Raw genomic sequence first — 144179 nt, 5'->3', positions numbered from 1 at the left:
GGCAGTGGTAGCAGAATAATGTGGGAGGAACTTTAGATAGTAACCCGTCATGCCCAAGAAGGAGGCAACCTGTGCAGCCGAGCTGGGTTCAGGAATTGCCAGTATAGCGTCTACGTTTGACTGAAGCGATGTGACGCCATCCACCGACAGTCGGAAACCCACATACTCAATGGACGGTGAGGAGAAAACAAATTTTTCGGCATTGAGGGTTAGCTTGTGTTCTGCTAGGGCTGCAAAAACTCTGCTGAGGCGTTCATCACGACTCACTGGAGAAGGCCCATGGATAACCACATCATCCAGGTAAATGGCCACCCCCGGTATACCAGCCAATACCGACACCATGATTTTTTGAAAGCAGCTGGGGGCGGAGCTAAGTCCAAACGGCATGCGTGTGTAACGAAACACACCTTCATGGGTCACAAAGGCTGTGAGGTTCCTGCTGCTGCGGTGGAGAGCCACTTGTAGGTAACCCTGTATGAGATCCAGTTTAGAGAACACGGTTGAGCCATGGAACTGAGCAGTGGTCTCTTCGGAGGTAGGCAGTGGAAACCTGTCCGGGATCACTGCCTTTTTCACAGCTCGCAGGTCGACACACACCCGTAGGGCCCCTGATTTCTTCTGAGCCAACACCAGGTTTGAGACCCAGGGCGATGCATCCACTGGTTCGATAATGCCAATGTCCAGCAGCAGCTTAAGTTCAACTGAGACACCATCACGGAAAGCCAGCAGAATGCGGCGAAGTGGTTGGATGACTGGTATAACAGCAGGGTTCAGGAGAGGTTGGTGGGCAAAAGCAGTGAGGCACCCCAAGCCTTCAAACAGGAACGACCACTTTTGCTGCCAAGGCGTGGAGACTGTCAGGATCGCAGCTCCCTTTGTGTCCACCAGGGAGAATCCCAGAGCCGAGAACAAATCCAGACCCATCAGATTGGCCCCACGACGGGCAACATGGAAGGTAAAGCTGGGTACCAATTTGGTGCCATACCCAACAGTCGCTTGCAGGGAACCCACTAGGTCAAACTTTGAGTCGCCATAGTCACAGAGTGAAGCCGAGGGTGGCGACAGTGGCAGTGCTCCGAAAAAACAACTGTATGTGTGCATGTTCAAGAGAGACACACTGGCACCAGTGTCCAAAAGCAGTGGGATACACACATCATTTAGGCGCACTAAGCATGCTTTAAATAAGACTGGCCCAGAGTAGACATTGTGAATGATAGTGGATGACTCAGCTGGAGCAGAACGGCAAACTGAAGCAAAATGGTTGCGTTTGCCACAGTTGCGACACGTTTGACCACGGGCTGGGCAGTTCTGCGCTCTAGACGGATGAGATGAAGATCCACAGTTATCACAGGGCCGCGACGCTGGGGTTTGTGGGCGTGGCCAAGACCGCTGCGGGCGTCTCAGTAGCATAACTGCAAAGGAGTCTGCTGCCGCCAATGTGTCGTTCTGACTAGGCTGTAATATTGATGTGGGCATGGGGGAGGGGGCTGGGAAGTCCGTGATTGTTTGCTGTTTAGTCAACGCCCACGCACATGCAGCTGCACTCTCTATTTGTAATGCAATCGTGATCGCTCCGGACAGTGATAAATCATCCGGTTCTAATAGCAGAGTTTCACGTACTTTTGCGTTGTTGGTATGTTCAATTAACTGGTCGCAAATCATTTCGTCCTGCAATGCACCGAACTTGCATTTGCTGGCCAATCCACGCAAGTTGGCTACATACTGTTGCACTGACTCACCGGGCAGCTGTTGTCTTTGGCGGAACAGAAAACGGCGCAAGAGCGCGCTCTGTACGGGCGCAAAGTGTGCGGTCAGCAGTTCCACGGCTGTGTCATAATCGCTTGTGGCGCCTGACTCAAGCGTTCCCAGCACACGATGACCCTCGGCTCCCAAGCAATGTAGTAACAGCGCCTTTTTGCGGGCTGTGCTCACATCAGTCAGCCCCACTGCCAAGATGAAAGTCTCGAAGGACTTCAACCAGCGAGTCCAGGGAATCGGAGGCTCACCAGGTAGCGCGAGGAAAGGAGCAGGCGGTGGTAGTGCAATATCAGCCATCCTCTTCGCCAAATGTTGTGTTTTATAATGATCACACTGACACAGGGAGTAGCATCAACTTATAAACAGTTTTACTTCCATCTCACTGCCTGTTCAGACCCAAGTAAGTGAACACATCGATTCGTCAACATAACCGAATGATTCAGCACAGTCAAACTCTATGCATCACTGAACACTAACTCAATGTATTTATAAAACCCCACTTGAGAGAACACAACAGATTAGCTAGATAGAGTAACCTTGACCAACTTCAAATCACGTGGTGCAAAACTGTCCTCTTTTGGTGAAAATAGTTATTGTAAGACTTTTGTAAAACTTTTTTGTTACTTTTTTTACTCTTCACCTGTAGTCTTACAGAAGCCTCATTTGGTTTGCACCCCTGTAAGTTACTATGAAACACAGTTAACTAACTATCCATGATGGAAATAAGTGCTTGCCCTTCCTCATGTTATCCTTGGACATGTGTATGTCTTTTTGTAATCCAAAAATCAATCAGTCATTCAACATAAGGCTTAATATAGCCACGAGCGCACTCCCATATACGGATAAAAAGAGCAAATAAAATATAAGATCAGATGAGAAATAGGTAAATAAGATCTGTATTTCACTGTCTGTGTGCTCTCCTGTATCATTAGGAGTGTCTGATAGGTGTAAACAGTGAGAGATTGTGTGGCTGGTGGCTGGCCCCGCTTAATAGAGCTACGAGCGCACTCCCGTATACGGATAAAAAGAGCGAATAAAATATAAGATCATATGAGAAATAGGTAAATAAGATCAGCATTGCACTGTCTGTGGGTTCGTCAGTCTTGTATATTAAAACAGTGAGAGCTTTTGAGGCAGGCGCAAGCCTCACGAGACTGGTGCTCAGGATTTTAAAAAAGCAGGTAGGGTAGTTGTAGCCTAAGTCAGGCGAAAAACGTTTGGTTAATGGTGAATATTGACCTATTGTGCGTACCGTTCTGGCTCCCGCTGGCTTCAGGGGATATGCGCTGCATTTGGTTTAAAAACATATACGTATTACATATTGTGTTAGTTCGAGTGGCAGGCGCATATATCTGTGACTGGTCGAGTGGCAGGCGCATATAATGCAGTGGCAGGCGCATATCTGTGACTGGTCGAGTGGCAGCTCCCCCTGCCACGAAAAAGATTTTACCCCTACAGAAATGGTATTAAGTTACTATGAAACACAGTTAAATAACTATCCATGATGGAAATAAGTGCTTGCCCTTCCTCATGTTATCCTTGGACATGTGTATGTGTTTTTGTAATCCAAAAATCAATCAGTCATTCAACATAACATAACTGACATTGCATTACACCGTTATCTAGTTCCCCTCCCCCTTCCACATTATTTGGTTTTGCAAAATATCTCTTAAGGTCTGTCAAGGTAAAGGATGATGAGAAGGCAAGTGTGGCAAGTGGAGGACTACTGTGAAGACACCCCACTGTGTGTAACCAAGCGAGTGATCCGGGATTGCGAGCATGGGAAAGCATCCCGGAACACACCTACAGCAGAGGTAAATTGACTAATCAGTGATTAATGTAGGCCAAAAGTCCATTTATATAAGAGTCAAAATAATTTAACAGTCCATCTACCATTTAAATTAATTAGCTGATTATGCGGCTTTGCCAATCATTGCAGGAGCCTTCGGTTGAACATGTGTACACAAAAAAAAGTGTCATGTACAAAAAGGGAAGAAGGTGGATTGTCCGGCCAAGCTCTTCTTAAGATATGTGAAGAGGTGAGTTTTAAGGTGTGCCAGGTAGAGAGGATTGTGTGTGTGGTGTGGCATGTGTGTGTGTGTGTACTGCAAACACCTGGCTGCTCTACTGTAGCCATGTGTATACCAGTTAAGTATGGCATGTGTATGTGTATTCCAGCTCATTCGTAGACTGGTGCTGACTCTCAACACACTATTGTTTTTATTGTACTTTATTCAGATAGGTTATGTAAGAACAGTCTTTTTCATGTGTAGCCTGTTGGTGTAACAAACCTGTTGGTGATGGGTGGTGATGGTGGGGGGGGGGGGGGGGGGGTTGGTTGGGGGCATGAAGTTGTGAGGGTAGTGAGTCAGAGGATGATTTGAAGTGTGTTTTCACAACAATGGTCAAAGGGATGAGAGTCATTAATATAGTTTTTTTATATTTTAGATACGACACATACAGTGTAAATGGCGATGCCTCCAGAACTACAAAAGAAGAGGCTATGAAAAGGCTAAAAGAGGATTTGGCTCAGGGGAGTCCACCAAAATCTTCCTTCATACATGTCCGGATTCCACTGGTAGAAGCTCATTTGAATCACATTATCGACAAAGGGTGTTGCTTTGGGAAGCAAATTCATCCCAAAGTGCGGGATAAAATACATGAGATGGTGGGATTGGGTTTTACATCTGTCGCATTTGTTAAAAGAGCCCTAAAACAGTATGTATTGAAGGACCTGTGTCCCAATGAACAGCAGAGACCTTTTGAGGAAGACCAGGCCTACTTTCCTTCAAACACTACCATACAGAGCCGCATACACATAGCCTTAGTGGCAGGCCGGTACTCTGCACTTGACCAGGAAAACCTAGAAAGAAAGATTGCTCAATGGGTGGAGGAAGGGCAGGGTAATCACTTTTTCTTCAGAAAGTGCACCGCTGGAGAAGATGGACCAATCAGTTCCTCTTTGTCCCCCAAAACCAAAAGCAAACCAGGCTCCTTCAGTTATATGGGGAACATGGTTTTACTTGATGCAAACTATAAAACTTCAAAATACCTTTTTTTTTTTTTGGTTGTGAGAACAAATGTGGGTTATAAACCTGTTGCGGAATTCATATGGGAGACTGAAACAACCAGATCAATCACAGAAGCCCTTGAAATCCTGAAGAGATGGAACCCTGAGTGGAGACCAAGATATTTCATGACTGACTACAGGTTAGGGAACCACAGACTAATGCTTAAACATGGCCCAAAACCCCCCTATTTTCCCTAGAGCCTTCTGCTAGATTATGATTTCTGTTTTGTTCTACTTTGTTTTTCAGCATGTTTTTGATGTTTGTCATTTCTTAGCTAATACTTACTGCAGCACTTTGAGATCTGTTTCAGATGTAAAGAGCTACACAATACAATGCATTATTATTATTATTATTATTATTACAGTGAACAGGAAATGCAGGCCATTGCCTAGGTATTCCCTGCAGCGGAGACACACCTGTGCACCTTCCACCGGGAACAGGCCTGGCTCAGGAGCACAGAAGATGGAACAGAGAGCCTGGTGCAAGACGAAGGGGCAGAGAGCCTGGCAGATGGAGTAGGCTGTCGGGTGCACGATGAAGGAGCAGTGAGCCTAAAAGACATTATGCCACAGCAGATCAAATCTACACAACTTAAATTGAGAGAAGAACTAAAGTTGTTTAGTAATGACACATATTTATGCAACGACCTGGAAACTCTCACAAGGTCAACAGAAGTACTGATCAATCTAAGAAAATCATTTGTAACCCAGTGCAGAAGAGAAAATGGCCTCATGTTAAATAACCAAGGAAATAGTTATGGTTAGAAAGGACTCTGAAGTTCTTTGGGCTCTTCCAGCTAATAAACGAAGGGTAGCAAAAACGAAGAAAAGGAAATGGAACCAGGGTATGTTATTTCTCTGCTGATTATATTTTGTTAAAATGTTAACATTAAGCCATTGGTCCAGTTGTCCATTGCTCCCATTGCTATCTGTAACAGGTAGGACTTAATTATATTTGCACACTTTAAGTCCTAACCCTAACCTCTTCTTCTTTGTAGGACTCGATCCTCTTCCGGCTTCGAGCAACACAGAAGGCGCACCAGGTCTCCTGACAGACAGACAAGTCTCTCATGCTTCCTTCATGGGCAACACAAGCAACACTCAAGGTAAAATAACTAAAAAACAAGCTTATAGACAGGGGCGTGGTAGTGGGGGTAAAAGTGGACCTGACTACCCAGGGCCCCGTCTAGGGAGAGGGCCCTTTGAAATCCCATCAATTTATTTATTTATTTTTGTAAAAAAAAATGTTGTTACCTAATTCGAATTAATTTAATTAATTAATTAATTAAAGTTAATCTGGTCAACTCCAGACAGCTGCTGCTAATGTATGTATGCTAATGTTGAATCTTTAGCTTAGTTTGTCAACCAGGCTGCTTGAGTAAATTATGGGCCAGGCCAGCTAACATCAGGTTGCCAACATTAACCAGTTTCAGAAACAACCAGTGGTTCTTCTGACCCAGCAGCAGTAGCAGCACTGGCCAGTCCTGGCTGCTGTTCTGGAGATGAGGCTGAGACTGAGAGCAGAAATGAGGAAAGACAAGGTGAGATCATTGCTCAAAGGGCGAGCTCCCTAATTGTGAGTTGTTTACCTTAAATAAGTAAGCCTTTTGATTCAATGTGTGTGCTATTGCCTAGTGCTATTGGGGTGGTGGAAATAGTGGGAGCACAGTGTAAAGTTACTAGCCCTACTATTGCTTATAGTGTGTGATATATTCTCAAACTCCTTGATAAATTATCTGCCTGTATTTCTGAACATGTAGATGTGCCTACCAATATCACTGTGTTCTCAAGTGCACAGGTAATATTGATTTGAGCAATAAAGCAAATTATCATTTTTGTTTGGTGAAAAGCCCTAGCATTGCAGCACAGTGCTGTGCTTAAAAGCTATAGTCAATGCTCAATAAATTCATGATGTTTTCAAAGCCAATGAACAGGGTTCCAAAATTCTGGGAATTTTCAAAGTTGGAAAATTTCCATGGGAGTTTACAGGAATATAAGGGAATTAATGGGAATTTACAAAACTGAAAGGTTATTCCTTTAACTGGGAAATTAAATATAGTTGAGGAAAATCGATTGTAGCATAATCCTGGCTAAAACAAAGCAGATTTAATGCAGCACACTGCAGGGCTACTGAGGCCACGCCCCCTACATGCACTGTGAATTCCTCCATCACATGCACTGATGATTTATTTAACCCTGGAGTACTGAGAGTGAGGACACACTTGAGCTTGCACACTACATAAAGTGTAATGATGAGTAATATGTTACTCAACATTCATGTTTTTGTTATTCTGTGGAAGAATTAATGGTTCAGTACAAGAGTTAAAGTTTTAAAGTTCTACTCTAAAATAAATCTGATAAAAGATCATGTTGTTTACATTGTTTTACTGTTTAATTTTTTTTATATATATATATTTATGTTTATTCAAACTGGTAAAAAAAAAAACCTACCTGAGATCAATAATGGGCCAGGATAGACTAAACAGCCTCGCCATTGTGTCAATTGAAAGCCAATTGGCCAAACAGTTGGACTTTACAGATTTCATCACTGATTTTGCAAACAAAAAGACTCGTCAGTGGGGATTTACTGGGATGTAGATTACATCTCATTTGACTTTCATTTTTTATAATTGACTTTTTTTTTTCATTATGGCAGGCTTAGCTTATTTGATTGGTTTCTGAGGGTACAGTTGTCTCTCGTGTTCTCCTGTTCAAAAATAAATGTTTTTAATTCAAAACTTGCATCAGTATCATGGATCAAAATGTTAGTACACAAACCCGATGTAGCCTAAAGTTTAAAGGTATTTGAGCACAAGTAGGCCAAATGCATCAATTCAGGTGGTGAATGAAAGAACCAGTCATTACTATAATCTGATTTGATTATAGATTTAAACACTATTTATACTTGTTTATATTCAAATAATAAAAAATAAAAAAATTCATTGAAAATTGAATTTTCATTTTGCTAACCTGCATCGTACAATGGCATGTGTAGGGGGCCCACTGACATTGAGAGTACACAGGGCCCAGAATTTGGTGCTACGCCCCTGCTTATAGAATGCAAGAAGACGTGTTTGTGTGTGGGTGTGTGTATGCGCCTGGGTTATTATAGTTTTGCATTTTTCATTAGTTTTATTTTTTTCAAATTCAGTTTAGTTTTAATTAGTTTTAAAGTGGGTTTGCTAGTTTAGTTTATTTTTTATTTTTTGAAAATGCTTAGTTTCAGTTTAGTTTTTATTAGTTTTAGTGTTAGTTTTAGGTTTTTTTTTAGGGTTACTTCTGGACCTTGCACTGTGAGCGTTGATCTACTGCGAGCCACACAACAGTGTTTCATTAAAGAATGCCTGATTTGAACGAGAAGTTTGAATGAATGACTCCCTCATAAAGACAGTAACTTGCCACCACCTACTGGCCGCTTTACTTTCATATTTAATCAATGACATGGGAGGGCTATGTCGGTCCTCCTGGGTGCAGAGTTCAGTTCCTTCAACCCTAATCAAACACACCGAAACCAGCTAATCATCATCTTTAGGATTATTATACTGCTAGGTTTTTATCAGAGTTGACGCTAAACTCTGCAGGACAGCGGCACTCCAGAAACGACGTTACCTATCAATGATCTTTTCAATAATTTTCATGTTGCTGTATTAAAAATTTAAGCTATATTTAAAACATTAATCCTAAAGTAATATGCAATTAAGTAGCTATGTAAATGAACACAATAACTATAATAAATCACTGCATATCAAATCCACCTGGTTTCTGTAATCTCCTCTGTACACTATCATTTTCATTAATCTTTTGTCAAATGGTACATCTAGTCTAGAATTAATTTACCAGGCTACCTAGGCTATATAATCGCTTAACAACAACAATTAAGAAAATATTTGAGGATAGCGTATTTAACTGTCACGGATCACCATGTAGGCCATGTAGTTTTTTTCCTTTTACAAAGGCTACATGTTTATTTTAAATTTTAGTTGTTGTTGTTCTTTGTTTTACATACTCTGAACTGTACCACAAATGCCTTTGTATTTGTCTTGTCCTTTTTGCACTGTATGCCTAGTCTGTAATGGATCTAAATAATATATATATATATTTTTTTAAGAGCTGCCTTAGCATATTAACATCATGAGCCAAGTATTGTTTAACACCAATTACCAGTGTGCGCATTAAAATGTAGGCTACCTCAAAAAAGAGGAATTTAATTATTTGTCTTGTCCAGAGTTCAGATATCTTTACTGCTTAAAAGTCCTTATAAAGTTTAAAATAAACTTGTCTTCCCCTGTACGAGTCAGCATCAGTAGCGCGAGTCGCAGTGGAGTGACGTCAACTCCCTCTTCGATTGATTGGCTAGAGCTGGAGCTGTCAATCTAGAACTAGTGGACCAATGGTGACGCTTAAGCCCGTCCTAATTTACATGAAACTCAAATTGCAACATTTGGAAGAGCAAGCGCAGAACATGGAAAGAAGAGCAAAGAGAAAAACAGCACGAGGGTGGGCTATAATTTTTTTTATTTTTATTATGAGCAGAAAATGAAAGAGAGCGCAAAGTAGGCTACAGTAAAACAAAGGAAAACATAATTTTTAAGAAAGCATGAACACAAGTTAAAGTTTTGTGAAAAAATATTTTTTATGTGTTTATATATTTTGATCCGTGGCCGCAATACATTTGGCGGGAATTTGATCCCATAGAGAAAGAAGAAAAAACAAACACTGTAAAAAAGGCTCACATCCAGGGAATCCCACTGCTACAATGACTGTTTGGTAGATGTGAGGGATGTATCAGGAGGATCGTAAAGACACATTTTGGAGTCTAATTTCCTCTGGACAATGATACAAAAACACAAAAAATTATTACAGATGTTGAGTACAGTAATGTCCAAAAAGTTTAGGCCAGTAAGATTTTTAAATATTTTTGAAAAAAGTATCTTTTGCTCACCATGGCTGCATTTATTTTATCAAAAAATAACACTAAAACAGTAATATTGTGAAATATTATTACAATTTAAAGTAATTTAGTTTTCCATTTGACTATATTTTTTCAAATGTAATTCATTCCTGTGATGCAAAGCTGAATTTTAAGCATCATTACTACTCGTCAGTGTCACATGATCCTTCAGAAATCATTCTAATATGCTGATTTGCTGCTCAAGAAACATTTCTTATTATTAATAACGAAAACAGTTGTGCTGCTTAATATTTTTGTGGAAACCATGAGACATTATTTTAGGATTCTTTGATGAATGAAAAGAACAGCATTTATTTGAAATATATATATTTTTGTAACACTATAAATGCATTTAGTGCCAATTTTGATCAAATTAATCCATCTTTACTGAATTAAAGTACCCAAAACTTTTGAATGTCAGTGTGAAGTACCCAACTACGGTAAAAAAACAAACAAAACAAAAACATAACTATACATGTAAATAACACAACTCATAAATAACACAATAGACTGTGGAAAATGTGTAAATGAAACAAAAACATCCAAAAAGACCAATTGTTTACAGGGTCAAACTCTGGCCAGTTGAACTGAGCGGGTTTCCAGCCCAAGAAGTATTCCTCTGGGGTGTGAAACTGAAACTGAAACATTGTAAAGTTTCTCTTTTTTGTTACAGTAAAATGGAGCAAGAAAAACACTACCATGCCCTCTTGTGGCCAAACAAGAGTAAAGCTATTACACAGGATTTACATTTATATTAATATAATTTATGATGAAATGTAGTAACTCTTAGTAACAGTAACAAATTAAATCTGCTTATGAGTAATGCAGACACCAGTTAACGTCATTACCAGTCTGTCACTGCTGGAGAAGTCTTTCTTCTCTTTCCCTGGGGCCCAGTTAGCAGGACGCCCTGCTGCATCTGTAAATGAAGGAAAACAATAACTGAGCATGTAAATCTGAAATGTTATTGAGTCATTTGCACTATGTAAATCTGCAGTCAGAGTAATTGGCGTGCCGAAAGGTAGCGGGACGTTTGAAAACGGAAAACATACGGAGAGCAGCAGCTTATGCTTCTGCTCTCCGGAAGATCACGGCGGAAGGCCGGTGAGGCCTGTAACCTGACGACCACAGTATGTGGGAGCTCATAATCAGGAAGGCCGGGTGAGGCCTGTAACCTGGTGACCACAGCATGTGGGAGCTCATAACCAGGAAGGCCGGGTGAGGCCTGTAACCTGGTGACCACAGTATGTGAGAGCTCATATCAGGAAGACCGATGAGACCTGTAACCTGATACCCAGTATATGGGAGCTCATATCAGGAAGGCCGGTGAGGCCTGACACCTGACGACCACAGTATGTGGGAGCTCACATCAGGAAGGCCGGTGAGGCCTGTAACCTGACGACCACAGTATGCAGGAGCTCATATCAGGAAGGCCAGATAAGCCTGTAACCTGATACCCAGAATATGGGAGCCCATAACCAGGAACGCCTGATAAGGCCTGTAACTTGACAACCACACCACCTGGGGGCTACATTAGAAAGTACATGAAACCAAAGTGCATGTACTTAGCCATTCCGAGTCCAGAAAAGGCCTGGATCAGAATGAGGATGTTAGCCAGAAAGGCGTCTGTCGTAGCATACCTTGATGACAGGACACATCTAAAGTGGGACCCGAGGTGAAAGACTTGGGTCTGGGCCACATAGAAAGGGACCGCAGCGTACAGCGCATGACCCTTACCATAAAAATGGATTTTAGAAAGTACACAAGATGTTCCATCATGTGACTTACCATAAGTATGGTTTTGACATGACCAGGAAAGCCAGATGAGGCCTATAACGTGATAGTCAAAATGTGTGGGAGCTCACATTCAGGAAGGCCTGATGAGGCCTGCAACCTGACATGTGAAAGCTCACAGCCACACCCTAGCGACCACAGTGAGTGGGAGTTCACATTCAGGAAGGCCTGGTGAGGCCTGAAACCTTACATGTGACAACTCATAACCAGGAAGGCCGAGGGGCCTGAAGCCTGGTGACCACTGAATGTGGGAGCTCAAAACCAGGAAGGCCGGCGAGGCCTGTAACCTGACAACCACAGTAGGAAGGAGCTCATACCAGGAAGGCCTGACAAGGCCTGTAACCTGACAACCACACCATGTGGGGGCTACTTTCAGAAAGGCCATAAATATGGATTTTAGAAAGTACATGAAACAAAAGTGCGTGTACTTAGTAATTCCGAATCAAGGAAGGCCTGGATCAGAAAAAGGCGTCTGTCGTAGCAAACTTTGACAACAGGACGCATCTAGAGTGGGACCCGTGGTGAAAGACCTGGGTCTGGGCCACATAGGAAGGGACCGAAGCATACAGCGCATGACCCTTACAATGAAATGGATTTTAGAAAGTACACGAGACGTTCCGTTGTGTGACTTACCATAAGTATGGTTTAAACATAATCAGGAAAGCCAGATGAAACCTGACATGTGACAACTCGTAACCAGGAAGGCCGAGGAGGCCTAAAACCTGGTGACCATTGAATGTGGGAGCTCATAACCAGGAAGGCCGGTGAGGCCTGTAACCTGACGACCACAGTAGGTGGGAGCTCATATCAGGAAGGCTGGTAAGGCCTGTAACCTGATACCCAGTATATGGGAGCTCATAACCAGGAAGGCCTGGCGAGGCCTGTAAATTGGCAACCACCGTGTGTGGGAGCTCATATTAAGGAAGGCCTAGTAAAGCCAGTAACCTGATACCCAGTGTTTGGGAGCTCATAACCCGGAAGGCCGGTAAGGCCTGTAACCTGGCGACCACAGCATGTGGGAGCTCATAACCAGGAAGGCCTGGCAAGGCCTGTAACCTGGCGACCATAGCATGTGGGAGCTCATAACCAGGAAGGCCTGGCGAGGCCTGTAAATTGGCAACCACCGTGTGTGGGAGCTCATATCAGGAAGGCTGGTAAGGCCTGCAACCTGATACCCAGTATATGGGGGCTCATATCAGGAAGGCCGGTAAGGCCTGTAACCTGGCGACCACAGCATGTGGGAGCTCATAACCAGGAAGGCCTGGCAAGGCCTGTAACCTGGCGACCATAGCATGTGGGAGCTCATAACCAGGAAGGCCTGGCGAGGCCTGTAAATTGGCAACCACCGTGTGTGGGAGCTCATATTAAGGAAGGCCTAGTAAAGCCAGTAACCTGATACCCAGTGTTTGGGAGCTCATAACCCGGAAGGCCGGTGAGGTCTGTAACCTGGCTACCACAGTATGTGGGAGCTCATATCAGGAAGGCTGGTAAGGCCTGCAACCTGATACCCAGTATATGGGGGCTCATATCAGGAAGGCCGGTAAGGCCTGTAACCTGGCGACCACAGCATGTGGGAGCTCATAACCAGGAAGGCCTGGCAAGGCCTGTAACCTGGTGACCACAGCATGTGGGAGCTCATAACCAGGAAGGCCGGATGAGGCCTGTAACCTGGCGAGCACAGAAGGTGAGAGCTCATATCAGGAAGGCCGGTGAGGCCTGTAACCTGGCGAGCACAGTAGGTGGGAGCTCATATTAGGAATGCCGGTGAGGCCTGAAACCTGACAACCACAGCATATGGAAGCTCATATCAGGAAGGCCGGGTGAGGCCTGTAACCTGGCGACCACAGTATGTGGGAGCTCATATCAGGAAGGCCGGTGAGGCCTGTAACCTGGCAACCACAGCATGTGGGAGCTCATAACCAGGAAGGCCTGGCGAGGCCTGCAACCTGGCGACCACCGCGTGTGGGAGCTCATATTCAGGAAGGCCTAGTAGGGCCTGTAACCTGAAACCCAGTATGTGGGAGCTCATAACCAGGAAGGCCGGTGAGGCCTGTGACCTGGTGACCACAGTATGTGGGAGCTAATATCAGGAAGGCCGGATGGGGCCTGTAACCTGATAACCACAGAATGTGGGAGCTCACATTCAGGAAGGCTGGATAAGGCGTGTGACCTGACGTATGGAAGCTCATAGCCTGGATGGCCTGGTGAGGCCTGTAACCTGGCGACCACAACGTGGGAGCTCAGCTCACCTTACAATACTTTACCTTTGCTTACCATTTAACATGTCCCGGGCTCTGTACAGGAGACGAGTTCTGAAAAAGAAGAGAAAAATGTTATTTGCGCAAAAAAAAAACATTTTCACTCAACATAAACCTGCAACGTGCGGAATGAAGCACACAAGGACTCAGGAACTCAGAAACCTGAGTTCTACTGTTTCACAAGCCAAGGGAAGGCACTCCTATCAACCAAGCTGAAGCGGGCCATCAGAGAATTCTTGAACTCATCATGGGCCCCGCCCCAGGCCTGATGTAGGAGGAGCCTGGGAGCGATGGTGGTTAGGAGACAAGATCCAGGGAGGTGATGTCTAACGTTCAGTCCGAGAACGTTTACTCTGGATCACCTCCCTGAGATCCTGCCTCCCGTGGGAGTTACGCCTCCTGCACGCCCTGCTTCCCCTGCTAGGAAGAGGGGGTGCACGGGAAGCGACACTGGCCTTCTGGGTCGCTCTGTGATCCTCAGACCACGACGGACCAGGCCCTCCCGCCTGCCTGGGCTGGGCCGAGGACCTCCGTGGTATGCAGCTCTTAAACGCCGCGGAGCGCGCCCTCGCCTCCCTGAACTTATCGACCACCGTTTCGACAGAAGGTCCGAAAAGCTCGGAAGGCGAAACCGGCGAATCGAGGAGAAACGTTTTTTCTTTCTCCCCGATGTCAGCCTGGTTGAGCCACAGATTCCTCTCCGTGGCCACCATAGCAGCCATCGCACGACCGATGGAAACCGCAGACTGCTTGGTGGCCCGGAGAGTCAAATCCGTGGTGCGGCGCAGCTCCGCGACCGCGTCAGGGGACAGGCCGGCCCCCTGATCGAGGTCCCGCAGCAGGTCGGCTTGGTAGGCCTGAAGGACCGCGAGGGTGTGAAGAACCGCACACGCCTGACCTGCTGCCGTGTACGCTCTGCCATTCAAGCGCGAAGTTGTCTTGAGCGGCTTGGATGGCAGGGTCGGAGCTTCTAGTGAAGACGACCGACCAGAGGCGAGATAGTTAGCCAACGTCTCGTCCACTGGCGGCATCGACACATACCCGTGCTCCGCGGCCCCCCCCCACAGCAGCGAAACTAGCCGGCTTATGTAGATAGAGACGCGCGGAGAACGGGTTCTTCCATGCCTTCTCGATCTCAGAGTGGAGATCGGGAAGAAATGGAAGGCTCAACCGAGCTGGTGGCTTACGGGTGGGGAGGAACCGGTCATCCAACATACCATGAGCGGGTTCCTCCCGGACGCGCCTCCACTGCAGCTGCAATCTATCCGTGGCGTGCTCCATAACATCCACCAGCTCAGCGTACACTGGGCAGGAGGGCTGAGATGGTTCGGTCTCAACCAAACTGACATCATCAACACCCACCTCCGGCCTGGCCCGAAGAGAACCAGTTACAGATCCATCAGAGAGAGAAAGAACCTCCTCAACATCGACCTGTAACTCACCCTCATCAGCTGGTAGATCATCCGAGATGTTAACACCCCTCTCCAGATGATCTGCCAGCTCCATCTGAGAACCCCACGAGCTCAACCGCCGCTGAGCCTCAGCCCGAGCGGGACCGGAACCGCGGGGTTCAGATGCCGTGCCCACTTCCGAAAGGATGTTGTCACGGTTTCAAGGCGCCCTTTTTATGCATCCAGATTGACGCGCTCATCATTCGAGCTGATGATGCGCGGGCTGTAGCCGGTCAACATGATTGCTGTGAGTTGATATTTGGTTTCAGACACCTGTCACGCCTGAGGCGTTCCCGATAACGTCGATGACGTATTGTTGAGTTCCCTTCGAAAGGGAACTACAAATAACCATAATTGTGATTCACCTTCTCACACAGATGTTCCCATATTCCGATAACAGGCTTTTTCTCCGATAAAGACAATGTTTTCCCATTCATAAATAAGTTAAGGCAAATACATCTACTACACCAAATTTTTTAAACTTGCTTATGCTGCCTTTCAGGGGTTCTGGGTCAGTAAGGTAATAATAAATTAATAATAATTGTATTCAGCAAGGATGCAATAATTGATCAAATTGTAAAGACATTTATAATGTTACAAAATATTTATATTCCAAATAAATGGTGTTTTTTGTTGTTGTTGTTTTACTTTTTTTATTCCTGAAAAAACTGTATCACGGTTTCCTCAAGACTTCCGCACCTTTTTCAACATTGATAATAATAAGTAAAAAAAGTTTCTTGAGCAGCATCTCAGCATATTAGAATGATTTCTGAAGGATCATGTGACACTGACACCTGGAGTAATGATGCGGAAAATTCAACTTTGAAAATGGTTCTTTTAAATGGTAATAATCCTTCACAATATTATTGTTTTGACTGTATTTTTGATCAAATAAATGCAGCCTTGGTGAGCATGAGATTTTTTTCATATACATTAAAATAATTTGTAACATTTATAACATTTATATAGCGCTTTTCTGGGAACTCAAAGCGCTTTACATAGAATAGGGGAATCTCCTCAACCACCACCAATGTGCTGCATCACCTGGATGATGCGATGGCAGCCATATTGCACCAGAACGCCCGCCACACACCAGCTTATTAGTGGAGATGTAGGGTCTGGACCAATCAGACACACACTAATTATTCATATTCACTATATTTAATGAATATAAAGGTCTATGAAACTCTCCCCCAAAACTAACCTCACAAATGAAGTTACTTTGTCAGCCGGGTGTCCGGTTACAGAACACTTTAAGACTGATAACAGACTTTACGACCTCAAAGGAATGTGGCCACATGCGCCACATGCTTAAGAGAGAGAGACCATCTTTAATTAAATAAACTTTGCGGTGTTACTCTGATCTATGAAGGAACATGCCTCACAGAAACTGTGATGATTTACTGTCTCGTGTACTATTAGGTATAACAACATGGTATGTTTGATTGGGGTGTATGTGGTTGAACAACCACCCAACGGTCAATATAACCTCACCTGTATCATGCTTCCTAGCAAATTAATCCTCATTTAATGACACACACTTTGATGTACATCACCTTCACTTAGAATGCAATGTGAATTTGTTATGTCTATTTGAGCTTGAATGAACAGTCTAAGCATGCTGGGGACAAAGACCATAAATCAACTAAGAGCCGCTTCCCCTCTCGGACATGTCACCTTACTCATAGGTCCATTCAAACCTTAGGGGTTGGTTCTTTTCTCAGGGTATATCAGAGGCAGGCAACAGTGACCGCGCTCTCTTAGTTTTTTCATCCAGCCGCAACACTGTTCTGGTGAGACTGGGGAGCCCCCCTCCCCCTCCACGGGGGCCCCAAGGGCCCAGCAGGCCTCTATTCCAACCAGAGGTGGGCTCAGGCAGGAGAGAGAAGACTCTCTCACAAAGAACCAAGGACAATCTCAGGAGTTTTGGAACAAAGACTCCAACCAACAACGACTCCAATCACCCATCCTTTTGACTTCCTCACTTCCAATCATGCGTTCCTGGAGAAAGAGAACACTCAACCAACTTCCACTTGACGCTGCCGGAACCATCAACGACTTCAATTTTCAACAACTTCAAGAATTGTTCCCATTACAAATGCAAGTATTCAATTCAATGAAATGTGAAAATGAAATTCTGATGGTTCTTCTCATAGACCCTCTTCCGGTTTCCAATTTCATCCTATCACTAACCTATTTATGTATTCATGTGTGTATGTTGTTTAGTTTATTTATATTCATATAAATATCTATATTTAGTTAATAAAACTTGTACATAATATGTATTTGGTTCTGTTTTGTTTGCAATACAAGTCACTTTACGATCACGGTTTTTGCTACTGGCTCAAAGTACTGTACAGGCGAAGAAATAATTATTCTTCGGTGGCTATGGAAGATACCCTTTATTAGAATAAATTAATAATCAAAATAGTTCGTTGGAAGAACTGATTAATTGATTGTAATATTAATTCAGCCACATCAAGTTAATCCAATTAACTGACCCAAATATTTATAATTAATAATAACAAGATATTATTGATTATTAATATTTCCAAAAAGCTGAGTTCCTTACAGAGAGGAGACAGAGTTATGAAGCCAATAAGTATATATGAGGATGCCATGATGATGGACAGAGGACACTGGGCAAATTTGGCCAGGATGCCGGGGTTAAACCCCTACTCTTTTTCGAAGGACAATCTGGGATTTTTAATGATCAGAGAGTCAGGACCTCCGTTTAACGTCTCATCCGAAGGATGGTGCTCTTTGATAGTATAGTGTCCCCATCACTATACCGGGGCGTTAGGACCCACACAGACCACAGGGTGAGCGTGCTGGCCTCACTAACACCTTTTCCAACCTGGTTTTCACAGGAGTTTTCCCATCCAGGTACTGACCAGACTCAATCCTGCTTAGCTTCAGTGGGCAACCAGTCTTGGGCTACAGGGTGATTTGGCTGCTGGTAATAATCTTACAGACCCCAGACTTCTGAACAGTAGTGTATGTAGTGAGCGTGTCATTAACCTGGATGGGCAACTGAAGTGTCTTTAGAATATCCTCAATTTTGGACTTGAACACCTCCGGTCTGAGTTTTCCTCGAGATATTCCCATCTGATTGGTGAAAAATACCACCTAAACAGAGCAAAGCAAAGTAAAAACAATTGGACATTTATTGATGTTCTAACTTCTGTTATGAAACATTATCTTATACTGACAACATCAACAAGTGATTGTGGATTAAGAAGCACCTTGTATCCTTTCTTCAACAGACTGGCCAGTCTGGGCTGAATCTCTAGGAAGAGAATCCTAAACAAGAGTAAAACATCATCAATTGAGAGACAAAAAACAGCTGCAGGGTATAAGCAAGTTCTTCAACCAGACTCACCTCCAGTCATCTGGACTTGTGGGAAAATGTTTTCCAGACTTTGTAGTGATAATGCAGCCGTCAATGTCAAACCCTGCGACCTGAATGTAACCCAGACTCAAATTAGCATATTTGCAGTCTTTGCTCAAGTTAATTTGTCCAAAATATTTAACCATTAAATCATTATAATTACATATTTAACTAAATATGTATGTGACTGAACAGTAAATAGAATAAAACTTTGTGAAAGTGTAATAGTTTATTATAATATGTAAATTATACATTTTATTATTCATATAGTGATATTTAAATTATTGCAGCAAATCTCAACTAATGAGAATTGGGAATAGCACTGCAGATGGTAGGCCTCCAATCAGGGAAATAGGCCGCAGCTTTAACTCCGCCTCCTGTGAGCAACGCAGATGGGAATACAGAAACGCAGATCTAGAGAAAAGAGACAGAAATAGAACACCGAGAGGAGAAAGTGTTTTAGAAGATTAATTGTGAAATATTTACAAGAAGTCTTAGAGTTTTCATTTGAGAATAAGTTTAAGTTATAATTACATCGATTGAGAAACTTTGTTTGGATACTTACCGTGCGTGAAGTCCGGTTGAAGCTGATGTTGGAGATTAAGTTAACGCTAATGAAGCAGCTCATCGTGGTTTATTCGATGAAACCTGGAAGATAAGCACATTCAAGAACAGTTAATTAATAGAGGAATCGGTGAGTTAAATGTTTATTCTGATTAAGGTGGTTAACTGTGTTTATGTACAATACTAATGTGAGTCTAAACAGAAAAGAAACCGTATTTTTCACTATGTGTGGAGTGTGATTACAATGTATATTGTCGTTTAGAAATGTGCTAAATGATGCTAATGTAAAGTGAAATCACTAAGGATATTGCCCTGTTGTGTGCAGGCCAGTTTTTTTGCATGTATTTGTTCTATACTGTGGACTTCGTTCTTTGGTGCGGATGCATCGAGTCGCATGACCAGTTAAGGAAGAAGATGGCGAGCCACCCGTAAACAAACCGAACTTGGATCTGCTTCTCACTTTCCTTTTGGATTCGCGTCGTTTCCACAGTTCCTTCATCTGGAGGATTTTGTTCTCTGTTGAACTAAAGGATTGAGGTATTTGGTTCTCTTTGGACTGGGACAGTTCTAAGAGCAAGAAGGAAAGCGAGACGTTATTTTTTGTTATTGTTTGAACTAAAATCTGTGAACTGAAAGTAATTATTTGATCTGATAAGATATTTACCTGTTCTGAATATTTTTCTTTTCTTTTCTTTCATTATTAATGTGGTGAAGAAAGGTTTTGTACATTCATTGGGTTAATTTACATTTCGTTGGTGAATTGTAATTGATATTTTGGTTGAAGAAAGGAAAATTTCTAACAAAACTAAAGGTGTATATTCAAAACCTAAGAATATAATTAAAGATACTAGTCAATTAGGTGAACTAAATTGGGTCAAAAGCCAGTGAGTAAAATTTTAATTAATAAGCAAACTCAGAACTAAACCCAAATTAACTAAAAGAGAAGGGAAATTGAAGGGTTACATTTTGATAGCCTACTCATCTTTAGTTGATACGGTTGGATTTACTTTGGGGAATTGTTTTAATTGGTAATTGAATTTAATACGAAATTGAATTGTGTATAATTGCTTTCTCTAAGGAGAATTCATCTTCAAACCCTTATTCAGTTGTTTTATTGTTTATTTACCAGATTCCATTCATCATTTACTTTTCCAAATTACATAAAGGTGTGCTTGGAAAAGTTTATGTGTGTGTACCTTTGTCTCCCTCGACCCCTGTGTCTTCTGATCGGCCCAGTGATCTGGTTTATTACAAATTTTGCAAAGCAGGTGTTACATATATTTATGGCGAGCCAGCCAGGAGACAAAGAGAAACACACACATTAACCAATACTTTCAATTCTAGAGTTCCCCTCGGAAAAAATAACTAAAGACATAGACATAAGTGTAGAGATCAACCAAACTGAAAAAAAGCTCAAAGAGATGGAGGTTATAGAGGAAAAGGGTGTAAAAGTCCCAAATGCAGTCCTAATTAGTGGCCTAACTGAGACTGAAGTAGATGAGGAAATATTGGACTTTGTGAAACAGTACGGGTCAATTAACCGAATCCTCCCAATAAGTGATCCCAGCTTAGAGTCAAAGAGGTCTGTGATAGTTGAGTTCAACTCTGGGCTAGCAGTGCAAAACCTCCAGCCAATGCTACCATATACTCAGCAAGCAAAGAATAATCCTGATGTCTCTTTCCATGTGACAGCTTTATCAAATTTCTATGTTGAGAGGCTGGGACGAAACACAACCCAAACTTACATCAATGAGCTGAAAGAGCTGGCAAGTCGCAGTGGAGAGAATTTTGAGGATGTCTTGAAGGGCATGTTGGCTCATATCCAAGAGAGCGTGGTGCCAAACCCATGTCCTGTGCTTGTTCCTTCTGATGGTGATACCTTACCTGCTCATTCAGCAGAACCATCCTTGACTGAGTTCTCTTTTAAGCCGTCTCAGACACCAATAAATGTTGCACGACATCACTCTGTTCCACAAGTGTCAGCCACAAGCCCAGAATCCCCATCGATCACCGTCAGTGATTTAAACCCACCTAGTGTGCAGAAAGTTGTAGTGGAGCATCTTGTACGCACCAGTGACTTAGCCATACCTGGAAACTCACCGTTACGACTCCGTGTTTTCTCTGGGCGAACTCCCCATCCATCCAACGAGGTTGATTATGAAACTTGGCGCACTAGCGCTGAACTACTTTTCCAAGATCCAACAGTCTCCGATTTCCACAGAGTGCGCAGAATCTGTGAGAGCCTTCTTTCCCCGGCAGCAGACATAGTAAAATCTGTTGGCCCGTCAGCATCACCTTCAACTTACATTCAGCTTCTTGATTCTGCTTTTGCGCCCATTGAGGATGGTGATGAGTTATTCGCCAAGTTCCTGAATATATTCCAGAACCCAGGAGAAAACCCATCCGCTTACTTGCAACGATTGCATGTTGCGTTACAGACCACTATGCGCCGTGGTGGAGTCCTTGGCTCAGAGGTTGACAAGCATCTACTTAAGCAGTTTTGCAGAGGATGTTGGGAAAATTCCTTAATTCTAGAGTTGCAACTAGAGCAGAAAAAACATTCACCCCCATCCTTTGCAGAGCTAATGACTTTATTACGAACTGAGGAGAGCAAGCATGCTTCCAAAAGTGTGCGAATGAAACAACACCTGGGAAGTGTTAAGCAGCGTGCCGTGATGCAGTCTCAAACAACCACTAGAGATGATGTGACTCAATTTAATTCTGTTACTGCTCAGTTGGCAAGTCAGATAGCAGAACTCCAAAATCAGCTTGCATCATTAACTTCGAAGCAGTCTAAAGACAAACCAAACCCCAAGTCGAACATGGTTAGGTCCTCAAGTAAGCAGAGTGCCATCAGTCCTAAAGGAAGAACTAAAGTTCCAGACACGTCCCAGACAGCTAGACCAAAGCCAGGCTATTGCTTTAGGTGTGGAGAGGATGGGCACATTGTCAGTTCTTGTTCCAATGACCCGAATCCAGCCTTGGTGTCAGAGAAGCGGAATGAACTTGCAAAGAGACAGCGTGAATGGGACTTACGGAATGGCAGTGCTAAACCTCAGTTAAACTGACTGCAGTTTCCGTTGCGGGACGAATGGGAACTGGGATTGAGTCAAGTTGTCCCAAGTCTTTTAGGGCGCTGTCAGCCCAAGCACAAGTAAAACCACGACAACCTGTTTTACCCAAGGGGTTAATTGGAGCAAAATGCACTGCACAAGTAAATGTTGCAGGTGTGATGTGTAATTGCTTACTTGACACGGGTTCACAGGTCACTACCATCACAAAATCCTTCTACAATGAGAATTTGTACAATCAGTCAATTCATTCCTTAAATGATCTTTTGGAAGTTGAGGGAGCGAATGGCCAAAATGTTCCTTACCTCGGTTACGTTGAGCTGACCATCATTTTCCCAAAGGACTTTGTGGGAGTTGACACAGAGGTATTTACTTTAGCCCTGATTGTCCCTGATCTTCCCTCCACTTCTCAGCCTTTAGTGTTGATTGGCACGAACACTCTGGACAACCTGTATCAGAACTTTTCACAGCAAGAGACTCGATACTTTTCTCCCACTTATGGATATAAGCAAGTGCTTAAGATTTTGGAGTTGCGCAGGACGCAGAATGTCGAAGGAAATGTTGGATTAGTGCGGCTATCTGAGAACCAATCACAGGTGATTCCAGCCAGCCAAAGTGCAGTTCTCTGTGGAGCAGCCTCTGTTGCTAGTTCACATTTAGACAAGTGGGCAATTGTTGAACATCCGTCTTGTTCTCCCTTACCTTGTGGTCTGATCGTCAAGACATGTATGGTCACACTTGGAGACAACAGACATTGTCACGTGCCCGTTGTAGTTGCAAATCCTACCACACACGACATCACAATTCCTCCTAGATGTGTGGTGGCTGAATTGAAGGCGGTCCAGTCTGTGTGCTCTGAACAGCCAGACCATGGGAATGTACAAGAGGCCACTCCAGAATCTGTTCTCGAGTTCAATTTTGGTGATTCACCCATTCCGCCCGAATGGAAAACCAGATTTACAAAGCGGTTACAGGAGATGCCTGAAGTATTTTCTTTGCATCCCCAAGATTTTGGGTGCACCAATAAGGTCAAGCATCGGATCAATCTTGTTGATGAAACGCCTTTCAAACATCGGGCGAGGCCCATACATCCGGAGGATCTCGAAGCCGTGAAGAAACACCTTCAGGAATTACTCAATGTGGGAATCATACGAGAATCTCAATCTCCTTACTCGTCTCCCATTGTTGTAGTCAGAAAGAAAAGTGGCGACATTCGACTATGCATAGACTACCGGAAATTAAATCAAAAAACCATCAAGGACGCGTATGCGCTCCCCAAACTGGAAGACACGTTCATGGCCTTAACGGGGTCTAAGTGGTTCTCAGTACTTGACCTAAAATCTGGTTATTATCAGATTGAAGTTGAAGAATCTGATAAGGCAAAAACAGCTTTCGTGTGTCCACTAGGGTTTTATGAGTTTAATCGTATGCCACAAGGAGTCACTAATGCCCCAAGCACCTTCCAGCGTATCATGGAGAAGTGTATGGCAGACATAAACCTTCGTGAGGTTCTGGTGTTCATAGATGACTTAATCATCTTCTCCAAGGATTTGGAAGAACATGAGGAACGGCTGACTAGAGTTCTAAATAGACTTAAAGAGTATGGTCTCAAGCTTGCTCCAGAGAAATGTGTTTTTGCACAAACTTCGGTTAAATACCTCGGCCATATAGTGTCAGACCAAGGAGTGAAAACTGATCCCGACAAAGTAGCAGCTGTTAAAACCTGGCCGGTTCCTAAGAATTTGAAAGAGCTTCGTTCTTTTCTTGGATTTGTGGGGTATTACAGACGTTTTATCAAAAACTTCTCCAGGAAAATGAAGCCTCTAAATGAGTTAACTTCAGGGTACCCTCCTACTCGACGGAATTTCAAGTCAGTGAGTAATGCCCAATACCGGAACCCTAAAGATCTCTTTAATGGCAGGTGGACAACCGCTTGTCAGGATGCATTTGAATTAATCATCGAAGAGCTCACATCTGCACCGGTACTGGCTTTTGCAAACCCCAGGTTACCATACATCCTGCATACTGATGCAAGCACGTCAGGCCTGGGAGCTGCTTTGTATCAGGAGCAGGATGGGCAGGTTAGAGTAGTTGCCTATGCGAGCCGGGGGCTTTCGAGTAGTGAGTCCAAGTACCCTGCCCATAAATTAGAATTCCTGGCACTTAAGTGGGCAGTGGTAGAAAAGTTCCACGATTACCTTTATGGAGGCACTTTCACAGTGGTGACAGACAGCAACCCTCTCACCTATGTTCTCTCTACTGCTAAACTTGATGCAACTGGGTATAGGTGGTTGGCTGCACTTTCAACTTACGATTTCACACTGCAGTATAGATCCGGAAAGCAGAATATGGATGCCGATGGGTTGTCTCGTCGACCCAACGAGAAACTTCCGACTGATGAGGTTTCTCTGAAGGAACAAAACCGCATTCGTAATTTCACTGAACAGCTTACCAGTAACTCTAGTGAGCATGAACTTAGTGATGATGTGGTAAAAGCCATCTGTGAAAGTCGTCTTATCCAATGGCCAGAGTGTCCGAATGAGTTCCCTGCTGCATTTGTCAGTTCTTTGGCAATGCAGGAAACCGCTGTACCTGATGCTTATGCGCAAGAGGATAACTGTGGAGGACTACCACTCATTCCTCATCTTACCCTGTCTGAATTTCAAAGTGCTCAGTTAGCCGATCCTTGCATCCGAGAGGTTATTGCACAACTTCAAACTGGAGAATCCCCTTCGAGTACCGTAAGGAATGCTCTTCCCAGATTGCCTTACCTCCTCAGGGAGAAAGACCGTCTCGAATTACAGGATGGAATCTTATACAGAAGAAGAAACGTCGCTGGGAAAATAATGCACCAGCTTGTCTTGCCTGAAAAGTTCCATCTAGATGTTCTTAAATCTCTGCATGATGATCTTGGGCATATGGGTGTAGATCGTACCCTAGACCTAGTTCGAAATAGGTTCTATTGGCCCAAGATGGCTTCAGACGTTGAGCACAAAGTTAGGACATGTGGTCGGTGCATACGAAGGAAAGCCTTACCTGGAAAAACTGCACCTCTTGTAAATATCTCCACCACTCGTCCTTTGCAACTAGTGTGCATGGATTTTCTAAGTCTAGAGCCTGATCATAGCAACACCAAGGATGTGTTGGTAATTACTGACCATTTTACCAAATATGCCCTAGCTATTCCCACTCCTAACCAAAAGGCCAAAACTGTTGCAAAGTGTTTATGGGAGCAGTTCATTTGCCATTATGGATATCCCGAGCGCCTTCACAGTGACCAAGGCCCTGACTTTGAATCACATCTAATCAAAGAGTTGTGTGAAATAGCTGGAGTGCGAAAGGTCAGGACAACACCATACCACCCGAGAGGAAACCCAGTTGAGAGGTTCAATAGGACATTGCTAAGTATGCTTGGAACTCTGGAGAACAAGAAGAAAAGCTACTGGAAAGAGTATGTAAAACCCCTTGTTCATGCTTACAATTGTACTCGCAATGAGACCACAGGGTTCAGTCCTTACGAGTTGATGTTCGGGCGGCAACCTAGACTTCCTGTAGATCTGGCTTTCGGGTTACCCTTGAAGAGTAAAGGAGAAGTAACGCATTCACAGTATGTAAAGAATCTCAAGTCACATCTTGAAGAGAGTTTCCGTATTGCGAGTGAAAATTCCCAGAAAATGGCTGAAAGGAACAAGACTCGCTATGACAAATCTGTGAGAGCATCAACATTGCACAAGGGAGACCGAGTTTTGGTCAGGAGTGTCCGACTCAGGGGAAAGAGCAAACTCGCTGACAAATGGGAAGGAGTAGTCTATGTAGTCATAGACCAACATGGGGATTTGCCAGTGTATAAAGTATGCCCTGAGACACAAACAGGACCCATCCGGACATTACATCGTGATTTGCTACTTCCTTGTGGAACTCTGTCATCTGAAATGCGGGAATGTGAGTCCCAGAGTTCAGTTCCCAAGCGCAAAACTCGCAGTAAGACAGCTTGCAGAAATTCTGAGGAAACAGAGGAAAACTTCAATTCTGAGGAAGAGGAAGAATATTGTTCAATGCCTCAACTTGATATTGTGAATGAGTCTTTTGTGGTTCACACTTCTGGAGTGACTCACCCAAACAAGGAATGTGCTGAAATTCCATCACTTGAAGCAAGCTTAGAGATCAATCAAGGAGTTCAAAGTGAACTACCTGAAAGGGAATTTCAGGTCATTGATGAATTACCTGTGAGTGAACCTGTGAATCCTAAAGCTGACTTACCTGGAAATCCTAAGGTCCAACCTGAAAGAAAAAAGGATGCTGATATGAGTCATTCACCTAGCTTGGAGCTACAGGATCCGAATCATAATGGAGAATCATCCATCCTGGAATCCAGTTCGACTGGAAAAAAGCTAACTGATGAAGAAGCAGCAAATGATGCGGAGAAGGATGAGATTGAACTGAGAAGGTCTGCCCGACATAGAGATAGACCCAAAATTCTGACTTACCCTGAACTGGGAAATCCCCTTGTGACCATAGTTCAATCCCTCCTTCAAGGTCTGAATGTTGCTCTCTCAGAGTCCCTGCAAGATTCCTCTCAAATAGGACATCTCCTAACTCGGGGAAATGCACCCATTGGTGATATGCAAAGGGACTTGCATAGTTCTAAGAGGGGAGGGTGTAACCCAGACTCAAATTAGCATATTTGCAGTCTTTGCTCAAGTTAATTTGTCCAAAATATTTAACCATTAAATCATTATAATTACATATTTAACTAAATATGTATCTGACTGAACAGTAAATAGAATAAAACTTTGTGAAAGTGTAATAGTTTATTATAATATGTAAATTATACATTTTATTATTCATATAGTGATATTTAAATTATTGCAGCAAATCTCAACTAATGAGAATTGGGAATAGCACTGCAGATGGTAGGCCTCCAATCAGGGAAATAGGCCGCAGCTTTAACTCCGCCTCCTGTGAGCAACGCAGATGGGAATACAGAAACGCAGATCTAGAGAAAAGAGACAGAAATAGAACACCGAGAGGAGAAAGTGTTTTAGAAGATTAATTGTGAAATATTTACAAGAAGTCTTAGAGTTTTCATTTGAGAATAAGTTTAAGTTATAATTACATCGATTGAGAAACTTTGTTTGGATACTTACCGTGCGTGAAGTCCGGTTGAAGCTGATGTTGGAGATTAAGCTAACGCTAATGAAGCAGCTCATCGTGGTTTATTCGATGAAACCTGGAAGATAAGCACATTCAAGAACAGTTAATTAATAGAGGAATCGGTGAGTTAAATGTTTATTCTGATTAAGGTGGTTAACTGTGTTTATGTACAATACTAATGTGAGTCTAAACAGAAAAGAAACCGTATTTTTCACTATGTGTGGAGTGTGATTACAATGTATATTGTCGTTTAGAAATGTGCTAAATGATGCTAATGTAAAGTGAAATCACTAAGGATATTGCCCTGTTGTGTGCAGGCCAGTTTTTTTGCATGTATTTGTTCTATACTGTGGACTTCGTTCTTTGGTGCGGATGCATCGAGTCGCATGACCAGTTAAGGAAGAAGATGGCGAGCCACCCGTAAACAAACCGAACTTGGATCTGCTTCTCACTTTCCTTTTGGATTCGCGTCGTTTCCACAGTTCCTTCATCTGGAGGATTTTGTTCTCTGTTGAACTAAAGGATTGAGGTATTTGGTTCTCTTTGGACTGGGACAGTTCTAAGAGCAAGAAGGAAAGCGAGACGTTATTTTTTGTTATTGTTTGAACTAAAATCTGTGAACTGAAAGTAATTATTTGATCTGATAAGATATTTACCTGTTCTGAATATTTTTCTTTTCTTTTCTTTCATTATTAATGTGGTGAAGAAAGGTTTTGTACATTCATTGGGTTAATTTACATTTCGTTGGTGAATTGTAATTGATATTTTGGTTGAAGAAAGGAAAATTTCTAACAAAACTAAAGGTGTATATTCAAAACCTAAGAATATAATTAAAGATACTAGTCAATTAGGTGAACTAAATTGGGTCAAAAGCCAGTGAGTAAAATTTTAATTAATAAGCAAACTCAGAACTAAACCCAAATTAACTAAAAGAGAAGGGAAATTGAAGGGTTACATTTTGATAGCCTACTCATCTTTAGTTGATACGGTTGGATTTACTTTGGGGAATTGTTTTAATTGGTAATTGAATTTAATACGAAATTGAATTGTGTATAATTGCTTTCTCTAAGGAGAATTCATCTTCAAACCCTTATTCAGTTGTTTTATTGTTTATTTACCAGATTCCATTCATCATTTACTTTTCCAAATTACATAAAGGTGTGCTTGGAAAAGTTTATGTGTGTGTACCTTTGTCTCCCTCGACCCCTGTGTCTTCTGATCGGCCCAGTGATCTGGTTTATTACAAATTTTGCAAAGCAGGTGTTACATGAATCACTCAAAACAGCATGAATCATTATAGAAGCATAATTAACACTATATGGTGAAAAAAACACGATGTGCTGAATAAACACTATATGCTGAATAAACACTGTGTGCTGAATAAACACTATGTGCTGAATAAACACTTTGTGCTGATACGTGCTGAATAAACACTATGTGCTGAATAAACGCTATGTGCTGAATAAACACTTTGTGCTGATACATGCTGAATAAACACTATGTGCTGAATAAACACTATATGCTGAATAAATACTAGGTGCTGAATAAACACTATATGCTGGACACTATTTGAAAGTTCATTTCTTACTTTGGAGCTTTCTGGAACCCTGCTGCAGTGAACAGCATAAGGTTGCTGATTTGTTCAGAATCAGAATCAGAAAGAGCTTTATTGCCAAGTGTGCTTGCACACACAAGGAATTTGTTTTGGTACTGAGGCTTCCAGTGGACATATACAAATACAACATGAAACATAATACTACAAATTATAAGAATAAAAAATAAAAATATAAATATATGAGAATAAAACTATCACAGTTGGGTTTAGTCAGAATAGACATTTTCAGATTTACAGATTATGAACCTATTTACAGTGTTTTGAATATTATAAATAAATAAATCTACATATTAGTATCACCTGAGTTGTGGGATATTGCACTAAACAGTGGGAGTATTGCACTTACAGGCATATGCCTTGGGAGGAGTGTTAACTGTTCAGGAGGGAAATGGCCTGTGGGAAGAAACTGTTCCTGTGCCGAGATGTTCTTGTGGCTAGTGATCTGAGTCTCCGTCTTGACGGTAACAGTTCAAACAGGTGGTGTCCAGGGTGAGTGGAGTCTGTGATGATTTTACCTGCTCTCTTCCTCACTCTGGAAGAGTACAGGTCCTGGAGGTTTGGCAGGGGGGCACCTATAATCCTCTCCGCAGTCCGGACTGTCCGTTGTAGTCTCCTGATGTCTGATTTGGTAGCTGAACCAAACCAGACAGTGATGGAAGCGCACAAGACAGACTCAATGACGGCTGAGTAGAACTGAATCAGCAGATCCTGTGGCAGGTTGAACTTCCTCAGCTGGCGAAGGAAGTACAGTCTCTGCTGGGCCTTTTTCACAGTGGAGTCAATGTGATTGTCCCACTTCAGGTCCTGAGAGAGAGTTGCCAGTGACTCTGAGAGCAAGTGGAGGACGGAGCGCTGGGTTCGATAGTTGGTGGGTCCAGGTTTTCATCACTCTCTCTATCAGCAAATGCTTGTAATTGCTGAAGCTTTTTCTCAGATGAGGTCTGTTCATTTTCATCATTTTCATCACACACTCGTTTCATGCGAGTGTCATCCTTCTCTGAGATCTGAGGTCGTTTTGTTGCCTGAGAAACAAAAGCCAAGGTTTTATGGGATATTTCATTTGATTTTATGACATAAAATAACTTTAATAATAATAATTTAAAAGAAAAAAATGGGATGAAAGTTTTTGAAAATGAATGTACCACAGAAATGGAACATGTAAATGTCCCACTAATATAAAATAAATGTTTCTTTTATGAATTTATGCATTTATACACTCCTGCAGACTTTAACATTTTATTAATGTATTCTTCAATATTGTTTTTGTCCAAGCTCACTGTTTCTTGCCTGTTTCTTCAAAAACGCACAGAAAAATATAACAGTGTTTATAAAGTATGAATACAATATCATTATAAATACTTCCAAAAAAATAAATAACTGCAGTAATACAATTGATGACATAGCCTATAAATGTTGGATAAAGTTTATCTATTATTATCAAAATATATTTAACATTAAAATGTAGCAAAAATACTGTTGTCGAGGAAATGTGCAGAAATGTGTTTACAAGAGCAATTTGGGAGGGTGACCATAGAAAAAAATCCCAAAACATAAATAAATAATAATAATAATTTATTGGCTTAATAAAAAAATAATTTACTGTCCTTGGAATTCCAACAATTCGATTTGTTGTAGTTTTACTTTTTTTTTAAAATCATACTGAGAGAGGGAAAATAATATATGTTGAGATTTTTATATATAACATTTAAAAATTCAAAAGAACATTCATTTGAAATAGAAATGTTTTGTAACATATTATATGTATTTACTGTCCCTTTTAAACAATCTGATGCATCCTTGTTGAACAAAAGTGTTAATTTCTTTCCATTTTTTATTTTATCTTTAAACCTTTTTTGAAGATTTAGAAAAGAAATCCTGGATGCTCTCTCTGCTTATCTGCTACATTTCTATTCTTCAAAGGAGAAGACTTTTCGTTTGAATTTCCAACAAATTCCACGGGACTGATCAACCAAGTATAGTGTGCAACCAGATGTCAGACATCAAGACTTGCCACTACCCAAAGACTATCCGTCCAGGAAAGATGGGTTGGGCCCGAGCTGTAGAAACACAGATTGGATTGTACTCACTTAAGCTTTCCTAGATTTATATTATATATTATTAAGAAAATAACTGGTTTCATAAAATTTACTCTGGTAGACAATTGTAACATGCTGGGGTTTTTTTGTTTTCTTTTGGGTTCTTTACCTGCGTAACCAGAACCTCCATTTTGGCATAGTTGGCCACAAGTTTGACAGTCAAAAAGAAGCACTACGTTATTCTATATGAGCAGACTGAAACGTGACGCGTACAACTTTTTGTATAACTAGGCTGGGTGTGATGAGAAAACCCACCCTGATGCCTCGAGCACTTCTTGTCTGAAATTCTGGATTCAGGGCTTCGACTTTACATAAGAGCTCGACCATCAGCCAGCTCCACCCGAGCTCCATTCACACTCACTAGTGCGCACTGCATCGCCATTCACAGACGAGAACAGCTGGACTTCAGGAGAGAAGTTACAGTAAGAAATACAATGATTTAAGATTCAAATAGTCAAAATGTATGCTAAATGACACATATTCTGTACATTTGGTATTCATTTAGCGAGCCAATTATGAATATTTAACCAGATAACTGAAAAGTAACTCATTAGCTACATGCCGTAACTTCATTTTAATGTCTTTTAATGTTTCATGTGTAAAAACAATTGTCTTAGTCGGACTTTGACACCAGAGGGATTCAAATAGGCTCAAGTTAACTTTAAAACCAGTGCTGTCTGTGTGAACCTACAAAGTTTCTCTTTGAAACTTATATTTCAATCAGGCCACCAAAATTAAACTAAATACACAAAACAAAATACAAATAGCACTTACCCGTTGTCTAACACTTTAACGTTTCTTGCGATTCATTTGTTGTTGACGGATACGTTTTTTAAAAGTGTAAAAAAGTTTTGAAACCATTTTTTAGTTTTACTAAGTGTTAACAATGAGATTATGTGGTTTGTACAATCAATTAACACTGCTTATGTCATTTTTACATTTTTACCAAAAAAGTCTAAAATTTCTAAAACTATTAATTTGCAGATAATTATTCATGAAAAAACCTGATTTGACATTGATGTTGAGATAGAATATAGTGTGTACCATATACCAAATATACCAAATATGTACCAAATATAAAATAACATTACCACAGATCTCATAAATGTAATAATTTTATTGGACTACTCTAAACGCTCCTACATATCCAAGTAAAACATTGCACAGGGAAATGAGAAAAGGGGAAATGTAATATATATAAATATATTATATTTTTTTAATATAATATGAATGTAAAAAAGTACATCAAACATGAAAACCTTTCTGTCAGGACCACTTTCATCAAATACAATTGACAATTAGCATAGTTTCGATTGGCGGTATGGTTCTGTTCTGGGCAAGTCTAGCATGGATAAGAGCAGGGAGAGCAGCAATAACCCCCTTAGGGTAAATAGAACAGAACCAACATGAATGTATGCAGATATCATTAATTCAATATTTGAATGTACAACATAATTCGAGAATTTATTCTGATTCAAGGAGAATCAGAATGCCAAATCCTGACTGGGTGAAAGGAGGAGCTGGGGATGGAGGAGGGTCATTAGCTCCTGAGAAACGCGATAGATGCTGATAATACTGAAGGAGCTTATATATATATACAATAATAGGCGCCATAGACGTGGATCAGCTGAGAGTCACTGAGGTAAGATTGATTAACGTGACCTGCCAGAACTGACACTACAACACTAGAAGATTTTGTATGGCTCTGATGCCAAATGTGGTTCCTGTGGCACTTCATCCACTGGGATGTCAGGTGTCACATTTAAAGACTCTGGTCCTCAACTTCTCTCTCTGCCTCCGTTATGCCCTCATCCATATAAGACTCCTTTTTTCTTGATCCTTTTGGCCAAGTTCATCAATTGACACTTGTTCTTTTTTGCCACTGAGTTTTCTGCTTAGGTAACTAAAAACAAAAAGAAAACATCTCGGGTTACAACTGGAACCCTTGTTCCCTGAGAAGGGAATGAGACGCTGCGTCGTCGTTGTGACGACACTTTGGGGAATGCCCCCAGCGTAGCGTATCTGAAGCATGAATGAAATCTGTCCAATCCTGATTGGTGCTGCTTCATGACGTAGTAGATGACTGCACAACCAGAAGATACAAAGGGACGCCGGCACACACACACATTAGCTCTTTTGCGATAAAGCAAGTGCTCTGTCCGTGATAGGTGTGGCGACGAGACACAGTGTCTCGTTCCCTTCTCGGGGAACAAGGTTTACAGTCGTAACCCGAATCGTTCCTCTTCGAGGGAACTCGCACTGCGTCGTCGTTGTGACGACACTTTGGGGAACGTAATGCCCACTATGCCACCCCGTAATCACGCCCGCCCTAGTTTGAAGCTGGGATCCAGGCACACTTAGGACGCGAGCACTCTGGCGCCAGGCGTCACGGGGAGTTGCAGACTGTAAAAGCGTATGAAGGTGTGCGGGGTGGCCCACCCGGCCGGCTCGCAGATATCCTGAAGCGAGACGCCAGAAAGGAGGGCCACCGAGGAAGCCATGCCCCTGGTGGAATGAGCCCTCACGGCCATGGGTGAAGATGGCCTTAACACCGCCAGGGGCTAACTCCAGGCAAGTTGGCGTTATAGCCAAGGCCTGGAGATCCCCCACTCTCGTCAGAGAGGTGATGGCAAGGAGAAAGGCCACCTTGAAGGTCAGGTTCTTTGCCTCAGCCGACTCCATTGGTTCAAATGGGGCCTCAGCCAACCCTTCAAGAACCACCACCAGGTCCCAAGTTGAGACTCTGGAGTGAGCCGCAGGCCTCATCCTCCGAGCCCCACGGAACAAACGTACAACCATATGGTGCTTTCCTAAAGGCCCAGCACCTATAGACGAGTGGAAAGACGCAATGGCAGCCACATACACCTTAAGTGTGGACGGGGTAAGACCGGCGGAGAAACGATCTTGGAGGAACTCCAAGACTGAAGCCACTGGGCAGTTAACTGGGTCCACCTCACGCTCTCTACACCAAGTGGAAAACACATTCCACTTTAGGCTGTACAGTCTCCTGGTGGAAGGAGCCTTGAAGCTGAGTAGGGTCTCGACAACATCAGCTGACAGACCAGCCTCTAGGTACCGAGCCCCCTCAGGGGCCAGACCCAGAGGTTCCACAGCTCTGGCCGGGGGTGAAATATTGTGCCCCCTCCCTGAGACAGCAGATCCCTCCTTAGAGGGACCTGCCACGGGAGACTGTCTAGCAGTGCTACAATGTCCGAGAACCATATCAGGGTCGGCCAACGGGGTGCTACTAAAAGTAGGCTGATCCCTTCCCGGCGGACCCGCTCCAAGACTCCCGGGAGCAGAGGGGGAAATGCGTACAGACGCAGCCTCGGCCACGTCTGCGTCATAGCATCCAGCCCCAGCGGAGCTGGATACCTGAGAGAGAACCACAGTGGATAGTGGGATGTCTTTTGAGACGCGAACAGATCCACTTCCACTGGGCCGAATCTCACGCACATGGCCTCCACCACCTGGGGGTGGAGTTGCCACTCCCCAGGCCTCAGCCCCTGCCTCAACAGAACGCCTGCTCCCTGATTTTGGTCCCCGGAGACATACATCTCACTGAGAGACGACAGTTTCCCCTGGGACCACAGAAGGATCTGGTGTGCCAGTCTGCATAGAGGGCGCGACCTCAGACCCCCCTGATGATTCAGATACGCGACTACAGAAGTGTTGTCCGAGCGTATCAGGACATGGTGGCCGTGGAGATCCGGGAAAAAACTCCTCAGAGCTTTGTAGACCGCCAGCATTTCCAGGCAGTTGATGTTCCAAGAAGAATGCCGGGTCTCCCACAGACCTCTCGCAAAGCGGCCATCCATGACCGCGCCCCAACCAGTGAGGGAGGCATCTGTTGAAACGATTTTCCGGCAACATGATGCTCCCAGCACTGGTCCATGGGACAGGAACCAAGGTTTTCTCCATATGACAAGGGAACGAAGGCATCTGCGCGTTACCCTGATCATATGGAATGGATTTCCCCTCGGGGAAAACCCCTTGGCTCTCAACCACCACTGTAGGGGTCTCATGTGTAGCAGGCCAAAAGGTATGACGTTGGACGCTGCTGCCATGAGCCCCAGCAGTCTCTGAAACTGCTTCACAGTGAGGTTGTGGCTTAGCTTCACTCTGGAGACCATTGCCAGTATGGACTCCACGCGTGCAGGAGACATCTGTGCCCGCATCGTCGTGGAGTCCCATACCACTCCCAGGAATGTAGTCCTCTGGGAGTGCGTCAACACACTCTTTTTTGTGTTGTGTCTCAACCCCAGGCTCTGGATGTGGGCGAGAATCTTTTGTTCTTCATTCCCCGCTGCTCACCCACGGGTGGGCAGCACCCTTATGTGGTTAAAGAAAGAAGTGACATTTCCATCCATGAGCACACAGAGATCTCGGACGACACGATGCGCCGCCCCCGAGCCGTGCACCCCTCGTCCTCCTCTGTCCCAGAGCCAGTTGACAGTGCGCGCCGTCCCCGGACGTGCCGCTCTCATCCGCCTCTGTCGCCAGCCCCCTGGCAGAGCAGACCCCCGTGGAACGTTCATCCTTCCCTGGTCTCCTCTGTCAGGGCGCGGTTAATGACTGTTCCCCCACACCGGGCCGCTATGCCATCCACGTCTGGGCCAGTCATTCCGCCCTGCTGCACCACCGGTGGCAAGTCTATGGTTCGTATGACCCCGCTGGTACAGTTCTTGGGAGCCTGGCTAGAGATTCCCCACCTGTCCTGCTGGGTTGCGCGGATGATCCGGCTCAGCTACGCGATTCAGTTTGCGCGGTCTCCTCCCCGGTTCAGGGGAGTCCGCTCCACTTTGGTCGGTGGCAACGCCCCTATCATGAGAGCAGAGATCGCTGCCCTGCTGGCGAAGGGTGCGATCGAGACCGTCCCTTCGGCCGAGATGAGGACCGGCTTCTACAGCCCGTACTTCATTGTCCCAAAGAAAACCGGTGGGTTACGGCCAATTCTGGACCTGCGCGTGCTGAACCGTTCCCTTCACAGGCTGCCGTTCAAGATGCTCACTGCCAAACGCATTTTCGAATGTGTGCAGCCCCAGGATTGGTTTGCAGCAATCGACCTGAAGGACGCCTACTTCCATGTCTCCATTCTCCCTCGACACAGACCGTTCCTACGGTTTGCTTTCGAGTGGCAGGCATACCAGTACGGTTCTCCCTTTCGGGCTAGCCCTGTCCCCTCGCGTCTTCACGAAGGTCGTCGAGGCAGCCCTTGTTCCCCTTCGGGAACACGGGGTTCGCATCCTGAACTATATCGACGACTGGCTGATCCTAGCTCACTCTCGAGACCAGGTTTGCAAACACAGGGACCTAGTGCTTCAGCACATAGCTCGTCTGGGCCTGCGCGTCAACTGGGAAAAGAGCAAACTTTGCAGAGGATCTCTTTTCTCGGTATGGATATCGACTCGGTCGCCATGTCCGCGCAGCTTACGAGCGAGCGTGCGCAGTCACTGGTGACTTGCCTGAGACAGTTCGAGGGCAAGAGTGCGGTTCCACTGAAACTTTTTCAGAGGCTCCTGGAGCATATGGCATCTGCAGACGCGGCAACGCCGCTCGGATTGCTTCATATGAGACCGCTTCAGCTTTGGCTTCGCGACCGAGTCCCGAGGTGGGCATGGCAACACGGCAGCCTCCGAGTAACAGTTACTTCGACCTGCCGTCAGACCTTCACCCCGTGGTCGAACCTCAGTTTTATACGGGCCGGAGTGCCCCTGGAACGAGCTTCGAGGCATGTTGTTGTAATGACAGATGCCTCCTCCACGGGCTGGGGTGCCATGTGCAATGGACGTGCTGCCGCGGGCTCCTGGACAGGACCCCGACGCCTTTGGCATGTCAATTACCTTGAGTTGCTGGCTGTACGTCTTGCTTTGCGCCGCTTCCGGGCCGTGGTCAAGAACCAACACGTACTAGTCCGTTCAGACAATACCGCCACTGTAGCGTACATCAACCATCAAGGTGGTCTACGCTCCCGCCGTATGTCGCAACTCGCCCGCCACCTCCTCATATGGAGTCAGAAGCATCTGAGGTCGCTTCATGCCATTTATATCCCCGGGGCCCTGAACTGTGCAGCCGACGAGCTCTCACGGCTTCAGCCCCTCCCGGGAGATTGGCGACTCCATCCCCAGTCGGTTCAGCTGATTTGGGATGAGTTCGGGGACGCACAGATAGATCTGTTTGCCTCTCACGACTCGACCCATTGTGCCCTGTTTTATTCCCTGACCGAGGGCACGCTCGGCACAGATGCACTGGCGCACAGCTGGCCGCGGGGCCGCAAATATGCGTTTCCCCCAGTGAGCCTTCTTGCGCAGACCCTGCGCAAGGTCAGGGAGGACGAGGAGCAGGTCATTCTGGTCGCGCCGTACTGGCCCGACCTGGTTCTCCGAACTAGTACTCCTCGCGACAGCACCTCCCTGGCCGATTCCCCTGAGGAAGGACCTCCTTTCTCAGGGACGGGGCACCCTATGGCACCCTCGTACCGATCTTTGGAACCTCCACGTGTGGCTCCTGGTCGGGACGAGGCAGGTTTGAGTACCCTAACACCAGCGGTGGCGGCTACCATCACTTCCACTAGAGCGTCGTCCACTAGACACGTCTATGCTTTGAAGTGGAACCTCTTCGTCAACTGGTGCTCTTCTCACCGAGAAGACCCCCGGAGATGTTCGATTAGTGTCGTGCTTTCCTTCCTTCAAGATGGGTTAGAACGAAGGCTGTCTCCCTCCACCCTGAAAGTCTATGTCTATGTATTGCCGCATACCATGATTTGGTCGAAGTTAAGTCTGTTGGGAAGCACGACCTGATCGTCAGGTTCCTGAGAGGAGCGAGGAGACTGAATCCTCCTCGCCCTCCTCTCGTTCTTGGGACCTCTCAGTGGTTCTAACTGCCCTGCAGAGTGCTCCCTTTGAGCCTTTACAATCAGTGGAGCTTAAGTTCCTGTCTATGAAGACAGCGCTCCTGGTTGCATTGGCCTCCATCAAGAGGATGAACCTGCACGCATTCTCCGTTGACGAAGCGTGCCTGGAATTCGGGCCGGCTTACTCTCACGTGATCCTGAGACCCCGGCTCGGATATTTGGCCAAGGTTCCTACCACTCCCTTCCGGGACCAGGTGGTGAACCTGCAAGCGCTGCCCCTGGAGGAGGCAGACCCAGCCTTGGCACTGCTCTGTCCAGTACGCGCTCTCCGCGCCTTTGTAGACAGGACGCAGTGTTTCAGGACCAGCTCTTTGTCTGTTATGGTGGGAAGCTGAAGGGAAAGGCTCTCTCAAAGCAAAGGTTGTCTAACTGGATAGTGGACGCCATTGCTTTGGCATACCAGCAATGCCCCCTTGGTGTGACTGCCCACTCCACCCGGAGTGTGGCATCCTCTTGGGCTCTAGCGCATGGAGGGACAGACACAAGAACTGTAACAGTCACAAGAACAAACACAAACACAGAAACAAACACTGGCTCTGATCCGAGCCAGACGCTCCAGATAGTCCGTAAGTGCCTTGGCGGCCACACAAATGGGCATTTCCGGATCTGTCTCAGACTGGGCAGACTGGACGTGCTCAGTCTCTGACTGGGCAGACTGGACGTGCTCAGTCTCTGACTGGGCAGACTGGACGTGCTCAGTCTCTGACTGGGCAGACAGAGCGTGTACTGTCTCTCGCTGGGCAGACGTGACGTGAACAGTCTCTCGCTGGGCAGACGTGACGTGAACAGTCTCTCGCTGGGCAGACGTGACGTGAACAGTCTCTCGCTGGGCAGACGGGACGTGAACAGTCTCTCGCTGGGCAGACGGGACGTGAACAGTCTCTCGCTGGGCAGACGGGACGTGAACAGTCTCTCGCTGGGCAGACGGGACGTGAACAGTCTCTCGCTGGGCAGACGTGACGTGAACAGTCTCTCGCTGGGCAGACGGAACGTAAACAGTCTCTGGCATGGCCCCTCTTCTCAGCTGAGTCCTCATTTGGTCGGATCGTTATGTCACGGAAAGTGCAAGGTAAAAAAGGTGTGAGGACTCAAATGCAGAGAATGGTAATTTATTACAAAAATAAACAAACACAAAGCAAAAACCCACGAGGGGGAAAAACACAATAAATAAGAATGAAACAACTGAACCTTAACATGAAGCGGGGAACGGGGAATCACGGGGAACAGGAGACATTAGACAAACGATCCATCAAAGACTGCAAACAAGAGGAGACTTAAGAAGGCAACAAATCAAGAGGGGACAGGTGGAAGAAATCAAACAATAATCAGGTAACGAGGGGGAGGGATCAGACAACACCCAGAGCACATGGCCCAAAATAACAAAACACCCATGTGCAACACAAGACAGGACAGGCATTTGACAGTTCCTCTCTGTCTGGCCACATAGGTTCACCTGAGAGAAATTGTTCAATTTAGGAGACATTTTTAGGGGGAAAAAATATTTAAAAAATTGTGAAAATACCTTGACAGATTTTGACAACTAGTTCTACTTTTTTGTATGATGACTCAATCAATGAAATGAAGACTATTAGTTTTATATGGAATGACTATTCAGCATTCACAAGTATAGTTAATTTTAGCTGACATGACATAAGCAAATGATAATGTTATAAAACAGCAGAGAGTTGTATGAAAGCAATTGATGCATGTAAAAAGGCATTTGCAATTTGTTGGAAGGAATGAGAAACTGCTACTATGATGTGTACAAATAACTAAATGTTGTGGAGGTTGAACTAACTGTTGTGCAAATGTAAATAGTGATTTGAGAAATACACTAAAGTGACTGATATAACTGTAAAAAAATGTATTTATTTATTCCAGATATGTACAAATATGACCTACATACATTGCTGTCATTCGGTACAACCAGTAGGTCATTCTGTATTTTCGGTATTACCGAATATTTTCAAACAATGCTACAGGCTATCTAGATAGCTAGCTAGTTAGCTGACTAGCTAGCTAGCAAAAAGACAACCAAACATTTTATATTTCGTACAAGTTTTTAAAATATTACAAAATGTTTCCATGTTTTATAGCGGTTGTACCGAATGACCTGATATTTCGGGACATTTTCCGGACATTCTTTCTCATAACAAAGCAATGACTTCTACACATAATTTTAATACGATTTTGCACTCTTGATATATAATGTTGTAAAATCATGCCAGAATAAAAACTAGGTAAATTTATTTCATTTTAAGATATTTTAATCACAAACGAAATGGCTCTTTTGGCCTTCGGACGGTTAAACCGAATGACCTTTTGACACTTCGAAATCTTTAAAATACCTTTATATGTAGTAAAATATAATTAAAACCTTTTGGATTCAATAAAAGAGATCAAGTTGTACTACCTTATATACTCTGGATGTCATATCTTTGTTTTTTATTATTATTAAGGTCTTTGGACAAAAAAATGGCCTGTCACGTCACGTCATTTTTCCCAACTATTTCCGATGTGGAACAATGGCACCCATAGTTCCCTTTCGAGGGAATTCGCGCTGCGTCGAGAATCGACACATTGGGGAATGCCTTCGGCATGAAGCGTCTGAAGTCAGCTATTCAATCTTGACCCTCAGATCACCCTGCCCCCCCCCCCCCCCCCTGCTTGGGGTTGAAACTCAACGTGAAGAAAAGTTCCTTAACTCCTCTTCAGAGGACTACGTTCCTGGGAGTAGAGTGGGACTCAGTCACGAAGCGGACACAATTGTCTCCTGCTCGTATAAATACTATCTTAACCACAATAAAGAATATTAGGTTAGGCCAGGCCATCACTGTTAAACACTTTCAAAGACTTTTTGGGCCTCATGGCTGCAGCTTCCATCGTAATTCCTTTTGGTCTGCTCCGCATGAGGGCCTTACAGTGGTGGCTCAGGACCAAGGGGTTTCTCCACTGGGGAACCCCTTTCGCATGATCAGAGTTACGTGCAGATGCCTTCGTGCTCTTGTCATGTGGAAGAAACCATGGTTCCTGTCTCAAGGCCCGGTTCTAGGAGCACCGTGTCGGAGAAAGACTTTGACCATGGATGCATCCCTCATGGGCTGGGGTGCGGTTATGGAGGGCTGTTACACCCGAGGTGCTTGGAAGGCCATCATCTCTCATGGATATTAATCGCTTGGAGATGTTGGCCGTATTCTTTTCCCTGAGGCACTTCCTTGCTCAGGGTCATCATGTTCTTGTTAGGACAGACATTATGTCGGTGGTCTCTTATATCAACCGTCAAGGAGATCTGAAATCGCGCCCTCTTTCTAGACTGGCACATCAGATCCTTCTGTGGTCCCAGGATATTAGATCCTGTTAGATCCATTTATATTCCTGGGGTTGATGATGTGGAGATATCCCGGGGAATGGCGGCTCCACCCTGAAGTAGTTGAGCTCATATGGAGAGAGTTTGGCCAGGCGGAGGTTGACCTGTTCGCCTCTCATGAGAACACTCACTGCCCGCTCTGGTACTCTCTCTCACATCCAGCTCCTTTGGGCCTGGATGCCATGGTACAGATGTGGCCGAGGTCACATTTGTATGCTTTTCCCCCGATCGCTCTGCTCCCTGGGGTTCTATAAAGGGTCAGGAGGTACGGTGTGAGCTTACTCTTGGTAGCCCTGTACTGGCCGGCCCGAATTTGGTTCTCGGACCTTATTAGTCTCTTGGAGAGTCCTCCCTGGCATGTCCCTATTAGGAGAGATCTCCTTTCCCAGGCCAGTGGTACAATATTTACATCCACGGCCGGAGTAATGCAGACTATGGGTCTGGCCCCTGAGGGGGTCCAACCAGTAAATAGGTGCCCTTTCCACCGAGGTGGTTAGGTCATCCATTCTAGAACCCCACTCTATTAGGAACTAATATTTGTTAGGGACGGCATTGAACCCAGTTAAATACTGCCCAATGGCTTCAGTACTGTCGTTCCATCCTGTTCTCTAACGGGATCGCCCATTCACGTTTAGGGCCTTTGTGCCGCCCCAGTGCCCTCCGCAAGCCTCTAAGGGTGAGCATGTACGGACATACCCACTAAAACTCCATGTTCCTGTAGATTGGAGGATGAATACTGTCATCCTCTTACTTAAGGGAGTGGGAGCCACTCTACCTTATTCTGCCTGTAGGCAATATCATGATTCTTAGGGTATTCATCATATAAGAATCTATTTGAGTCTGCTTCCTGCTCGCCCTGCTCCCTGGAAGAGCGGTGGTGCTCCTGAGAACGACTTGCTTCAACCAATCAGAAGCTGACGCTGTTATGATCCGGCGTCCCTTTATAGCTTCCGCATCGCCGTCAAATGCAACGTCACGAGTGACGTGATATGGCTACGCCAATCAATATAGAATAGCTGACTTCATACGTTTCATGCCGAAGGCATTCCCCAATGTGTCGATTCTCGGCGCAGCGTCTCGTTCCATGACGTTTTGTTCCCATTTCATTGGGAGTTAGTCATCTATAGTTTCTGCCACACCAGTTACTGTAGTTAAAGTTACTACTATAACAGTGTGGCGAAATGGTGTTGGCCACCGCTGTCAATGAAAAATGTAGTATTTTTCTAAGTTACATTATCACATTTATTTTATTGTATAGTCCACTTATACGAACTGTATACCTTTTGTAAGTTTTTAAAAGCAGGTAATGATAGACTGTGCTTTGTTCTTGGCTCTAATTGCTCACATCCGGTGGGAAACTACAAAAGATAGATAGATAGATAGATAGATAGATAGATAGATAGATAGATAGATAGATAGATAGATAGATAGATAGATAGATAGATCAAAAATAAGACTTGGTTGTTTTGAGATTTAAGCTGGCAGCATATTGCATTGCAACAATTAAAAGTACCAAGTCTGTTTTTCTAGTATTTGTATTGAAAGTGGGATTTAAAACTTTGTGTGTGTAGTACCTGAAAATCAGTACAAAGTGCACAGACAAAAGAATAGTATGGGACTATTTAATTTGTTTACGCCAGATAGATGATAAATCTTCAGTTTACATAAGTATTATCATGAGATAGGATATCCTGCTGATAATTATGGCATGATAAAAATAGTTTATTTACTCTGCATAATGCAGTACCAACAATTTAGTTTAAAGTGGCAAGTGTTTTTGTCTTACAACTATGGAACCCCGCACATGACATATGGAAGAAAACATAGAATATTTCATAGTCTGAAGCTAAAAATCTGGGTATGTGCCCATTATACGCTTAGTGATTTTCTGTGAAATTTGTCAATTATTACTGCTCAAAATCTGCAGACTGGCTTTGACTTTTGACAACTAGTGTTGATTCCTCTTGACAGTAAATCGGGGCAAAAGTTGTGTAGTGTATTCCAGCCTTTACGTAAAACAAAGAAACAAATTAATAAGTTGTGGGAACAAATTATTAATTTGTGGCCATGGTATCTTGTGTTTTCTCCCACACGTCATTTGGGGAGCTCTGTACGAAGCTACTCGTCTCACACAGGATACAAACTACAAATGCTGTAGGTAGTAGTTAATGGTGGTTTCTAGATGAACAAACAAAATAAAAAAGGTGTATTTATGGGCGTGCACCCCCTAGGAGCTCCCACTGTGCTCCTTATGAGTGAGCCATAGTTATAGCCACAGACACATTCCCACAGTAGTTAGCTAAGAAGGAAAGTCATTTGAGCTTGTTTGTATCTACAGATAAAGGGGAGTGTGTGTATATTTAATAATATCAAGTTGCAATATTTACATCTGTAGTCACAATTGGGATTGGATGGGAAGTAAAGTTTCAATTGTGTGTTTATTTCAGATTTGTGTATACTACAAGTATATTAAATGTAATTCATTAAAAAAAACATTTACAAAATTACATTTTCTAATTGTTTCTAATTATATGAAACTTGCTTTTATTTCTTCTTCGTATTTTCTGTCTTTGTGTAGGACTGAAAACCAATTGGTATAAGTTTTCTGCATGCACAAGCTCTGGTTGAACAAACCCAGTGTTCAGACCCTTTAAAACTGTGTGTGATTTGAATTTACTTACTAAAATAGAACTAATTCACCATGGCACGAGAAGAGGACTACTACACTCTCATGTCTGGGCTGCAGGAGCTTGATTTCCAAGGGAAAGCAGTGCCCAGTGATCTTGTACTAATAGGTGAACATGCCTTTCCACTTTCCATGAATCCAAGAGGTCAGGTGCTGATGGCTGCATCTCATTACGGTCAGGGACGTATAGTGGTGTTGGGACATGAGGAATACCTAACACACTTTCCTGGACTCATAGAGAATGCTCTAATGTGGCTTATGCCATGTACCGGTGATGTCGGCATTGTAGGAATTCAGGGGAGTTTACGTTCAGTAGCTGAAAACTTGAAATACTGCCCTATAAAGACAGAGCTAGAAGACTTCCGTAATGAATTAGCTATATATATCTCAGATGCTTACAGTGTTGAGACCTGTGCAAAGGATCTAGTTGCTTTCCTCAAAGCTGGAGGAGGTTTGATCATTGCTGGCCAAGCATGGAGTTGGTCTTATGACCATCCACAAGAAAACACTATAAAGAACTTTCCAGGAAACAAGGTGTGCAGTGTTGCAGGAATTTATTTCTCTGAACTCCCAGGAGAAGTTGGCAACTTTCCTGTTCCAAGAAACATCCCTCCTAGTTGGCCTTCTGTATCGTAAGTTCAGCACACATTTTTGCTTTTTACCCATTCTTTAAAAAACCATTCACAATTTGTCTTGTCATTTTTCAGAATAGGCAAATACTTCAAAGATGATCTAGAGTTCCTGCTACAAGGTGTGTCAGAGTTTGACACCAAAGGAGAGGCAATAGCATCTGAAGTGATGGTGCACGGACCATTAGCATTCCACATTGCAGTCACACCTGCTGGAAAAGCATTCATTGCTGGTGCTTATTATGGACAAGGTCGAGTAATTCTGGTATCCCATGAAGGCTACCTGGGCCGGGACTCTCTGTCCACATTCATGATCAATGCTATCAAGTGGCTTGATGAGGGTCGGAAGGGTGTTATTGGGATCCTACCCAGCCTTAAAGCAGCCCACATGGTACTGAGCAAATCAGGTTTAGATTGCCAGTTGACTGGCTTCAGAGAAGATCTAAGCGTCTACGTCTGCACTTCCTACAGTGATGCCCAATGTGCAGAGATCCAAGAATTTGTTGCTGAAGGTGGAGGACTTCTGATTGGGGGTCATGCCTGGTATTGGGCTCAGACCCACTGTGGCTGCAATGTGATGACCGAATACCCAGGAAATCATATTCTTAACAAGATGGGATTGAGTCTCTTAGGCAATACCTTGGGCGGAGGGTTATATAAGGCCCTAGATATAGAGCATAGTTGTAGAGAGGGGTACCACTTTCGTAGAATGCTGCAGCGGTTTGCTGAACATGTAAGACTGGGGAAAGAATTGACTGCTCATGAACAGGGCTGCTTGAAGCAGCTGGGTAGTGACTGTGCCAATTACCTTCGTATGCGTTCTCATGACAGTTTCGACTACACCTCAGTGGTAGCACTTCTTAGTGATATAGTGAAGGAGGTAGGTGTTCCACAGGTGTGCAGTAATTGTCCTGTCGAATGTGCTAAAGACCACCTGATGCTCCTCATTGGATCTGAGGTATACAAAGTGTCGCCTAATCCTGATGCCCTTCTTCCATATATCATCAAGGACAGACCCAACTTGCCCACTGTGTCTGATGCAATAGTTCGGATCAGTGCTAACACTGGGGGTATGAAAGATTTCTTGCCAAATGCAGGATGAAAAATGTTATTCCTTGTTTAAATTTTCTATTTTAAGCACTATAAAATGTATTGTTTCAGGTTGTGAAGAATGGATAAGCACAGGCTTATATCTTTCTCCTGGTATGAAGACATACATATCAGTACCTCCAGAGATCGTTGGGAAAAAATGGCAGGTAATTAATAAAGTCTACTCTATAAAAGTTTCGAATCAAGGAATAGTGCTGTATGTAATAGCTATACTTGTCATTCTAGATACAACCTTATTGCACATAGGGCTTGGAGAGCCTGTTATAAACATGAGGAGATACTCTATGTAGGTGCAGCTTGGTTGCCAGACAGATAACATTGGTGGAGCAAACATCCTGAAACGAGCTCCTGTGGTCCATGAGCGATTCCCTTTGGACACAGAAATGGTACAGGTCTGGAATTTGTGGGGAGGACTCATCTACCTAATAGCACCTCCACAGAGCAAAGTGGATGGGGTGGAAATTGTCGTGCAGGTCTCAGTACAGGCTCCATACTTCAAATCTGGTGAGAATTCTAAATTAATATTCAGTGAGCATCACTGGAAGGTTTCTATTCAGAACATTTAAAGGTACACGATAAAACTCGTTCTGTCCCTCAGGAGAGACTAGTGTAGCTGACTGGGTGAGCGGGATCCGTTCGGCACCTGCCCACTGGGCAGAACTTGAGTTTGAGAACATCATCATCACATTAGAATCAGAATTTATAAGGAATCTGGACTGCCCTGATGTGGTGGCTACATTATGGGATACCATAATGAGAAGCATAACTGACCTAGCAGCAAGGCCTGCCAAGTTGCCCCGCAAGGAGCGGTTTGTTGCAGATGTTCAGATCTCTCACGGTCAGTGGTACTATTGCTGGGATAAATAAACATCACTATTACAAGTTACAACAGAATCATGCCATTATTACTAATTATATTCTCACAATCCTGGCGATAACATGTCCCCCCTTTCATCCCCTCAGGTTTCATGCATGCTGGATATCCCATCATGATGCACTCCAACTCTGCCCCAGCACTAATAAACTTAAAGGAAGCCTATAAAAGTGGTCTTTGGGGAGCCATTCATGAGTTGGGTCATAACCAGCAGCGTGGAGTTTGGGAGTTCCCTCCACACACCACTGAGTGCACCTGCAACCTGTGGTCATTGTACGTACATGAGGAAGTTCTGCGATTCAATAGAGCTAATGTGTCATGTTAGGCAGAAACACAGGAAGCAATCGCGAGTATAATACAATATTTATTTAGCACAAAACACACAAGTCCAGGGTGCAGTGAGCCAGGTGGAGATAGGTGACGCAGGGACTTCGATGGTCAATACCGGTGACGTGCAGACAAACGGTGAGACGATCCAAATCCACACGGAAGACGACGAACAGGAAACACCAGGCAGGAACACGAACCAGAAGACAGGGGAACATCAAACAACGATCTGACAAAGGTGAGAGAACAGCGGTGAGTTTAAGAAGCGTGGTGAGATGAACTGCAGCTGGTGATTGTAATGATGAACAGCTGGAGTGGATCAGGTAATGACATACAGACACGCCCCTTGCACACGTGCACTCATACAACAACATAAACACAAGACTAGAAGGAACCAGCGAATACATCTACCGTGACAGTACCCCTCCTCCTAAGAACGCCTCCTGGCGTTCTCAGACTCCCTTACCTGCCGATTGTAATCATCGATAAGGGAGTGATCCAGGATGTCCCTAGCAGGAACCCAACTTCTCTCCTCCGGACCGTAACCTTCCCAGTCCACCAAGTACTGAAATCCGCGTCCCCTCCGCCTAGAGTCCAGAATACGGTTGACCGAATATGTGGTCTCCCCATCTACGAGCCGCGGTGGGGGAGGAACCGGGACAGGCGGATTAATGTGAGAATGAAAAACGGGCTTGATTTTAGATACATGGAACACGGAATGAACCCTCCTGTACGCAGGAGGTAGTTTGAGGCGGACTGCCACCGGACTAATAATCTTGGTGACAGGAAACGGGCCAATAAATTTGGGAGCAAGTTTATTAGAAACGGTGCGAAGAGGAATGTTCTTAGTTGAGAGCCACACTTTTTGACCAACGACGTATACGGGAGGCTTTGACCGGTGGCGATCGGCCTTGGCCTTGGTGCGCGCCCCCACCTGGAGTAGAGTCTCCCGGGCTCTAGTCCAGGTGCGGTGACACCTCTGGACAAAGGCGTGAGCGGAGGGAACCGCAACCTCGGATTCCAGACTGGGAAAAATTGGTGGCTGGTAACCTACACTACACTCAAACGGAGATAGGCCCGTCGCTGACACTGGCAACGTGTTGTGTGCGTACTCCACCATAGACAGTTGTTGACTCCAAGACGAAGGATTTCTGGAAACCAAACATCGCAACATTCTCTCCAAATCTTGGTTGGCTCTCTCTGTTTGACCATTGCTCTGGGGATGAAACCCAGATGACAGACTAACCGTCGCCCCCAGTAATCTACAAAATTCTCGCCAAAATTTGGACACGAACTGGGGTCCCCGGTCGGAGACCACGTCTATCGGGAGGCCATGTAACCGAAAGACATGATCTACGACCGTAGCCGCTGTCTCCTTAGCTGAAGGTAATTTGGGTAAGGGAATGAAATGTGCTGCCTTCGAGAATCGGTCCACCACAGTTAAAACTACTGTGTTACCCTGGGAGGGTGGGAGGGCGGTAATAAAATCTAGAGCGATATGGGACCAAGGTCTCGAAGGCACCGGCAGCGGTTGAAGTAGCCCATCTGGAGGTCGATTGGAAGACTTACCCGTGGCACAAACAGAGCAAGCCAAAACAAAATCGCGAATGTCACGAGCCATAAGTGGCCACCAGAATCGTTGCTTGACTAGAAATCCAGTGCGATTAATTCCTGGATGACAAGCTACGTTGGAGCTGTGACCCCACTGGATAACGTCAGACCGTAAGCCCTCCGGCACAAATAATCGGTTCGGTGGACACCCGGGCGGAGGCGTTACCCCTTCCAAGGCCTCTTTGACCTTCGCTTCGACCTCCCATGTGAGTGTTGAAACAAATACGGTTTCGGGTAAAATACACTCGGGAGTGGACGGGCGACCGGAAAAATCAAATATACGAGAAAGTGAGTCGGGTTTGATGTTCTTAGAACCCGGACGATATTGGAGAGAAAAATCAAAACGACCGAAAAAAAGTGCCCACCGAGCCTGCCTGGAGTTCAATCTTTTAGCAGTTCTGATATATTCGAGGTTCTTATGATCAGTCCAGACGATAAAAGGTACCCCCGACCCTTCTAACCAGTGTCGCCACTCCTCCAACGCCAACTTGACTGCCAACAACTCTCTATTACCAATGTCGTAATTACGTTCGGCTGGAGATAAACGATGGGACAAAAACGCGCAAGGATGCATCTTGTCGTCTACAGGTGAACGCTGAGATAACACCGCCCCTACTCCCACCTCTGATGCGTCGACCTCCACCACGAACTGACGTGATGAATCAGGGGTAATTAGAATGGGGGCTGAAACAAAGCGGCCTTTGAGTTTCTTGAACACAGTCTCGGCTGTGTCGGACCACCTGAACGCAGTTCTGGGGGAGGTCAAGGCAGTCAGAGGCGCGACCAGCTGGCTGAAGTTGCGAATGAATCGCCGGTAGAAATTGGCGAACCCCAGAAACCTCTGCAGGGCCTTGCGGGAATCTGGACTTGGCCAATCCACCACAGCCTTAATCTTCTCAGGGTCCATCCGCATCCCCTCAGACGACACGATGTATCCTAAAAAAGGAACAGACTGTGCATGAAAATCGCATTTCTCCGCCTTGACAAAAAGCCCATTCTCTAGCAACCTCTGAAGCACTCGTCGGACGTGCTGCACATGCTCCTGGAGAGATGCAGAAAAAATCAATATGTCATCCAGGTAGACATATATGAATTGATCGATCATATCTCGCAACACGTCATTGACCAGTGCCTGGAAAACTGCTGGGGAGTTGGACAGCCCAAACGGCATGACCAAATATTCAAAGTGCCCCCTAGGGGTGTTAAACGCAGTCTTCCACTCATCACCCTCCCTGATGCGGACCAAATGATAAGCGTTACGTAAGTCCAATTTGGTGAAGATGGATGCTCCCTGCAACCTCTCGAAGGCTGAAGACATCAACGGCAAAGGATAAGTATTCTTTACCGTGATGTTATTCAGCCCTCGGTAATCAATGCAAGGTCGCAGAGAACCATCCTTTTTCCCCACAAAAAAAAACCCCGCCCCCGCTGGAGAAGAGGAAGGGCGAATGAACTTGGTTGCTAGAGAATCAGAAATATATTTCTCCATAGCCTCTCTTTCAGGAATCGAAAGCGAATATAACTTGCCCTTAGGCGGAGACTTACCTGGGAGTAAATCTATTGCACAGTCGTAGGGACGATGCGGAGGGAGAGAAGCAGCACGAGACTTACTGAACACTTCCTTCAGGTCCAGATACTCCGCGGGCACGTTAGACAAATCCCCTGCTTCCTCCTGAAACACAGAAACAGGTACAGACGAACAAGCAGAGACGAGACAAGACCTATGACATTCCTGACTCCACTCCAGCACAGATCTATGTATCCAGTCCACTCGGGGGTTGTGTTGAATGAGCCATGGGTGTCCTAGAACAACGGGTGCCAGGGGTGAATCCAGAATAAAAAATGAAATAGTTTCCGAGTGATTGCCAGAGGTGATGAGAGTGATTTCTTCAGTGGATAATGAGATGGTGGGAAGTTCTTGTCCGTTGAGTGCATGAACTGCAATCTGCTGTGGGAGGGGTTTGATGGGAATCTGAAATCTGCGTGCAAAATTATGGTCCATGAAATTACCTTCGGCCCCCGAATCCAACAGTGCTTGACAATCGTGCTGGTGGACTGACCATCTTAGTCTTACCGAGAGGAGGGTGGAGGTAGATCTTGTCGTGGATGAGGTCTTCCTGGCGGAGATCCCACCCGATAGTAGCCTCATGTTTACTATCGGGCTGGGCCTTTTACCGGACAGTTGTAGGCGTAGTGTCCGGCTCCTCCGCAGTACAGGCAAAGGCCCTGGGACCTCCGCCTCTCCCTCTCCTCCCGGGAAAGCCGAGCTCGACTCACCTGCATGGGCTCGTGATCGTAGACGGGGCTGACCACGTCCCTGCCGCTGGATCGTAGCCCGTTGGCTGCCTCAAGTGTGCGGGTGGGCGTGGCTCGACGCTCGACTCTGGACAGCCGAGCGTCCACCCGCAGGGCCAGATCAATGAGTCCGTTGAGGGTAGTGGGAAGATCCAGGGCGTAGATCTCCTTCTGGACGTGGTCAGCCAGCCCATGCAGGAACATGTCCCACTGCGCCTCCTCGTTCCATCCACACTCTGCCGCCAAGGTCCGGAACTCGATGGAAAACTCGGACACTGATCTTCTTCCCTGCCGTAGCTCGACCAATGTTCTGGCCGCCTCTCTTCCAGTGACCGCACGGTCAAAAACCAGTCTCATCTCGGCGGCGAGGGTCTGGAACGAGGCACAGCATGGATTTTGGTTTTCCCACACCGCCGTTCCCCAGAGTGCCGCTCTCCCAGTCAATAGCGTGAGCACAAACGCCACTTTGGCTTGCTCGGTCTGAAAAGTATGAGGTTGCAGGGCAAAGTGCATAGAACATCGAGTCAAAAAGGCTCTACAAAATGACGGTTCACCTGAGTATGCCTCTGGGGTGGGTAGCCGGGGTTCTGACTGGGAGGGGCTTCCTGATGATGCGGGAGGAACGGCCGGTGTGGGTGGCGCAGTGGGAGGTCGTAGGCGCTGGATCTGCTGGGTGAGCTCGGACACCTGCGTCACCAGGGCTTGAACTGCACGGCCCGTATCTCCAATCTCCTTCTCTTGCGAGTCCATTCTACGGATGCTGTGATGGATGAACTCTTCGAGTGAGGATGACGAGGCGCTCGCTGCTTCCATACCATGGTCAGATCGTTCTGTCATGTTAGGCAGAAACACAGGAAGCAATCGCGAGTATAATACAATATTTATTTAGCACAAAACACACAAGTCCAGGGTGCAGTGAGCCAGGTGGAGATAGGTGACGCAGGGACTTCGATGGTCAATACCGGTGACGTGCAGACAAACGGTGAGACGATCCAAATCCACACGGAAGACGACGAACAGGAAACACCAGGCAGGAACACGAACCAGAAGACAGGGGAACATCAAACAACGATCTGACAAAGGTGAGAGAACAGCGGTGAGTTTAAGAAGCGTGGTGAGATGAACTGCAGCTGGTGATTGTAATGATGAACAGCTGGAGTGGATCAGGTAATGACATACAGACACGCCCCTTGCACACGTGCACTCATACAACAACATAAACACAAGACTAGAAGGAACCAGCGAATACATCTACCGTGACATAATGTTCATCCAGCCATCACTCCAGAAAACCGTCAGGCTCGTGCCAAGATGTATCACAGCGGCGGAAAGGATTTAAAAAGCTGGAGCATGTGGACGGCACTCGAGACTTACATGCAGGTAAGAACAGACTGTGTATAATGTTTTAACAGTTTGTTTAATCAGTTAAATGCATGTGTTTTAAAACATTGTTTGATAATGTACATTTTTGGTTACATCATCATTGCCAGTATTGTCATTTTTTGAAAGAGAGATTAAAGCAATGATGGATTATTTGTGAGCCCTAGAAGTAATAATTCATTATTTTAAGGTTCATTTTTAAAAACAAAACAATAAAATCATATGCGGAATACATAAATATAAAAATGTATTTGTAATTATTATAAAAATATATATTTATACCCATTTTTGTGTGTAATCTTCCATCATCTTTCTATTTTTTCCGTTTTGTTTTGTTTTTTCAAGCTTCAGGAAAAATTTGGCTGGGATGCTTTTAAGAAAGTTTTTACTGCCTACCATACTATGAATGGAGTGCCAAATGACAATGCAGGCAAGATGAATCTGTATGCTGAGACCTTCTCCAAGGTGGTCAACATGAATTTGTCCCCCTTCTTCAAAGCGTGGGGTTGGCCCATCCAGCCCAGCACAGAAGAGAAGATCTCTCATCTCCCTGAGTGGAATGACCATCCTGTGAGCCAGTACGCATAACAACGTCTCAGTTTTAATATAATTGAGGGTTTAGATTAAGTATAAAAGATGACATATGCTTATCTGTAGTTTCATGGACATTATTGTATTCATGACTCTCATTTGAATGAATAAGTGTGTAGATGAGAAATTGATTAAAATCAATATAAGGCACAAACTTACACATATAATTTAAATATTCTGAATGGCTATTGGGCAAGTGGGCTAAGGTTTTATAACCTGAACATGCATGTTAAAAACAGAACATATACATATATACCAAAACCTACATGTATGTACTACAATTAAAAACTGTCAGTATGGCATGGCATTTTGTATTGGTGTACCTTCCTTTCTTATTCAAGAAAATTAATCATACAAATTTTTTTTTTAAAGATACTGAATGGTGCATAATGTTGATGTGATATGAAAATACAGAATTAAGCCTTATTGCTAAAGTTTATTTGAAAGTGTTAATCTAAGCTCTGCATTGGCCGCTGAACAGCTCATCCACTGGTGCATCAGAGAATTGCTGAAGGAAGTTGACCATCTCATATAGGCTACGTTCCACAACAACATTCAGCTCTGTGTTGAGGGCAGTTGCAGCACCGCTTAGAATGGGGCGGCCGTTTTGATCGACACAGCAGTAAGCGTTCCAGATGTACTCTGGGATGTTCACCCGTTTGACATTGTTTTTGATGATCCAGTTGTTAGAGGAAGGGATGGCACCAACCAGCACATAAGCCTGATGACAGTTTGCATTAAACAAGGTGGTCAGTTTAGACTCATGTTTGTTCCAAGCGTTCTGGTTCAACGTTGGGTTTTGAGGCACCACATTGGTCAGGGTGAAGGTGGCATTACGACTTGGAACTAACAGGAAGCAGTTATGATAAAAGAGAGAGAAAAGAAAGAAAAAATTGAAAAGAAATTCATCAACTTTTGAGGTGATTTTAGGATGTTTTCGTCCAGGAAAATCCTTTTTTAATGTATATTATATTATTTATACTAAAGAGTAACTTTTAAGATTGGCAATAAATGTAATAATATTAAATGTCAACTGATCTATCTAAAACTATGACCTGAAAAGGTCAACAGGAGGGAAGACTAAATCTTCATTAGTGGTTATACCTGCATGATGTCCGTTGGGATTTAGGTGACCACGGTCAAATCCAGAGTTTGTGTAGTCTTCATTTAAAGCTTGTTTCTCTCCCAGATAGATGTCCGGGTTCTGCTGTGACAGCTTATATAAATCTTCCATTTCACTTGACCATATGGGATTCACCAACTAGTAAAACATCATCGTTTTGATGGCTTAGTGAGACGTCAACATTACACTAATATAGTATAAAAGTTATTGATCATTCATTTTTAAACAAAAAAACTCCAGTGAATATTTCCCATGGTAATCTTTTATTATATTTTCATATTTTCTTTTGCTTTATTATTTTATTAAATTATATTTATTATATTTTACAATCAGTTTCTGTATTGAAAATTTTTACCATTAGTGTGTACAGGGAAAGCACTCAGCTCACTAAACACAACCTTTTGTGACAACATGTGCCAATAATGAGATAAGTTGTCCGTGAAACCTGTCATTAAACAGCATTTTATTACTTTTCAGCTAAATTTAAAGGGTAAAACAGAACATATTAAAAAACTTAAAAGAACTTAAAAAACATATTTTGGACAACACATTGTAATTACTTCATTGTATTGAAGTATTTATTTTACAATAATAAAAAAGATGTGATCTGACATTTATAAAAAACTAAATAAGTTCAAGTACAAGTACACTTTAAAAAAAAGTTGCAACTTTAAGTTTTTAAGTACAATCAACTTGGATGTTTAAGTCATTTCGTACTTAAATTACATCAAACTGACTTTAAAAAATGAGTTGAATCTTGTATAACAAAGAAAATAGCTTACAATAGCAATGTAAAAACATGTTGTCAACTAATTAATCATATTTTTTACAGTGTAGGAATAGAAAATAGGAATATAAGTATTTTTGTATTCATAAGTTGAATTTCTTGTTTTATTGTTGTTAGAAATAAACTGGATGAACCAAACACAAAAATAATCAGCACTTTCTGAAGGCACTAGAATAATAGCTGTAACTCACCTGTGGCTCTACAAACCAGCGTTTCTCTCTGCCTCCACCATTACTTGGCTGAAAGATGTATGCAGAATAGACAGCTATGCGGTAGTATGTGTCGTAAAGTGTGGTGAAGTGATATGTGTTTAGAAAGCGCTGACATAAACGGACAACATTTGGCCGGGAAGCTCCCAGCTCTGGAACTTTTTCCTTGTAGAAGAACTTGATGCAATCAGGTGAATCCCAGAAATTAGCCACCACATGTCCATCTGCTGCACCCAAGAACATGACAGTGAGGATACACAGAGTGAAAGAAACCTCCATAATGCAACAGGGCAGGCTAAATACAGATGACAAGTCTTATAACAGAGCTCTCCTTTATAACTCCTCTCTGTTTTTCACCCCCCATGACTGTTAGCATTACAGATAAGAAAGATTAGTAGATCCAAATTTAGCAACATTTGGAGTAGGGGAGAGCACTTTTTGACTTTCTCTGTTTGTGTAAATTCACTTGGGGTTCAGAGAATTAATTTTTTCCGACATTAATTTCCCACATGTCTAGTACAATTATGTGGTTTTGTTTCAATAATATTGTGTATACTTTTGTCTTGATATACTCCGAAAGAATGGAAGTGAAATGTGACAACATGCCCCATAGGTGGGGCACGTTGTAACATGACCATATGACAGCTTAAAACCTTATCCCAAAAATAGATATACACGATAAATTAAAATATTTTGTCTATAAAATACAGTTTTTCATATAAAATAATGGCATTTTTTTAATAATTAAAAAAAAACTAATGTTTGAGTGTGACAACAAATGCACCACAAAACATAGCTATACAGCATAGTTAAAAAGATAATAATAATTAATAATTTCTGAACATTGACTCTAAGTCTTTATTCACCTTTTTCTCATCTTCTCAATAGAATTCATAAAAGTATAAAATAGAATAGCATAGTTTTAATAGGGGTTTATTGTAACGCAGTGTTACAACGTGCCTCACCTGTTTGTCTTCTGCTGGTTAGATCAGCATTAAAGAACTATCTCAACTGTTAAATAACATATATAAGATTAAAATAATATCAGATTTGTCTAATTTTAAATAAACACATAAAACAGAGATGAAAAATGAACTTCAGTAAGAAATTTTCTTTTACTATGGTTAAATGTTCAGTGATATCTTCCAAAGAGCTATTCTTTCTCTATATAGTGTTGATATGGCAACTAGTAGCCTAAATACACTGTTTCGTCATGCTGGCATGTCTGGAAAGTTTCAAACCATGTGTGTTACCACTAGCCCAGCGTTAGGTTGTGCCCCGCTTATCACACTAGTTGATAACATAATTAAATAAAGGGTTAAATAAAGCACATTAAATGGTTAGTTCGCTCAAAAATGTCATTCTGTCATTTACACACCAAACCGGTGATACTTTCGTTCATCCTTTAGGGACCGTGTCTAAAGTTACACAACATCGGTAAACACGATTCTAACTTAAATAGCATATGAAGAGGATGGCTTACAGTCATAAAACCAACTGTAAAGTGTTCCTGTAGGTGTCAGGTGAGATTTTTCATATTTATTTATTTAACTATACCAAAAGGCTCATACAATAAAATATAGTCTATCGTATTGAAAGCTTAATAGCATTTAAAGAGAATGACTTACAGTCATGATTTGACAGTTTACTTTAATAAATATAAAAAAAACTGAAATGTGTGTGTAACGGAGGCCAGCTAGTAGTTGCTGTGCGAGTAAACCTCACTCCTCTGATGTCAAAAGGCTCTCTAGCGACAGATGCTAGAGGCTGCAGTCTTTAGCCTCCTTGTTGGAGCGCCTGACTCTCATGCCGGAAACCCGGGTTCGAGGCCCGCTCGGAGCGGGTCGAGTGGGACCCGGGTGGAGGGGTTACATGTGCAATGTGCATTGTCCTATAGCTGACACCAGACACCTATGTGAACACTTTACAGTTTGCTGTATCAATAGGGTAAGTCATTCTCCTCAAATGCAATTGTGCTTTATATTATTTTGTGTTTGAGCCCATTCGATAAACATTTTTTGATAAATAGCCATTTTTACACATTATTTGACAATTATTAAATATCAAAAATCTAAAAGGTGTGCAATGTGCATTATAGCGGACAGCTACATGAACACTTTACAGTTGGTTTTGTGACTGTAAGTAATTCTCTTTAAATGCTATTGAAGTTAGAAACGTGTATACCAATGTCATCTAACTTCAGAGACGGTTGCTAAATTTGTGAATGTGGAACGTCAAACATCAAGCCAACTTTATGTTAGTGAAATACGAGAGATTTCTGTCCCTCCATTGACAGTACACGGACCTACCACTTTGACGCTTCAAAAAGTTCATAAAGAGATAGTAAAACTAATCCATATGAATTGAGCGGTTTAGTCCAACGAACTGTGGTAATTAGAAGCTCAAGCATGTTCACTTGACATGTGAAAACCAATGAGGTTCATTCTCGTGTTACGCAGCACATTTGAGCTTCCAAAAGAGCCAAAGAGGTTAATTCTTGTCTTACGCAGAACGTTTGAGCTTCCACAAGAGCCAGTGAGGTTCATTCTCATGTTATGCAGCACATTTGAGCTTCCACAAGAGCCAATGAGGTTCATTCTCGTGTTACGCAGCACGTTTGAGCTTCCACAAGAGCCAATGAGGTTCATTCTTGTCTTACGCAGAACGTTTGAGCTTCCACAAGAGCCAATGAGGTTCATTCTCATGTTATGCAGCACATTGAGCTTCCACAAGAGCTAATGAGGTTCATTCTTGTGTTATGCAGCACGTTTGAGCTTCCACAAGAGCCAATGAGGTCCATTCTTGTGTTATGCAGCACGTTTGAGCTTCCACAAGAGTCAATGAGGTTTGTTCTTACACATCAAGCATTAGGCCTACAGCTGATCTTATGTTTCACCGATTAATATTTATATGTGAATAAAAGCCTAAATTCGATCTGTTCATACAGCGATCAAGTCCCTTCAGAAAATTTAAAATATCTTTTTTTATGTTTCAAAGATGAATGAAAGATGAAAGTCTTACGGGTTTAAACAATATTATGTACGTTTGATGTATTTATTCTTTGATGTGTTTATTCTTGAGGGTTTTTGTTTGTTTGTTTTTTCAGCAAAGGTTGTGTGTGTCAGTGTGTTTGGTTTCCCATGACTCAAAAGTCACCCTGTGGGAACAGCACTTGTGTCTGACCTTGATGTAACCCGAAAGGCTCTGATTAACAGATGAAATGTGCCCTTACAACTGCTGCCCTCCAGTTTGTGTTCACTGTTCACATTCTCTGTTAAACATCTAGGGTAAATTAAAGTAACACCAGGTAACTTTTCAACCTTCATAATATATTTCCAAGTCTCTTGTGATAGTACATCGACTTACAATAGGTTGAATGACACGTCTGCCATAGCCTGACAGGGTCTGTAGCGTTTTTAATCGTACTTTTAAACTTCGGGTTTCGGGTAGTAACCCGCGAACAAAGAGAACTACAAAACTCGACTGCTTTACGGCATATGCGTCACTTCCACCCCAATGGCCAGTATAAATTTTAGTAGCATCGGTTATGCATTTCATAAATAAGTCAAAAATATTCTTTAGTAAAAGAAGACGGGGTATTATGTGTCGTGACGTGCTCTTTAAGTGCCAAATGGTTACATTATACTGCTACAGCAGCTTTTTGATGTGTCTTTGCCGCGTTTTGACAAGCAGGGATGCAAACAGCGCGCTTTTCGGCGCCTCCCGCTTTTTTCACGTCAGTTTGGGTGACAAAGTCATCTGAAGTCATTCCATAGCTTAATGTGAGGGACAGAAGTCTATTTACATCATTAAAGTATACGGAAACTCGTTTTCCCTCCTCTGCGGCTGTCAATCATTCTCCATTCATATTCAAACAGCGCGCGCGCCTCTTGGATGCACGGTAAAACTCTCTCCAATATGATATATTCACATTATAATGCATGATCTGTAGATAAAAGGCTGTAGATTTGCATAAATTTACTTTATTTTGTTGGAGTTTGTTGCTGTTTTTAAACGGCACACGGTAGTGAGCAGTGTTGTGCCTGAACGCGTTCATTGAACGATAGTTCATGAACTCGTTCATATTTTGGGTGAACGTGAACTGCACATACTGTATTACTGCCTGATGAACGTTACTGTGAACTCGTTCATTCTGGTGTCTGTGAACAGCGCGCGCACAGTTCCCTTACGAAGGGAACTCAACGATGCGTCCATCGACGCCATGGGAACGCCCCCAGCGTGACTGCGTCTGAAGCATCTATGTCAACTAGTCCAATGGAAAGAATGAGCGTCACGGGCGGGTGACGTCATGACCAGGATATGATAAAAGCACATCCGGTGCAAACCGGCATTAGCTTCTGTTGCCTCAGCAAGCGATCTGTGTCAAACTGTCTGTTATATTTACTGTTGTCTGTCTGATATATATATATTTATGGAAACTAAACAATTGCACAACTCTGTGTTCTCCCTGCTCGCGCTATTTAACGAGTAGGGACACACACGAGCTTTGTGTGATGTGTTTGGGAGTAGAGCATGCGGTATCAGCCTCCGAGGGGGCTGATTGCCAACATTGTGAGAAGCTTTCGCTTCGCATGCTCCGCTCCCGCCTGTCACTTTTCGAGGAAAGTGGCCGGGCTCGCAATTCTCAGGGTGACAGGTCCCGCGTCTGCCGAGGCAGCGCGGAGAATGCATTCCTGTGGATCGCGAATAGGATCTCTTTACGGGGTTGGAGACGGGTCCGCGGATCTTATCTCCTCCCTTTCCACGAGGGATCCAGTGCTCTCTCGCCGGTCTCGGAAGCCCGCGCTGCGGTCTCTTCCGCCCGGGGAGAGAGAGAAATCAATGCTTCAGTGCTCTACCTCCGAGGAGGTAGATGTGCTGGGCATTGAAAGTGACACAATCGACACAATGGGCGGCAGTGGCTCAGTGGTTCATGTAGGTTATCTACAAACCGAAAGGTTGGTGGTTCAATCCCCGGTTCCACCTGACCAAGTGTCGAGGTGTCCATGAGCAAGACACCTAACCCCAACTGCTCCCGACGAGCTGGGTGGCGCCTTGCATGGCTGACACCGCCGTCGGTGTATGAATGTGTGTATGAATGGGTGAATGTGAGGCAACTATGTAAAGCGCTTTGGTGGCCATTCGGTCTGTGAAAGCGCTATATAAATGCAGTCCATTTACCATTTACCACAATCATGGGGGAAGTGAATTTGCCATCTCTTTCCCCAGCGTATGAGAAATATATATAGCCTATATATATATATGATAGTTTATATATTATATATAAAATAAAGTGAATATATATAAAAAATATATATAAAAAATAATAAGCTGGTGGAAGTGTTTACTAAGGCTGTAGATAAATTAAATATTTATGGCCAGCAGAAATAAGGGGGCACTCGTCCTAAAAATAAAATAAATTAAACGAGTTTCCTTCCCTCTATTTTTCCACCTCCATCACGGGGCCTTCCATTTTTCCCCATCTGCACAGCGAGCTGTCTAGATCATGGAAAAAGCCTTACTCCTCTTGTCTTTTAGCCCCCACATTCATGTATATTCAGATATTTGGGGGTTAAGAGGGTATGGCTATGGGGCAATACCCCGGGTAGAACAGACGCTTGCGAGCTATCTGTCTCCCGGTTCAGTATCGTACCTGAAGGCGTCGGCTTCTCTCACTAAACCATTAAAGAAAACTATTTTTTAATCTAGTGGGAAAAGCATATATGGCAGTGGGTCTAGCATGGGCCTGCTTGCACACCATAGCAGTGCTACAAGCATATCAGGCTGACCTGCTGCGGTATTTGGACAGAAGTGAGGGAGTTTGGCCCGATGGGGTTTGAGAACTCCGTCGGGCCACAGATTTATCTCTCAGGGATGGCAGCCCTTGTGGTCACTGAGAGACACCTCTGGCTCAATTTGATGGGAATCATAGAGAAAGATACAAGATAATCTCTCCCTCGCTATGTCCAACCCCCTGGGGCTGCTGGGCGTGAGCAGCTCCAGCCGTCTAGTTTCTCATACACAACACAGCAGCCAAAGCCTTCAAAGCAGAAGCCGGATCCGAGGACCGTTCTTCACGCTGAGAAGGCTGCGGCTCAAAAGAAAAGGTCTGGCGCCACCGGCGTCAGACCGGTGAGGGCAGCCCCAACCGGGGTGGAATGGTGTACACCTCATTATACGGTGCCCTTTCCATCTCGGTGCCCTCAGGGGACCGTTCTGCCAACCCCGCCACCCTTGGTGCTTCGGGGCGCAGCGGTCTCCAGCGAGCTTCTGGCGCAGCGTCAACTCGACATTGCGTCGGAATGCGCCCTCTGAGGGGGGTTCGAAAACAGTCAGTTCGGGTGGTTCCTGCCAGTATGCTTCAGGTCCCCGAACTGGCTGTCTTTATTACACCAGAGGCCAGCCTCGAGGGGCTGGTTCCCTTGGTAGATTTTCTGGCAGCGCGGAAGCTACTGCCAAATATATCTCTATGGGTCCTGCAGTTAGTAGTAAGAGGCAGATTTGGTTCTCGTCCTCCAGGCTACAACGGGGTGTTGCTCACGTTAGTGCATTCCGAGCAGGCTCTGGTAATGGAGCAAGAGGTAAAGGCCCTGTTAGCAAAGAAAGCTATAGAGCAGGTGTACTCACCCGACATTGCGTCGGGTCTTTACAGTCGTTATCTCATTGTTCCAAAAAAGGATGGAGAGCTGCGTCACATACTAGATCTTCGTCTGTTGGAGTGTTTGGTGCTGGAACTCAAGTCCAAAATGCTGACACTCAAACAGATCGTGACTCAAATCAGATCCGAGGACTGGTTTGTCACGATAGATCTAAAAGACGCATACTTCCATATCTCCATCCTCCCTCAGCACAGGAGGTTCCTGAGGTTTTCTTTGGGGCAAAGAACACCAGTATCAGGCACTTCCTTTCGGTCTAGCTCTATCACCCCGCACATTCACGAAGCGTGTAGACGCAGCTCTGGCCCCGCCAGGCTGCAGTGCATATGCATTCTGAATTGCATAGATGACTGGCTGATTCTAGCGGAATCAGAACAGTTAGCGGTTCGGCACCGAGGTGTCGTTCTCGCTCCTATGCAGATGTTGGGGTTGAGGCTCAATGCCAAGAAGAGTGTGCTTTCTCCAGTACAGAGAACCACTTTCCTTGGTGTGGTATGGGATTCAGTGACAATGCGGGCCACTCTGTCGCCCGTTCGTGTAGCTGCTATCCTAACAGCCACAAAAGAGCTGAGGCTAGGCCAGTCACGCACTGTAAAACAGTTAGAGAGACTGTTGGGTCTTGTGACAGCAGCGTTCAACGGGATAACTTTTGGCCTGCTGTACATGAGACCTTTACAGTGGTGGCTCAGGACCAGAGGGTTCTCCCCGAGGGGAAACCCACTTCGTATGATCAAGATCACGCGGCGGTGTCTCCGCACCTTGGTTATATGGAGGAAACACTGGTTCTTAACCCAGGGTCCGGTGTTGGGAGCTCTTTGCCATCGAGTTGTGATCTCGACAGATGCTTCCCTCACCGGCTGGGGAGCGGTATTGGAAGGCCGCTCAGCTCAGGGCTTGTGGAGGAGTCATCATCTCTCTTGGCACATGAATTGCCTAGAGATGATGGTCGTCTTCAATGCGTTGAGACATCTCCTCCCAGACCTGAGGGGCCATCATGTGTTGTTCTGGAACAGTGACTGTTAGGCCTCAGGGCAGCAGCGTCCAATGTGATACCCTTTGACCTGCTGTACGTGAGACCTTTACAGAGGTGGCTCAGGACCAGAGGGTTCTCCCTGAGGGGAAACCCACTCCTTACGATCAAGATCACGCGGCAGTATCCCCGCGCCTTGGTTATATGGAGGAAACTCTGGTTCTTGACCCACAGACAACACGTTGGTGGCCTCTTATTTTGGTCCCTCAAGAAATTACGCTGTCTGAGGGCAGTGTATATTCCGGGGGGGGGCAGAATATTGGAGCAGACACCCTGTCGAGGCAGGGGCTGAGGCCAGGGGACTCCACCCCGAGGCGGTGGAGCAAATATGGGAGTTTTACGGCCAGGCAGAAGTGGATTTGTTCTCGTCTCAGCATACGACGCACTGTCCACTCTGGTTATCCCTCACTCAACCAGTCCCCTCGGGGCTGGATGCTATGGTGCAGACGTGGCCGAGGCTACGTCTGTACGCATTTCCCTCCGTTGCTCTGCTCCCAGGAGTTCTGGAGTGAATCCGCCAGGATGGAATAAGCCTATTTAGTAGCACCACCCTGGCCGAGCTGAATTTGGTTTGCGGACCTAATTTTTCTCCTCGACGGACCTCCCTTGGAGGTCCCGATCAGGAGAGACCTTCTGTCTCAGGCAGGGGATGCAATATTGCACCCCCGGCAGGGGATTTGGGAACTGTGGGTTTGGCCTCTGAGGGGGCCCAACTCATAGAGAGTGGTCTCTCAACCGAGGTTGTTTAGACCATTCTAAGCTCCAGAGCTCCCGCTACGAGGAAACTATATTCACTATTTCGAGAGTTTTTCACTTCTTGGTGTTACCAGCGTCAGTGGGATCCGGTTAACTGTTCAGTAAACACAGTATTCGAGTTTCTGCAAGAACGCTTTGTATCAGGTCTATGTCCTTCCACGCTTAAGGTATAATATGTGTGGCGGCCATTGCGGCTTTCCACGCCCTGGTGGGTAGTACATTTTTGGGTCGAGACCCCCTGATCACTCGTTTCCTTCGTGGCACTTTGAGGCTGAGGCATGCAACTTGCACTAAGGTGCTGGCTTGGGACCTTGCAATAGTTCTAGAAGGCCTATCTGGGGCTCCCTTCGAGCCCTTAGATTTGGTCTCAGAGAAGTTCCTTTCTTTTAAGACTATTTTCTGCTAGCTATTTCGTCCCTATAAGAGTCAGACCTTCAGGCCCTTTCGGTCCCCACCTGCCTTGAGTGCACCGGGATGGCCAAGGCAATCTTACCCGAAACATGGATATGTTCCAAAGGTGCCTACCATTATTCCGAGGCCTATTGTGCTGCAGGTTTCTGTCCTCCCCCATTTTTCGGACCAGGAAAAGCTGAACCTCTTGTGCCAGTGCGAGCACTGGACACTTATGTTCATCGGACTTCTCTGTCGAGAAAATCCAACCTATTGAGCATATAGATAGTCGAGACTATTCTTCTTGCTTGTGAGTCTTCTGGCCAACCATTTGGTGGTCAGGGCTCATTCCACTAGGAGTATGGCTTCTAAGCGTATTATCTGGAGTTCTGTCCAAGACGTTTGTGATGCGGCGGGCTGGTCCTCACCGCTCACATTCATGAGGTTTTACAGCTTGGACCTGGATGCTGCCCCAGGTTCTCAGGTGCTTAGTGCTTAGTTACAACAGACTGACACTCAGGTACTTGGAATTCTGGCGCTTTGGGTATTCTCGTTCCCATGGCGTCGATGGACGCATCGTTGAGTTCCCTTCGTAAGGGAACGTCTCAGGTTACTATTGTAACCATAGTTCCCTGAGAACAGGGAACGAGACGATGCGTCACCCTGCCATACTTCCTGCATCCCTGTGATCGGCTTGCTTCGGCAATTTTCGAAGCTAATGCCGGTTTGCACCGGATGTGCTTTTATCATATCCTGGTCATGACGTCACCCGCCCGTGACGCTCATTCTTTCCATTGGACTAGTTGACATAGATGCTTCAGACGCAGTCACGCTGGGGGCGTTCCCATGGCGTCGATGGACGCATCGTCTCGTTCCCTGTTCTCAGGGAACTATGGTTACAATAGTAACCTGAGACGTTTAACTTCATTCATTAGGGTGCCAGATTTCTATAGAGCCTTCCAGGCGAAACCCCGGCTAAAACACACCGTAAACAGGCCTTAATATGTAGCGGAAAAACACCCAATCTGGCAACACCAGCCGCCAGCGTCGCAAGGCCGCATGCGTCATCAACACAAAATGCAGCAAGGAGGATCGTTTGATCATTTAAACGGGTTTTATGACAAGGTCGGTGAGGATGGGAAAAATCGTACATTTCTGTTCAAACTTTGCCCACCGATAAAATAATTGCTATTTCTAATTCATGGGTTGTGGCAATCATTTTGAAAAATAATAGCTCGCAGCAACATATGGAAAAAAAGAACTATGAATGAACAGTAAGTATGAACTGAACTGAACTAGTTCGTTTTAAAATTTGTGAACTGAACTTTAACTAGTTCATGTAGAAATTGAACTTTCCCAACACTGGTAGTGAGTCGTTTAAAACCCTTAAGCTGTATCAATATTTATTGATACAGCGCAGCGCTGCACACGGTGACTCCATGTTGCTTTGAGCACATCATTTTGCACCCGCGAATCCCGCGATGCGCATACACGCTGTGTGCGTGCTGTTTTTCATGTTATCATGGGTTTGCGCACTGAAATATTATTAAAAGCCAATATATTTTGTTATACCTAGCCTGCTCAATACATTTAAAATAAGCATAATTTAATTGTATATTATTTCTTTGTAGTGTAGGGTATTTATGCACTTCTGAATTCTTGACATTAATATATAAATATAAAATTGTGAAATGTATGATTGCCTGATTGAATTTTATAAGAGAACTAATAGTAATTTGTTTCTATTAACATATTTAGATTTTATAAAATTACTGTGCACATTTTTTCAAGAATTACTTTTTGCTGCTGATTTATACACTCATTAAGTTTATTAAAAATTCATAATACATTTATGTAATATTTAAAGGTGTTAACTGTAATCTTACACTGCAAAATAATAACTTAAAAAGGATTAAATTCATCACAATTATGTAAGTATCTTGAAATATGCCGCGGGGCGAGGGCCCTTATATATATATATCATATCTGTATAATATATATCATTATATATAATATAATATATATTAGTAGGGCCCTACCAATATCATTAGTAACATTAAATATAACACAATAAACCAAAGTATATCAGTAGGAGTTTCCTTAAGTTTTTCTGATAGTTTTCTACAGGCCGGTTTGCTACAACAGTAGAATAAAATTCTGAAATTATGGTTTATAGTTTTGGTGTGCCACCCCAAGATTTTAAGTGGCCCCATCTGGCCACCCCTATGAAAAATTTCTGGAGGCGCCACTGCTTCCACCACCACCCCACTTCCTTAAAATCGCAGCTGTCAAGTGTCACGCATTGAGCGTGACAGTCACTCATTTCGATCTTTTGTCACGCTCTCCCGCCACACATTGTATTTCTCACGCTGAAAAACTATTTGTAATGTATTTAATATGCCGCAGCGCCCAAAACTCTGGCCGCGCCGCTCTCACTGTGGAACAGGCATGAATTCAAGCGCGTCTCCTCTGGTGTTGTTCGTCTGGTGTTGTTAGCCAATCAGAAAATAGCACTATTGTATCTGGGTAACATTTAACGCAACAACCAATGAAACCCCTTAGTCTGGGGTGTTTTTTTGTCTCCCTGACTACGGAAGCTATCTTATCCTCCGTTTATCTTCATGAATCAGGTAATGATTATTTGTCTTGCCTCAAGCTATAATGCAAATCGATTTGTAAAATTTGCAGATTTATCTATGGTAGCTTGATATTATAATATTGACGATATATGGTTATTATCTACCACTCAAACATTGCATTGAAGTATCATATAGATTCAGTAAAACGGTAACCAATAGACTAGGCTACTATAATGACACTGGCTTGTAAACGTGATCATCGCGATCATTTGTCGTTAGAAAAAAAATAAAACCCATTAAATTATATTCATATGACATGCTGAAATATATGCCACTGTACCTGGGATGAATACATTTCACACGCGATGCAAGCAGAACACCTGCATGTGACCTCCTCCTACAGTGTTCAGGGCTATCATGGTTGTCAACAAATGCACGATGACAGAGTTTACGACAGTAGTAGAGGACAATACTGTTTCCCGACTGTAGGGGGACCCCGAGAGCAAAATTTATCTGGTGTTACTTTAAACAGTATTATTTAAGTATTATTTAAAGCATGGATTAATATTTTGAATTAACTTTTATTTTAAAAAATGTTTTGTTTTCATTTAATTTTTAGTTAAAGTTTTTGTAATTTAATGTGCTTTTGAGATTTGTTAGGCTATAGGTTTTTTTGTTACACTTTATTTGGTAACACTTTATTTTACAGTGTCCTTGTTACATATGTTACATGTACTTACCATAGTAATAACAGTAAATTATGCATAATTGCAAAAAACCAACCAAATCCTAGTCCTACCCTAACCCTAAACTAAGTATATGTAATTGCTTAATATTACTCTTAAATATATAATTAGACTGTAACAATGACACCTTAAAATAAATGGTAAACCTCTATTTTACAGTATGTATAATTACAGTAAGAAAGTACTGGGTGATATATGATAACTACAGGGGTTAAGGTTAGTGGTAGGATCAGGGTTAGTATCTAGTTTTTGTAATTTTTATAATAGTACATAGTATGTACACGCGTAACAGAACTGTAAAATTAGGGGGCAACCTTGATTTTAAAAAAAGACCATTATTAATTTCTGGTTAATGCTAGTTAGTGCTTGTCAGAGCAGTTTACACGTTGTACATGTTAGGACTAACACTAGATGGCAGACTAGTGACAGATTTCATGTGGCATTAGAACGCACCAGGATCCTGGGTCTCAGATTCCTTCAGAAAATATAAAAAGCTAGAAAAAAAAGAGTTTTGTTGTAGAGTTAATAATAAGGCTGTTTAAAGCCTGTATATATACATTAGCATTTCAGCATTCAGTAAAGGCATGTAGAGTTACATAAAGCATATTATTGTTTTTTAAATAGATGTTTTAAACAGTAAAATCTTAAATATTACTGTCTCATAAGTTGGTTTAAGTTCAACATCCCAAATATATTTATAAAATAGTTAAAAATAAGTAACTCTTTGAGACAATATACCTTCATAAAGCCATATGATTTTCAGACCCATGTTGAACGGGCCAAATTCTCCATCCACTCTCCTCCTCTGTGTCCTTTAAGTCTATGCATTTCAGATTTATTCATACATTTCCAATATATTTATGCATGAGTTCTCTCCACTCACCCCTCCCTTCCTGCACACCCCATCCCATTACTGTAATCCATCACCCCAGCATCATCCGCCATGCAAGCAGCCCCTGAGTTGCCATGGCAACCACCTCAGGCCCCAGCTCTTTGCAGCCGTACTCTTATTGGAAGGAAGGCTCAGGCAGTCTGAGGATGTCTGGTGGATGTGGTAATTGGCTTGGAGTCTCCGATCACCCCCACTCCCCCCCACCCCACAAACACACACACATGCACACACACACACACAAACTCAAACACATATGCACGAATAATAGAGCGTAACGCACAGATATTTCTTTTATTTATGGCATGAATTCTGATCTTGGTGCAAACGGGTTTAAATTTTGTGGTTTGGAAAGACATATTGGGATTCAGATTGTGTTAACCAAAGGAAAATTCTTTTTTTTAAATGCGGATCAAGATACAGTGCTAAAATAAATCATTAAAATGGAATAAAAATAGTGTGTCGCAAATAGGCAGTTTACTGGTTAGTTAATTGTGTTTCTCCAAAACAGGCTGGCAGAAGGTGCAAATATCTGTTTTATAATGCACTCTTCCAATTAAAAGCACTGCTTTACAGTATACAGCATGTGTGCTTGATTGCATGTTATTTATTAAGATGTAATGTTCTAGTTGGAGGAGAGAGAAAAAACCTTATTTTATCTCACAAACAGCTACAGACAGTTGTTTTCCTTGCACCAGAGCAGGAAGCATCTATTGACAAAGTTAGTTAATATTAAAAGTGTCATATACACTTTTTCCAGCCAGTCTGCTTAGACATTCATAATGTAGTTTTTCATGACCATTTTCACAGTTTATATGAATTTAAAGTCACCATGAAATCAAAATGGACAATTGCTGCATTTACTGTATTATAAATGTGACTCTGGACCACAAAACCAGTCGCAAGTCGCACGGGTATAATTGTGGCAATAGCCAACAATGCATTGTATGGGTCAAAAATCGATTTTTCTTTTATGTCAAAAATCATTAGGATATAATGTTCCATGAAGATATTTTGTAAATTTCCTACTGTATTTAAATATGAAGACTTCAGATGCAAAAGCCTCTAAGTCCGTCTAAATTTTTATCAGGCTCCTATGTATAGGTTTCTACCCAAGTACCGGCATTTCTGAATGGGCTGAGGCTGGGATTTAGTGAGTTTGAAGTGAAAGTATTTGATGAGCATATACTATGTGTGGAGAGCATTCACTCAATAGCCTACTATTATCTCATTTTTGACAGAGGTGGCTTTTAGAGGCTTTTGCATCGAAGGTCTTCATATATATATATATATATATATATATATATATATATATATATATATAAATTGTGAGTGGATGCAGCAAAATAGCGAATATAAATGGACAACTTTAAAGGTGATTTTACCAATGTTTAGATTTTTTTGCAACCTCAGATTCCAGATTTTCAAATTGTTGATTCTCGGCCAAACATGGTCCTATCCTAACAAACCATACATCATTGGAAAGTTTATTTATTCAGCTTTCATATGATGTATACATCTCAAATTTAAAAAAATTACACTTGTGAATGGTTTTATGGTGCATGGTCACAAATGATTTTTCCACACTCTTCTCTTCTCTTGTGTTTACTGGCATGTGGGCGGGACAACCTGTCACTCACATGAGATCGTCCAATACCAAACCACAACCATCTCAAACCAAACTCAAGTCCCACCCTACATTTTTTTTTTCTTGTTCAAAAGTCATTTCACTCATATGTATCTCACAATTGGGAACAAAAGACTATCATAACATCTGTTTCATTCCTACTTTAAAGGAATAGTTCACCCAAAAATGAATATTCTCTCATAATTTACTCACTCTCAAGCCATCCTAGGTGTAAATGATTTTCCGAACATGATCTGCATTATATTAAATAATATCCTGGCTCTTCCCAGCTTTGTAATGACATTGAATGGTACCTTAATTTTTGAAGCTCCAAAAAGCACATCCATCCATCATAAAAGTAATCCATACGACTCCAGTGGGTTAATAAATGCCTTCTAAAGCGAAGCAATGGGTTTTTGTAAGAAAAATATTCATATTTAACGGCGGTACGTGCGTTCACAAGAGAGTTGAATTCCATGGAGTCATATGTGTTACTTTTTTGATGGACGGATTTTCGGAGCTCCAAAAACTCGGGCACTATTCAATGCCATTATTACAAAGCTGGGAAAAGCCAGGATATTATTTAAATTATTGGGTAAACTATTCCTTTAAATTCTGTATTTCAGCGCTGCTCCGCTGGAAACATCACAGAAGACAAAATCGGATAATGGTACAATTTTTTTTTATTTACTGCTTGTCAAAATGGACAGAAATAAAAGAAAGCACATTCTTAAAAGTGGATCACTGAGCAGCAGTGATCAGAGATGCTCAGTTCCATGAGGAGCACCCATTTCAAGTTCAATGAAAACAAATGTACAACTCAGTCCTGAGTCAGAACACGCTTCTTTTCTCCATACGTCTGTTTTATTTTTCTATGGACAGTTACAAGAAAGTAAAACACTCACGCATCCTCTCACACAAGAGTATTTGTGTGTGGGTGTTTGAGGGGAATAAAAAAAAACTGCAAGCAAAGATCACAGCACAACAATATACAGGTAGAGAAGACCCTGTTAAATTAGCGAGACAGATTAAAGACAAATTGAGCACAGATCTCAACCCAAGCAGGACAAAGGACACAGTGGTCCGCGTTGAAATGTTGCTGCTCACCATTTTAACAATCCGGTTAAGCCTTTTGTACCCCTTAACCATTCTCCCATATAATGCCACTCATACTCTTACATTACTAAGAATACAATCACATCATTATGACTCCGCCCCTTGTCGATAAAGGCCTGTGAACTAACAAAATATTTCTATACAAACCAATCACAGCCCCTCTTTCAAACTTTGGGGCCATGAAAACAGCTTGAAAATCGTTTGTAGTTCTAGAAAATACTACAGAACCGAAGGTTAGTTTCTATCCAACAATCTCACCAAGGCAGACAAAATCAGAATATATTTCCCCCCTCTTAATACTGTTAAAAGTGAATTGTGTCATTTCACTACTGAAAACATTATAAAAAGGTTTTCAGAACACTCCTACCAGCCTTTCCATCTGCTATTGGTCACACAGACAGATAGCTCCACCTCCAAACGCTTGCTATTGGTTGAGCCAGTGTTGCTATGCCAGGCCGCTCAAACAAACAATGTTTTGAAAACACCACAAAGCCACAGTGTTTTGGCTTCAGGAACTGAGAGGGAAAGAATCAACACATTCCATGTGTAATTATTGTGTGTTATCAATATCAGAACATGCAAAATGCGTCTATAATTTTATCTCTGGTGTAATTGCTTTAATTAAAATCCTCTAACAGTGCCCTCGTCCAAAAAAATCACACAGACTGTGCAAAATAGTCATAGGTAAGTAAAAAAAAAGAAGAAGAAAAAAGAACAACAAGGGGTTGGCTGAAGTTGATATATCCAAATGTGAAATCTAGACTATTTCTACTAAAGACTAAACATTTCTACAACTCTTTTAAAAAGAATTGAAAAGATTTACATATATGGAGTCAGAGTTACCAGTGGTGTAGTGCTCATTAAAACCATACATTGGAAAATTATACAAAAATAGAAATAACCCAATAACATGGATTCATATTTCACTGACAGCGTAGAAAAGGCTGTTTTCACATTTCGATGAATTACAGCACATAAGACATTTTCACTTGAGTCTATAACATGGACTGATTCTGGAAAGACAGAGCACTTATATATTTACAGCAAACGTCTCGCAACTTAAAGCTCAAGGACTCGGAGTGGAGAAAATGGCAGGCAGTCTTTTCAGTTAGGCCACGGATAAGAGGGGACTTTGGGTTCAAAACAGTCACCTCAGCACAATCGCACACACGCACACATGCTGCCGTCCTCTGGATTTAGCTTGACATTTTTTCTTCTTTTAAGCAGGCTGCAGTAGCAAGTCTCAGAACACAAAGCAGACTTACAGATAGTAAAGAGCTCATTCTACAAAAGAGGCGCACAATTTTTCTTGTCACAAAAAAGAAAAATGCCCCTCCAAAGAGACTGGGGGGATGGAAAGGAGTCTCCAAAGCTGGTCTTCAGTTTGTCCAGGAAATCAAAATGGAGAGTTTGCAGTGGCACCTGAAAACGTCAGAATTTCACAAACTCCTCCCCCTTTTTAAAACACCCCACCCACTGTAGTCTCCGCCCATTTCCTCACTCTGTTGTTTACAAATTCGAAGTTCCACGAGAGTTTTAAAAGCGCACATACATACCGACGCAACTTCCCCAGAAAGGGTCACAAACACAAAAACATTATTGCAGAATAAGTGTGCTTTCTTCGATTTTTTGTCCTTAAATTATTTAAAAACGATACTATTACAACATGCAAGCAAGTCATCATAAAAAAGAAAACAATCAACCGTTTAACGCCCTGTTTTTAAAACAAGGACAGACGTTGCTCGATAAATATACACTCTTATAAACGCACCCTGGCTGAGAGGGAATTTCATGTTGGCTTGTTGAGAATAGGAAGAGGAGGTGGGGATCATGTTGGAAGTACGGAATTAATCAACTGATTTTTGAAATCTACTTTTCTTTCTTTTCTTTTTTCACACAGAGCAAGTTTGACTCTGGTTGAAAAACATGCACCTCGGACTTTCTTAATAAAGGCATCTTTCTATGCATGAAAACTGTTTGCAGCATTACGACTTCCCTTGGGCAAAAGACTTGATATTCCAGAATTTTCCAGATTCAAAACAAGTTCAGCAGCATTTGTGGTATAAGGTTGATTGCCACAACAACAACAAAAATCTACTTGTCCCTTGTTTTCTTAAAAAAAAAGAAAAAAAAGAAAAAATTACGGTAACGGCGAAGCACTTACAATGGAAGTGAAAGGGGCCAATTTTAGATGATTTAAAAGCAGAAATGTGAAGTTTATTATTTTATAAAAGCACTTACATTAACTTTCTGTAAAAACTTGTGTTGTTCACATATTTTTTTATGGTTGTTTTATTGTTTTTGGCTTAACATTGTCATGGCAACAAAGTTACTAAATTGGACAACTTTACACAGAAAAGGTCAGTAAGTGGGTTTTTTTCACACTAAAATCATGTTAACACTCATATTTTTTGCATCTTGTGGCTATTTTTTTTAAAAATAATGAGTAATATAGTGTTTACAGATTGGCCACATTCATTTCCACTGTAAGTGTGAGGAATAGATTTTTCAATCCTGCTCCTGCAAAAAAAATCTTTGTCCTGCTAACACCGGCAACTTTCACGTTTTGTCCCGCACCCCTCGCAAAAGCCTGCAGGAGGAGGTCTAGACAGATTTGTCAGTCTCAGTCCAGTGTCATAGGCATTTTATTTTCCAATTCCCACCAATTCTCTGCTTCAGATCTCAGGTGCCAGACTTGTGCAAGTTGCATGTTGGCATTTGTCACAGCAGGCAAAAGGAATTTGCTCTACGCTGTTTCATTTGTTCATTGTCGAATACAATCAAAAAATATATGAGAATATCCAACTCTGCATCTATAAATTATAGATTTTTTTTTGCGCAATAGACGAATAAAACAAATAACATTCTGTAACTTAAAAACATAAATTTGAGTAACTATCACTTTTAAGTCTCTTTGCGTTAGATCCCGTGGATCCCGCAATTGACTACTTCATTGTAACCCTTTAAAAAAAATTAAAAATAAAGTATATGGTTTGTGGTTATCAACTTTATTCTACAAGTGCTTGTATTGAACCCGCAATATTCCTTTCAACACAGACTATCTTCAACACAGACTACTATTCATGATAAATCATCTTTTTTTGTAATGCGTTGCAAGAACCAAAAGTTGTATCCTCAAGGGATATTAATTATTGAAGAATTCATTCATCTCTACAACAGAAGTCTAATTACAGCTAGAATAAGGCCAAATTTAATGACTAAACATGATCTCATTATGCGCTGGTGTCTGCTCCTAAAGAATAAACCGCAAAAAAAAATCAATGGCATGTTGATACCATCTCTCACCAGAGCTAAACAAACCAAAAGCTGCGGTGAGATCAAGTGGCACTCGTCCCATCTGCAGTTGGTGCGTCATCTAATGATGTCACAGAGACTCCTCCCACTGACATGCCCCCCTCAGATTCGTGCAAAATGGCTCCTCAGCGACAAATCGTTTGGCACTACTTGTCTAGCCACCATAAGATGGAGTCAGACAAGAAGAAGACCTCTCTGATCATTGAAGGAAAGAACTCTTTGGAGGGACTGACAAGGAAAGGTCTGCTTGAGTCCCAATTGACATACAAAAATGTTAGTCGCTTCCCTATGCTTCCCTTGCTGTCACCATTCAGGCAATGGGCAGATGAAAGTTTTTCTCTTCTGGTGGATGTTGGGGGAGTCTCTTTGGATCTGTGATGATGGGATAGAGTAGGATGAGACTGCTAGGGTGAAGTAGGGCACGGAGATTAGGTTAGTGTGATGTAGGCGGACGCTTTTTCCTTTAGCTGGCGCAGACACAGATGGCAACTCCAGCTCCCTGCAAAGGAAGAGACATAAATGTTGTTTTAAACTGAAGCGTGTAATATTTGGCCAAAGTTAGACATAGCACTTTTAAGTAGCTGTTCTTGTACACTGCAAAAATTTATTGATTATCAGTATTTTTTCACCTTATTTTTCCAGAGAGTAGATTATCGTCACTGTCAGACAGAAACCTTGTATCTCCATATTTCATTACTTGATTTTTTTTTTTTTTTTTTTTTTTTGCATAAATCATTAGCATTGGTCACAGTTTACGGATGTCTGTGGGTTTTGTAAATATTTAACTTATGAAAAGTATTTTAAAAATCTTGTGACTAAACCTTGTAACTTCATTGGATCCTCAAACTGTCAGTAAAGCCTCATAACTACAGATCGCCTCTATCATGAATGAAGTGCCAATGAGAGTTTGGACTGTCTCTGCTTGTTTGCAATGCAGCAGGGAAGAGTGTCTTAGTCTTATATTGCATTTGTTCTCAATTCATAGCTAATAAAGTCTTAAATAGCCTGTGCGAAGCACTTGATCTTTAAAAAATGAGATTTTGGCCAGATGACAGAAGAAAATTTGACCTTGATTTTGGTCAATGTTAATAATATAATGACACAAGTGTCTGACCATATGTAAAGCCACAATATCAGCTTTGGCAACACAGTGTTTAATTATTTAAAAAGCACAGTGTTTTTACATTTCCTGAAAAGTAGCATTTGTGAAAAATACGAGGTTTCCACCCAACAAATGTGTGTAACAAAAACTGCAAGAGTAAAGTGCTTAAAACTAGAAAAAACAATCTGACCAGAAATATACATACTTAATATTAATATTTGGAAAAAGTTTGAAATAGTACTTTTAAGTATCAGTTTTAAGTTAAATTAAATGTATTATTAATTAAAATAAAAATACTTATATATTTTTTTATTATATATGTGTATGCTTAATATATACTTTAATATATCTTATAAATTATATACTTATATATTTATAAAATAAAAATAAAAAATGCAATAATATTTTTTCTTCTAAAGTAAATATCTCTTGCTTTAAGGATGTTTAGATTTTTACTGAACAATAATACAAAAATACTGATTAAGAATACGATTTCTTTTTTTGCAGTGCACTTAAAACACCTAAATGTAAAACACATAGCACATACCCTCCGGAGGCTCCGACATTGGGGGACTTAGACAATACATATGATACCCTCTGTCACAATCATCACAGAATAAAAGCTGATCCTGTAAAAATAATGCAAGTTGATCCTTGTATGCACATGTCCCCAAACACTAGCGCTGGGGGCTTGGATTAAACAGTTCTCAAACACAACAGAGATTGAACTGGAAAAAAAAGTTGCTTGGTTCAGTTGACTTACATCGTTCTCTGATGTCCCGCACAGGCTGCATGATTTGCACTCGATGCACTGCCAGCGGTAGGTCCTCACTGCCGCCGTCATGTTGACGGTGAACTGCAGGCACGACGGATGACCTGCAACAACCCGAAAAGAAAGAAATATGTTGAGAAATTAATAAATCCCATTTACGAGCTGAGCTTACATGGGTTAGGTCGCACCTGATCGGCCGCAGTCCGCACAGGAAATTAGATCTTCAGGACAGCCTGTTTTCTTGGAGCCTCCTAGACAGAAGTCACAGTAGCCGTTTGGGATGACAGAACCATCAGCTGCTTTTTTGGCTGCAAAGAGAAGAGAAAAGTGCAAAAATTTAAACGAAACAAAAGAAATGAAGAAATATGTTACTATTAATTAATGCATTAGGTATTATGGACTAACAATGAATTTTGTTTGGCATGGAAATGGATATGACAGTGTTGATATGTTTGGTCTCAGAGGAATAGATCTGCTATGCTGCAGCTGTTGGTTATTGCTGCTGCTGCAGAGCAAGTACGAGACTTGCGACCGCCAATACACAAACGACACACTGCTGTGAGCAAGACATGCTGCTGCTGTACAATAGCATACATGAATTACCCAAGCAGATCTATACAGGTGCAGCTGGGGAAGGTGGAGGGTTTTTGAAAGCGTGCTGCAAATTGCTACGTATACACTGACCAAGTATTTAAATGTTGAGCAGCAAGCTCATTGGCTGCTGATACAGCAGGAACCAATCAGATGCATTCTATAGAGAATGATGTGATTGCAAGCAAATTGAGTTAAGGACCTATTAGTCTGGTGCGATATCTAGAGTTTCATGACAGAACTTTGTATTAGAGAATGCATACATTAACATCAACCTACACAACCATTCAAACATTTGGGATCAGTAAGATTTTAAAAAAAACATTTAAATGAATACTTTTATTCAGAAAACATTCGTTAAATTGATCAAAAGTGACTGTAAAGACAAAATTACAAAAAGACAAAAGACAAAAAAAAATTAACTTTGTATCTATCAAAGAATTCTGAAAGAATTTATCATGGTTTCCACAAAATATTAAGCAGCACAACTGTTTCTTGAGCAGCGAATCAGCATATTAGAATGATTTCTGAAGGATCATGTGACACTGAAAACTGGAGTAATGATGTCGTCACAAGAATAAATTACATTTAAAATATATTCAAATAGAAAGCAGTTAATTATTTTTTAAGAATATTACTGTTTTGCTGTATTTCAAATAAACACAGCCTTGGTGAGCAGAAGAGACTTCCTTTAAAAAAAAAAACATTATTTTCTAAATGTTTTTTTTTTTTACTTTACACAATTATTTTAAACTTTGCTGTTAGTAGGTTAATAAATACTGTAAAATATTGTTCATTGTTAGGACGAATTGAACATTATTGTAAAGTGGTACAAGAAAGAAAAAGTGCAACATTATTAAATGTTTTGAAGAAAAATCACATTGGAAGATGTTGTGGATGGTCACTGAGCAGCTCATTGTTACATGGTTGCTAGGGTGTTCTTTGTGGTTTCTAAAGAGCCTTTTAAAGTATAATCAAAGTATACTCTTTTAAAGATGTGTTTGGTACATGCGCACTAACTAGTGGACTCTTAAGTGCTCAAATCACTCGCATATGTGGCGTGAGCGTGAACACAAAAATTGGGCAGCACGCGGACGGTGTGCGTAAATGTCCTTCTGATGACGAAAAATACCTCGCGCGGACACTGTGTGGATGGCCAAAGTATACTTTGGGCTTAGGCTGTTGCCACCCCAAGTCACTATGATATTCTGTTTCTGTCTCTAGTGTGTTTTCTGTCCATATGTTTCCTTTCACAGTGGTATACGGGCCTGCTGAAGCCTGCAGTCTGAGCGGAGGGAGGGGGACACGCTCTCCACTGGGAGAACTGGAGGTCTGTTAAATATTGTCACAGGAAGAGAGGAAACTGCTGCGGAGAGAAACAAATACACAGCAGGAGACTGGTGTATATAATTAACAAGGAAGACAAGGATGTCTCTGTGTAGATCAGTTTAAATTCATGGCTGAACAGGTCTGTCTTTCAGTGGGTTGAATTAAATGCAACACAGTGCGACTAGTGATGGGTTGAGCACATATATAGTGGAAATAAGGATATGTGCTACTGTAAATCGCACGCACACACACACACACTGATGATGAGCGGTGTGTGCAGCTCTGTGGGGTGATTTGGAGAGATCTGGCCCTCTCCAGCGAGGTCATTAATCCACTCCATCCTCCAGAGATCCTATCAGTGGGGGAGGGAGCATGAGCGAGCAGGGGGAATATGTGCTGTTTTATTCCCTAATCTCCAGAGAGAAGAGAGAGAGAGACAGAGAGAGAGAGAGAGAGAGAGAGAGAGAGAGAGAGAGAGAGAGAGAGAGAGAGAGAGAGAGAGAGAGAGAGAGAAGGAAAGAGAATGGACCAGGATAAGACAAGAGACAGAGGACTTATTAAAAAAAAAACATTGTAGATGAAAAAGTGTTCGCAACAAACTCTATAGAGCACACATTACACATGCAAAGTTGAGCGGGGAAGACAAAAACAACCCGGCAGGAACTGCATTAAGTGGTTTGTAAATCAAGATTCAGGCACACACTAGAGCATGTAGTCTGTGAGAGGCTGCATTGTGTTGTGTGCAGCTGCAGCAGTGGATACCAGCAGCATTAGAGGCAGGACTGAACAAAGTGTGCTCTGGAGCTGTCCGTGGTGCTCACAGGGAAACTCGGTTTACGGCACAGTGTGAAAAAGAAATCTGGAGGTACTGAGACCATCTGCAGGCCTCTATTTCACTATTAGGAAGTTATGAAAACATCTCACTAATGGACAGGACAATGCACAGTTATACAAACAAATACAAACAATACATTCTATCTTTATTTTCAAATTTTACAAATAAATCTTATTTGCATTTGTACAAAATACATGTGAATGCAATTTTTCTTTTTTCTTTTAGAGACATCTACAAAAAATGGCAAAATTTTGCTTCAAATGTTCTTTTAAGCATTAAAATCTTGGAAGCATTCCACTTAAATAACAATTAAATTAATTTGTCCAAAATTATAATAATTATCATTATTATTAGGGATGCACCGATACCAATTTTTAAGGGTCGAGTACGAGTACCGATATTTTTTTCCTGGTACTCGCCGATACCGATACCGATGCCTGTTGTACTGGTGGGTTTTCTCGTTTTATGTGGCAATTTTCTAAGAACAACACAATGAGACTAATGAACAAATCAGCATCTTTATTTTCAACAACTTAAATAAACTTAAAAAAATAAATCATTCTTATTGTGCTTATCACAAATTTTCAAAGCCCAAATTTCACAGTGTCCAATAACCTCCAAAGGGCAAAACCAAGGACATAATGAATGTAATTTTTACCTGCCTGTCACAAAGTTGTCAAAGTTCTAAAGAAATCACAGACAACAAGACAATCAAATTTGTCATAAAGTGCCAAAGAAATCACAGAACAAATGTTTAACATAACACTGAGTAACAATGTAATCACAGCCGAAAGTGTAAAGTGAAATATTAGAGTGTACTATTAAATCTAGCAACACTATAACTGCAGGAAGAGTGCTCATAAAAATTAAGAAATATAAGCTAAGGATATACGTGAGGTATCGGTCTTTGGTATCGGGGTATTTTTACGAGTACGAGTACAAGTACATGAGCTTGGTATCGGGCCCGATACCGATACTGGTATCGGTATCGGTGCATCCCTAATTATTATTGTTATAATTATTATCTCTAAAATATATGGACAAGTGTTTTTAAAAAAAAATAGTTTATTTATGACCAATATAATAATAATAACAATCATATTGTTATATCTCATTAAACAAATTATTTAATAAAACATATCCTAGATTTATAATACATATCCCATTAAAAATAATAAATAAATAAATTATAATAATAATCCATTCATACATTCTCCAAACCATTTTCCTCTTTAAACTCCCAGTAATAATAATAATAATAATTATTATTATTATTATTAATTCTAAAACATATGGATAAGTGATACTCTTTATTTTAATCGTTTATTTATGACAAATATAATAATTATTATTATTATTATTTCTAAAACATATGGACAGGTGGATACTGTTTATTTTTTATTGTTTATTTATAATAATAATAATAATAATAATAATTTGTTATATCTCTATAAACTAACTGTTCAATGAAAATATATCATAAATTAATAATACACATTACATTAAAAACATGTCCTGGGAACATTCCTTGTACTTTTGGATCATGCAAATTTGTATTTGCCACCAATTCTTCTAAATGGCTGTAAAACTCTCACATATGACAAATGAACATACAGTTTCATGATCCTTACAGTATATTTTTCAACAGCTGCTGTTTCTGTGAACTGATCTTATATATCTGTGTACCTTGACTCCCATAAATTGAGTCTATACAACCAATCAGATTGAAGCATTGTGTTTTTGTATGCGACCAGATGGTCAGTCAATGGTTCATTGGCCTGAAGCGGAGACTAGCATACAACAAGCAAACAGTTCACACTTGCGTAAAACTCAGTTAAATAATCAGTGTGTAAAAATAGTAAAAGCTAGTTAAATAGAGAACAAAAGGGTCGGAATGTAAGTTATAAGGATAATTATACAGACAGCTGGACAGTTCACCAAAAATAAGTAGTGTACTCAAAGCTTCTCATTCACACTGCATAATTAGAGCATGCCAACTGGTGAAGGAGTGAACTGCACTCCAGAAAGCGGCGCTACAATCTGCCTTACACAAATATTGGATGTAGGATATGACATGAGGGTGAATAGATGACTGAATTTTCATTTTTGTGGTTTAAGAATGCAGAATGCACTTATTCATTTTACAAAATGTAATATTGATAAATAAGAAGGATTAACTTGACAGTACAGCATCAGAGATTCTTCTATCAAAAGTTATAGAAAACATTCAAGTATACCGACTAATACATTCTGTTTTCCAACAGTTCTTATAAAAAATAGAAATGAAAGGTTGTGAAAGAAATCAATTCTTTTGTCCGTCTCATAGACGCGATGTGCTCACAAGTCCCTGTGGAGCGGATGCATATGTACGTGCAGAACCACTAACATTCTCCATCTCTACACACTTTCCTGCGGTCTCACATCATGTACAAACACACACATATTGCATATATGTATAAAATAAAGGCTTAAATACAAGATTTGAAATAGCATAGTGTGAATCAGCAGTTTCTATTAGGGCTGTATGTGAGAGCGTCTGTGAGAGTCTGCCCTGAAGTCTGCCAGACTCAAGCAAAAGCCTATCAATGATTAAAGGCCTGCAGTCGCGTTTAAGGTGTAGTGTTCGGATATCAGCCACAGGCTATCAATCCTGCTTTCTCGTACATGTGCGCGCTCAGTCACACACACATATTTACACACAGACACACACACACACACAAATATGCGAGGAGAGAGAGAGAGAGAGAGAGAGAGAGAGAGAGAGAGAGAGAGAGAGAGCGGCAGAAAGATGCTCTATTCCAAAATCTAGTGAGCTGCCTGCATAGGCAGCATGTTAAGGCATCATACGGCGCCCCCCACGCAAAGGCTGCTCCAAAAGGTACAAGGCAACTTAATTATGATGCCTTCTAAGATATGCCTACCTCATATCACATGTATCCATTGTGGAAAAGGAAATCCCAGAATGAGAGAAGGAGATATTTGAAGTTCACTTCACTAGACAAAATTAATTCATTTGTAATGACAAACTCAAAGAACACCTGAGTTAATATAATATAATATAATATAATATAATATAATATAATATAATATAATATAATATAATATAATATAATATAATATAATATAATATAATATAATATAGAACATGATTATACAGTGTATTTATATAAAATTATATTACTATATAATTACCTACTTTAAATCTATGTAAAAATATTTCATACTTAAAACCTCTACATTTAGATTTTTTGTATTTAAAATGTCATGTAGAGATAAATTAATTTAAGTGATAAAATTCATTCCATAGCAAATTTATATTTAATTTAGTATTGATGTAATACTATTGCTATTAACAGTTCAGTTACAGTTTATTAGTTACAAGTTAGTTTACAGAGTTATGTTACATTGACAATTAATTTTACTCAACATGTGTGTTTTATTCTTATGCTTAGAAGATTTTCATGATCATTTCGATAATATAATATAATATAATATAATATATTATATTTTTTATACTGCATATATATTTATATATAGGTATTTATCTATTTAAGTGATACAAATTTAAGGTGATAAATGTAATTCCCTATCAAGGGAACTCGTCGAACGCTTTGGGAACGCCCCCGGCGTGAATGCGTCTGAAGCATCTATGTCAACTAGTCCAATGGAAAGAATGAGCGTCACGGGCGGGTGACGTCATGACCAGGAAGGGATAAAAGCACATCCGGTGCAAACCAGCATTAGCTTCTGTTGCCTCAGCAAGCGATCTGTGTTATACTGTCTCTGTCTATTTATTGTTGTCTGTTGCAAATATATCTCGGAAACGTTATGGCGAAACAAATGTACAAGCAGTGTGCTTCTCCCTGCCCGCGTTATTTAAGGGGTGGGGACACACACAAGCTTTGTGTCATTTGTTTGGGAGTGGAGCATGCGGTCTCAGCCTTCGAGGGGGCTGAGTGCCAACACTGTGAAATGCTTCCGCTTCGCATGCTCCGGTCTCGCCTGTCACTCTATGACGAGAGTGGGCAGGCTCGCGATCCTCAGGGTACAGGACCCGCGTCTGCCGAGGCGGCGCGGAGAATGCATTCATGGGGATCGCAAAAGGATCTTTCGGAGGGGTTGGAGACGGGTCCGAGGGCCTTTTCTCCTTCCTTACCCGGAAGATCCAGTGCTCTCCTCCCGGTGTCGGAAGCCCGCTCTGCGTCTTCTTCTGCCCGGGGAGAGAGCCCTCCATTACTTCAGTGCTCTTCCTCCGAGGAGGTTGATGTTAAGAGTATGGAGAGTGAAAGCACACACACTGTCGAAGTAGATTCGCCATCTATTTCCCCAGCATATGATGAGCTGGTGGAGGTGATGTCTCGCGCTGTTGATAGATTAAATATTGTATGGCCAGCTGAGAAAAGGGAAGCTCGTCCCAAAAGCAAATTAGACGAGCATTTCCTTTCTTCTACCACATCATCTCCACCACGAGGCCTCCCCTTTTTTCCCGATTTGCACAATGAAATCTCTAAATCGTGGAATAAGCCGTATTCATCACGTCTTTTCAGCCCTCAAGTTAATGTGTATTCTAAAATAAGAGGGTTGAAAGAGTACGGTTATGAGGCGATGCCCCAGGCTGAACAGACACTAGCCAGCTATCTGTCAGCTGGTCCAGCATCGTCACTAAAGGCCTCAGCCCTGCCCACTAAACCACTTAAAGCAAAATTGGTTTTAGTGGGTAAAGCTTATACGGCAGCAGGTCAAGCTGGAGCATGTCTACACACTATGGCATTGCTCCAGGCTTACCAGGCTGACCTGCTGGGGGACCTGGATAACAGCGAGGGAGTTGGTCCTGACGAGGTTCGAGAACTTCGTTGGGCCACCGATCTATCTCTCAGAGCTACTAAGGAGACCGCCAGGGCAATTGGGCGGTCTATGGCAGCCCTGGTAGCTACTGAGAGGCATCTACAGTTTAATCTGGCAAATTTAAAAGAGAGAGATCGTACTTTTTTATTAGATGCTCCGCTTGAGCCTTCGGGTCTCTTCGGCGACGCAGTTCATGCGGTCGTCGAGAGATTTCAGGAATCTAAGAAGCAATCTGATGCTTTTAAAAAGTTTCACCCTCGCCGTGTCCAGCCCCCTGGGGCTGCTGGGCGTGAGCAGCCCCAGCCATCGAGCTCATCATATCGTGTGCAACAGAAAGAGAGTGTTGCGTCTCGTGCACCTCCACAGAAACACTGGAAAAAGGCGCAGCACTCTCAGTCGAAGTCTTCTATGTCGAAGCCGGATCTGAGGACCGTTCTTCAGGTGAAGAAGACTTCGGCTCAAAAAAAGAGGTCCTGATGCCACTGGCGTCAGGCCTGTGAGGACAGCCCCGACCGAAGTGAAGCGGTGTACACCTCAGTATACGGTGCCCGTTCCACTTCGGGGTCCTCACGAGACCGTTCTGCCAACCCTGCCACCCACGGTGCTTCAGGGCCAGTGTTGGGGGTAACTTATTACAAGTAACTTGAGTTACGTAATCAGATTACTTTTTCAAGTAACTAGTAAAGTAACGCATTACTTTTTCAATTTACAACAAAATATCTGAGTTACTTTTTCAAATAAGTAACGCTAGTTACTTTTTCACATTTATTGACTGACAGCTCTCCTGTCCCCATGTTGAGAGAAATAAAGTGAGGTGTTGTGTGCATTTGCATTGAACATGCATTTACTCATCTCACTTGCACAAAAACATTCAGTATTCCTCAAAATGAATAAAAACAGTCAAATGCAATATCAGAATTTTGTGCAAAAGTTTTATAATTAACTATGTTAAATTACACAAATATACTTTATGTATTTAATCTCACTTTATAAACCAATGTCTTTGCTGCTGACCTACAATGATCTAATTCAACCATACTAATAAGCAAAAATGACTTTAGATTAGGTTTAGAAATAAGAGTGTTGAACTTCCTTCTCCTGTATCCTATTGTTATTTAATCAAGAACAGCAGCAGCTGAAAGGTTTGTTTGAGCGGCGCCCTCTACTGTACAGTAGTAAATATGCATTTCCTTCAGCCTGAGGCTTATTCATTTAACTTTTGATGTGAAAGGGCCTTAACAATTGGCAAAAATAGATTGTTTTAGCTGTTATTAAAAAACAAACAAACAAGCCCTTGAAGGTGAGAAAAAGTAACGCAAAATTAATGTAACGCATTGCTTTCCATAAAAAGTAACTAAGTAACGAACTTAGTTACTTTTTTGGGGAGTAACGCAATATTGTAATGCATTACTTTTAAAAGTAACTTTCCCCAACACTGTTCAGGGCGCAGCAGTCTCCAGCGAGTCGCTGATGCTATGCTGCGGCACTGCATCAGTTTCGCACCCTCTGAGGGGGGTTCTAGAGCAGCCAGTTCAGGTAGTTCCTGCCATTATGTTTCAGCCTCCAGAACTGGCCGTCTCGTTAACGCCAGAGACCAGCCTCGAGAGGCTGGTTCCCTTAGTAGATTTTCTGGCAGCTCGGAAGCTACTGCCAAATATTTCTCGGTGGGTCCTGCGGATTGTAGAGAAAGGATACAGAATCCAATTTGGTTCTCGTCCTCCTCGATACAACGGGGTGTTGCTCACAGTGGTGCATCCCGAGCAGGCTCTGGTAATGGAGCAAGAGGTAAAGGCCCTGTTAGCGAAGGAAGCTATAGAACAGGTGTACTCACTCGACCGAGAGTCGGGTTTTTACAGCCGTTATTTCATTGTTCCAAAAAAGGATTGGAGGGTTGCGTCTCATTTTACATCTTCGTCTGTTAAATCGGTCAGTACAAAAACTCAAGTTCAAGATGCTGACACTCAAACAGATCGTGACTCAAATCAGATCCGAGGACTGGTTTGTCATGATAGATCTGAAGGACGCTTACTTTCATGTCTCCATCCTCCCTCAGCACAGGAAGTTCCTAAGGTTTTCTTTCGGGGGCAAAGAATACCAGTATCGGGTTCTTCCTTTCGGTCTAGCTTTATCACCCCGCACGTTCACGAAATGCGTAAATGCAGCTCTAGCCCCGCTCAGGCTACAGGGCATACGTATCGCGTCCGCTTTGCAAACTGGCGCACCATCTGGGGAAGGTACTCTCCCTGAGGGCAGTGTATATTCCTGGGGACCAGAATATTGGAGCAGACATCCTGTCGAGGCAGGAGCTGAGGCCAGGGGACTGGAGACTCCACCCCGAGGCAGTGGAGAAAATTTGGGAGTTTTACGGCCGAGCAGAGGTGGATCTGTTTGCGTCTCAGCACACGACGCATTGTCCACTGTGGTTCTCCCTTACTCACCCAGCCTACTCACCCAGCCATAAGCCTACTTCTAGTAGCACCACGCTGGCCAAGTCGGATCTGGTTTACCGACCTGATCCATCTCTTAGACGGTCCTCCCTTGGAGATCCCGATCAGGAGAGACCTTCTGTCTCAGGCCGGGGGCACAATATTTCGGCCTCGACCAGAGATTTGGAACCTGTGGGTTTGGCCTTTGAGGGGGCCCAATTAATAGAGAGTGGTCTTTCAACTGAGGTGGTTGAGACCATTCTAAGCTCCAGAGCTCCAGCTACTAGGAAATTATATGCGCTTAAGTGGAGAGTTTTTTCTGTATGGTGTCACCGACATCAGTGGGATCCGGTTAACTGTTCTGTGAACACAGTACTCAAGTTCCTGCAGGAGCGTTTTACATCAGGTCTATGTCCTTCCACGCTCAAGGTCTACGTGGCGGCCATTGCGGCTTACCACGCTCTTGTGGGGGGTACATCTTTGGGTCGAGACCCCCTGATTACACGTTTCCTTCGTGGCACACTGAGGCTGAGGCCTGCAATTCGCACTAAGGTGCCAGCTTGGGATCTTGCTATAGTACTAGAAGGCCTGTCTAGGGCTCCATTCGAGCCCTTAGATTCGGTTTCAGAGAAATTTTTTACCCTTAAGACTATCTTTCTGCTAGCTATTTCGTCCCTAAAGAGAGTTGGAGATCTTCAGGCCCTTTCGGTTTCCCCCACCTGCCTTGAGTTTGCACCGGGGATGGTCAAGGGTTTCCTATATCCAAAACAGGGATACGTCCCTAAGGTGCCGACCTTGATTCCGAGGCCTATTGTGCTACAGGCTTTCTGTTCTCCTCCTTTTACTTCTGCGGACCAGGAAAGGCAGAACCTCTTGTGTCCAGTGCGAGCACTGGACACTTATGTTCATCGGACTTCTTCATGGAGGAAGTCCGACCAGTTATTTATTTGCTTTGGATCTCCTAAGAAAGGTCTTCCTGCTTCTAAACAGACGGTTAGTAAGTGGATAGTTGAGGCTATTTCACTTGCATACGAGTATTCTGACCAGCCATGTCCTTTGGTGGTCACAGCTCACTCTACTAGGGGTATGGTGGCTTCTAAAGCCTTATTATTTGGGGTTTCTCTTCAAGACGTTTGTGATGCGGCAGGCTGGTCCTCACCGCTCACATTCGTTAGGTTTTACAGCTTAGACCTGGATGCTGCCCCAGGTTCTCAGGTGCTTAGTGCTTAGCTACAACAGTCTGACACTCAGTTACTTGTAAGTCTGGCGTTTTGGGTATTCTCTTTCCCAAAGCGCTCGACGCATCGCGAGTTCCCTCGATAGGGAACGTCTTAGGTTACGTCTGTAACCATAGTTCCCTGAGAAAGGGAATGAGACGATGCGTCACCCTGCCATACTTCCTGCATCCCTGTGATCGGCTTGCTTCGGGCAATTTTTCGAAGCTAATGCCGGTTTGCACCGGATGTGCTTTTATCCCTTCCTGGTCATGACGTCACCCGCCCGTGACGCTCATTCTTTCCATTGGACTAGTTGACATAGATGCTTCAGATGCATTCACGCCGGGGGCGTTCCCAAAGCGTTCGACGCATCGTCTCGTTCCCTTTCTCAGGGAACTATGGTTACAGACGTAACCTGAGACATTCTATATGACACTTAGATTTAATTCTATAATAATAATAATAATAATAATAATAATAAACTATTAATATTAATAGTCAATTTATAGTTTAGCTTAGTATCATGCTAACACCAAAGATCTATTGAAGTTAAGTCGAGTATCAGAGTGGCTATGAAGAGTTTTCCAAATCAGTCACTTCTGAGTATCCATGACAGTAAGATGCTGCTAAGATATCTGTCTAAGGCAGCAGACAGTGAGGCAGCGCACTAGGTATTGGAACAAAGCCCTATATTAACACAAAAAAAAGGAAGATGGGAAGAACAGAGAGACGAGTCAAGCCAAAAGAAAAACATAGAGAGTTTCAGAGACAGACGCAGGAGTTTCTTTGCCATGCCTTCCTGCCTCCCTAAATCTTTCCCAATGCAGCATTTGGCCAATTACGAGGAGAATACAGGCAGAACAGCACACTTCACAGCTTTCGAGTGTGTCTGCAGCCCCATGGGAATCGAAAGAGAGAGGTAGGAATAGGAATCCACAAAAACCTCCCTCCCTTATCATTTCTCGCTCTCTCTCCACACCCCAATTCTTCTCCAAATGATCCTATAGTGACACGATTCTATTTTAGCAAGATCACACATCTCTAATTAGGACACAATTGGCTGGGAGAGAAAGCAGCTCAAGTAACAGCACCACAGGAAGGACTCACAAGCACCTGTTGGCACAAACCTTTCTATGATCTCACATGCCAAACACTCCAAAAAACAAACAGGCTTCATGAGGCCTTCAAACTAATCATGCAAAAGCATTTTAGCAGCACCTCTCACATAAAGAAAATTCCACATGCCTGGTCTGACGTGTGTCTGTAAAATAAAAAAAATAAAAAAGCTTAAGAAAGACAGATGCACATTTAGCAAGTCAAGCAGTCATTAGGTCACCAAATGGAGATCATTTCAGCACCATCATCCTGCACCTCTTTTGACTTGTCCCTCAGTTGAAAAAAAATGCATATAGCCTACATTTACATTTAAATATTTTAAATATACAAAATTTTAAATATTAAATATGAAAATAGATTATTTACACAGAATATACCATGAATATGTGCCTTACACTACAGAAAACCACACACAATAGCGTCTCCTAAACCAAACTAGCTTTAAAATAGAACATAAGAAGCACCTCATTAAGTTCTGCTGCAGTGTGGATGGATTTTGCACAAACAAATGACACATTCCACATGCAACCCCCCTCCTGAGCTAGGCTTCATTACTGGTACATCTTTGCCTAATCTTTTTTGTTATTTTTTAGGTTGCCCGCATGCTGCACCCCACTTCTTGACCATGACAAATGGGATGGAATCCTGCTTTTAATAACCCCCTTCATCAAACTACCACAGACACACACAAATGTCCATGTATGGTCACACATAATAAACAGACAGCATTTGTATTTTTGGGTTAGGAATAAAACCAGTCAAGTACCAATGTTAGCGATAGATAGATAGATAGATAGATAGATAGATAGATAGATAGATAGATAGATAGATAGATAGATAGATAGATAGACAGACAGACGGACGGACGGACGGACGGACAGACAGAAAAAATATAGACAGAAAGAGATGGATGGATGGATGGACGGATGGATGAATAGATACAGATCCCAAACTTTTGATAAAAGGCACAAATACCCTAGCTGGAGAAAAAGGAGCTCATTATCAGCAAACTGGGATCGATACAGACCAATATAAGTACATATACATACAAGGCAACGAATACACAATAAAACAGAAAATGAAAGAAAAGGCATTGCTGTATCGTACAGGCCTCAGTACTATGACCAATCAGTGGGCTGAGTTGCATAACAGACCTTAAACAGAACGACACTGTGAAGGGAGAGGAGGATCAGCTTTTGGTGCATAATAAAACCTGATCTATGGTTGCGGTACAGTCAGTATGACATGCACACACCCTTACACACAAACCAAGACTGTAAGACTCATGGAGACATAGAGGTCTAGTGATGAAAGCAAACAGTGTGATGCAGCAGTTACACAAAGAGTATCCTGCATCCCAAAATTAATGCCATTATCAAACCATTCGTTGAATGTATACAAAAGCAAATCCACCACAAAAGGAGTAAAATCAACACAAAACACACACAAGCACCAGCATGAAGATTCTTTACACACGACAGTCACCGTGTGACTTTTCTGCTCTCCAACTTTCATTGAATTAATGGAAACTGTAAACATTTTAAAATCAATAATTCTACTGCAGAACCCTGGGATTGTGAATCCAGAGGAACCTCATCAATATATATGATACCTTTAACACTGAATGCTTGTGTACTCTCTCTCCTTATATATATACTATATCTCCTTAGCTATGTGTATATTTGTAAAGAAAAGAAAAGATCTTTGTGCTTTGTTACTTCTGATAAGAAACAAAGTCTCAGTTTTCAAATTCTGTGCATCTAAAGTAACAATCTCTACCAGCGACATCAGCAAGTAAAGTTACATCAGGACTCCACGTCTCTCTTGCCTCCCCTGAGCCCATTGACTTTTAACAAACTCCCTAAAGTGTGTGGTGGGTTTGGTGGGGAGTAATTGAGAATGAATGGGGGAAAGTCACGTGAGAGGAGGCAAAGCGCTGTGATTGGATACGATTGGTTATGGTTGAATATAAATGGTTCATGCAATAAATCCCACCTCGTTTTTGTACGCGTTGGAGAATCTGTCTTTTTTAAATGAACAAAATTATGGCATTAATGGGAAGACTATAATTTAAAAAATAAATAAATAACTCAGATATCACCGCTTTAAGTCATGCCAAAATCAAACTTGAAATGTCCTGAAAACATGATGAATGTGTTTTTTTTATTTTTATGAGCAATCAGCTTGGTGAAATTAAAGGTACATCGTGTCAGTGTTTACCGAGCTTGATGACTGGTGAAAATAAGTTGACTGTTAGAAAGACAAGCTGAGCATTAGTTCACAAATAAAATAAATTGTTTAATTTTTTACAGTTAGTTGTTTTTTTGTAATAAATGTAAAAATGCTTAAAACACTAAATTGATGAGATTTAAACTTGGTTTTAATAAAAATTACATTTTATAGTTAATGAATACAAAATAGAATTGTATTTGGTTTCTCTTTTTTTATGGAATGTTTATTTAACCAGGAAAATGTGACAACATTAAGTGTAACTGGGACATGAATTTAGGACTTTGCCTCGTCATTTTAGAACACCACTGCACGCCATATACGGGTCCTTCTCAAAAAATTAGCATATTGTGATAAAGTTCATTATTTTCCATAATCTAATGATAAAAATTAAACTTTCTTATATTTTAGATTCATTGCACACCAACTGAAATATTTCAGGTCTTTTATTGTTTTAATACTGATGATTTTTGCATACAGCTCAAGAAAACCCAAAATTCCTATCTCAAAAAATTAGCATATTTCATCCGACCAATAAAATAAGTGTTTTTATACAAAAAAAGTCAACCTTCAAATAATTATGTTCAGTTATACACTCAATACTTGGTCAGGAATCCTTTTGCAGAAATGAATGCTTCAATGCGGCGTGGCATGGAGGCAATCAGCCTGTGGCACTGCTGAGGTGTTATGGAGGCCCAGGATGCTTCGATAGCGGCCTTAAGCTCATCCAGAGTGTTGGGTCTTGCGTCTCTCAATTTTCTCTTCACAATATCCCACAGATTCTCTATGGGGTTCAGGTCAGGAGAGTTGGCAGGCCAATTGAGCACAGTAATACCATGGTCAGTAAACCATTTACCAGTGGTTTTGGCACTGTGAGCAGGTGCCAGGTCGTGCTGAAAAATGAAATCTTCATCTCCATAAAGCTTTTCAGCAGATGGAAGCATGAAGTGCTCCAAAATCTCCTGATAGCTAGCTGCATTGACCCTGCCCTTGATAAAACACAGTGGATCAACACCAGCAGCTGACATGGCACCCCAGACCATCACTGACTGTGGGTACTTGACACTGGACTTCAGGCATTTTGGCATTTCCTTCTCCCCAGTCTTCCTCCAGACTCTGGCACCTTGATTTCCGGATGACATGCAAAATTTGCTTTCATCCGAAAAAAGTACTTTGGACCACTGAGCAACAGTCCAGTGCTGCTTCTCTTAGTGCTGGGCGGTTTGACCAAAAATGTATATCACGTTTTTTTTCAAAATTATGCCAGTTTTCCGGTTTATGACGGGGTTTTTTTTCATGCATAATCAGGTGTTCAAAGCATTTTCTACTGGTTGAGAGAGGAATTACTGCAGTAAATTGACTTAGGATGGTCTATTTTACTCTCATTAGTGAATATTGTAGAATAAAATAGAGCCCAGTATAACCAAAAATTGTTATTTCTTAACGTTCTAATAACGTTCTTATAACCAGGAAATAACGTTAATACAACATTTATATTCCAGGAGAATTGTACGTTCTAATGACGTTTGAATGATGTTCTTATAACCAAGCAAGAACGTTAATACAACGTTTATATAACGGGAGAATTGAACGTTTTTATAACGTTTTGAAAAATGTTCTTATAACCAAGAAATAACGTTAATACAACGTCTAAAAAACTGGACATTTTGAATGTTCCTAGAACATTCTGAAATAACGTTAACGTTTTTATAACTTAATGGGAACGTTATGAAAACGTTCTTATAACCTAAAATTGTTAGCTGGGGAAGAGGAGATATTCGCGATTGCACTGAACACGTTTTAAGTGCAGGATTCTCTGAGCGAGCCCAGAGAAAATAGACCTATTTTAACAAGAGCAGCGTGTATCTGAGAGCGCGGCACATTATATTCCGCCCGCGAGCAGAGAGATTCGCGCTCGCACATTATATTAATGTACTTTCGCGCTACAATAATGCGCTCAGCATCCATCGTCCATGTAACGTAACAGAGCACTGCTGTTTGTTTACCCTCACTCGTTGCTGCTTAGAAGTGCAACATTGTAAAGGGTCCGTCTGAAACAGTGTCGCACAGCGTAACATTCGTTCCGAACGTTGTGTAATTAAATACACCGGTATGGCGGTTTATTCAAAATCAATATCGTGACGAAAATATAAACAGGTTTTCGGTTTGAACCGGTTTACCGCCCAGCACTAGCTTCTCTGTAGCCCAGGTCAGGTGCTTCTGCCGCTGTTTCTGGTTCAAAAATGGCTTGACCTGGGGAATGCGGCACCTGTAGCCCATTTCCTGCACACGCCTGTGCACGGTGGCTCTGGATGTTTCTACTCCAGACTCAGTCCACTGCTTCCGCAGGTCCCCCAAGGTCTGGAATCGGTCCTTCTCCACAATCTTCCTCAGGGTCCGGTCACCTCTTCTCGTTGTGCAGCGTTTTTTGCCACACTTTTTCCTTCCCACAGACTTCCCACTGAGGTGCCTTGAAACAGCACTCTGGGAACAGCCTATTTGTTCAGAAATTTCTTTCTGTGTCTTACCCTCTTGCTTGAGGGTGTCAACGATGGCCTTCTGGACAGCAGTCAGGTCGGCAGTCTTACCCATGATTGCGGTTTTGAGTAATGAAACAGGCTGGGAGTTTTTAAAAGCCTCAGGAATCTTTTGCAGGTGTTTAGAGTTAATTAGTTGATTCAGATGATTAGGTTAATAGCTCGTTTAGAGACCCTTTTCATGATATGCTAATTTTTTTTGGGGGGGTTTTCATGAGCTGTATGCCAAAATCATCAGTATTAAAACAATAAAAGACCTGAAATATTTCAGTTGGTGTGCAATGAATCTAAAATATATGAAAGTTCAATTTTTATCATTGCATTATGGAAAATAATGAACTTTATCACAATATGCTAATTTTTTGAGAAGGACCTGTATATAATACTACACATTTTACACAATTGTTCAAACAATTTGTTAAAATATTATTTTTTTAAATAGTTTTTGGTCCAAAATTCTTTTCATATAAGGAAATTTACATGTACATGTCAGAAAGAAAGTGAAGATAATAAAAATAAAAGAACAATGAGAGAAAGAAAAAGAAATGTTCATTTTCTCATGCATTTTCCTAAGGCCCCAGTCTAGCCAAGCAGCCCTCGGCCCTCTTCTTAATACAGAATAGCAAATGAGGCAGAACGCAGTAAAATACAACACTACTGTCTGGTCTAATATATATGCCAAATCATAGAGAATTCAGCAAGTCTCTCTCTTTCTCTGATTTAATGAACCTCCTTACCCCTCCATATGGAGAAACTCCAAACTCCACTGCCTCCCCTCCCTTCCCCGCTCTAGATGTACATATAACAACCAATTCTTTATAGAGAGAGTCTGGCTGGCCAGTCTCCATGGCAACACCATCACTAGGCAACGGCCACTGCTCTTCCTGCTTTGTTTCGGAGCAGACAGGAGTGCAACTGTGGCAGGTAGCGACCGGGGCCTAGCGGAGCGCAGAGTGGAGACAGGTAAACTCATACGAAGAAGTATACTTGAGCTTTTGCCGAAATTGCCTGAGTCTAGCATAAAATTAGACTTTACTTGAGTCATTTTTATATAACGCATTACCAAGGTAGCAACTGTAAAGACAGTTATAATACGCTGCAATAGTTACCAGTTCATTTTTAAAGAGTATGAATAGCTAAAACATTATGTTTTTATGTTTAAGGTCAAAATGAAATAAAATTTTACTCTACTTTCTTAATGCATGTTTCTTCGTTTTATTGGGAACTATTTTTTATTGTGAAATATATTACCGGGAATGATTTGCTGACTTTATTCAAAATTTAGTTACATGTTCTGCATGCCACTTAATCGGTGTTGATTACTTGATAGTGTTAACCAATAGCCAAATAAATGTACTAAATTCTAGAATTATAATGAGGGTATTATACAAGAGAATATTTATCAGATGTTTTATAATGCATTCAAAATACCTTTATAATCCACTATATATTATAGAGAGTTAAGGATAAATGTTACCACTAAGGCATTCAAGCCTTAGAAAAATCTATAACGTCTATTGACATCATCATCACGGTATACATATTTAAATATGAAACACAAATACTTATAAAATAACCATTAGTTGTAAATAAAAATAATATATGAGAAACAGCCTGTATGAGATTTATGTTACGCCATCTAGTATTGTTTAAAGTCTCTTTAAGGCATTATGCTATTCGTTGTTTCTTTACTTTAACCAAGATGATTTTTGGCATCAGTTTATTGCAATTGGTTGTTGTGCTGCTGTTGATGATAAGTTCAGCCTCCTCTCGTTCCCAGGTGTGCTGATATGCCATTATTATTTGTGCCGTGATTCAGCCTCACAATCACGATTCCTCTCGTACAAACAGCATGAGGGAATTCATCTGAAGAAGGGAGTCATTCCGAGCTTTCAGAGCAGTTTGCTTACCAGTCATAATCACTGCAATTGTTCATAAAAAAAGAGTATGTGATTACTCAGGTGTGTGTGCATGTGTCACATGTGGAGGAGAAAAATAAAAGCAAGGAGAAGAGGGGAGAGGGAAAATACATTTTAAACAGACAGAAAGAAAGATCAAATCTGACCTTCAATGCAATGAAAAACAACCCCCACTACCATCTCTACCAAAAAATAACAGCAGTACCCCTTCAACTGTCCTCCTGCTGACCGCTTGTCTCCACAAACCTCAGTCTGAATCTCAGTGTACAGTCTAGTTTATTTGTCTAGTAACAATGGCCAATATCTAGGAGAATTATGTCATTTTTTATATAAATTAGTTCTGAACATTTCTACCACGTCGCAAATGATGAAGTGTGCTGCTGCCTAAAAACATTCAGTGGAAGAATCCTTTTTATCTTTTTTTTATAAAATAGCCCACTTTTTTGTCTCACAAAAGTAGAGGTATTATGGTTAAATAAAACTAAAATGAAACTATTTGTTAACTGGAATTAAGCTGAAATACAATAAAAAAATAAATATTAGGCTCCTTGAAAAGGTTGCCTTGAAATGAAATGCACTTTTATGGTCTTCAAATTTTCTCCAGCCATTCACTTCCATTATAACGCTTGGAAGAGCCAGGACATTTTTTAATTTAACTCCGATTTTATTTGTCTGAAAGAAGAATGTCGTATACACCTAGGATGGCTTCAGGGTGTGTAAATCATGGGCTAATTTTCATTTGTGGGTGAACTATCCCTTTAAGTTAAAGCACAAAATTTTATAATTGGAAATAAATAAGAAATGAACTAAAAATAAAAAAGTTATTAAAATTACAAAAACACAAAAAATTATATAAACAATACTAAAATTATGTTTAAAAAAAGTAGAAATGATTAAAGGTACACTATTTAACTTTTGGCCCTCTAGCGGTTAAAAACAAAATTGCATGCATTTTGCAGAAGAACATTATTTTGGTTGTGCTTCGGCTCTGCATGACAGTGCGAATGAATATGGTTGTCCCAATAATAAAAACAAAAAAGTAATAAAAACGCCATCTATGCGTGCGTCACCTTTACATTTCAAATCCCTCAGTTCTCGCCATCTCCAAAATGCCAAGTCAATGTTGATTCTTGTTTTATTACGAGGTCTGTCACATTCTCCCTTTGCCAGCAAAATCTCCTCTGTTCAGTGTTTTTTTTAATTGGGTGATTCGCCAGAGCCGAGTTCGAGATTTAGCAGCTCCGTGTCGACCTTTCTCGCTCGCTGTGACAACTAACCTCTGCCACTCACACACCATACGCGTCAAAGTCACCGGAGCAACTTTTCTCTATTTATGGATATGACAAGACGCACAGGCGAGTGAAGTATGTATGCATTTTTCCATGAAAACCATCACTCTAAAATATAAACACTTATGGTAATAATTTAACTTATGGTAATTGGTAATAATAGGCGTACCAAGTTACATGTTAAAACACATTTTGGAAGAAGTATTCTTGATGTATTGACTCCTTATTTGAATCTTGTTACTTTTGAACAACAAAAATTACATAGTGTAGGCCTACCTTTAAACATTTAAAGACTTAAAGGTCTCTCTTATCTCTTCTATAGCCTACCTACAAATCCACAGTTTATTTTCTACATGTAAAACAATGCAACAACTTATATTTATACTATTATCACACACAATGTAGTGCAATTCAGTTATTTTGTTATGTATTTTGTCATGTTCTGACAGTGTAGTCTGCACTGATTCAAATTTAAATTTGAAAAAGTATTTTACAGTAACAAAGTAGGGTTAAATCTATCTATCTATCTATACAAAACAGTTACTTATCTGTTTATTTTTGATTAAATAAATGCAGCTCACCATCGCCAGAATTTAAAACAATGTAAATGCCACTGAATTTTAATGTATGATTTAGATGTATGCTTAAAATGGTACTATTATGCTCATTTACAAGTTCATAATTTTGTTTTTGTTTTTTTATACATAATTTAATGTTCAAAAATGAATTATTTTTCTTACAATTTACATTGTTGCAGCACTTGTTTTCACCTGCTGTCTTAATTGATTTTAGTTTCCGGCTCTTTAAAACCCGCCTCCCGAAAAGCGCAGTGAGCTCTGATTTGTCAATGAGTTAAGAAAAATCCATGTAATTTAAGACATGTTCTTTGACCAAATGTTTTAACGTAAAAATTCGCTATTCACACAAATCTATCTTGTTTTTCTGGATGTTTCAATAGCTGGAAAACGACAGAAGGTGTAGTCTCCACTGATTTCAATTCAAAATTCAGAAAAAGTATTTTTTTTGTAAGAAAGGAGGGTTAAATCTTCTAAAATGCTGGCTGTTTTTAACAGCCAAACATTATGTGAGAGCAGAGTGCGTGTATATGTGTGTGCGTGTGGGGGAGGATTTTAACTAGAACTCTCAAATCACGAAATCCAATTTTCAGGTGCACATCTAGAGGGTCGACCTCAAATGCAAACAGCGATCCCCCCACCCCCCCACCCACCATCTACCCCTCTACCCTTTTCCCTATACACATTGACACAGACAGCACCCCTCCCCCACGCCCTGCTGGACAGCCCCCAAAACCCCCTCCGTCCGACCAGCAGCACCACAACACTATATGAAAAAGAATATGAGCAGGCATGAATTTTAATGCAGTCACTCATCTCAGCCAAGCAGCCTCACTTCTGCAGTGGAAATAAATAAAGAGGGGGAAAAATACAGAGAACTGATAGATGAATCTTAAATCAAAAGGAGACAGAGGAGAAAGCATAGGCATAAAGACAAGGGTGGTGGAAAAAAAGAGAGAAAGCGAGAAAGGGATAGCAAAAACTAGAAAGGAGAAAGAGAGAGCAAGAATGAGAGGTGAAATCTCATCTCTTGGCTGAATAATCTGTCATTCATCAAACTGATAGAACAGAGAGAGGTAGCACAGCCGTAAAACGAAATAACGGCAGAGGATGAGAATTTTGGATTTGGTCTGGCTCCAATTCACCATCTTGAGTTGGGTGGCCCTAGTTATCGTGCCTACATCTACATCGTTCTCTTTTGGTCTAAATATTGCATGAATAATGCATGGATCTAGGTTTCATTAAAACCTCTCCTATTAATAATATCGCTCGTGGTGACGTATAGGAATACAGGGTGTGTGTGTGTGTGAAATGAGAAAACGTACCTTCCTCCAGACACTCACGTTTGTGCTCTGTCTGAAAAATCCTGCAATATTGAACACGGCCCTAATTTTCTACACTTTTCTTTATAACCAGCTTTCGAAACCAAAAAGCCAGTGGCGGTGAGGGGTAAACAGAGCGATGGGCAGGCCAATTCAGCCAAGCACTCAGCCAGATAACTCTGGGAGGCAAATGGGCATGATTTCACAAGGACACTGCAATGAGGTCACTGTTACCTTGTCTTTGTCAGGCAAAAGGGCTATAGACCGAACACAACAAAGCCATAAACAAGTGGTGGAAGATCTCGCTACTGATACTGTCACATGACTTTAGCATGATACACTGTGCACTGCAAAACAAAGCCTTTTCCAAATCTGTATTTGTGTCTCATTTAAAAATCTAAAAACCAAAAATGTACAAAAACAAGCTAAATTTTACATGTGTAGTACAACTGTGGAGGACTTATTTTTAACAAATATATCTTGGCAAACTGTTTTTTTGTTTTGTTGTTGTTGTTGTTTTTACTACTCTAATTACTACTCTAATTATTAATTTGTTTTTGAAAGAAAGAAATAATTTTTAACCTGTATTCAGCGAGGACACATTAAATCAATCATAAAAAAATATTTTTCAAATAACCTTACTATTCATCAAAGAATCCTGAAAAAAAAGTATCACATTTTCCACAAAAATATTAAGCAGCGCAACTGGTTTCAATATTGATAATCAGAAATGTTTCTTGAGCAGCACATCAGCATATTAGAATGATTTCTGAAGGATCATGTGACCCTGAAGATGGGGTAATGATACTGATACTGAAAACACACCTTGCATCAAAGGAGTAAATTATACTGTAAAAATATATAAAAATAGAGAAATACAAGTAATTTGAGATATATTCTCTGATGACACATTTTGCTAAAAAATTTAGCTTCTCATAAATTTAAATGTATCTTGTTTTCAGGATGTTCAGACATTTTTGCTGCAAAACGACCAAATACTGATCACGAAAACTGCTGTGTGACTCATTGTAATGCATGTGTGAGATGGTTAATACCCTTTTCCACCAAAATGGTGCTGGTGCTCAGGGACGTCTCTCAGAATTTTACCACGTTTCACTGATTTTAGAGACAAACGATGAAGTAACTATGTTAAAACGTAATCTTTCCAAAGACAAAAAAGACAACCAGTTTTTAACCGTTGGTTGTTTTTTTGGGGGTTTTTTTCAGATAGGCTGATTTTTTGCATATCAGAATCAAATTCATTTAGTTTGAACAGAAAAAAAAACAATCTTATTTTTACAAACTCAATCCAAATCATTTTTTTAAATGTCTCAGTCCACTGGATTTCAAATCATTGTGCTCTTTTTGTCATTGGCCATTGCAGGTTTTGGAAACTGTAAATGCATGAATGTGTAAAAAATACCTCGGGACATCAGCACCGTGGTGAGATGTAACAAAAAAACATGAGAAGATGCAAAATTTCCAGTTTTCCATCTTGTTTTTCCACATTGACAGTTACTATTTATTGTTCGATGAGGAAGTCTCTTGCCATGGTTCTGACTGATTATTTAATTAGTAGCTGAATTAGATATGGATATTGACAACGTCTCAACAAATGGATCAAATTTCATCATTTGCGAAATGACAAAGCGGACACTGAATCCAAATCGGATTTGTGTGCAGTGTGAATGAACACAAGGTTTTTTTCAGAAGTCTTTTGCTTTGTTCATGTTGTGTCGTAATTACCATAATTATAAGATTTTAGTGTGTTAACATCTTCAGAACCAGATATTTGTTTCTATGGAAACCCATAGAACGCCAAATGGATCCAGGCTTTGATGTTGATGACAAAATACTTAATAACGATGTTAATTCACCACAATGCTTTAAAAACAAAGAAGGAAGAAAATGATTAATATTATTATAATATTCAATATATAATGAATAAAAATCATAGCAATCAATTCACACATATTTGTAAATAAAATCTTTTTATTTCAGACAGATGGGGAAAATAAAGTGGCTGGAGTAGCTTTGCAGCACAACAAAAGTAGGAACAAAAAAGGACAAAACAGGATGTCAGCTGCTGCATTGGGCACTTCCAGTTAGCTTTGTTGGTTATAATGAACGATCTAGTTCTGTCATGAGTTGTTGTTTTGGAAACTTTAAGTGGTATCCCGCCCCTGGTCCCTGGCGATAATGGTGCCTGGTTTAAGACCAGCAGAGTCAATTACGTCCAGGCCAGAACCACCTTTAATTCATTGGAAATGCATGGAACAGGGCCAGATTGAACAGCGGCTCCAGCACCAGCACCGGGTCAGTGGAAAAGGGGTATGAGAGTGGGTTAACCGTGTTAGAATAGTTTTACTCTATGGGTTGTGGTATGAGTGTGTAATCCATGGCTGAGGCTGATGCTGGGCTCACGTTTGTGGTTGTTCTTGCGTTGGAAGGGCAGTGTGTGCCGCTCGGAGTCTTCCTCACCCTCCTCGTCTGCCAGGTGTGTGTGAGTGTAATGGTAACTCAAACCTGGACGGTTCTTGTAGCGCTTCCCACAAACTAAACACAGAGGAACACACAAGGAAACAAAAAGACAACAAAACTGTAAGAATGTGTACACGAGTTTGGTTAATCTTGTTATGAACAAAAAGTATGAATTATGAGTATCATTATATTTATATAATTTTTTTATTATTGTTGTTGTTGTTATTATATATTGTCAATCATTTTAATTCATGTAGTATTATAATTTAGTAATAAATATTCAAACTATATTAGTATAATAATAGCAATTATATACACAATTATATTTTATCATTATCATCACTAATTTGTTTGTTTAATTTAATTAAATACGTATTATTTTGTACACTAAAAGCTATTATATAAATATTGTATTATAATATTTATTAATTTATATTATTATTAATTTGATATAATTTAATAATTACAATTAAATTAACTTCAACTTAAAAATGTATTATATTTAGTTTATAATAAATATAATACATTTTTATTTAAATAAATATTTTATCCATCCTCATTCATGTACATAAACATTCCCGCCATTATTGCCCATGAGAAAAGATACAGTTTAAGATAACAGTAGAGAATATTGTCACACCATGCAAGATAAGTCGCCACAATGGGGATATTCAAATTAATTAACCAATAATACCATTGATTAGCTCTACCAAACTTGGATGTCTTTTTTTTCCAGTAATAAACAAACATTGTTAAGTTGTTTTGATTGATACTGTGAAGCAGCTTTGATACAATCTGTATTGTGAAAAGCGCTATATAAATATATTTGACTTGACTTGACTTGACAATGAAACTTGACATTAAAAATCCCATTATCAGGGGAATTGCATTGTACATGTTTATATGACTATATTTGTAGTTCTACGACTCCTTCCCCAATGCTGGGTTCGGTAGTGAATATAGAGTTATATTCTGTGTTCAGTTGTTTCGTGCATGATACTCACTGTCACACACATATGGCTTGTCTCTATCCTCTAGGGATGTTGGGTCCTGTCTCTTTCTCATCCCCCCAACACCACATGCCTGGACAAAAATTACATGTAAACACACACAGATTAATTTACTGTTCCCGACCAGTCGATTTTACACAGGTGCAGCTAGAAAACCATTGTTATTTTGGCCTTGCGGCGTGGCACACCCCCCACTTCCTTCATCAAGCTTTAAGCAAATCCTCTTACACAGCATTAATTACACCTAGCACACAATTATCACAGCATCTCTTCTACACACTGCCAGCTAACTATGTGGGGTGTGAGAGATCTTAGAGGAAGAAGTGTGCCCCAATTAACAGCGCAGAAGGTGACAGAATCTAGGGAGTGAATCGGAGACAACCTTGTATGTATTTCTGCTAGACTACAATACTTTAAGTCGCATGTATTTCTGCCAGGGTCGTGCACGGCACACTATACATCGACATTTAAATTTGCTGAATTTGAATTAACATAGCAAATAGAATGAACAATTGCCATTCAAACTTGGATTTAGAAGTAGAATTCAAATAGAATGAAATTCTAAGGAAAACTGACGTAACTGTAGTTTTAAGTAAAACATTTACTTTAAACAAAAAAATTCAGTATGAATGAATGTTTTCATACACATCGTATGCAGAAAAATTACATGTAAATAATAATCAACCTTTATAAATATGTATTTAACTTATTTATACATGTAATCAATTAATTTTCCTTTTCTTGACTAAGGTGAATATCTCTGATATGTTCCTCTTTCCCAGAATACTATATTACATTATGTAATAATATCAAATATTATGTAATAAATAGATTTACATTTTAATGTCAATACTTATTCCACGAATTTAACTGAAAAAATAATATGGTTACCATAGTATATGGTGCCATGTGGCAATTGTTGTTTTGATGGCAGAGGGGTCAATATGTCTAATCAGTTTGTCAAACACCAATTTATGCATAAAAAAGTATATATTTTTCAAGTTCATGTAAAATTCATCATATACCATATTTAAAATCAAATGAATTTCTTGAATTTCATTCAAGCACCTTGTTCCTCAACAAAAATAGCTATCTGTACAGTTTTCCTTCTTCAGGCTGTGGTTATTTCATGGCTAGCCTACTGCAGCTTGCATGCATTTCTGCACAGAACCACTTACAATTCAAGCCTTTTATGTATGTGGGGTTATAATTACAGATGAACTTAGCCATGTTTTCAGTGTGCTATCAGCCATCAGGTGTTGTCTTTAAAGTGGTATAAAAAGGATGTTTTTCATGGGTGTTGGGAAGGAGCTGCTTTGAATCAACGCAAACCCAGTGGAACGCAATGATGAAAGGTACTCTGGGATCAAACCTGGAGATGTACTAAACAGCCATAATGGATCAATGGCTGATGAGCTACAATGGCCTGCTTTGTTCAGAACGCAGCCTTGAAGAAACAGGAATCCCAGATTAAACAAAGACCCTGCAGGGCTCACTGCAAACCTACAGGTCTGCGATATATTAAAACATTCAATTTGGGTTGTGGGTTTAATTGCTACCTAGAGGAGTGGTTTTCAACTGGTCAGTTGCAAGCCAACAATGTATAACAGTTCTGTTCTGACAGGATCACAGAAAGAAGGAGACAAAACAATATTAAATGCAAGTATAATGTACATAATGTAAATAACAAATAAATTAATAATAATACATTGTTAGGATGGCTTATCAACTTCTAAAAGAAGGCAAAAATGCTTTCAGTATTTTTTGTTGTTTACATTCCCAGCATCTGAGCCACTGATGACACCGTGGTTGGATTTCCTTTATGAAGGAAATGTGCCGAAGTGAGTCGTTAAAGTGTTATATATTTGCGCAAATCATTTTATGCTGGACTTCTTCACAAACTATGGTCAGTTCAATGCTGGATTTGCACAAAAGGTGTTATTAGATTAACATGATGGTGCAAGCTAGTCAATTAGTTGAATCAACTTAACTCCACAACAACTTCTTAAATGTATCCACTATCCGTTCAAAATTGTCCAGTTGCATTATAAAAGTTGTAACTTCTTTCTGAGTCTCTCCATCAGTGTCTGACTCTGTTTCGAACATATAAGGAAGGCTGAACATCGCTTCTGACAATTTCTGACATTTTGGTTGCGTGAAATTCTCTAGTTTGATGTTGCCGGAGCATCCGGAGCACAAGCTGTAAAGGCTCCACCCCTTTCTGGAAACGGGGCGGGGAGCAGCAGCTCATTTACATTTAAAGGGACACACAAAAAACGGTCAAACTCTAGAAAATACATCTAATAGCATCTTAACTACTAAAGGTATATGAAAATACAACCCAGGACCATATACATTTGGCTCGTAATAAATGAGTTCTTATATTGAGTTCTGAAGCAAAAGTAGCTGAATCTTAGGGCATTGTGAGTAATAAGCCTGCAAAACCTGATGATTCACTCTAGTATTAGTATGATTCATACTAATTAATTAGTCACTGCAGGTCCAAGCAGAACATGTTATAGCTGCATGTGTTTTACCCGTCCTTTGGTGCGATTCTTGCGTTTGGGAACGTCCTCCTCCATCTCTTCCATGTCCAGCTCATGAGGAAAATCTCCCACCAGCAGCTTCTGTGACCACAAAGAAAGACCAGCATGTATGAGTCAGCTGTACTGTATGAAAAACACTGGAAAATCTGGTGCAGGAAAGAATAACAGACTAAAAGAAAAAATATATATTGAAAAGGTTTTATATTGGTTCACAATAAACATGAGCTTGTAATGGCATTAAGCAATTTGTGCAGGTTTACCCAGCGGACACAGGGTTACAGTTGCTTGAATAAACACACAAAAAACGTAATTATCTAGTTGACAGTATTTTTAACATTTAGGTTACCTTTGTTGTCTTTCTGTGAAATCTCACAAACAAAAAAAGTCCATTGTCTATTGTCAATAGTGAAGTAACTTATGAAGCACAGATCAAACAGAAGTCACTTTCAAACCAAGCAGCTTTGTGTTGCTGGTCAATGCGGCGAATGCATAACGCCTTTGAACCAGTTGAGAAATCTTTCAACTTCACACCAAATTCCCAGTCGCTTTGTTTCCTATTGAAATAACTGGATTTTACACAAGTAAATTTGGTGAACAATGTTAAATGAAACAATACCCTAAAAAACATTAAATGTAATCTTTAACAAATCTCAAACTGAATATCCATATCCATTTTTATACTGTACATCATCATTCAAAATTACTGATATTTGTTTTAATTTTTTTATTTATTCAGACTAAATATAGATTTAATAAAGTATGGGTTTATAACGTGAAAAAAAATCTACTTATCTATATCAGCCAGACTATTGGTGCATCCCTAATTTTCTTCACCTGTCTGTCAGGTGGAATTCGTAGGTCTGATCAATTAAAAAAGTAATAGCACCACCTCAGGAAATTTTGACAAAATTTTGCTAATATGGTGCACCTTAAAGGCTCTGATACACTCACAGCCGCCCAAACTGCTAGAGCGGTGTTTGGATGAATATGGTGTACTATGTGCTTTCCTCTCAATTATAAAATAAACACAACAAAACAGTTAAGAAAGCATCATAGCAACATGGATATGTTTGTACAAACTCTGCAATTAGGCACATCAGTCAAGTCATGTCACATTTATTTTAAAAGCACTTTATACACTAGATTGCTTTAAAGCAAGCAACTTTCAGTATTAAACATGAAGAAATAGTGTGTGTTGCTTTCTATTGCAACTTAAATTTCTACTATAACGCAGCTCTCCAGTGTGTTCATGTTTTTACTCGCGACTGACCTCGACAGACTGAACAGAATAAATGAACCAGAGAAGATTTCCACGTCAAAGAAGGCGGAGTCTCAGAGCCACACCCATTACATAATTACCATGGACCATTTTGAAAATAGCCATTTTGAAATCCTGAAACAAACTCCAAACAAACTTTGATTTGGCCTGATTTAGTTCGAAATTATGTCACACCAGTTCATTCTTCAATTTCGCTTGAAGTATTTTAGAGCCTTAACTGTGTTGATTGCCTTTAAAAGTGCACAACTGTAAATATACTCATAGTATGTGGCTGTGGGAAGTGAACAGAGTAGCAGGGAGGCGCATAGCTCTTTAACTCCTGCAGGGACCTGAGGCGATACAAGCAGAAGGATCACAGGTCCGCTCCCAGGGGAAGGAGCGCTCTAAAGAGTGACTCTTAATTGAAGTGCTAATTGGTTAACTGTCCACCCCTGGGATAGATGTCATGTTGTGTGCAAAACAGTGAGGGTGATGACACTAGTGCCAGCTCAATCAACTGGCAGGCTGGTTCATTAGGATCTTTAAGCATTCACACATCAACACGGTCAAAAGTAAGTACCAGTAAACTCAGAGATGTTGAAAATGTGTATACAACACAAAATCAATACAACAACTTTGTCAAACTTACTCACATACACGGACAAACACACAATAAAAAAAAACGCAAGTATACACACTTTGTAGTTAACAAAGAAGTGGGGGTGTGTCAGCCCTGCAGGAATTTGTGTTACTGCCAAAAAGAGAAACAAGTTCTACAGAGAAATCAGAAGGGGAGAGAAAGAGTAAAAGAGAGGAAGACGGCAGAAGAGAGCAGACAGAAACCCAGACCGGAGTGTTGAACGGGATTTCACCAAGTACAACATGTTCCTGGATCAACATCTTTGTTGATCCAGGAACAACACTCCAATCAAAATCAGATTTAAGGGACAAGTTTACAGTTTATGTCAAGTTTAGGCTTAAAATCAGGGCTAGGTGCTTCTACATCAGTGTTATTCACCTATCATTTCCCTCCGATTTTAGGGATAAGTTATGGGTTGGGTTAGGTTTAGGACTAGATTTTCAGACCGGAATCTTGTTCCATCAACAAAATATGTTGTTTTGTTCCGAGCACAAAGGGACAGTGTCTTGGTGTGTACTTCAAGGCTATAGTGTGTAAAATAACTCTTTATTTAGTTGACTGTTGAGTGTGTGGCTACAAAATATTTCCAGGGGGAACAGCTCCATAGTAGAGGAATCTCTTTTACCTGGCATTCACTCATGGGTTCCTCCTCCTTTGTTTCAACTTTCTTATCCAGCAGTTCTCCACTGAGGAGTGACTCCAGCACAGGACCCTCAGGAACACCCCCTTCCTTCTTTAGTGCTGTTTCATAGTCTGAACACACACCGGAAACAATTATTACACCAAGGCATTTCTACACAGCTCATAAAACATATTCACATATTAAGCAGCCCAGCTGTTTTGAAAAGTGTTTCTTGAGCATCAAATCAGCATATTAGAATGATTTCTGAAGGATCATGTGACACTGAAGACTGGAATAATCATGCTGAAAATTCAGCTTTGCATCACAGGAATAAATTAATTTTAAAATATATAAAAATAGAAAACAATTGTAATAATATTTCACAATATTACTGCTTTTACTGTATTTTTGATTAAATAAATGCAGCCTTGGTGAGCATAAGAGACTAATTTAAATAAGATAAATCTTTTAAATCCCAAACTTGTGAAGAATGGTCATTTGTGTGGTTTTTGTTGTTGTTGTTGTGTCTTTTTTCTGTAAAATCAGACTAAGTAGATACCTTAAGTTTCTGTTTTTCTTTCACTGACTGAAAAAAAAAAGTTTTTAGGGTGTTGAATCAGAAAATACAATTGTACAACATACAAAAATCCCCCTATAAAATGGATAAAAGATTTATGTGTGTCCTTCTCGTCAACACCAGCTCTCACCGATTTTAAACTCGATGGGTCCAAGACGTGGATCCTCTAAGATGTTTAACCGCCTCTTCTTTCTCCAGCAACGTGCTGGATAGGTATAAAGCTGCCCTGGAGCCACACCTGGGTCAAACAGAACCAGAGGCGGATAGTAACATGGCCTAAACATCAAAATCACCTATATAGGACGATATACTGTACACATAGACACACACCTGGCCCACGATGGGTCTTCTCCATCCATATGTAGCAGTTACTCTGTGCAACGCCTGTTTGGGAGTCGAGGAAGGGCAGGCGCATGGAGCGCTCAGCACAAAGTCGAGCATTATAACTGCGGCAGTGTTCAATGGCCTCGCGGTAAAACTCCTCACCAAGGCTGGAAACAATTAAAAAGTGGAAATTTGTTACAACAAACACATGAATCTACGAAAGCCTGATTTCACTGCACAAACAACTAATTACCGGTAAAAACAATATTTATTATTTAAAATTCGAAATTTGAGCTGTTGTGGATTTTTTCCATGCGTGTTAGTTTTGAAGCCATCTATGGAGAACACTTAAACATTGAGAAAATTCATATTTTAGCACATATGCATTCAAAATGTACAGTCTCTCTCTTCTGTGAAATTAGAGTAAAAAATATTGATGAGTCATGTTGCGCTAAACAGATTTTTGTCCAAGTAACTTCAAGGGGTCTTTAAATTTTCATCCTTCTATGCGGAGAACTCTTTGTACTGACATGCAAGAGGTAAATAAATTTCTAGGCTGGCATTTTATTGGAAGATATAAACTTAATTCCCACCACTGTTAGCAACATATCACATGTGCATTGCAGTATATACTGTACAAAATCTCACTCGCGGATAAAAGGGTCAGGTATAAGGAACTGTTGTTTAAAAACACTGCACCATGAGAACTGAGGTGAGCATTAATGGTTCATGTAGGGGGGAGGAAAAGCACGCAGTCAACAGTTCTGTCCTCAAGAGTATGTTTGCATGCTTGAAACTGATCAGGACAAAAGTACCAGCAGTGATTTTATTGCTGAGGCTGCAGTGAGAAACCTGCTTAGCAAACTGCTATATTTGTAAAACAATTTTAAGATCAGGGAAACACTTTTTAATAACTCATGAATAAGTCAGTAGCAACAGTATATTGCTTTACAGATAAGTAGTTAATTTACATTCAAATTTGAATATGTGAAAACATATGACTCAGTGGCGTGGGTGGATGGGAGGCTCCCTTGTGAAAAAGTAGTGCACTTGTAGTTTATTTCAAATCTTAAATATATATGTAATTATATTTTTTTAAACTGTAATTGCTAATAATACAATTTTAATAAAATAAAAGGCCACTCAAGTGTACTTAAAGAGAGCACCCTTACATGTTTAAACAAAGTGCACTTTCTACAGTAATAACGTACATTTTTTAACAGAAATGACATTGAACTTTGAAGTATATTTTACCATAAATGCTTGTCAGTACATTCAGCAGTACGCTTTAACCATAATTCAATGACAATTAGAAGTAATTATAAAACTAGCACAGAATGGCAATTGACCAATCAAAATCCAATATTTCAAAGTAAGACGTAATAATGATTGGCAAAGTTATAAATGAAAGTGTCAAATAAATTCAGTCAAGATATTCCTTTGGTTTTGCTGGTTTATTCAGCATTGAAGGTTATTCTATAATGTTTTCTCTCTCATTGTTACCACAAGGAAAGATCAAAAGTGCAGAAATAATTGGGGGTGCTTAAAAAGTCCTGACAATAGTCCTCTTAACCCTTCTCTCTTGCGGTTGCCTTTTCTTCTTTCTTTCTTTTTGCAAACCAACTGAATAAATGACAGTTAACTGCCTGCGACGTCATACGCTATTGTAAAAATTAACCCTATGGAAGTATTGGTGAGGACAGGAGTTTTGGGACACAGTCTGACTGGTTTCTGCTGAAGTGTCATTGTTTGTTTCTTTGAAATCAAAAGCGCTGGGCTGCAAACAGGAGTGAGAAATGGAGGAAAATTGCATCATGCAACAATGACTGCATCCCTAAAACAAGCCAGATAACAAATTGACAGAGGCTTGAGGTGATGTTGATGCTGTAAGTGTAAATCCATTGTGATTGGTGAACTCATCCATTTCTCCTTGCGGGGGAATGATGAAGAGCCCTGTGGCACAAGACTAACAACTCAGTCAGACTGAAATAAATAACCCTAATTTCTCCAAACAAAATGGCGGCCAGAGCAAAACACATTTTCTATCTAATTTAGACCATGTTTGATTTGGTGGCCACATCTTGGTCATTCAGTGTGGGCTGAATCAGTCCTCAACATGTAGGTTGAAAAGTCACTAAGTGTGCAGGGGCAGTAAATTACAGTGCATCGAATGTCATGTGCTCAGGTCCACCTGAGAGGAAATATTAAGTCCTGTGGTGAAGTGCTGAGGTTCTCCATTTAAACACCTCTACACACAGCAGATACTCATTCTGCAGTCAACCTCACACAATGGACCAGCAATATCTAAAGGTCAGAGAGTGAGTAAAAAACTAAGTTTGGAGCCTCTGTGATATGTGAGAAATTGTTTTTCAGGGTAAGATATTTTTAAATGAGCATTCAAGACTGTTTTCGAACAATTTCTGAAAGGCTTTCTGATTGGAGTTTGAATGTTTTAAACAGAATACTCCATTACGGGCCTCTCCAACAGTTGAAAGGAGTTGGGTGCAAAACAGCAGTTCCCTCAAAAACTTCCTGAATCGTTGAGATAAGGTGGCTTTCTCTGTATGGCATAGTTTGTTTTCATATCCCACGAGCACAATGAAAAAGCAATCAATTATATCTGAAATATATGGAGCTCCGCACATGACATGCAGAAGAGAAAAAAAATTTATATTGTGGCCACAAATATGTTCTTACTTACAACTTATTAACATTGTACTAATTTGTTCCTTCATTTTGTCCTAAGAATTCCATCCCAAGATTTATTAGGCCTATTTTGTTCCCTCATTTTAGATAAATCGTGGCCTTCTAATTTGCAGTGTTGGCTGTTTCAAAAAATAAATTATAGTTACTAGTTACTTCTCACAAAAAGTAACTAATTAACAGGGAAAGTAACTATTGCATTACTTTAAAAAAAAGTTTAAATATGTGAAGTAACTTGGATACCCCCAATATTAAATATGTTAAATGAATGAAATGGACACTAAATAGATACATTATAATTATAAAACATTGTACACTACTTTGCACTATTTTAATGTTGTGTTGGGACAATGTGAGAGACACCTATTAACTTAAATATTAAAATATTATCATTACTATAGTGGAACAACAAAACACAATAGATGGTTTAGAACTTTTAATATTTATTGCACAGACCACAACTGGCCAATAATAAATAAAAGTCTAAAAATAAATTATGCTTCTTAATAAATGTACTGAAAATAAATAAATAGTAATAAAATATATATATACACATACACTCTTTGTAGTGCAAATTAAAATTATAAAAAAAAACTTTACAACTGGTAGACATACTGTATAGCCTTTTCTCACAAAAGTAAACAGTTTAACAAAAACTGTTCTTAATATAATACTGAACAATGTACCAACATAAATAATAATAATAAAATACAATAGAATAAAATAGAATATTTTGGGGTTTTATTTTTATAACGTACAGAGAACGTCATCATCAGAATTTATTTAAGCCAAAGTTTAGTCGTGTTTGCCGCACGTTTACAACAAAGACGGACGAAGCCGCCAAAGTCTTAATATGGTGCTGACATCTTGCCCAGATTTGGGACCTGCTTCTGTGCAGTAGTGAGCACGGGACCCGAGTCTGCGCAGTAGTGAGCCAATAGTAAAGCCGCGATATCAAAGTCCCGCCCTCACTCTCGCAGAAACCGTTATTAGTGCAGTTTACTGCAGAATAACTTATTATGTCAGTGTGAAATAAACAGTTATAGACATATAGAAATTAAAGCTGACCTCCAATCTCCTCCCGAAAATCCCCCAAAAAGTCAGGTGGTGCCTAAGTGACTACTTGGTTTAGAGAAGCTGTCAATCATGACATCACATTCCCGTTTTTATAGCATCAAATAACTAACTATAGCATCAAATAACCAAACTTATTTTAAAAAACGAACACTTGAATTTACATCAGCGTGAAAAAAATAACTAAAATGACAGAAAACATCTTTGTAAAAAATTAATTTAAAGTGTAATTTGATTGTTTAGTTTCCATCGCGCACATCAGACTTCATGGGGAGGCGGGGTTTATGACCTATGCTGGGACAAGCCACCGGGGGGCGATCGAGACACCTTGGCTTCACTTTTCAAGACTTACGCAGCATGCTTGGTTCACAACTGGTCAAACAAAGATGTTTTCTGGGAACGTTCCCTGCAGGTTTTTTTGGAGTTTTATTTTATAACCATGTAAACTAATTGAAACGTTGCAGATGATCCCAATATGCTACAGAGATTATTCTAATGCTGAAATGTGTAATTTATTTATAAACAAACTATATTATGCTCGGACACATTCGGTCTCTCTCACACACTGTCAAGCGCGCTAGTCTCACTTTTGTCCAGTCCGGCGCCTCATAAACACACACACACACCAGAGAAAAAACTTTGCAGGTCCTATGGCTGAGAGAGCCTATACTCGGATGAAAACCGCTTCAGTGAGCTCAATTATAGTAAAGCCGCATTTTATTGTCAGTAACGGTAACGGCGTTGTAACGGAGGAAACAGTAATTAGTTTGAATACTTGCCGTTTATTTATAACGCCGTTATTCCCATCACTGCTCATTTGTTTCATCGTTTTAGTTAAATCATGGCCAACAATAACTCATCTAGGGCTGCAGCTATCGATTCTTTTTGTAATCGATTAATCTAGCACTTAGTCGATAGATTAATCGATTAATCGGATATTTTTTTGTGTGTGTTTTATTAACAGAATAGTTATATTAAACTTGTGTCTATTTCAGTTACAGTTTTTTTCAAACGCTAACAAGCGCTTACCCATACTTCAGATACTTTTTCTAAACTCTTAACACAGACTCACACCTACAAAACACAATTGGCCAAATGGATAGTTTTCTTCTCAAAAACACATTTTGTTAAATATATACTAACTCTTCATTTCAAAATAGAACACATCTTTCTCTGCACACACTAACTTTACCAAAACACTGGAAATCTGACTCAGAATGAAATTATTCTGTCAAAGAATAACACTTGTTTTCACTTCACAAGGTACATGCAGTCAATCAAAGTACACCAGGTTTCAAAATACTGGCTATTGTTGACATTACAAAAACTTCATAGACTTTTGTGTTTCAGTTTTACAGGTATTTGCATGCAAAACATGCAATCCACCGTTTTTACACTAAATGTCTTGGTTGGGAACTGTATGTCCACATGTACTGTAATGTTCACATTCAAAAGTATTCCAGTAAAAAGCAAATCATTTTTTTTTCCTTTACTGTTTACCAGCCTCTCTTACAGTAGTGAAAGACCGTGGTTGATTACATGGTCAATGATAGTGGCAATTTCATCACTGACTACTGTTCTTGCAGCCCTTGGAATGCCACCACCACTCATTCTTACACCTGTACCTTGCCCTCTCCTTGGGCCTGCTCTTCTCCCTGGCCCTGCACCTCTCACTGCATCTCTCACTGCATCTCTCACTGCACCTCTCACTGCACCTGCACCTCTCACTGCACCTGCACCTCTCACTGCACCTGCACCTCTCACTGCACCTGCACTTCTCACTGCACCTGCACCTCTCACTGCACCTGCACCTCTCACTGCACCTGCACCTCTCACTGCACCTGCACCTCTCACTGCATCTCTCACTGCACATCTCACTGCACCTCTCACTGCACCTGCACCTCTCACTGCACCTGCACCTCTCACTGCATCTCTCACTGCACATCTCACTGCACCTCTCACTGCACCTGCACCTCTCACTGCACCTGCACCTCTCACTGCACCTGCACCTCTCACTGCATCTCTCACTGCACCTCTCACTGCACCTGCACCTCTCACTGCACCTGCACCTCTCACTGCACCTCTCACTGCACCTGCACCTCTCACTGCACCTGCACCTCTCACTGCATCTCTCACTGCACCTCTCACTGCACCTGCACCTCTCACTGCATCTCTCACTGCACCTCTCACTGCACCTCTCACTGCACCTGCACCTCTCACTGCACCTGCACCTCTCACTGCACCTGCACCTCTCACTGCATCTCTCACTGCACCTCTCACTGCACCTCTCACTGCACCTGCACCTCTCACTGCACCTCTCACTGCACCTGCACCTCTCACTGCACCTCTCACTGCACCTCTCACTGCACCTGCACCTCTCACTGCACCTCTCACTGCACCTGCACCTCTCACTGCACCTGCACTTCTCACTGCACCTGCACCTCTCACTGCATCTCTCACTGGGCCTGCTCTTCTCCCTGGGCCCCTTGCTCTTACTCTTTCTCGTCCAGACATTACAGTGTTTGTCTTTTTCTGTTTCTGTGTCCAAAAACATAACTCCTCAAAGTCCTCCGTTTACTGTATAAGTGTCAATGTAATAGAAAAAAATAACCCCTGCTACTGAGTCTAAGCCAGACTGGAATCAGCTATGGTTGGCCCAATTTACCCAACATAAATCAGCTACGGTGTGTCAATTATTTAATTGTTTGTTTATAATCAGCTGAGATATATTGTTTTTGAACTGATATAATTGCAGAAGCAGATGTTTTTATACTGTATCTAAGGTTTGGAATATTGTTTTTGCTATTGTGGGATGGTGTGTGTTAACATTTGTAAATACTACAAAAACAATCCATAATTTTGTTGGGAGGTATAGCTTGTCTGTTAAGAAAATGTAAGCATTGTGGAAATGTGTTCACTGACTGCATATTGTGTGAAAACGACATGAAATGTGTGAATGGTATGGCCACAAAAGACCGATGCTGTGCTAATTGTGTTTAGAGTTTTGAAAATGTGACAACTGGTTGGACAAACGCTTGTTAGCGACTGAAAAAAACTGTAAAGCTGTTATAAGTTATATACTATAAGTTATATAGTATGCAAGTTATAAAGCTATCTCATATGTGAATTTTCCTTTAAGATGTTATAATATAACCACTCTAAGCATCTAAGCATATTTGTGTATTCTGGTAGTTTAACGCTGAAGAAGAGCTGTAACGTGACTTGTTGTTGAACACGCAGTAAAAGCTGATGCACTTTTTGTTCCGTGCGTTTTAACTGAAAAATGAGTACTCCGAATCTTTATTAAAAACCAACAGGCTGGGGACTTTAATTTTTTGTTTTTGTCTGTATTTGGCAGACGTGAAATACAAACAAGGTCTCGCAAAGACTGCAATACAATAATTGTTCCTCCATCACGTCCCGGTGTGTACAGTGAATGCATGCTGAAATTATCGTCGCGTGGCTATATAAAAGTTTCAGCATATGTGATGCATTGCTTTAATTGGTCTGACTGGCGTGTGTGTGTATGTGTGTGTGTGTGTGTGTGTGTGTGTGTGTGTGTGTGTGTGTGTGTGTGTGTGTGTGTGTGTGTGTGTGTGTGTGTGTGTGTGTGTGTGTGTGTGTGTGTGTGTGTGTGTGTGTGTGTGTGTGTGTGTGTGAATGGGTTCTTTTTTAGGCTATACTCTTGCAATTGAACGTGATAGTTACGTTTACTACTTAAAAATGTCATCAAAGCTAAAAATCATATCTAGTCAAACCGCATCACGACATCGCTACAAATACAGTATGGGATTAAAATCAGCGAACATCAATAGGCTTAGACTACGTTACCTTGTTTCAGCGAGTTAAGTGTATTAAGTGAATTAAGTGTGTAATGATCCCACACTTTAGACAATTTCTGCAGTTTATTTACATATTTATTCTCCGCCATCGTGCCAACTAAATTCAAAATATATGCTTCCTGAACAGGTCCGTGTGAATAAACGGTCCGTGTGAAACAATCAAATCCCTGCGCCGCGCGTATAGTGCGAGTCATAGGAATTTAACGAGGCTTCGAGGCAGAGTTTTTGCCTCGAGGAATTTTTGTAATCGAGTAACTCGAGGAGTCGTTTCAGCCCTAAACTCATCATGGCCATTATTTAACTAAATCAAAATTAGGTAATGAATTAGTGAACATGGCCACGATTTAACTAAAGTGATGAAACAAATTAGTACAACACGACCACGATTTAGGGAACAAATTAATAAATCTTGACATGGAATTCTTGGGATGGAAATTTTGGGGTGGAATTCTTAATTATACAATAATATTTTATTTTTCGGTAGAAATATACACGCTAGCATGTAAATGCAAATATGTGCTGCATTGTCGACTGTGCCACAAGGGGCGCTATGGCAAGGATTAGCATAAAATGTCTTCTTCTATGGTCATTTTCTCTTTCAGGTAAACAGCTTTTGTGGAGAGAATCTTAGTCTTGTTGAACAAGTAAGTCACAGTTACTTAAACTGTCAACGTGTTTATAGGTTCCTCAAATCAATCGATCTGGTCTCAATGAGCCCACTTCTGCTGGTGGTTTAAAGTGTGGCCACACTAGCAGAGTTTCTGCAAAATGTAATGGGCAAAAAAATATGTCAATAGTGTAGCAATGTATGAAGCACAGCTCCCAATGAGGTCACTTTTAAACCAAGCAGCGGTATGTTGGTCAATGCAGCAAATTCACTACCAACTTGAACCCAATGCGAAATCTTAGTGGGAACCTTTTCTGGTTCTCAGCTAAAATTCAAGATTGTGTGGATTCCTATTGAAATGACCGGACAATGCCAACGAAATTTCACCAAGGCAATAGTAAATGTGACAGCACTTTAACACTCTGTGATCTGCATATGACTATGCACCAGTGAGGAGACGGAAGATTAGATCAGTGTATCGGATTTAACAAGCATACCTGTTTTTTATGACGGTTCCACTTGATTGCCTAAGAAGAGGGAGAAAACAAAAAGACAGAAACAGACATGAGCAGATGCAGAAAATATCTAATTCCAGGCAATGGGGGTTATGTACAATAAAAGAACATTAAATAAAATGGAATTCCATTGGAACTAGCCTATGTTAAATGAACCGAAAAATTACCAAGCATTAATTGCATAATGCAATACCATGAACTACAGACAAAGCCTCTTAACCATGGTCAACCTATATAGGGTTTTCCCAATGCCAATATTTAAAGAACAGGATGACCTATATGACCAATATAATGATGTAATACAATTTAAAGGGATACTACACCCCCCAAAAAAGAAACTTTCATTCAATGTCGTTCAAAACCTTTATGACTTTATTAAACAACAAAGGCACACAAAATGAGATATTCTGAAGAATGTTTCTACTGTTTTTGCCAAAACATTTACTTTTACTACCCTGAATCCCATTTACTTTCATTGTATGGACAAAAAATACTGCTTTAGAAAGAAAGAAAGAAAGAAAGACAGACAAACAGACAGACAGAAAGAAAGAAAGAAAGAAAGAAAGAAAGAAAGAAAGAAAGAAAGAAAGAAAGGAAAGGAAGTCATACCAGCTGATTAACAGGCCTGGCTTATATCCGACTCTGAAACTAGGATTGGATACCTTGACAGTGTTTTCTGACTTGCCACATGAGCAGCATGAGGCAGCGGCATGCAGTTTTACAGCTGACAGGATAAGCAGTTACAGGAATAGCAGCAAACAGAAAACATTTCTTATTGCCTTTTTAACTACATTACTTGCATTATTTGCAGTCATTGTATTCATGCTGTATGGGAGCTCCAAAAACATTGGGTATCTTGGAGGAAAGCTGACAGAATGGAGAAATGGGTGAGGTTAGCTAATATAAGAAAAATCAATAAGAGGAAGCAAAAGCCTGAAGCAAACCAACCAGAGTTTGGCTTGTGTGCGGGCAGAGCTGGCCAGGAATGGCATCCACGGGGAAAAGTGTGTATGCCAGTGTGCCATGAGGAAGAGCTTTCACTTCTTTGTGAGTAAAACTATGCTGAGGGGAGTGAAAGGTCAGTGTGTGTGTGTGTGTGTGTGTGTGTGTGTGTGTGTGTGTGTGTGTGTGTGTGTGTGTGTGTGTGTGTGTGTGTGTGTGTGTGTGTGTGTGTGTGTGTGTGTGTGTGTAAAATTCAATTTTAGCCTTGAGATAGTTGATGCTGAGTATTATGATTTCACTTTGATCTAACTGACCAATGAGAAAGCACAGCAGGTGGAAAATACACATTAACTTTAGCCCATTTCTGATTCAAACAATATATTTTGTGCACAATATAATACAAAATTATAATAATATACAGTAATGTTAGAATACCACAACATAGAATAAAAAAAAAAAAAATAAAAAAAAATAATATACAGTAATAAATAATATACCATGACACCATGATTTTTGAATATGTACCATGGATGTATATGACATTTTTTGAATAACACTATAAAGTGCAGACACACACTATTGGTGGGCACTTTTCTATTGACTTTTATTGTTTTTATACTGATGATGAATGATAATTTTGTTCTTCCCCTTACACAACCCCTACTCTTCAGAAAAAAAATTCAAAAAATCATTTTTACATTAATACATTCATATATTATTTTTTCTTAAGACATTTAATTTGTTTATGTACTAATTAATAAAATTGTAAATTGATAAACAAAGACATATTTAAACTGTTTATTTAATCAATGTTTTAAAATGGTGTAAACATGTAGTAACAAGTACACATTTTAACAGTAAAATGTTAAATAATTTTTAAATTAAGCATTTAATTAAATTGCATTTTTACAAAGCACTTGTTGTTTTTTTTCCCCCTTGCTAGTCACATTGTCATCGGACAGTTCACACAGAGCAGCCAAGCTTTTGACATTTACATAAACAGTTAAACATTTATTTATTTGTCAATTTCAAAAGTGATTTAAAAATGTATTATTTTCATGAATTAAATAGTTTTATGGACTATATAAAAACTATACATTTATTATTGAAATCTAAATATACAAACTAAATAATATAATATAATATAATATAATATAATATAATATAATATAATATAATATAATAGCCTATAATATAATATAATAATCAATGAATTGATATTAAAAGTGGCAGTCCTTTTCCTACTTGGCGACTCTTGACTTGTCACAATTATGTTGGCAAATCCTTCCAGACCCATGCAGATAGAATGCAATTTTTTCCCCAATAATTGAAAGTAAAAGTGAGTAACTGTGATGTAGTGACTGTGACTTGGGCACAGACTTGAAAGCCTTAGAAGGAAATGGGTAGTGAAAAAGACACAAATGCAAAGCAACTCACCCCTGAGGTTCGAGCCAATGCTCCCTCCCCCCTCTGCCTCTTTCTAGTCTTAGCACAGAGCCGTCAAGCCCCCCTTCTCCATTCCATCACCTCACTCCTGTGTGTGTGCAAGTGGAACAAGTCTGGCTTTCAGTAATAAGTTGACAGCTGTAGAAAATGGCCGCTCTCAGTTTGTTTGCTTTTTTACACAATCTCATTATATATTATACTGTGGCAGTGGCCTTGAAAGATGTGAAATGTGTCTTGCTGGAAGACGAACGAAAGCCTGCCATATGGAATACAGTCTGAAAGTAGGCCGAACTCTGTGAATTCCAGTTTGCTCGATCAACACTGTTCCCTGCAGTTCTTTCTATAATATAATTACAATTCTTCATTTCATTGGTGACCAATGTTCGACTGTGAATAACCGCCTATGGATTTCATTAACTCTTTCCTCGCCATTGACGGAATTTTCCGGCAATCCACGTTTTCACTGTTATACGGTAGGGGGGGGGGGGGGGGCGCTATTACGCATCTTCTTAAAGAGTACTGAATCTCTGGATCAAAACACAGGCGGAGAAGAAGCAGAAATACAAGTGATAGAAGCATTGCTTATGCACATGTAAAATAGTGCGATCGTCAAACATTAAATATAATATAAATCAAAACTGCCTAATGTTACTGAATGAAATTACAGGACGAGCTATAGGACTGTGAAGCTTTGGGGTTGTTGATGGACTCAATCTATGTTTTGATCATCATTCTGAATCCAGACGTAGTCTTTGACAAAAATACGATATATTCTGGGGACCATGAAAGTTTTGTGAAAATTATCAAAAATGCTGGCGCAGTGGGGCTGGTCGGCAACTTAAACACACACACAAAAAAAAAACTGTTGGGGAAAGAGTTAATAGAAGTGAGTGACTATGTTATTGTGAAGGAGAATTTGGACAAAACCTTTCAGGCCGGACTTCAATTTGTCAGCATCAGTGACAAATGGAGCACAGATCTAATCATATACATCTGAGGCAATTACTCTTGAATTTTCATTACATTTGAGTTTGCTGCACAGTGTTGCTATATTGGAAGCATATATCAAAGCAAAGGCTAATGAAAGAAAGCCTCCAAATTATAATTTACTTTCTTAAAGCTATTTTTGGTAGCTGCTGCCCACTTAAAGAGTCCTTTCTTTGCAGCTAATGCCTTTACAGGGAATTGTCAACATGTCAAATCCTGCAATAAAATGTGTTCAGCATTGATAACGCATGCTTGATACAATATGAATGCATGAATATACAATATGAATAACCACTTACAATTTACACAAAGAAAGCCAGGCTGACACACACACACACACACACACACACTTGCTAAACAAAGGAAAACAAGAACCTCAAGAGCATGGTGCCTTTTCCCCAAACCAAAAGAGAAGGGGAAAAAAATAAATGATTGGAGAGGAGCGCTTCGAGCATCCACACTGTCACTCCTGTGCAAAGCTCAACTATGACCCTCAAAAATAGAACATCCTCCAAAATTAGCTCTTCTTCTGTAGCCTATTTAATTTAAACCAGCGAGGAGGCAGAGGGAGATGTTGTCCAAATTTGTCTAGAAACTGACTGGTGTATTCCTCATTATACTCACTACACTACCAGAAAACTCCCTACAGTGCCAATTAGTCTCAATTAACAGTTGTCCTTTTGAAAAGTAACAGAGAGCTCCCTCTAGAGGCTGCACTGTGTCAGTAAAATCTCAAACTCCTGTTGAACTACTGTACAGAGACTCCCAAGTGATTAAATGCAAACACACACACACACATGCTCAGAAAAAAAAGAAGAAAAAAAAACACAATATACTATTTTTAATTTAGTAATTTAGTAACCAGTAACTGTCAGTATAAGGAAGATAATATATATGCAATATTCATACAGATTGAAAAATATCGGGTAATAATATTTTATTTGCTTCAGGGTCACAAAAAAAACACGTTTTCATTACTAACAATATCTTAATATTATATTCCTTAATATCTTAAAGAATGTAGCTGCACCTACATAAATTGGATACATAGTGCCTTAAACTTCTAAAGCATTTTACTTTGTTATAAAGTATTTATTTTTAACAATTAGTCTGTGAAAGGAGTCGCTGAACCTAAACCTGTTTATTGTGATATCTTCTCACAATAAACATTAAAATTCTACAGTTTGTGTAAATGTAATACGATTACTGTAGAAAGCGTCTACGTTTTAAAGAGTGTAACATTTCTCATAACAAGACAAATAATGCATACATCAATTAAAAAATAATATCACAATTGTAAATATTTTATTTAATTTGAATTGTCAGATTTAGCTAAGATGATCAAGACAGTTGATATTAAAAGAAAGAGAATCAAAAGAAGAGCAATTTGATATGATTGAAACTAGTTATTTCATGATATACATGTTAGATAATAATTTATCTAAGTTATCTAATAGCTAAAAAAGAAAAAAAAGGGGGGGGGGGTTTGGGCCTTTAATGCTTTTTAAAATGTTATACAGTGTGCCTTACTCATGAACTGTGCCAGATAATCTTTACATAAGCCTAAACTCTACTTGGCAAAAAGTGCAGCGGCGGTACCACAACATTAGATGGTAATACCAGCAGTCCACGGTACTTCAAAGAGTACTATGGTTCTTCATTGTAAGTGGATCTTAGCATCACATGTGGGTGTAAAGGACTGAATTTCTGTGTCTGGTGCCACTGATGGTGGAGGCTGACTATTATGCTGATGTGGCCCACAGTGTTTCCATGAGCTTAGGACTGTTAAAAGAGGATATTGGCACGCCCATCCCCCATCAGTACTGTAGATTACACTTTGCAATAGCAACCTCCTCGAGCACCTCTCCCTTTTCGTCATCCGCCCCACTACCCCTCCCTCCTCTTTTTCACTACACTACCCAGTCAAATGATTTATCTCATTTCTTTCTTCATCTGCCTCTCTCCCTCTATAGAAGTGCTGCAACATTTCCTCCAGCCTGCTGAAGAGCTTATTGAGGACTGGAAGAACTGCAGCACATTAACAGATGCATAGTCAAAACTCAGCCCTGCATTAGAGGAGGCCAAATGTTACATAAACATTTATGAATCTTATCGACTTAAATTAAAATGCATGTTGATTATGTCGGACAGTGGACAGCCAGTATACTAAGACTAAACTAAAGAAGTAAAGAACGGTATCGGAACAATACGAAATGAGTAGTAATTATAATTGTAAATTGAAGTTGATGTGTCTGATTTGGTGAGATTTGGACCCTGTTCTGTCAAAAGTTTCAATCCGAGGATTGATTTTGCAAAAAAAGGTTTAGTCAGCATCATAATGTTTAATAAGATAGCTGATGGAAAATGTTAATTATCAATAAAAAAAATTGTTTATATTTAGCAAGCGCATAATTATATATATATCGAAAAACTAATTTGGAAATTTTTTGTCGAAGAACTAATTTGGAAACTTTTTTTTTTTTTAGTTTTTAATTAAAATGTCATTACTTGATTTTCTGGTAAAAAATAAAAAATAAAATAAAATAACTCTGATGACGTATGCCAGTCGTCCTCCAAATTTTTTGTCCACTTAATCCCCGCCGCTCCACAATAAACTCTGAGCTGGCATTCATTTTTAAGTGCAATGCCCTCATCTCAAAATCCAACCAACAACTGATGGATAGAACCAAGACTCCACCCTACATTTCTTTCTTTTTTTGACAATCTGTTACACTCCGGTATACGTCACAATACAAAAGAAAACATCTGTCGCTGCTTCGGTTTCATTGCGACTTTAAGCGTCATTTCTCTGTAGTGTTCAAGGGTGCGTTGAATCTTTTCTGACTTCATACTTCATACACAGTAAGCAAAGACAATTCCTTAAATCAGAGCAAGTACAGTATTTCTCAATGTGATGACGAAATGATTAGGAAGAGAAAATGACATTTATTTGAAAACAGGTTGCATATGACAGAGCGCTTGCATGCAGAACAGCAGCACAGTTGCTTGCTTCACATTAAATGCAGCAAAATGTTGGCAAAATTTATAAGTTTATTAAATATTGCAGCTCATATGAATTTGTCTATGAAAAATGTGTTAAACAAAGTCAAAGGATTTACCCTCAACCACTATCAGTGGAGAACTCATTCTAGTTCACCAAGCACAAATCCAAGGATGCACAAAGCAGCATGAAATTACTTCCATATTCCTCAGTATCACCTCGGAGAGGAGTTTCAGTTTTAAAAAGTGTCAAAACATCTCATTTGCAGAACCAAATGAGCTATTTGAAACGTACTCGCCGAAACTGTTAATGCTGAAGATGCTCAATGAATTTTCCGAGATTGTCTGCTAAAGACACCTGCGTTCACAGTCGACCGTGATGCTTGCAAACACCCGTACTCAAACGGAATACCCAGGATCCTTTGCTGCTGTATACAAGAGAACCATATATCCTCACAGGCATTTGTCTAATATATTGAATTGCCCTGCTGTGTTTGCTGGCACAGGCTATGTGTTCACATAAATCGTTGCCTGTGGTGTAACATGGACCTGATGTCCTGCCACATGTTTCACTGCATGGAAAGACTGCAGGATGGACAGGGATGCTTACAGGTGCACTTGTACTGCAGGGTAAATCCCATTGCTTAATATAAATATCACATTTGCACTGCATAAAATACATATTTGGGGACCCATCAACTGATTTGTGAGCTCCGTACACTGTAGAACTTGCCTTCCTGTATGCATTTCTTGCGTGATGCTCTTCGCAGATCGTATTTAAGCCTTTATGTTTCCCTCTTGGACCATCTATGGTTTCCTTAAAACGAGTATTCATATAGATCTCCAGTGGAAATGGCTAGTGGGACAGTTTGTCCAGTAGAGAGATGAATATTTCGACCCCTCTGCACTTTAATAATATCTGAAATCTTGGGAGAAGATCTATCCACCTAATAACGGCGAAAGAAGAACAGCTATAAATCTCCTCTGATGGACCCATGTTCAGCAATGGACTATGCCATAGCTGCTATTCTGCTTCAAAAGCATGTTCTGATTCACACTGACACACACACACAATATAGCGCTCAACAGCACAAAGTGCACACAGTCTCATGAGGCTGAAGATGCCCATGTAGAATATGCAAGTTCTATATTCAAAGAGTGAACAAAAATGTCTACGGTATTAATACCCTGATGGTTGCAGATGTCCACCTCACAATGTCGAAGCTATGTATTTGAGGGACTGAGGGACATTTTACGTTTTGGATATAAAGTACTATAATACTATAATCTGCTAGAGGCTGTACTAGGCACAATCATTATTTGTTTAAAGCGTTGCCCTATAGGCAATCTCAGCTCAGGCCAGCCTCTGATTATGTTATGCAGTAAACCACCTCAACATATCAGTGAGTTTCATCCCATCGAAAACAGGCTGAATTTGAAGACATTCTCAATCAAACAATGCTTTTTATAAGAAAAAGATAGCTCAAACCATGTAGCTTGTTGAGGAGAGGTGTGATATTACTTTTCGAAGTCATAGGTCTTACAATTTTCGCCTGGGAGATGATAAAATGGGTGAAAAAAATCCCATAAACTTACACTTATGGAAGGACCCGAACCACATCTAATGTCCAGAATATTATAGAGACTCCAGGGTGTCATTTCTGACTTGAGCCTGTAAGCAACCAACAAAAATAACCTAGCAAGCAACTGGGGTGGGAATCAGTGATATTATATTGATATCTGGGTCTAGTCTAGTGGAGCAGGGTGGCTGATCACCATTCAATGATAGCAAATGCAATGTACACAAACTTGCTTTAATGAAAATAAATGATTTTACACAGCATTTACCGACACGAGGAGAAAACTTGAAGTTTTTTAGCTTTTAGTATAAATATGTTAGACAAAATTCGCATTTAGGAGATATAAGCATTCAAAACTTAGTCTCTCACTTTCACTAATATGGATGACAGATTTTTATGACATCAGTGCTGACTTCAACTTCTCAGCACATCTTCTGTCCAATCAAATACTTACTCTCTAGAATTGAATGTATCATCAGCGCTCGGATTCGCTTCCATGATGCTGTCAAGTACGACTTGCAGTCTGTGAGGTAAACTAAACGCTACTGGCTATTTGAAAAGGGGAAGGAGCCATTAAATAGCCTTATTTTCCTGTTTCAGTGGAAATTACGTCAATGCGTCATTCAAAGCTGCGCGTTCCACGGTATTTCAGTGGGCCTTTAACTATTTGAGAAGATGGCGATATCGTATGAATTCGTATAATGAGATTCGTACGGAAACATATAATTTAAAAAAAGAAAAGAATGAATGTCCACCCCAAACCTAACCGTAGGTGGGTTGTAAGCTAATCATACGAAAACGTACAAATGAGATCATACAAAATTAACATGAATTAACCACCAATTCACCAAAATGTAAAAGTGTTTTGTGATATAAATTCACAAGAAAAATTACAGTATCATCAATACAGTATCATGAGGTAAAATACTTAATGCAAATACGAAAAACCTTCTACTAATATCCAGACATTTTTGCACAGCCAAAGCTCCTATTCTCAAAACTACTTGACTCAGATGTTCACACTGACAAGACTGAATCATCAGCAAGCGACACCCTCCTTCTGTCCACATCTGATGATCTTCCCACCTCCTCCCAAAAAAAAGAGTGAAAGTGAGCACACCCGTGCCTCTCTAACCTTCTAAACAACTGCAACACCACTAGTAGACTACATATAGACTTTACATATAGCTACACATTATAAGATCCCTGAGCAACAGTGTGATGACTGACAGTGAGTTAGGTAGCTTTGGAGAAATAGGTCATAGAGCTAAAAATACCTATCTGTGTCTCTCTCTCTCCTCTTGAAGACAAAGAGAGTCTCTCTGGAAAAAAAAAGTGAGTGAGTGAAATGAGGAGAACAGCCCACCAGTCTCAGAAGAAGAAAAAAAGCCCTTATAGAACTGTGGCTGCTTATGCAAACAAACATTAACAAGGGCCTGAGTATAAGGATGGGGAGGAAGGATCTACAACGGGGTGACAGTCTCCGGCTCAAGTGCGACAGTGTGAAGAATTATCTAGAATTCATTTTTCTCAGATCAGTGAGGCAAAGTGGAATAACTATCCAAGAAGTTTGCATTCCGCATCCCATGAAATGACTGGGAGAGACAGGGCACCATCACTTTAGGAGACAGAGAGAGATAGTGGAAGATAGGGGAGAAAATATAGACAGTAAGTGAACCTGAGTAATTACTAGAGAGATTTGAGGACCAGTAGAGGAGGAAAGACTAAAAAAAAAAAAAAGCACAACGAGAACAGTGGGAAACTAATTCAATGATTCAAAGATTCCCAATGAAATGTCATCATTTTGGTGAAGGCATGCCAGTTAGCAGATAATCAGCAATCAAGGCAGGCATAATTTAATCACCATCTCTTAAAAATTTGTGATTTATAAAAGCCAGTAATGTAAATTAGATTGGCTCCTCAACTGATATCTCCTCATGGCTCCAGAAGTACTGCACTTTAACTGGGTTCTTTGAAGAGGGATATTGAAGAGCTAAATCCATCACAGTATTTCAGACGCTGATTGCAGACCCTCTTTCTGTTCATTCATGTTTCTCATGCAAATATTTCAAATGCACCAAGATGCTCACCTGACCTTGTACATGCTGAAAAACATCCGTCCACATTCAACAACAAAGTTCACCGCTCAGGGAAAGTGATCGAACCAAAGAGAAACTGCAGGATTTGTCACGTATGAGTTACTTACACAAGTCACTCAATCAAAACAATTTTTTAAAAAGGATTTACAAAATCCACAGACATTTTATTCCTTTACAGAAAAGTATTAAAGTGCTACTGAAGTTAATCATAGTACATGATTACAATGTACTGGCAACACTGTAAGGTCCCATTAGTTAATGCATTACCTAACATTAACTAACAAGGAGCAACAGCATTTATTAATCTTTGTTAACCTAGTTACAACTGTTAGGGTTAGGCTTACTATAGTTAATGTTAGCTCAGGTCTATTAAATGTTAACAGATACTACTTTTGTTTTTATTAATGCATTGGTAAATTTTGAAATTAACATCAAGTAGCCTACCGATTAATGCTTCAAAAGTATGCTATGTTTCATTAATGATTTAACTAATGTTAACAAATAGAACCTTATTGTAAAGTGTTACAAATGGGCTATTTCTATGATCAACTACAGTAGCCTAATTCAAAGAATATTATGGATGATGCAAATACTTGATTTTTTTGAAGAGTAGCCTAACATTACCATTGCTACACTTCATAAAAACTAAGTTATGGTCTGTGCATGGTATTACTCTACAAAAAGTAATTAATTACTAGCTTACTAATTACATCTTCAACAGTGTAATTAATGTAGATACTAATTACTCCATCTAAAAAGTAATGGATTACTTTTCACTTTACGATAAGGTTCTACTAGAACAAGGCCTTACTATAATTATATTAAAGAAAAAGTAAGAGTAATCCCTTAATTTTTCAAGGGAAAAGTAATTAAATTACAGTAAATAGATTGCTTAGTAACGTTAGGCTAATTAATTACACTCAGCACTTAGTATGGGACAGGAAATTTGCGTTTAATGCCCGTTTAGCAGTTAACGTTACGCGAATGGCATTCATGTGCATTTAGAAAGGTCATATGACAGGTGTGGCCTATATCTCTCCATATTTTTAAAAACAACTATATTCATGTATATTTGCTACACTTAGGCCTATATCCGTCCCACTTAATTTGGCATGTTTGAATAACTTAAGTATTTTCTACAACATTAACGTAGCCTACAACATCAAATTATGCCAAAGCTGTTCGTGTAGTAGACAAAATGTGAATAACTGCTATTGTACCGCTATAGTATCCAACACCCGGATTTTATTTCACTTATATTACTCTCATTTGTTATTTTTGACACATTTTGATTTATAATTTGTCCTAAAAGTGTCTTACCTCATAAAACCTTGCATCCTGTCTGACTCTGAATCCTGCGCGCGCCGCTCTAGTCAGTTAACGGTTTTTGCGCGAGTGGGAAATGTAGGCTGTCTCGTGCGATCATTCAAAGTTGAAATGAAATCCAAAATAATATTAATATTTTACTTTAGTCAAATGTTTAGTAACTGTGCCCGTTGTGCCATTTTTTAAGTTAAAAAAGTAGACAAATTACATTCCACAAGCTTTATAATGTGGCCAGGTTGTATTTTGGTAGGCTATTTCTTTCAAACGTAGCCTAATACAAACATGTTACTAACGTGACGTTGCAAACTGCAACCAAAAACAACGTTGTGAAGACGTTTTGTGTTTGCAATGGGTCAAGGTAGGCAATGTGGTGCAACCTCCCGGGTTAAAAAACCCACACAAGTGCAATTTCCCCTTTATAAGATATGAAAGCCACAATCACATTTGCATGCCAAATACAAACACGTCTCCCCATTCCGAAGGTCCCAGTCTCTAGCAGACGAATGTAAAGCAATTTTTGGCACTGAGCCCGTGTGGCGTCTGCGTGCCGCACGACGAGAAAATGTGACAGTGTGCACAAAGGAATCTAATGGAAACTTCACAGAATGTGCTTTGATGCAACGGCGCATAAAAGATACCAAATGTTACACGCCACTAAAATATCATGCATAAACATGCATTCGGCTTAGAAACAATAACACTAATAATTCATATTCAAGATGCATGTGATTTTGAAAATACAATCTAATGTGATCAGCGCGTGCAAAACCACTGAAACATGCTTAGTGTGATAAATTGCAACCTTTTCCAGTTCATGCAGTTTGCACATAGACAGCGCCGTTATACAGACAGCGTACCAGTTCGTTTTGTTTGACATCATTCTATACAAAAGCTAAAGCAAAAATGTTCAAGTGCCATCGTTTAACTTGAGACTCGATGACCAGTGAACTCTCCGATCCCAATACCAACCACTGTAAGTTCGTAGATCAATAGGCTACTGACCAGGGACGCCGGGTCAACATTCTCAACATTCCTCCATATCACTGTGCATATGCAGAAATGACACCGGAGACTCTGCACTTTGTAACATGCCATATTTGCCGAGATGACAAAATGTCGTCGCATGCATTATGATTTATTGCATTTTTCAACATGCATTCGTAGTTTAAACCTCGCCGGCATTTTATACTTTTTAAAGATGTTTGCAAATTTGTGAATTTGAACGAACGCTGTTGTTGCATGACATGCATTCAAAAAAAGCATTCAAATATAAATATTTTTACTTACGATTTCAGAGGATTTTGGACCACTGTGGCCATTTTGATATAGAATGATACAATGTAAGACTGCAGATCCCCGGTATTGTACATGTAATATAGCAGCAATTTCAATTTCATTCATTCTCTGGGGCTGCGGCTGGATCAGCTAGCCAATAGGAGCTCGACTGACTAATGGCAAGTGAAGGGAAATGTAGTTTAAGTTCCCTGAGGTCTTCAAGAGTCAGCGGCGCGTGTACTACAAATAGCACAGTGCACTGCGGTTAACTGTATACTAGTCCCGCCTTGATTTTGTATGGGCAAGCCAAAACATCTACTGTAAATTCAAGGTTGGATTGCTGGACTGTCTGTCAGTATTTTGCTCTTATGTTGGTAGCTTTTTTTTTTTATTCGTAGAGAAATGGGAATATTTTTAGATAGCGATGGAAAGAACAGCATAAAGAAATCGTCAGTTCTTACAATGCATGTATAGGCCACTACTAGAAATAATCACAGAAAATGTAGGTAGGCACTGATCAATATCACATAGCTTTAATAAATAGCTTTATTTAATAAATAGGCTATAGGCTACATATCCATCTCACTAATATAGGCCACATCATGTAGCCTATTTGTACACACATTTATTTTCCTATCACTCCATTGACTTCCACTGTGTAGCTGTAGGCTATACTGAGGTAATAATATTTATCTCCTAAATCTAATCCTCAAAACAATTTTTTTTACATTTCCATTAAGACATTCTTTTCGATTTTCTTATATAGCATTTTTGTATACTGGTTGCATGACTTTTTTTGACTGTTGGTATATAGCCAATAATATATATATCCTACACATACACATACACATACACAAATATATATATATACATATGTCATATATATATATATATATATATATATATATATATAACTACAGAGACAATAACATTATTACTCATTAAGGAGTTATTCTCCTATATGGTTTTATGCTACTAATGAAATACAAATTTACAAATATTGTGACAAGAGGCCTGACTGACCTCTAAAGAAAATGGAAGTGACTTATAAAGGACTCTTCAGTCCAGTTAACTGCAATGGCACCACTTTGAAGGCATTCTGTGACATGTGATATTTATAGATCCCTGCTAACAAATATTTAATGAACCTTAGCAAGCTCTATGGAAAGACTGTCTGAACAAAAAATGTCCTGTTGATTCATCAGGGATTTCTGCAGTGCACAAAATGTTTGCATTTTTAAAGGGGGCTAATCTTCAATTCATCATGTTGCGATGCAAGAAATCCTATAACTAAAATTAAACATCAGTTATATTCTGTTTGCACCACTACAATTTTACCCCCCAAAAAAGCCATAATTATAGAATAATGAGCTAATTGTAGAGCTTATTTTATGGAGACTTGTTTTTATTGACCAGGTTTGTATTACAGTATGAACTTCTGTTTTCTGCACACAAAGACCGCCACAAGACAGTTCATCAGAATATCCACTAGAGGGTGCCAGAAAGCGCTCAGTAATACATAATGAAGGCGCTTCATCAAACAGCAACAGCGGCCTCTTGAGGTCAGCTAGATATCCAAGTCAGTAGTCCTCCTGGGGCAGTTGTAGTCTAACTAGCTTTCCGGGGAGTTGGGATGGTTTTAAATCTTTCACTATGTCTGAAATGCTACTGAAAGATATGGATGAGATTAGTCTCGGGCCTGTTAAGATGGACGAGGAGAAGGAAAATGGACGGAGTTTTCTCCTGGTTGACGAAAACGAAAGCTTGCAGGTTTGTTTTTGTTAGCTTCTGCGTTAGCCATCAAGCTATTAGGTGAAAAAGCACATGCAATTTAGTGTCTTTGTTGTTTTTATACACTTTGACTGGTGTTTGTCAATTCACGAGCATGACAGGTACTAAGTATAATACGTGTAATATAAATAACACGCAGATAAACTAACCCCAAACTGTCAATATTGCTGAATCACAAGGAAGAGGTGTCTTTTGTCAACATTTAAGGATCTCACTGACATGTAATGGTACCATGGTTTATCATGTTTTCGACATGTATCATAATGACCAACCATTATAATGTTGATGTACATTGTTAATGCCATGGTATAATAATATAATAACCACACTGTTATATGTTGGCTATCCATTTAGAGGTGACAGTGCCATTTCGGATAGTTTACGGTCTTTCTAGGGACCAGCATGAAAGTAGTTAATTGCTTTCTCTGTGAGATTGTTACTGTATAGAGATTCAATATGAAACTTCATTATGTTCTTTCTTATTCTTTTGTTGTTTCAAATCCATCTGACTTTCTTTCTTCAACGGAATACAAAAGGCAGGATGATTGATTCATCATTAATGATGACAATTGTAATTTTTGGGTGAACTGTCCCTTTAAGATATTTAGATAGATAGATAGAAACAGAGACTGATAGATAGATTGGACGATAATTATACAGATAGACAGACGATATACACTCACCGGCCTCTTTATTAGGGGCACCTTGCTAACAACAGTAACAACAGGCTGGAACCCTTTTGCCTTCAGAACTGCCTTAATTCTTTGTGCCATAGATTCAACAAGGTGCTGGAAACATTCTTCAGAGATTTTGGTTCATATTGACATGATGGCATCACCCAGGTTGCTGAAGATTTGTCAGCTGCAAATCCATGACGCAAATCTCCCATTCCACCACATCCCAAAGGTGCTCTATTGGATTGAGATCTGGTGAATGTGGAGGCCATTTGAGTGTGGCAAGAAAATATCTCTCACGCTATTACACCACCAAACTAAACCTTTGCTACAAGGCAGGATGGATCCATGCTTTCATGTTGTCTATGCCAAATTCTGACCCTACTATCTGAATGTCATGACAGGAGTGGCCCCCAGTGTGTTCTTCTGTTGCTGTAGTCCGAATGCTTCAAGGTTCAACGTGTTCAGAGATTCTCTTCTGCAGATCTCGGTTGTAACAACTGGTTATCTGACTTACTGCAGCCCCAACCAGTCTGGCCATTCTCCTCTGACCTCTTGCATCAACAAGGCATTTTTGGCCACAGAACTGCCATTCACTGGATATTTGCTCTTTTTCAGACCATTCGCAGTAAACCCTAGAGATGGTTGTGAGTGAAAATCCCAGTAGATCAGCAGTTTCTGAAATACTCAGACCAGCCCGTCTGGCACCAACAACCATGCCACTTTCAAAGTCACTTAAATCACCTTTCTTCGCATTCTGATGCTCAGTTTGAACTTCAGCAGATCGTCTTGACCAGGTCTACATGCCTAAATGCATTGAGTTGCTGCCATGTGATCAGCGTATTAGATATTTAACGAGCAGTGAACCAGTGTACCTAATAAAGTGACCGGTGAGTGTAGATAGATAGGTAGTTAGTTGCTCTAATCTTGATGTCTCTCATACTCTTTCTCTCTCTCAGGTGAAGAACGAAGGCCATTTTTTGCAGAAGTTGGGCTGCAGTGCTGCTCAAGGAGTTAAAGTGATTTCCATCTTTGGCAACACGGGCGACGGCAAGTCCCACACTCTCAATCACGTGCTTTTTGATGGCGAGGAGGTATTTGCCACGTCTCCTTCTCCATCCTCTTGCACGGTGGGCGTTTGGGCGGCTTACGATCCGCTCCTGAGCTTGATCGTGCTGGATACAGAGGGCATGCTTGGTGCCGCCAGTCAGCAGAACCGGCGAATGCGTCTGCTGCTGAAGGTTCTGGCCATATCAGACGTGGTTGTTTACCGCACACGGGCTGAGAGGCTGCACAACGACATGTTTCAGTTCCTCGGCAGCGCGTCGGCCGCTTACCTGAAGCACTTTACACCTGAGCTCCGCGCTCTGTCTAACCGCTGCGGGCTGGAGGTGCCTCTCTCCAGCCTGGGACCTGCCATTATAGTTTTCCAGGAGACTTCTCGCACTCAGTTGCTAGGCCAGGGTAAGTCAGAGCTAGCAGACTTTCACGTTTACAAGACCTGTATTTATTAGTATGAATACAGCATTTTTCTGATACATGTTGTTGCCAAAGGCTGTTGTACGACTACTCGACTAGCCTGGGGCAAAGGGATTGGGTCTGCACACCCTCATGGGGCCTAAACAAAAAGTCTTTGAAAAAATCCTGAATTTTAGGCTGGTGGAGAGTCCCACTGGAGAAACACAAGTTGCCAGTCAAACTGAATTGTTTCATCGCTCCCACTTTTATTTCTCTCTGCTTAGTGATGAGAATTTCAATTTGAGATTTAGTCTATTAAGTGCTATTTGCTCATTTTTATCTATTAGCCTATTTTAATCAAAAATACATTTAAAAAAAATGCAATCCATACAGACAAAGCTTAAATGCATGATGAAAATGTTTTTATTTATCATTTTATTTGTATTGTCCATTTAACACATTCTGTTGACTGTAAGTAACGTTGAACCTACAGGTCTGCTAACTCTCAGTAGAGTGTTAGTAGAGTATTAGTAGACTGGTTAGAGTTAAAATTAGTTGACAAATAGTTGCAAAGTCATTTCTAGTCAGTAGAATGTCTGTTGGAGGAGCATCACAATAAAGTGTTATCAGATAATTTTAAAACTTTTAACAAATAACGTGTGCACATTTATTCAAAGTATGAGGAACATTTTTTTTACATATTGTTATACAGACCACATGACATTTTTAAATTTAGTCATTACATTTTAGCTAACTTCTTGAAAATGTTATAAATGTTTTTAAAGTCATATGAAATCAACACGAATACAAAGAGATAAAGATATTATATAAAATATAATTCAATATTGCATTTCCAGGTGCCTTATTGCTTCTATAAAATATTATATTGCTTATAGTGAATACAAATATTTCATTAGGCACATTTTCAAAGGAGACAGATATTCATAAAAATCCTTTTTTTTGTGTGTCATTTGTCCAAAAGAAAAGAAAAACACTGGGGCATTAGAATTGGGAAGGAAGGTGATTTAAATGACTTAATGGTTAAGCTACTAGTTATCTAACACAGACTGCAGGAAAGGAAGGGTGGCTCAGTTGTGGACTGTTACAAAGATCACAATACTGCTCAATTACAATTGTGCCCTTGGGTAAACCCCATGCTTTTAGCATGCTGTAAATCATGGTTCATGAAATATATTCTATAAATCACATAAAAAAACGCTGTAAATGGTTGGAAAAACATCTTTCATCTTTTTATTTTGAAACTATTGAGTTAGTGTCAGGCTAAAGATTTATGGGTTTGTTTTCTTATCCAGATGTCTCTGTCCTGGGGCAAGCAGACACGCTGTTGCAAAAGCGCTTCCATGACTTGGGCCAGAGCACAGACGCCTTCAGCTCCGTTCAGTATGTGGGCACCCAAACCATCACTCCGCCCACAGACTACTCACAGTTACTGCAGATAGTCAATCAGCAAGTAAAGAACACATCCCAGCGAGCACCACGCCAGCCTGCCATTGTGTTCAGTGCATTACAGGTAGTGAAATCCTCACGCATTTCTTTGTGTATGTGTGTGTAAAGTAGCCCCAAAAATAATTTAGACACTTAAAGGGATCATGTCATCATTTACTCACCCAACAGTCTTCGAAATATCTTCTTTTGTGTTCAACAGAAGAAAGAAATTCATTCAGGTTTGGAACAAATTGAGGGTGAGTATATGATGACATAATTTTTATTTTTGGGTGAACTATCCCTTTAAGCTTTGATAGTTTATATATTTTGTATCTAATGCAAATAAATTCATGCATTTAAAGGAATAGTCCACCCAAAAATGAAAATATCATCATTTGTTTATTCACACTTTTGCCATTCCAAACCTCTGTGACTTTATTTATTCCATGGAACACAAAAAGAGAAGTTTAGCAGAATGTTCACAATGCTCTTTTCCATACAGTGAAAGTGAGCTGACCAGGGACAAGTTCCATAAATGCACCATAATAGTGATCTGTTTGATTCTGTCGCTTTAAGTAAACATACACTCATGTTCAAAAGTTTGGGGTTAGTAAGAATTTTTTGAAAGAAATGTGGTAAATTGATAAAAAGTGACAGTAAAGACATTTAAGAATGTTACACACAAAAAAAAAAAAAAAAATATATATATATATATATATATATAAATAAATGCTGTTCTTTTGAACTTTCCATTCATCATGGAATCCTGAGAAAAATTATAATAAGGTTTCGACCAAAATATTAAGCAGAACAATTGTTTTTTAGCATTGATTATCAGAAATGTTTCTTGAGCATCAAATCGGCAAATTAAAATGATTTGTGAAGGATCATGTGACACTGAAGACGGGAGTAATGATGCTGAAAATTCAGTTTTGCATTACAGGAATAAATTTGAGATTTTAAATGTATTACAATGTAAAATTTTTGTTTTAAACTAATAATAGTTTACAATATTATTGTATTTTTAATCAAATAAATGCAGCTTTGGGGAGAATAAGAGACTTTTTTTGAAAGTCTTGCTGACTCCAAACTTTTGAATGGTAGTGTACTTGCAGTAAGTGTCCTAAAGTACTTTTTGGGTTCAGGGTACGCATGTACTTTATGTGTTCACCTTTGACCACTGAGCATGTTTCTGAAACTGCTCTTCACTGAACCTCGCTGCTCTGCTCTCTCAGGCCTTGAGCGACAGGTTCTGTGGCGAGATCTCCGATGACAAAATCAGCATATGCTCCTTCTTTCCTGATGAATATTTCACTTGCCCATCAGTCTGTCTCAGCTGCAAGTAAGTCCACACACTTTATGCTCCGAGGGATAGATTGAATGGATGGGTTTTTTTTATTTGCAGGTTGTTTAAAGGGATAGTTCACCCATAAATGAAAATTCTGTCCTCATTTTACTCACCCTCAAGTTGTTCCAAACCTGTATTTTTTTTTCTTCTGCTGAATACAAAATAAGATATTTTGAAGAATATGGATAACCTAACAGTTGATGGGCACCATTGATTGAAAGAAAAACATACCATGGAAGTCAATGGGGCTCATCAGCTGTTTGGTTACCCATATTCTTACAAACTAAAAACTATCTTCTACTTGAGGGGAAGTAAATGATGAAATAATTTTCATTTTTGGGTGATCTATCCTTTTAATGTGTGGCCCTTTGATGCATAGTAAATCAAGGAAATGTCTGCATTGTCACACACTGTGTGATTGGATCAACGCTGAGCCACTTTGTAATTTGATGATTCACAGTTAGAAAGAACTAGGATCTGTATTCAGCATGCAAAACTAATGTATGGAATTGATTCGCACTGAAAGCACAAAGTTGTCAATGCACTGTAATTAGAATGTAATTAGATCTTGCATCAATTGTTACTGTTTTAGTGTGTGTGTGTGTGTGTGTGTGTGTGTGTGTGTGTGTGTGTGTGTGTGTGTGTGTGTGTGTGTGTGTGTGTGTGTGTGTGTGTGTGTGTGTGTGTGTGTGTGTGTGTGCGTGCGTGTGTGTGTGTGGTGTTCAAGAGCACTTAATAGCTAGCAAATCATATCTAACCTTTCCAAAATCCCACGGCTTTAGCGTTCGGTGTAAAAACGGCATGAACCACCAGAAAGACTCGGTCCCACACGTGGCTGATGGATTATGTCAGTATGCCCACCAATACAACAATAAAGTTCTCATCTGCAAGGTAACCTTCAGGTTAAGATCGCAGTTTTTTCCATATTTTATTTTTAGTTAGTTTTGTTTCATGTTTGTTTTCATTTAAATTCCTTTTTATTGTTTTGTTTTTATTTTTCTGCGATTTTTGTTTTGTTTGTTTTTTGTTTTTTTATTTTATCATTTAATTGATTGTTATGTTTGTTTTTCGTTTTGTTGTACTATTGAAATTTTATTTAATAAAATTACTTATTTTCTCCATTTGCACTACTTTATTTTGCAAAATTTCTCATTGTATGCACCACACAGCTGTGCTGCAAACACTTTGGCAATACAAAAGTGCATGGGGGGGGGGGGGGGGGTGTTCCCATGTAAATAAATCACACTAAATTGAATTGATATTAAAATTGATTAAAGATACACTGTGTAACGTTTCGCCCTCTAGCGGTTAAAAAACAAAACTACATGCATTTTGCAGAAGAACATTGTTTTGGTTGTGCTTCGGCTGTATGTGACTGTGCAGACGAATATGGTTCTTCCTCATTACTAAAAAGAGAGAGATAATTTTCCTACCGCTCATTAAACATTCACTACTAGGCTTAAAATATATAAGTAGTTTAGATGAAAAGGATCTCAAGCTCACTAGTTGAAGACGTTACTGCAGCTTTACCAAGTAGGTAAGAGACATGGTACTTCCTAGAAAATAAATTACAGCACAACAATCATAATGAAATGAGCCTTCATAATAGATAATGCTTTACAATGAACTCTGTTATAGAGCTACATATGGCAATTGATCTGTTCAATAAAATACCTTACTCGCCTGTTCACTAATGAAAACAAAACACCATCTCTGTGCCGCTTTTACAAAATGTTAAATCCCTCAGTTCTCGTCATCTCTGAAAAGCCATGCCAATGTTGATTCTTGTTTTATTAGGAGCTCTGTCATGTTCTCTTTTTGACAGCAGACTCTCCTCTGTTCGGCGTTTGTTTAAAACGGGTGATTCTCCGGAGGTTTGAGACCTTTGTTGACCTTTCTCGCTCGTTGTAACAACTAACCTCTGCCACTCACACACCATAAAGCAGCCGGAGCAACTTTTCTCTATTTACGGATATGACAAGACACGCAATTAACCATGGAAATCACGCTAGGTCTAAAATATAAACACTTATAACAGGCTTACCATAGTGAATCAGGGTAAGACAAAAACACGTTTTGGAAGAAAGATTAATGATGTATCGACCCTTTATTTAAATGTAATTCATTTTGAAACAAAAAAGTTAAGTGCTGTATCTTTAAGACTAGTCCCTATATTTAAGGGGATTCGCCACATATTTAATTGAGGTTTCAGATGAATCTGTTTGCAAAAACTGTCTAGTATGGATTAGATTTCTCAATTAGAAACAAAAAGATGATGGGATAACCATGATAAACCATTTCTGTTACAGAGGTGCTATGAGAGCGGAAAGGAAGTGATTGTCGTACCCAAAACTGCTGCCTCTACAGATAACCAATGGCTTGGTCTGGCTAAGTATGCATGGTCAGGGTGAGTGAGATGGGTTTTTTCTACTAAAACTAACCTCCACAGCTGCTCCTCGTCCATGCTCTGATCCCTGGTCTTGTTCTACAGCTATGTTTTAGAGTGTGCCAGCTGTGGCATCATCTACCGGAGTCGGCAGTACTGGATGGGCAACCAGGACCCAGAGAGCGGTGTGGTGCGGCCAGAGGTCAAGCATGTCTGGCAGGGGGTGAGTCGATTCTCTGTGTTCCCATCCATTTGCTTACTCCATTGATGCTCGCAGTGGTTCATGTTGTTTTTATGCTTGCAGACCGATGCCTTCCAGACAGACCATCAGAATGCAGCTCAGCGGGTTTTGGATGGAATGAATTACATAATCCAGTCAGTGTCAGAATATAGCTCAGGCCCAACCAAAGCTGTCACAGCCTGGCTCACAGACCAAGTGGCTCCACCCTACTGGAAACCCAACACTGAAATCAGTGTAAGTTGATATGCCCTATAGGAATATGTGAAAAGGAATTACAGCATATGAAATAAAATATCAAACACATCAATTGTTTTTTCATGTGAAGACAATTAAACATCAAGTTGGTCTGTTCAGGAATGTCATGGTTGTAAGAGAGCGTTTGAGGAGGCGGAGAGGAAACACCACTGTCGGGCATGTGGAGAGGGTTTCTGTCAGGCCTGCTCCACTTACAGCATGGCAGTTCCCGAGAGAGGCTGGGGCGGCACCCCTGTACGAGTGTGTGATGCCTGTTACCGGCAGGGAGGACCTCAGAGCACTGGACAGGGTGAGAGCATCGTTCTCTCTTAAAAGCACACTTCCCGTCCGCCCTCATAGCACCTCTGTAACAGAAATGGTTAGATTAATCTGAAACCTTGATGAAATAAGTGGAGCATCTGGGGGACTAATCTTAAAAGTACAGCATTTAATTTTTTTGTTAAAAATTAACAAAATACTTCATTGATCTTTCTCCCAAAACGTGTTTGTCTTACCTTGATTCACTATGGTAACGCCTATTATATGTGCAGCAAGTATTTCTTACACTTAAAAGGTTTGGGGTCAGTAAGATATTTTTAAATTTTTCAGTAATATTGTGAAATATTAGTAGATAATTTACAAGAACTGTTTTCCATTTGTTTCTATTTTAAAATGTAATCTATTCCTGTGATGCAACGCTGGATTTTCATTACTCCAGTCTTCAGTGTCACATGATCCTTCAGAACTTATTCTAATATGCTGATTTGATGCTCAAGAAACGCTTATTATTATTATTATTATTATTATTATCAATGTTGAAAACAGCCTTTACTGCGTAATATATTTGTGAAAACAGTGATAATTTTTTTCAGGATTCTTAGATGAGTAGAAAGTTCAAAAGAACATCATTTAATCAAAACAAATCTTTTGTAACATTATAAATGTCTTTAATGTCACTTTTGATCAATTTAACCTGTCCTTGCTGAATAGAAGTATGGATTTCTTACCCTAAATTTTATCATTTTAATAGTGTATTCATCCAAGACTCCAGCAAAATCAGTGGCATAAAAATAGCTGTATTATTCTACACAGAATAAAACATTTAAAATATGGAATTTGTTACTCTTATTTTGTACAAAATTATGCGCGTTTGAGTTTGTATTTTCTCATCTCAACTGATTTTGTGCTTATTTGTCTAATATAGTGCAATCTGCTGAGAATATTTAGCCTTGTCAAAAGAATATTCTCCCCTGGGTTATTGAGTTCAGTTGCATTTTCCAAAACAGTTTTTAATGGCCTCAGTGTGAGATGTTGACAATACTTTCTCTACCTTACAGTGGCCAGTACGGAACCCCGGATACTAGTTGCCCGCAGGGTGACGGAAGTAGCTCAGTCCACTCTCGACTTGGTCTCCACAGCTGTGGACTACCCTCTCTGTGAGTGTTACCAGTACACATTAAGTGTCTGAATTTACACAAGAGATATTGCTTATGCATTGTTGTGTGTGTGTGTGAGGTGACAAATTACTTTTTTTTTGCACATCTTGTCCTTTAATACAGGTTTTGTAAAGGGAGTTGCGAGACCAGACTATTGGATCCCGGATCATGAGATCACCCAGTGCCACTGCTGTGCTAAACCCTTCATCCCCAGCATGTCCAAGCACCACTGCAGGGCATGCGGGCAGGGAGTGTGCGGGAACTGCTCCAGTAAGACCAGGCCTGTGCCCTCTCGTGGCTGGGACCACCCAGTGCGAGTGTGTGATGGCTGCGCTGACCGCAGGGATTCCCTGTGACCTTGCTGTGGCTCTGTAGTGCTACTTTAATACGGCCGGCGTCTCTTGGTGCTCAGAACCAGGTTGTAGGCAGTTTTTCAAGCCTTCATGGATGAGGGAAATATGAAACTCACTGCAGTTCTGCATAGACAAACACTCAGGCTCTATAAAGCATTAGCAGCAGAAATAGAGAGTGATGATGTCTGGGTTCAATTTAATCTTAAAAACAAAAGAGTAAACTAAGAAATGTTTCAAAATGAAAATAATTTGTAGAAATATCAAGGTTCATTATATGACAGTTAAGCATATTTTATCCACAAATGCTTATTACTGTAATACAAAAAACTACAGCTCTCCATACTGAAATACAGCAGCGTAAATCAACCTGGACGCACACACACTCACACTCATATATAATATAAAGAAATGCATTTTTTTGTTTTGCCTGTGGGGTGAATAAGCATCCCAGAAATTTCTTCACAATTTTTTTGTAAGATTTGCTGCAGAAATTAAAAATAAGAAAAAAAAAAATTTAATGGATTTTGATAAATTCTATAGTGCTGGCACTGAAAACAAATCGCCTTCTAAAAGTGCATTTCTGTGTTTAACATCTCATCATTTCTATCCCAAAGATAAGATAACAGACTAAACGGCGAGAGCAGTAAATATTAACATATCTAATGTTTAATAAATTATTATTTGAGATGCGTAGGAGATGTTTTATGATGAATATGATATAGCAGCCTTTTATTGGTAGAGTTTTATACTTTATTCCTGGAACAGAGCAAGAGTAGACAAGGTAAGCCTAGAATTCACATTCCAGTCGAGACAATGCAATGAACCCTGTGAGCTCATATCTCATTGTATTTTTTATCAATATAGTTCTTTACTAATTTTTTCTGAAATAACGACTGCACTTTATCTAATTTTTACTATTAAATTTCTTTAGTTGAGAGCCATATAATCTAATACATAAGATACAAACTGTACATATATAATGAAAGTGGAATTATTCAGCAGCATTTGCAGTGCCTAATGGATCTCAACAACTATCTTGCATATAAACAGTGGCATATAACAGGATGGTTTCACAATGTGGCTGTGTTTGACATTTAATGCAGACTTAAGGCCTCATTATGCTTCTGCGTCAACTCCACGGCGTAGCTACGCCGTCACTCCTACGGCGTCGTGGCCGTTTTTACACTAAACTGAACGTTGAGTGGTTTCCTAACATGTACAGCCCATAAAATGGCTTGTATAAGGCACTTTATTCATATTTGATTTGAGAGAATCCATGTGGAATTTTTTTAACTATGATGTTGTTGTTTTTTTTGTTTTACAATTCTGCTTCTACTCTGTATTTTTATCTGGAATAGAACATTGTAGTCTTCTATGAAGGGGTTTAACCAAAGCAATGGTTTTAATTGCATATAACTCCACCTGCATTTGACAATCCTGCAAACTTTGTTTTGATTGGCCGTACTGTTTTTCAGGCTTCTACTCAGAACATTAAAGGTATTAGAAAACAGCCTACCTTCTTGATTCAAAAGATAACAGACATCTATGGAAAATAATAGGCTCTAGCTCTGTAAGTGCACAAATGCGAGGTCATCTGGAGGTAGAGGTCTAGATTTCCTGCTCAAGGCCCTTAAATAGATGAAACGGACTCAAAATCTGATTTAAATCATGTAGGTTGTACTCACATTTCCTCCATTTATAATATTACTGTCTGGCAAACAGCCTGCCTCATCACATCTACAGGAAACTGTCTTGATGGGTTTACTGATTATGTCAGCACTTGTGTGAGAATCATTATGAACATCACATACAAGCCTGGTTTCACAAACAGGGTTTATTTTAAGCCAGGATTAGGCCTCAGTTCTATTAGGGCATTTAAGTTGCTTTTATAAACTTGCCTTTGAAAAAAATGTTTTACTGGTGTGCATCTCGAAGCAAAACAATGGCACTGACGTATTTTAAGATATGTCAGTGCAAGTTGCTTTCAGTTAAAACGCCTCAGACATGCATTTTAGTCCGGGACTAGCTTAAGCCTTGTCTGTGAAACCGGGAGAAAGTGTATCATGTGAAGAAGGGCTACTGAAGGGACATCAAATGTGTGAAAAGATAACTATTGGGACCATGGTATTACCAAATAACTAGCCCAATTCTCTCATGTCATTCCTTTTAGTTATTAAACATGTGTTTTTCAATTGCTGGTACTGGTAGAGAGCAGGACTGATAAAATGCCAAAATATAGTGTATATATTTTTCTTATACCCTTTTAATCTTACTTACCCCAAACCTTTGAATTGTAGTGTATCAAAATATTTAGCACCACTGTTTTCAACATTGATAATAATATTAATAATATTTTTTTTATTTAAATGTGCCATTAAAATCATTACAACATAAAATCACTTAAATTAGCGAAAGACATATATCACACATATATGTATACTATATATATATATATATATAGCCTACGGTTTTGTATATATAGCTAATTATTTATTTATATATATATATATATATATAGCTAATTATTTAATTCTTCCTACAACGAGTTAATATTTTTAATCAATTCGCATTATTCAAACTAGTAAAACTAAAGCTATGAAATAATAGAAATAATTATCGGTAAATTAAATAATTAAAATTTTAATATTAGATTTAAACAAATTAAACTAAAAATAAACTTAAACTTATTTCAGTTAGTTGCCAAGGCAACATTTCTAACATTTTAACGTTTTAGTTTAATACCAATATTAGGCCACTAAAACTTAAATAAAAATAAAGCTAAATAGAAATATTCAAAACATAATAATTAAAATGATAAAAGCACATAACACACTTACTAAAACGCAAATAAAATTGATTATTTTAATTATATAAATAATACTAAATGAATGACCATCGTTTTTGATTTTTGACTTTTTTCAACAAAGTTGCACTACCACATTGTAACCAGCAGAGGGAGGCAACAACACTCCCAACAAGAGACCCACTGAGACCCGTTCAAGATTTTAGGATTTCACTCATTCTAGGGTCTTGCACATTGTAGGCTAGGTTTTTATTATATTTGTAACGTAGTTCATATACAAACAAACAAAATATAAAAAACCTGACTCGGGTAGGGGCCTATCAAAAGTCTGCTAAATAAAAAAGTGACTGAACTTGACGACAGGCCTCACTCATTACTAAAAAAAAACCCTGCAAATTCTAGCTCTGGTTCATTTAAGGACAAAATGATCAAAAGAGCCCTGTTACCTGACTCCACTGTTTAATCCATGGGTCTTTTATAATTTATATTGTTTTTGTACAGGAAGATAAAGTTTGTGCACAAAGACAAAGATCTAACATAACTACTTCATCAAATTACTTTATGAAAGTCTTAAGTCTTGTTGCGCAAAGATGTAATGGACTATAACACATTTCACATCCCATACCATCACGACAGTTAAAAAAAAAAAATATATATATTTAAAAAAAAAAAAATATATATATATATATATATAACACCAAAATTTTAGGAAAATTCAATATAGATAGATTTTTATTTTCAGATTTAATCTTCACTGGTTTCATATTTGTAGCCCATCTGATGCTTGTTATAAATATACACCAGTGTTTCCCCTACCACTATATAAGGGGGCGCCCCGCCCTCCTAACGGCTTGCCCCGCCCCCCTTGAAGG

At 40.6% G+C, this 144179-nt stretch overlaps 4 protein-coding genes and 1 long non-coding RNA gene across 6 annotated transcripts; 3 read left to right on the top strand and 2 right to left on the bottom strand.

The window, feature by feature from the left end:
* The first annotated feature begins 27262 nt into the window (after window positions 1-27262).
* LOC143716404 (uncharacterized) lies at window positions 27263-28929 on the top strand. The gene is made up of 2 exons (XR_013195985.1): window positions 27263-27584; window positions 27780-28929. It is a non-coding gene; the product is annotated as an uncharacterized LOC143716404 (long non-coding RNA).
* A 2651-nt stretch (window positions 28930-31580) lies between these two features.
* LOC143716397 (TRPM8 channel-associated factor homolog) lies at window positions 31581-53257 on the top strand. The gene is made up of 9 exons (XM_077208931.1): window positions 31581-31595; window positions 44032-44771; window positions 44847-45838; window positions 45930-46024; window positions 46169-46382; window positions 46477-46716; window positions 46842-47060; window positions 52247-52365; window positions 52711-53257. Exons 2-9 carry the CDS (start codon window positions 44155-44157, stop codon window positions 52951-52953), a joined length of 2739 nt encoding a protein of 912 aa, XP_077065046.1. The 5' UTR covers window positions 31581-31595; window positions 44032-44154; the 3' UTR covers window positions 52954-53257.
* Window positions 53258-53346: 89 nt separating this feature from the next.
* LOC143716402 (endonuclease domain-containing 1 protein) lies at window positions 53347-55343 on the bottom strand. Its single transcript, XM_077208938.1, has 3 exons — window positions 55058-55343; window positions 54061-54217; window positions 53347-53802 (listed from the first exon to the last, which is right to left on the bottom strand). The coding sequence occupies exons 1-3, from the start codon at window positions 55316-55318 to the stop codon at window positions 53411-53413; spliced, it is 810 nt and encodes a 269-aa protein (XP_077065053.1). The 5' UTR covers window positions 55319-55343; the 3' UTR covers window positions 53347-53410.
* Window positions 55344-70416: 15073 nt separating this feature from the next.
* Window positions 70417-129259, bottom strand: dpf1 (double PHD fingers 1). Of its 2 annotated transcripts, XM_077208936.1 has the most exons (12): window positions 127857-128150; window positions 116465-116494; window positions 107748-107908; window positions 107548-107655; window positions 106844-106971; window positions 104312-104401; window positions 101769-101847; window positions 100708-100839; window positions 76242-76361; window positions 76045-76157; window positions 75829-75910; window positions 70417-74678 (listed from the first exon to the last, which is right to left on the bottom strand). In XM_077208936.1, exons 1-12 carry the CDS (start codon window positions 127871-127873, stop codon window positions 74608-74610), a joined length of 1131 nt encoding a protein of 376 aa, XP_077065051.1. In that variant the 5' UTR covers window positions 127874-128150; the 3' UTR covers window positions 70417-74607. The 2 variants fall into 2 exon arrangements, with proteins under 2 accessions (XP_077065051.1, XP_077065052.1); XM_077208937.1 differs by lacking the exons at window positions 70417-74678; window positions 75829-75910; window positions 76045-76157; window positions 76242-76361; window positions 127857-128150 and adding an exon at window positions 129150-129259 and having other exon boundaries at window positions 100258-100839.
* Window positions 129260-130688: 1429 nt separating this feature from the next.
* Window positions 130689-142014, top strand: LOC143716385 (zinc finger FYVE domain-containing protein 1). The gene is made up of 11 exons (XM_077208915.1): window positions 130689-130907; window positions 132562-133066; window positions 134374-134591; window positions 135742-135848; window positions 136637-136745; window positions 138164-138261; window positions 138346-138463; window positions 138545-138715; window positions 138836-139025; window positions 140053-140151; window positions 140275-142014. Exons 1-11 carry the CDS (start codon window positions 130791-130793, stop codon window positions 140505-140507), a joined length of 1965 nt encoding a protein of 654 aa, XP_077065030.1. The 5' UTR covers window positions 130689-130790; the 3' UTR covers window positions 140508-142014.
* The last annotated feature ends 2165 nt before the right edge of the window (window positions 142015-144179 follow it).

This window comes from Siphateles boraxobius, unplaced genomic scaffold (genome assembly GCF_051911475.1).
Source record: "Siphateles boraxobius isolate OS27281-9 unplaced genomic scaffold, OSU_SipBor_1 6, whole genome shotgun sequence".
Lineage (NCBI taxonomy): Eukaryota > Metazoa > Chordata > Actinopteri > Cypriniformes > Leuciscidae > Siphateles > Siphateles boraxobius.
Note: the sequence above shows the minus strand (reverse complement) of the source record. Positions and strands in the feature narration are given on the sequence as shown.

What these genes read in the sequence shown, in the direction of transcription:
- LOC143716397 (XM_077208931.1), top strand. Translation starts at nt 44,155, where the DNA reads ATGGCACGAGAAGAGGACTACTACACTCTCATGTCTGGGCTGCAGGAG. An exon ending in GGCTCCATACTTCAAATCTG is followed by an intron (nt 46,383 to 46,476) that starts GTGAGAATTCTA and finishes TCTGTCCCTCAG; the next exon opens with GAGAGACTAGTGTAGCTGAC. An exon ending in AGTTCTGCGATTCAATAGAG is followed by an intron (nt 47,061 to 52,246) that starts CTAATGTGTCAT and finishes ATCTACCGTGAC; the next exon opens with ATAATGTTCATCCAGCCATC.
- LOC143716402 (XM_077208938.1), bottom strand. Translation starts at nt 55,318, where the DNA reads ATGTTCTTGGGTGCAGCAGATGGACATGTGGTGGCTAATTTCTGGGAT. An exon ending in GCTGGTTTGTAGAGCCACAG is followed by an intron (nt 54,218 to 55,057) that starts GTGAGTTACAGC and finishes ATGTTTTACTAG; the next exon opens with TTGGTGAATCCCATATGGTC. An exon ending in TCCCAACGGACATCATGCAG is followed by an intron (nt 53,803 to 54,060) that starts GTATAACCACTA and finishes GCTTCCTGTTAG; the next exon opens with TTCCAAGTCGTAATGCCACC.
- dpf1 (XM_077208936.1), bottom strand. An exon ending in ACGCAAGAACAACCACAAAC is followed by an intron (nt 76,362 to 100,707) that starts GTGAGCCCAGCA and finishes TTCTCTTTGCAG; the next exon opens with CCAAAAAAGCAGCTGATGGT. An exon ending in GCGGGACATCAGAGAACGAT is followed by an intron (nt 75,911 to 76,044) that starts GTAAGTCAACTG and finishes TTATTTTTACAG; the next exon opens with GATCAGCTTTTATTCTGTGA.
- LOC143716385 (XM_077208915.1), top strand. Translation starts at nt 130,791, where the DNA reads ATGTCTGAAATGCTACTGAAAGATATGGATGAGATTAGTCTCGGGCCT. An exon ending in ACGAAAACGAAAGCTTGCAG is followed by an intron (nt 130,908 to 132,561) that starts GTTTGTTTTTGT and finishes TCTCTCTCTCAG; the next exon opens with GTGAAGAACGAAGGCCATTT. An exon ending in ATAAAGTTCTCATCTGCAAG is followed by an intron (nt 136,746 to 138,163) that starts GTAACCTTCAGG and finishes TTTCTGTTACAG; the next exon opens with AGGTGCTATGAGAGCGGAAA.